At 39.0% G+C, this 138,030-nt stretch overlaps 20 protein-coding genes across 25 annotated transcripts in view; 16 read left to right on the plus strand and 4 right to left on the minus strand.

The window, feature by feature from the left end:
* The window catches only part of LOC149737272 (S phase cyclin A-associated protein in the endoplasmic reticulum-like), a 20,663-nt gene extending 6,105 nt beyond the window's left edge, over positions 1-14,558 (plus strand). For all 3 annotated transcript variants that reach the window (XM_089877541.1, XM_089877542.1, XM_089877543.1), the window contains exons 14-32: positions 1-75; positions 316-458; positions 569-650; positions 1,174-1,289; positions 1,699-1,752; positions 1,812-1,875; positions 2,125-2,213; positions 2,374-2,433; positions 2,661-2,793; positions 4,400-4,530; positions 4,881-5,004; positions 5,147-5,379; positions 5,669-5,815; positions 5,925-6,075; positions 6,385-6,552; positions 7,139-7,288; positions 10,999-11,190; positions 13,578-13,629; positions 14,215-14,558. The exon at positions 1-75 is cut by the window's left edge and continues 48 nt beyond it. In XM_089877541.1, coding sequence (XP_089733667.1) covers positions 1-75; positions 316-458; positions 569-650; positions 1,174-1,289; positions 1,699-1,752; positions 1,812-1,875; positions 2,125-2,213; positions 2,374-2,433; positions 2,661-2,793; positions 4,400-4,530; positions 4,881-5,004; positions 5,147-5,379; positions 5,669-5,815; positions 5,925-6,075; positions 6,385-6,552; positions 7,139-7,288; positions 10,999-11,190; positions 13,578-13,629; positions 14,215-14,363 — 2,313 coding nt within the window. In that variant the 3' untranslated portion in view covers positions 14,364-14,558. The remainder of the gene's footprint in view (positions 76-315; positions 459-568; positions 651-1,173; positions 1,290-1,698; positions 1,753-1,811; positions 1,876-2,124; positions 2,214-2,373; positions 2,434-2,660; positions 2,794-4,399; positions 4,531-4,880; positions 5,005-5,146; positions 5,380-5,668; positions 5,816-5,924; positions 6,076-6,384; positions 6,553-7,138; positions 7,289-10,998; positions 11,191-13,577; positions 13,630-14,214) is intronic.
* A 5,217-nt stretch (positions 14,559-19,775) lies between these two features.
* LOC149737273 (insulin gene enhancer protein ISL-1-like) lies at positions 19,776-30,730 on the minus strand. The gene is made up of 6 exons (XM_089877646.1): positions 30,280-30,730; positions 26,167-26,356; positions 23,743-23,951; positions 22,183-22,562; positions 21,168-21,353; positions 19,776-20,361 (listed from the first exon to the last, which is right to left on the minus strand). Exons 1-6 carry the CDS (start codon positions 30,374-30,376, stop codon positions 20,215-20,217), a joined length of 1,209 nt encoding a protein of 402 aa, XP_089733772.1. The 5' UTR covers positions 30,377-30,730; the 3' UTR covers positions 19,776-20,214.
* An 8,124-nt stretch (positions 30,731-38,854) lies between these two features.
* Positions 38,855-44,743, plus strand: LOC149737274 (uncharacterized). Its single transcript, XM_089876060.1, has 11 exons — positions 38,855-39,631; positions 39,723-39,862; positions 40,099-40,237; positions 40,566-40,629; positions 41,119-41,169; positions 42,198-42,261; positions 42,521-42,575; positions 42,654-42,727; positions 42,992-43,063; positions 43,381-43,468; positions 43,566-44,743. Exons 1-11 carry the CDS (start codon positions 39,469-39,471, stop codon positions 44,513-44,515), a joined length of 1,860 nt encoding a protein of 619 aa, XP_089732186.1. The 5' UTR covers positions 38,855-39,468; the 3' UTR covers positions 44,516-44,743.
* A 1,626-nt stretch (positions 44,744-46,369) lies between these two features.
* Positions 46,370-59,134, plus strand: LOC149737275 (uncharacterized). The gene is made up of 13 exons (XM_089876053.1): positions 46,370-46,529; positions 46,905-47,084; positions 50,645-50,796; positions 51,267-51,427; positions 54,552-54,666; positions 55,080-55,154; positions 55,817-56,001; positions 56,151-56,317; positions 56,652-56,750; positions 56,962-57,069; positions 57,291-57,457; positions 57,719-57,832; positions 58,070-59,134. The coding sequence occupies exons 1-13, from the start codon at positions 46,458-46,460 to the stop codon at positions 58,911-58,913; spliced, it is 2,439 nt and encodes an 812-aa protein (XP_089732179.1). The 5' UTR covers positions 46,370-46,457; the 3' UTR covers positions 58,914-59,134.
* A 213-nt stretch (positions 59,135-59,347) lies between these two features.
* On the plus strand, positions 59,348-61,108 carry LOC149737276 (adenylosuccinate lyase-like). Its single transcript, XM_089876071.1, has one exon. It carries the CDS (start codon positions 59,363-59,365, stop codon positions 60,857-60,859), a length of 1,497 nt encoding a protein of 498 aa, XP_089732197.1. The 5' UTR covers positions 59,348-59,362; the 3' UTR covers positions 60,860-61,108.
* LOC149737277 (U2 small nuclear ribonucleoprotein A'-like) lies at positions 61,062-65,248 on the plus strand. The gene is made up of 7 exons (XM_089876087.1): positions 61,062-61,211; positions 62,854-63,001; positions 63,253-63,481; positions 63,805-63,884; positions 64,162-64,240; positions 64,669-64,765; positions 65,000-65,248. The coding sequence occupies exons 1-7, from the start codon at positions 61,130-61,132 to the stop codon at positions 65,041-65,043; spliced, it is 759 nt and encodes a 252-aa protein (XP_089732213.1). The 5' UTR covers positions 61,062-61,129; the 3' UTR covers positions 65,044-65,248.
* Positions 65,249-68,215: 2,967 nt separating this feature from the next.
* On the plus strand, positions 68,216-72,861 carry LOC149737278 (uncharacterized). The gene is made up of 9 exons (XM_089876059.1): positions 68,216-68,879; positions 69,307-69,406; positions 69,749-69,857; positions 70,101-70,181; positions 70,400-70,594; positions 70,806-71,402; positions 71,595-71,697; positions 72,019-72,138; positions 72,406-72,861. The coding sequence occupies exons 1-9, from the start codon at positions 68,488-68,490 to the stop codon at positions 72,590-72,592; spliced, it is 1,884 nt and encodes a 627-aa protein (XP_089732185.1). The 5' UTR covers positions 68,216-68,487; the 3' UTR covers positions 72,593-72,861.
* Positions 72,862-73,241: 380 nt separating this feature from the next.
* LOC149737279 (uncharacterized) lies at positions 73,242-75,057 on the plus strand. The gene is made up of 3 exons (XM_089876092.1): positions 73,242-73,537; positions 74,240-74,373; positions 74,755-75,057. The coding sequence occupies exons 1-3, from the start codon at positions 73,307-73,309 to the stop codon at positions 74,972-74,974; spliced, it is 585 nt and encodes a 194-aa protein (XP_089732218.1). The 5' UTR covers positions 73,242-73,306; the 3' UTR covers positions 74,975-75,057.
* Positions 75,058-75,277: 220 nt separating this feature from the next.
* LOC149737280 (uncharacterized) lies at positions 75,278-80,515 on the minus strand. Its single transcript, XM_089876066.1, has 10 exons — positions 80,246-80,515; positions 79,793-79,995; positions 78,459-78,586; positions 78,114-78,205; positions 77,897-77,969; positions 77,567-77,724; positions 77,198-77,308; positions 76,280-76,958; positions 75,743-75,860; positions 75,278-75,483 (listed from the first exon to the last, which is right to left on the minus strand). Exons 1-10 carry the CDS (start codon positions 80,349-80,351, stop codon positions 75,316-75,318), a joined length of 1,836 nt encoding a protein of 611 aa, XP_089732192.1. The 5' UTR covers positions 80,352-80,515; the 3' UTR covers positions 75,278-75,315.
* LOC149737281 (ELKS/Rab6-interacting/CAST family member 1-like) lies at positions 79,750-88,584 on the plus strand. Of its 3 annotated transcripts, none has more exons than XM_089876051.1 (21): positions 79,750-79,886; positions 81,486-81,539; positions 81,848-81,939; positions 82,238-82,381; positions 82,750-82,871; positions 83,057-83,211; positions 83,476-83,612; positions 83,911-83,970; positions 84,262-84,417; positions 84,602-84,769; positions 84,951-85,256; positions 85,564-85,704; positions 85,935-86,075; positions 86,269-86,361; positions 86,437-86,537; positions 86,592-86,697; positions 86,969-87,100; positions 87,343-87,503; positions 87,683-87,830; positions 88,050-88,142; positions 88,381-88,584. In XM_089876051.1, exons 2-21 carry the CDS (start codon positions 81,494-81,496, stop codon positions 88,399-88,401), a joined length of 2,523 nt encoding a protein of 840 aa, XP_089732177.1. In that variant the 5' UTR covers positions 79,750-79,886; positions 81,486-81,493; the 3' UTR covers positions 88,402-88,584. The 3 variants fall into 3 exon arrangements, with proteins under 3 accessions (XP_089732177.1, XP_089732175.1, XP_089732176.1); XM_089876049.1 differs by having other exon boundaries at positions 79,867-80,001; XM_089876050.1 differs by having other exon boundaries at positions 79,867-80,001; positions 83,057-83,205.
* Positions 88,585-95,573: 6,989 nt separating this feature from the next.
* LOC149737282 (protein Wnt-5-like) lies at positions 95,574-101,518 on the plus strand. Its single transcript, XM_089876081.1, has 5 exons — positions 95,574-95,783; positions 97,361-97,602; positions 99,360-99,499; positions 99,754-99,906; positions 100,585-101,518. Exons 1-5 carry the CDS (start codon positions 95,692-95,694, stop codon positions 101,038-101,040), a joined length of 1,083 nt encoding a protein of 360 aa, XP_089732207.1. The 5' UTR covers positions 95,574-95,691; the 3' UTR covers positions 101,041-101,518.
* An 898-nt stretch (positions 101,519-102,416) lies between these two features.
* On the plus strand, positions 102,417-110,210 carry LOC149737283 (2-hydroxyacyl-CoA lyase 2-like). The gene is made up of 16 exons (XM_089876058.1): positions 102,417-102,558; positions 102,623-102,769; positions 103,144-103,345; positions 103,930-104,058; positions 104,521-104,658; positions 105,172-105,255; positions 105,714-105,844; positions 106,114-106,249; positions 107,310-107,383; positions 107,439-107,543; positions 107,741-107,879; positions 108,202-108,275; positions 108,562-108,671; positions 109,076-109,232; positions 109,519-109,624; positions 109,906-110,210. Exons 2-16 carry the CDS (start codon positions 102,635-102,637, stop codon positions 110,079-110,081), a joined length of 1,896 nt encoding a protein of 631 aa, XP_089732184.1. The 5' UTR covers positions 102,417-102,558; positions 102,623-102,634; the 3' UTR covers positions 110,082-110,210.
* Positions 110,211-110,718: 508 nt separating this feature from the next.
* Positions 110,719-118,783, plus strand: LOC149737284 (uncharacterized). Its single transcript, XM_089876055.1, has 18 exons — positions 110,719-110,914; positions 111,232-111,397; positions 111,774-111,903; positions 112,189-112,357; positions 112,472-112,577; positions 112,667-112,870; positions 113,072-113,200; positions 113,432-113,553; positions 113,734-113,822; positions 114,061-114,253; positions 114,491-114,608; positions 114,676-114,739; positions 114,790-114,840; positions 114,933-114,991; positions 115,285-115,518; positions 117,960-118,003; positions 118,127-118,251; positions 118,489-118,783. Exons 1-18 carry the CDS (start codon positions 110,804-110,806, stop codon positions 118,562-118,564), a joined length of 2,190 nt encoding a protein of 729 aa, XP_089732181.1. The 5' UTR covers positions 110,719-110,803; the 3' UTR covers positions 118,565-118,783.
* A 337-nt stretch (positions 118,784-119,120) lies between these two features.
* Positions 119,121-122,313, plus strand: LOC149737285 (UDP-xylose and UDP-N-acetylglucosamine transporter-like). 2 transcript variants are annotated; one of them, XM_089876083.1, is made up of 7 exons: positions 119,121-119,275; positions 119,343-119,455; positions 119,744-119,857; positions 119,987-120,089; positions 120,441-120,560; positions 120,895-121,062; positions 121,324-122,313. In XM_089876083.1, the coding sequence occupies exons 2-7, from the start codon at positions 119,370-119,372 to the stop codon at positions 121,726-121,728; spliced, it is 996 nt and encodes a 331-aa protein (XP_089732209.1). In that variant the 5' UTR covers positions 119,121-119,275; positions 119,343-119,369; the 3' UTR covers positions 121,729-122,313. The 2 variants fall into 2 exon arrangements, with proteins under 2 accessions (XP_089732209.1, XP_089732208.1); XM_089876082.1 differs by lacking the exon at positions 119,121-119,275 and having other exon boundaries at positions 119,282-119,455.
* On the plus strand, positions 122,294-125,427 carry LOC149737286 (derlin-2-like). The gene is made up of 7 exons (XM_089876084.1): positions 122,294-122,431; positions 122,867-123,006; positions 123,337-123,430; positions 123,766-123,888; positions 124,181-124,253; positions 124,823-124,913; positions 124,995-125,427. The coding sequence occupies exons 1-7, from the start codon at positions 122,339-122,341 to the stop codon at positions 125,224-125,226; spliced, it is 846 nt and encodes a 281-aa protein (XP_089732210.1). The 5' UTR covers positions 122,294-122,338; the 3' UTR covers positions 125,227-125,427.
* LOC149737287 (uncharacterized) lies at positions 124,980-128,102 on the minus strand. The gene is made up of 6 exons (XM_089876073.1): positions 127,402-128,102; positions 127,008-127,152; positions 126,768-126,831; positions 126,575-126,712; positions 126,033-126,236; positions 124,980-125,780 (listed from the first exon to the last, which is right to left on the minus strand). Exons 1-6 carry the CDS (start codon positions 128,074-128,076, stop codon positions 125,582-125,584), a joined length of 1,425 nt encoding a protein of 474 aa, XP_089732199.1. The 5' UTR covers positions 128,077-128,102; the 3' UTR covers positions 124,980-125,581.
* A 138-nt stretch (positions 128,103-128,240) lies between these two features.
* Positions 128,241-133,075, minus strand: LOC149737288 (uncharacterized). The gene is made up of 17 exons (XM_089876052.1): positions 132,849-133,075; positions 132,494-132,688; positions 132,273-132,420; positions 131,727-132,155; positions 131,417-131,537; positions 131,025-131,188; positions 130,856-130,931; positions 130,537-130,786; positions 130,291-130,478; positions 130,116-130,237; positions 129,690-129,855; positions 129,440-129,534; positions 129,261-129,385; positions 128,996-129,133; positions 128,677-128,815; positions 128,542-128,598; positions 128,241-128,487 (listed from the first exon to the last, which is right to left on the minus strand). Exons 2-17 carry the CDS (start codon positions 132,653-132,655, stop codon positions 128,420-128,422), a joined length of 2,448 nt encoding a protein of 815 aa, XP_089732178.1. The 5' UTR covers positions 132,656-132,688; positions 132,849-133,075; the 3' UTR covers positions 128,241-128,419.
* Positions 133,076-133,639: 564 nt separating this feature from the next.
* On the plus strand, positions 133,640-136,164 carry LOC149737289 (chloride channel CLIC-like protein 1). Its single transcript, XM_089876067.1, has one exon. It carries the CDS (start codon positions 134,266-134,268, stop codon positions 136,069-136,071), a length of 1,806 nt encoding a protein of 601 aa, XP_089732193.1. The 5' UTR covers positions 133,640-134,265; the 3' UTR covers positions 136,072-136,164.
* Positions 136,063-137,175, plus strand: LOC149737290 (uncharacterized). Its single transcript, XM_089876095.1, has 4 exons — positions 136,063-136,227; positions 136,414-136,501; positions 136,696-136,778; positions 136,944-137,175. The coding sequence occupies exons 1-4, from the start codon at positions 136,183-136,185 to the stop codon at positions 137,076-137,078; spliced, it is 351 nt and encodes a 116-aa protein (XP_089732221.1). The 5' UTR covers positions 136,063-136,182; the 3' UTR covers positions 137,079-137,175.
* A 222-nt stretch (positions 137,176-137,397) lies between these two features.
* LOC149737291 (large ribosomal subunit protein uL23-like) overlaps positions 137,398-138,030 on the plus strand; it is a 3,061-nt gene continuing 2,428 nt past the window's right edge. The window contains exons 1-2 of the mRNA XM_089876093.1: positions 137,398-137,547; positions 137,816-137,975. Coding sequence (XP_089732219.1) covers positions 137,532-137,547; positions 137,816-137,975 — 176 coding nt within the window. The 5' untranslated portion in view covers positions 137,398-137,531. The remainder of the gene's footprint in view (positions 137,548-137,815; positions 137,976-138,030) is intronic.

The raw sequence follows: 138,030 nt of genomic DNA on the forward strand, positions 1-138,030 counted from the left end.
GAGAGGTTGCAGGAGTTAGAAGACGAGCGGAACAAGATGAACCAAGTTAAGTCGGCTAAAGAGGAAAACGTTAAGGTGAGGGAGAGGGGGATAATATTGGGTGTAAAATTTTTAAAAAGTATGGGAACTCCAGGTTTATATGTTATACTTGGTAGCAATAACATTATATTTAATACATGTTGTTGTTTCATGAAATGATTTATCATTAAGTATGTTTAAATTATTTACCTTGATAAAGTATGAAACACTGGTGGTACAAAACCATATATTGCCTCACACCTGGAGCAATATAATGTAAGACGTTGTTTCCTCCAGGAGCGTCGACGTGCGTTGGAGAAAGTTCGTCAGGATCGAATGGAAGAATTAAAAGTTCGGAGGAAAGAACAGGACGCGAGGATTGAACAACAAAGAATCGATAAAGAGAAAGAAAGGGAGAAGATGGCTAAGGAAAAAGCTAGGTGGGGGGGGGTTATAAAATTGTTTTTTATTTCAAAATTTTTATTTTTTTAAAGAAAGTTTGCATTACCGGACTTAATTTTTTCTCTAAATATATTTGTTAATATTCCAGGGAACGACAACAACGATTGTCGGCGTTGAACGCAGCTCAACAAGAAGCTGTGAGTGAATTACAAAAGAAAATTCAACTCAAGGTATTTAAGCTTGTTATTTCAATGCTGTTATAAACCCAGGTATAAACCCACCCATATGGAACACCCCTACCTTAATACAACCCCACCCACCATTTATTATACCTGGGGATGCACATTACAGAATTTCAAATCCTTTTCTATTCGAATCTAATAATTTTGAAATGTTTTTTGTGTTTGTGGGACTTTCGAAAGTAAACGTTTCGTAACGTCTTTTCATAGCCTGCTATAAGTTTCATGACGTAAAAACTACCCAATAGTACAATTTTTGATCATTTTACAGCTTATGATCCAACAAGGCTGCTATGAAAGAGTCAATAAACTGACTTATGTGTGTAAAATTATTTTTTCCTATAAATATAAAAAGATTCGGATTTCTAGATTCGGATTTCTAGATTCGAAATAAAGTATTCTAGGATATCCTAGAATACCCAGTTATTGTGTAATGTGCATCCCTAGATTTATGTCTATATTGCTCCTTCATATAAATTAACCCCGCACACCAACATAAACCCCCCCCCCTTAGCACGACGAGAGCGAGCGTCGCCACCAGGAACAACTCGAACAACGCAAAGGAAAAGCCCAAGAATTAAGTCTCGGAAAGTTTTCGTCCGTTGTCGCTACATCACCCCATGTGACCAGGTTCGTGGGTGAATGGTTTGGTTTTTTAATTCTTTTTTTTTGTTTAATTTATGTTTTTTTTTAATTACATTTTTTGTTTTTAAATTCAATTTTTTTAAATTTTGTTTTGTTGTTTAATTTCAATTTCCTGGTCAGTTTTAACACAATTATAACAGCCTTTATATTTATAACCAAATCATTTTTAAACGTTTTTCAGCCTGTTTATGACTTTAAAATCAAAACCATCTTCCCAGAACCATTAGGTGTCTTGAACTGATGTCGCCCAATCTTACATTCCAATTTCACTAAAGATGGTTTTAAATTTAATTCTTTTTATTAATTTTGTTAATTTTTAATTCATTTTGTTTTTGGTATTTGCAATTATTTCATCCATTAATTAATTAATTAATTAACCCCCTAATTACCACAGCTGTGATAAAGTTGATCAATCGATTGAAACAACGAATGAAACGACACTCGATCTGTAAGAATATACTATTTCTATGTATCTGTTTATATATTTCATAAGATTTCTATTTTTAGAGAAAACCTCGTCGAGGAACCAACGATGACATCACCACGGCAACAGCAGGATGAACAATTAAACGTAATTATAACAATCCCGATTGGAAAGAATGCATAAAATTTGGGGTTGCCCTAAAAGTCCCTGCACATACTCAACCTTAATAACTAATTTAAAGCAAAATCTGCCCCTATGTGCGGAAAAATTATTTAAAAAAATAATTTTAGAGAAAAATCTGGACAAAAAAACAATCCTTCCCCAAAAATACAATCTTTCCAATCTGACTTAAACCCCACCCACCAGGGTAGCAACCACATTAACACACCCCCTCAGGTTTCAAAAGAAGAATTGCTGAAGATTGAAGAAAGAAGAAAAACAATGAAAAAAAGATCAAAGAAAATTCGGACAAGAATGGCCACTAGGTGGGAGTGTTGTTGTCACGTTGTATTTTCAAAGAGATTAGAAAATAAATTATTATTGTAACCGGAAGATGAATATTAAGCAGCTAATGTTTGTTCTTATTTGATGCGTTAAACTCGGGTACAATGTTAGGTTTAAGTTTTATAAATTCTTTTATTCCAGAGCGAAGGAATATTTAAAACGAATTGAAAACAAGAAAGAAGAAACGAACAACAAAAGCAGGTTTGGGTTAAACATCGAATATTGCTGTGTTGAAAATAAGTTTTCTTGTAGAAAAAAGTTAATTTTAATGTGAAAAAATATATTACATCATTTAGTTAAAATGCTTTGAGCTTTCGTACGTTGAGATTTAATCAAGTTTTGCATTTTTTTTTGTATTATATCCATTTAACTTAAAATATGACAAAAATATTTTGCAATCAAATTTAATTAATGGAATACTGCCACAGGATTGGTCGATTGCTAAAAGAAGTGAATCGACTATTAACCAATCAGCAAGCTAGTAGTGGTCCGTGGCCGACCAATAAGATCGCTGCGTTTGATCGAGCCATCGGAGATATAAATAGAACGCTGGAAAAACAGGTTTGGGTGGAACTTATTTATCCGGGGTAATTTAAGAGGTTGTTATAATTTTGTGGTTGATTTTTTTTTGTATGGCTGACAATTTGGACAACCCATTAGTGACCACTGGGTTGCAGCAATTGCCGTTAAGTGTCTTGCCCAAGGACACATACGCCCACAATGGTAGCAGCGATGAGCCTTGAACCCGTAACCTCTAAGTTAAAAGCAGGCAATCCAAATATTTCTGAATTATTTTACCCCCAACCCCCCATTATCCACGCAACCCCACACTGCTAATCCCCTGTCACCCCCAGTAACCCCCATATAATACCCCCATGTTTACCCACCAGTCTAGCCACCCCCACCCACATTCTTATTAAATTGAATAATCCCCCTCATATTTACGACCAAAACATTATTTTATTCATTTTTTATCAAAATGTTCAACTAATGAAACTGATTGCTCAATTACTTTACACTGGGAGCTATTATTCGCTCAACAGAGGTGTCTGTGACGTCATAATAGCTCATCTATGATTTAATAATAGCGTCTTCTGCTCGGCGAATCGGAAAAAATTGGAGAAAATCCAAAATAAATTGACGTCTCAAACAAATTCGAATATTACAAAATGATTAGTTAGATTTAGATTTATCTAACAGTGAATGGAATTAGCAGCAAAACTACAGTCGTTAAAACACGCTACGGTTAAAAACTACTTGAGGAAAAGTTTCCACACAAAAATCATGGCTGGTAAACCGATGAGTAATCAAGGTAATTAAAATAAATCAAGATCCATAGAAAGAAAAATCGTAAAAAAAGTTAAATTATGTTTTAAATATAAACCACATAAACATCATATATCACTGCCAGTCACGTGACCGGAAACACCTTTGATCTCGAATCCCGTGAGACATCGCCTTTATGACGTAACAGTATCTATCTTCAAAGTTCTCTAACAGCGTCCATCGCGAAAATTTATTTCGTGTTCTGTCAAAACTTTTTGGTTGACCCCCCACCCAGAAAATGACCCCATCTAAAAATGTTTCGTTTTATGTCAAAAAGTAAATTTCGCTTTTTTTAGAAAACTTTTTGTTGACCAAAATTTTGTCGGCACAGCTGGCGACCACGTGACCACCGTGTGAAAATCCCTTCCGCAAACATGACGTCACTTCCGCAAATATTTGGCTACGTCACGGTTCACTGGTTAAACTTGCAGCAGGAGTATGGGCCATTTTGTTTTGGACAAAAGAAAACAAAGACAATAAAAAAAGAAGAAAATTAAATTAAAAGACCTCAAATACCGAAACACAAACTTTTCACACATGTTTTGCTGTTCATGGCCGGTCATGTCTTTTTTATTTAAAAATTCTGCAGAATATAACCCACGTGATCATACCAACCAATAAACGCCAACCAACCAAAATATAAACGAATGGTTTACGGAATAAAAGTCGTCACGCTTTTTTACTCAAGTAGTTTTTACCTGTAGCATGTTTTAACGACTGTTGTTTTGCTGCTAATTACTTTCTCTTCGTTGTTTTAATTAATTTGATCTTCGCTATCGTATTCAATGAGATAAATAATGGTGTGCTATTACCCAATCAAAACACTTTAAATATCTTCCAGAATCCTCTCGACCAATCAGCGTTCAGAACGAACCGCGGTTTCGAAACAATTAACGAAATCTTCGACAATCTTCTCAAACAACAATCGACTACTTCCGGTGGCTGTGACGTCACAACCATCCTACCAGACAAGTGAGTTTGTGACGTCATAATTGAAAATCGCGATCGCTGTTATTATGGAGGTTAATTATGACGTATGGATGACAAACAAACACAATCCATCATGTGTGATGTCACAATTATCTCGTTATGACGCAACAACGCTGATGCATCAGACTCGGGGGTTTCCCTCCATATGTTGACGTCATCGTTATTATGACGTAATAATTATTGAATACGTAGCGACCACATGTAAATAAGTTTATTCCGTTATCGGTTATAGCTTGTTTCAACGACCGTCGTTTTGTCGGTGTTTCTGCCTTTTTTATTCTTTCATATATTAACACGTCATTTTGATTATGACGTAATGCTTACGTCATCAGGTCTACAAGCGCTGCAGCTCTCTGCTTCCACCATGCGTGCCACGGTTGTCATGACAACGCCATCCACGTGCTTTATTCCAACAAGATGACGTCATTGGTGGATCTTCTACTCGTACATCTCACGGTAAGTGACGTCATACCTTCCTACGTCACTAGTTCGTGACGTCATAATACATACTTCATTTTTTACTCATGATGTCATACACTACGTCATCATGATGTCATAATACTCACGTCATCATATTTAACCCCATGACGTCACACAGAGATGCGACCCTGGTGTTCCACGAACAAACATCGAGTCAATATTCGGGTGTGTGCCTCCCTCGTTGTTGCGTGGGTTATCTACAGTGGTTGGTGGGTTGGCTGGTGATGGGGGGTTGAGGGGGTTGGGGGGGAAAGATAGATCGTTCGTTCAATCGATACTGATGACGTCATCAAACGATGACGTAAGAAAGGCAGAGGAAAGTTACTTGAACCGTGGTTTGGACGTTGTAAGGTGAGTGGGGACTTATGTTTGGATCTTAAACTTTTCATTTCACGAGTGGAATTTTTTGTCATCACATAACACGTGTATGAAGGTATGGTGAATATTAATGGAAGTTGTCTTTGAATATGAAACAAATATATTGAGTGAAAGTGCGAAGTAAAACCGTGTCTGACAAACCTGATGCAAAGTTGAACCTAAGGATCAATTGCTTTGACATAAAAACAATTTTTGACATAAATTTTGTCCTTGATTTTTAACCTGCCATCTTACCCCAACCTAACCAGCCATCTTACCCCAGTTACATCGTGTCCATCGGCTTACTCGACACTTTAAGCAAATATCTCAGTGTTATTCGTCACGAGGTGGCGCCAGCGTCCAACATGGCCGCCTTTATAGAGAACTCGTTGGCTTTTCTAGAATCTGTTACTTCGTTCGTCACAATGCGGTAAGTTACGTCATGATAAACCATTATTATTTAAGTGACGTGTTACATTTTAATATGACGTCAAAATTACCTCATGCAAGTGACGTCACAATTCAAATTTTTATTCCAGAAACAGGTTTTCTCCTGATACGCAACTTCCGGTCGCGAAATCGCGTAAAAAGAAATCGAGCGACCGCGATTCATCTACGTCACAATGGGACAATGATCCGACACAATTGTTACCAACACTGGAACATACGGAGTTAATGGGAATTATATCGGTACAAGTGAAACAAATGTTGTGTCGTCTACTACAGTGGTTCATAAACATTTTTACTGTTGTTGTAAAAGTTAATAGTTATGGCTCTTCAAAATGCAAAACAAACGCTTGAAATGGTTCGCGTCGTTGCAGAACGTCACCAATATTGAATGCAACCTTTTTGTAAAATCATTTTATTGCATGTTTACAAAAGTTGATCAAAATTGGGTCACCAAAGTTTTGCTATTAATTTATGTTTAATATTTGAGTTGCTGTAAAAGAGCTGAAGTAGTGTTCAGTATCGAGGTTAACTTTAAATGATATTTTTCAGGTTTTATACGGTTTATTATTACACGGAGCCCCAGAACGGCCCACAGTGTTAAGATCCACCAAGGATTCCAACGAATCTCACAGAATTGCTCCTCGCGCTCTCATTGTTGCATCAGCTGTTATTAAAGTTTTGAACGCTGTTGCTTTGATGGATCTTCCATTGTTGCAGGTATGTGACGTCATAGTGAATGCAATTATCGTCGTTATGGCGCCATTTTTGCTTTTTTCTATGTTTTTTAAAAAATATTTGTGTGTTTAAAAAATTGAAAACTGTAAAAATATATTTTTATGTTTTACAAAAATATATGTGACGTCAAAAATAGTGGCGACGCGTCGATTCGTGAACAACAATGGTTAAACAATGGGGTCGTTCTACGACTCATTGTTGACGTTTCCTTGAACTTTGTAATGCTAATAATGTCGCTTGTGACGTAATAATCACTTACATCAAGTAACAAACGACCCCGCCTGTGACGTCACAAAGCAACAAATTCTATAAATATCTCAATCGTGAAACCGTGTCCCGAACTTTTAGGTTCGCGCAAATTATTTTTAGCTTTTTTACCGAACTTTTGTAGTTCTATTTTTATCTGAACGGATTTAAAATCGGAAAGTAATGAATTAAATGTAAAATATTTTTATTTTTAAAGATTTTTTTGTTTGTTTTTAAACGATGATAGATGAAATAGTTCGGTTTAAAAAAGATGAATTATATTTCAGAAAAAAAATGCAAATTTTTTATTATTTTTTTTCAGTCAAGTCTTGGGGCCGACGGTGTGTCATTGGAGTATCGTCACATATGCACTTACTTGTTGTGGTATTGTGAGGAATATAAACACACGCAGTTACTTCATGATACGATTGTATGTGTTGGGTTCTTCACTATATTGAACACCAGGAACCAGGTAATAATACATAAACTACATAAACATTATATATTTTGATACAACATTTTTAATCGTAACTTAAATATATTTTATTTACATTTTTAAAAACTATGCTGGGGGTATTTGAGGAGATTTAGAAATTATGGCTTTTAATTTTTTTAGGTATTCATTTTTGTTTCTCTCTTCGAATATGCAGGGTAGCGAAGATTAAATTAAAAACAACCAACATAAACAACTAAACGACAGTCGTTGAAACACGTTATGAGTGAAAATTACTTTAAAAACGGGATCAGTTAAAAACTGTGGTTGCAAAACCCACTACTCTCATTACGCTAAAAAGCTTTATTAATCGCAAAACACGGAACAAATCTGAAAACTTTTTATTGCATTTTAATTGGACAACGTCTAGCAAATAGAAAATGCCATTTTTTAATGCAATTTTAAAAAAACAAAACAAAAAAACACAAACTACGAAATAAAATTCAAAAAAATTTGTCTCTTTTACTTTTAAAACCAGCGATACAAAAACGAACCTTTTCCCCTGAATGCGACTTTAAACATAATTACCCCCAGCCACGTGTTGTGCACTCACACCTGCTAATCACCCACCGGAAGCCCCTCCCCCCCAATGAAATTGAACCCCCACTTAACGCCGCTTTAACGCGCGAACGACGTTCCATTTTTAGATTTTCTTGGCCCTGGTTTTGGGCGCCAAGTTTCGCTGGGTTTTTTTACAAATTTTAAATGTTATTATTTTTACTCTTCTTTTTACTTTCTTGCTTTGCAATTCAAACTTATATATATATGGTTGTTTGAGGGTTAGGTGTTTTACTAAATTTTGTAACCGTATGCTCACGAAGAACCTTGTTAATTGTAAAAAACCTTAAGGAAATCTGGGGTTATTGTATCAACGATATCCATCTTACCCCACCGTACCATCTTACCCCACCCACTATAGCAGGTGGACGGTAGGTTGAGTTTACGCTGCAAGAACAACGTTTATGTTTCACCGGGTCCACTGTGTCATTCAATACCCGTGAGTTGGCCTCCTTGTGCGCCCCGTGCACCTGGTGCCACCCGGGGGGTCCAATGTTGCAACATACGACACCAAATTACCCATAATTTCAAAAAAAATCACCGAAAAAATTTAAAAATCGTCCAATTACGCGCGGACGCGATTCACGCTTCGACGATTGTTATCAACTGTGACGTCATAATCGCTACGACGCGTCGTTAGTTCTCGATTTTGAAAGTCGCATTGTTACGAAAATTGGCGTGACAATGCTCGCTGTGACATCACGCAATCACACACATTGTGACGTCACACATGCTTATCGTCACCGCATCTTTAACAGCGTTGACAGATCGTCACGCTCCAACGCACACCGCCACGCTCTACCGCCCCCGGTGGATACAGCTGCAGATGTGCCGACTTCCCCTCGCGTGTCTGGGGTAAGATGGCTCACCGGTATCTTGTCCCATTTTTAAGGAGGGGAATTTGTCCTTAATTACCCCGGCCGTTTGCGTCGCGTTTTTTGAATATTTAGCAAAATCTTACATTGTTAAAACGCAGTTACACTCGTAGTTGTCAAACATAGGGAACCTCATTGATTAATGTGGTGAATGCAATATACTTTGGCTCTGCTTGTTTGTATAGACACCTAACAGCAGGGTAAAAGTTTTAAACTAAAACTTGAGTTCTAAAACATATGATGTCACCCCTGTTTTAACACTTGTGAAAATATCACCCATGCACCACCAACGTCACAAACATAATGTTTTGTGTTATTGGGATTATTGGCAAACGTGTTTTATTGCGTTGATCACCCCAACGTTACCCCAACACCCCGCCATGATTAACTCATCTAGGAAGCGTCACCCTCACCCCCTAAGCCCGATGGTGCGTTAGTTACATTTCATGGTGTCTGGGGTTTAGGGGTCATATTACCCCACAATCACCCCTACGTATCAAGTTACCCCCCAACGATGGACACGGGGTAAATCACCTGATGGAATAACTACGTCAATCATCGACGCAAACTTGACCACAATCAATCAAACCTCCGTACTTAACCCCTAACCCCAACGCCCTTTCAATCTTCTTCACCCCTAACCTGACCTATAACGACCCTTTTTTTACCCATAAAACTGTTTGCATTACAGTTTTACTTTTTTACCGAAACACCCCTAATCATTACACTAACCTTTCTTTTACCCCCCAATTCCACCCATTTTTACCCCTAAATCTTCCCCAATACACTAACCCCTTGCACAACTCCTAAAACTATCACCCCAACACCCCTTTTTTTACACCCCACCTTAACCTTCAAACCCATATTACATCAAACAGTTCTAAACCCTTAACCCCAACTCCAAATACCAACCCCCAACTTTTCCCCGTGACCCCTCACTCCCACTTGACCCTTAACCCCTAAGGTCACCCCTAATCGTCCACCTTCACCCCAATGTCCACCCGTCACGCATGAACGCCCTCGGGTTAAATCATCCGCGGAAACTAATTATCATCGTATTGTTTCGTCATAGGCGTTTAAACTATGAACAAATAGAGGGAATTATATGCTAACCATTTTACCCCACCGTACCATCTTACCCCACAGTACCGCGTTCCAAAAAACCGTGGCGCGATTGTTATATTTGTTACGTAATAAACACGACAAAGGAAGCGAGAACTTTCTACTGTGACGTCACAAACCATTACGTGAATTCCGCGATCGCGACGTCAATCAAACGACAACAATGATCCATTGATACGTCACAAGGGAGCCTTGTTGGAAATCGTGGATTCTGGAATGCGATGTCGAGTTCCAACCGGAACCCCAACCCCTAGCATTCCTTTCTTTAAACCACATTACCCCGCATAGTCGCCGTCCCGTCTCGCCCCACTGGATTTCAAACCGACTACGTCATCACCCATGTTCACACCACGTGACCCTTGATTTGACCTCGTGACCTTAACTTAACAATGACTCGTTGTGACGTAACAATTAGAACTTGACTTTTCGCTGCAAACCGCTTTTTCTGCTGAAAAACAGTTTTTTCTCTTATACGATAGCGGGGGTCATATTAATTAAAACAACGAAAAAAAGGGAATTAGCAGCAAAAACGACAAGTTGCAACATAGTTATATAAATCAACAATAGCACAATATTAACAATACCACAGATCACAAATATTTTATAGAAAAAAACAACTAAAACTTATCCTTCAAACCAAACCCCCACAAGTTTGTCGCCAAACAACAATCATAACGCCGCGGTTTTCGCGCCAACTCGTGTGTGACGTCATAATTCGGGTTAATTTACCGCGACGTACCGCCACCAAGTTATGACAACATATATGTAGCAGCCATGTATTGTTTGTTCAACACACTGGTGATTATCACCATATATGGGCATTTGGAGGTTCAACTTTGACCCCACTTTCGACATTACGTCACTTTTGGAATGCCATAGAAACAATATATAACATTATATTATTACGTTATTTATAAATTGTTCGTTGGAAAAGAAGGCATCATGATATGACGTCACAAAGAATTTATAAAATTTGAAAAATTCTAGCGAACAATTTATAAATAACGTAAAAAATATAATATTACAAAATTTTATTATCAATATTTACACTAACATTGTTACCGTAATATGCGTGACGTCAAATACCGATGACGTCACACCATGATGACGTCACCTAACCCCTCCACCCCACAGGGCATCGTAGACACAGGAGCCCAACCCACCATCCTCCAGCAGCTGTGCTTGCTACCGTTCAACTACTTCAGCAACAAGTCATTGATGAACATATTGTTCCCAACCCTTATATCGTGTTGTCATCATAATGAGGGAAACTTCAATACCTTGGAGAAGGAAGCGAGCGGCTCGCTCTTGGCCGGGTATATAGAGGTGATGACGTAGTATGTGTGACGTAGTAATATGTGACGTAGGTTGGGGTAAGATGGTTCATGCATTTATTTTCCTTTTTTTTCTATTTAAACAAATAATATAAAGTAACAAGCCAACTTATTTCTATAAAACACCGGTGACCACAAACCTCATGCTCCCAATATTGTATGTCAAGTTTAATGTTATCCTCGCACCAGTGAAAACACCACATATAACCCAACCATACACATGTTCCCCGGATGCCACCCAACACCCCATGTATGTTATACATCACCACACACCTATATACACGAATGCTCATATACCCCACTACACATGTTAACTTCTCCCAACCCCCAAATACCACAGGGTGTCAGGGTCAAACCCCACCCATGGTGGTCCTTTTATGGGTCACCCCCTTATCCCCCCTTTACCCCCTAACCCACTTGCAACGTTAAAATAACTTTCTTTAACACGCACCCCAAACTTCCACACCCCCAACCCACCCCCAACAAATATGCTCCCTTGGAAACCGGCCCCAATTATAACCCTCTAACCCCGCCCATTATTTGTAAACAATTCCCATTTTCCCATGACAATGCCTCGTAATCGTCTCTGTGACGTCGTAAGCATTCGTCCGTGACGTCATAATTGTTTTGACAAAAAATTCCAAACAACGAAAACACGCCGCCAAGCGAAAATATTCTGGTAATTGGTAAAAATAAGTTCCCTGTTTACCCCTACAAATATTCAACTACAAATATGCAACCTTTCAATTGTTACCTTAACCTGTTAAACACACGACACGGCTAGAATATGACACATTTTTCAAAAAAAAATGGATTTCAACGTTGGGAAAAAAATATTTGTTTTTTTTCATTTATTTTTTTTCTTATATAATTTCCGAAACACCCCCCAACACATACCCCCCCCCCCCTCCTATCCACACACGGGGCCGCTACAGCCACGGAAACGCACACAACCCCCGGGTTAAAGGTCAAGTACAACTTTCCTTGTGGCGTCATGTTACAAGCCACGCGTGCAGGGGTTGTCACTCTAGCTGTCACCTGTCACCTTGCCATTGCCACCATAAACCAACAACTCCCAACCTATTTTAGCTTTGATGAAATATAGAAAATATTTCGTGGGGTAAGATGGTACATGTATGTATAGCATCCCGGGGTCGTGGGGTAAGATGGTACAGTAAGCTCCTAAATCCCATATTTTCTCATCATGTTTCCAAATATTAACAACAGCGCTCCTTATAAAATGGAGAATAAAACATGAACCATCTTACCCCACCCTTTCATAACAACTATTCACCCCAAAGATAAGTTGTAATTTTAACTTTTCGACCGCTTATCGAATCTATTATTACGTCATTAAAGATTTGATCCCATTATGACATCACTATCAAACTTTAAAGGTCACGGGGTCATACCCATTGTGACACAAGCCACGTCATAATCGACCTCTGTTAAAACGTCATAATGTAGACTTATGGATTATCGCGTCTTCGAATATCGCGTCGTGGATTCGCTTATCGCTATGTGACGTCACATACAGGAATATATTCCGTTTATGACGTGATAATAAAACATTCGAGATTTTCAGTAAATCCAAATCAACAAAGGATATTATTATCTGTATATGACGTCACAAACGCTATATATATTTAACAATGGGTGGTCTCGATGTTCTAGAATCGTGTTTTGTTAAAAATAGAATTCTAGAATCCAAATAATCCCTTCTCTTGTTACGTATCCATTCCCATTGTTACGTCACAATCTTCCATTGAAACGTCATAACCGGAAATCGGTAAAACGCGGTTTATGACGTCAGAATCAAATTTCAACCAAAACCGCGTCGCTCATGTTACGTCATTACTACACACTGTGATGTCATAATAGATAACAAAGAGATTGTATTATCACGTCATAATTAAACCGATGTCGCGGTTTCTTGGACGTTTTTAGACTCCATCTGTGACGTAACAATGCCCATTACGCTGTACTTCATTTGAATATTAAGTATTCTCGAATATCGTGGTGTATGACGTCATAATACAATATCCCGCCCAGACTTGGCTACCTAGCAACGTAAATCCCATAATTCCTTGCGATTTCCACCGGTAAGTTACGTCACAATCGATTGATTCGAGAACACATGACGTCATCGATACCCGCAGCGATATTCGCGCTTTTATTTCTTGGGGTAAGATGGTTCATCTAACCTTTATAGTAATGAGCCAACCAGGTATTCATCTTACCCCACAGTACCATCTTACCCCACCCTACTATATACGTAACTGTAATGAACTACGTCATAATGTTTTGGTCGCAAAAAAAACAGAGTTTTCGTGTGACGTCACATACCCACGATTCTAAACCTTTGTTTTAAAATTCCAGAATTTTCTTGAAGAAAAAAATTCAACGGAAGATTCATCGAAGCGGAACGAAGGTATCACGTGGTTATGACAATTACTCTTGTCCGTCATTGTTACGTTTCACGCCGGAAACAAATAACGCGATTATTTTCCATTGTTCGATAACCATCGTTGTTTTGACTCGAGGCGAAATCGAGAAAATTTAAAATATTTGTCGCCTAATCCTCTGCGGGAAGTGGGGGCTTCAATCCCCGCCAAACGATCAAATCGGCCCCGATGTTGATTTAGCCTTTGATCTGAACTCGTTTATTTTGTAAGACATAAATATTTATTTCGTAAATATTACCTGCGCCCCCTAAAGACCTAACTTGTTCTTTGAATAACTATTTATATATACTAGGTTGAAATGAAGTAGTTCATATTTTCACCATATTTTGTCGTCCTATTTAGTAAACAAATACATTTTACAGAAATATAAAACCGTATTCTCACGACTCCGCTGTTGATTGTAAAAAACACGGTTACAAAATATAAGTTATTATGTGCTAACGGTGTCCCATCTTACCCCAACCTACTATATATATGAAATCTTACATACCAACCATATATTAAGCAAACTAACCCCCCCAAAAAACTAACCCCCCCCCCCCCCTACGCAGAAAACTCCAATCCGATATTTTTGTCTCCTCTCTTCAACCTACAATTTCTACAAACATCGAAATCCTATTTCGCTCGTGACGTCACCGAGGATAATGACGTCACCGAGAATAATGATGTCATCATGGACAATGATGTCACCATGACCTGAGCTAAGTCGAGGATTGCGTCACAACTACGTCATCACTGTTGTTTTGGTTTTTGCGCACGACACTTTTTCTGTTCCTTGCAGTTATATATTATTTTTATGTTATTTATTTATTTATTGTTTCTATGGCTTGGTGGTAGTCTCGTGTTGGGGAAACTCCCCGTATTAGTTGAATACACGCTTGTTTGGAAAATCAAAGTTAAATAAGTTATCCCGTGTTCGCGTAAAAGCAGAATCAAGTTTTGTGACGTCATAATGTGTATCACGTCACAATAGCGTCTGTGTCGAAACGACAATCGCGATTAAGATTTTCGGGTTTGATGTTCTGCATCTAATGTTGGGTTTATTATTGCGAAGTTGCCTGCGGAGTAACACCTATTTATAGTGAGAGAAAATAGTTCGCATATTCATACACAGGGTTAAAGTTTTTTTCAGAATCCGTTGAGAGAGTTTTGAGATATTTTTATTTCAAATTTAATTTTCGATTTTTGAATAAGTAAGATTGTGACGTAACTAACTATTGTTTAAGTTTGAATAATATTTCGTTGAAAGTTGGAATCGATGAGAAGCCAATATATCGATTATTTGCTTGGAAACTAAGCATTGCTGGGTTTGTAGCGGTGACTTCGACGAATTTGCGACGTTGCGATGGTATTTTTGTAAACATTCTATGTTCACTACCGGGACGCTAATAGAAAATGAACCATCTTACCCCAAACTGCTAGATTTTCCTAAATTGTTCTGCTGGGTACGATAGCGAAGATCAAATTATTCAAACAAGAAGAAGAAGGAATTAGCAGGAAAACGACAGTCGTTAAAACACACTACGGGTAAAAATTACTTGAAGTTTCAAATAAAACGTGGCTGCCAAACCCAACATACAAAAAACTTACAGTGAGTTGATTAAAACAAAATATGAAGGAATTTAAAGAATAAAATAATGTTTAAGAAAAAATTGCAACATATCTTATGAAAATACTCGAATATGTTAAGCTACGTCACAATCGCTACACATGAGTCACAAACAAGCCAGGAGAAAATGTTTTTTCGATAAAAATCTCCGCGATTCGTGTCTGGGTCTTATCCTGCCACTAACGGCGCCCTTTGAAAGGCTTATCTCCGGTCACGTGATTTAAAATACATTCGCCAAATTCTTTATCGATTTTTGCTCAAAATGAGAAATTTAAAATATGACGCACGCAGCGTGTGACGTCATAGTTACTCATTCAAGATTCGCGTCCACGCTCTGCGGGTATTATGACGTAACAGTTGTACCACCGATTCGTCATTATATGTGACGTCATAAAGAAATAGCGGCACGGTAACAATGACACCGCGACACGCAGCGGGAGATCGGGCTTTGATCGAATATTCGGCCGCCAACTGAGCCCCGAACTCCCGCGTAGATTCCACGACCGCCCCGACACCTGGTGCAAATATAAAAAGACCACCCAAAGAAAATATTTTACTGCTGTTGCCAGCACGCATAACCAATATTGGAAATTGCTCTTCTCGTAAAAAAAGTTATTTTTTTGCAACAATTTATATTCTTTTAATTCCACAATATATTTATTTAAACAAAAAAGTTCCTTCAAAAATCTTTAAACACTTTGCTGCAAAAAATAATTTTTCTGCACCAACGTTTCGTCTACAATGCGACGAGTCAATATCAGGGTTCGCAGAAACATCGTTACAATAACGGCAACACTTTACCAGAAAAGTAATTTCTAATATTCAAAATACTTCGAACCACGATCGATTTTTTACGATTTCTATGTTTTATGAAATGTCCTGGGAAAATTTCGAAGCGAACACGACGTTTATGACATCACAAGTCAATTTGTCACGTTTCGTCCCGCTTGACTGAGTTTCAAAAAAGTCTAAAAAAACAAAAAGTTTGTTATTTTTAGAAGAAATTCGTTTGTAGGTAAGTTGTAATTGTTCGCGGCATATACAAACATAATTAATATTTTATTTACAGCTCAAGAACAAATAAATATCAATCTATTTTTCCTCGCATGGCGGGGCACGACAGTCGTTATAACAAGGGTGTTCTGTTTCATACACCTCGTTCCCGCTTACAAGTTACCATGTATGTAACTTTATAGGAGAATGTTATTTTAGCTTTACTACGACGTAATTAATAAAAACATTGGAGTTTATAATTCTGTAGTCATATTAAATAATCTCAAAAAATTACAAATTTTGCTTCTATTTGGCACCGGTTTTATAAATTCTTGTGTAATTCTAAATTTAACGCGAAAATATGAAAGTTGTTACTAGCAGCCTCGTGTGTTGTGGGATCGTTATGGGTCGATGGGATAAGCAGGCTAACTTATCGCTTTGGTTGCTTTCAATAACCTCGTACTTGTGGGCCCTTCCCCCCAACCCCACACGCCCATCACGGGGTTCGGGGTGATTGTTATACAAACAATTGAAAAACAACTTCGATTGTTCTTCGCGATTTCACGCGACACGACGCGAATTTTTACTTTTTCCAAAAACTGCATACCTTTTTTTATTTCTCGATTTTTTCAAAATGTTCTTCCACGCTTCGACGGAAACGTCAATAAACGAACCCCGCCTTTGTTTCGTCACAATGGCAACTATGTCGTGGGGAATTCCCTTGTTACGTCATCAAATGTTCGACCGGCCAAGAGGCGCCTCTCCACAAACACCTCGGTGAGGCAACAATGGCTTCTGTGACGTCACAATACCCGGTTTATCAAACGATGTCATGTGTTTTTGTAAGAATCGTAAAAAATCTTGCGTTCGATATTCTATTGTGACGTCACAGTGCGACTATTTACACTTTGTCTATCTTCACTTGTCGATTGTGTCGTAACAATTGTTTATTCGGGATTTGTCTTCGGATCAAAATGGTAGATTCGGAAATTCGAAATCGTTTTGTTACTTTGTTCTACAATTTCTTTATTACGTCACAGTTGAATTGACATATTAAAAAAAAAGTGTTTGTCTACGTCATAGAGCACACATTGTGATCAAAGCAACCACGTGGTCGGAAAGAAGTTGTAAAATTCTACAATTTAATATTTGGCGCCATTTTCGCGTCTTTGATCTCGAATGTTCAATTGTTATATTTCCCAGTTTGATTGTTACGTCAGTCCTTTTTGTTTCTCGATTGTTTAATTTGTTTTCTCGAATTTTTAGATTTTGTGATAAAAATAAAATTTTATTTAGTCGTATTAACAGTTTGTGCTAAAAATAACAACTGCTGTCGCGAATTAGATCTTTTTAATTGTGACGTCACACGGTTTCCGAAACGACACGAGTTGCGAAACTTTAGGGGGATTTGGGGGTTCGGGGGGTTTGGGGGGGAGGGTCATATTTCAACTCATTCAGCAGTTAAGTGACTCCATTGAAAACTTCAAGTATTTTTACCACAAACTTTTACTAGAACAAAGTTTTTCTAAAGATTTTGTCACTTGGTTGTATGCTCTCGTCACCCGGGGGTTTAATTCTTCTATTGTTGCTTAGAAACAACAATCAAATCGCGTTTTGTCGCAAAAAATAAAAGAAGGATCCATGCTGGAACCCGAGATCTTTCTTTTATGCATTGCCGCTGTTTATCTTGGTCGCTTTGTGAGCTCGCTTGTTTGTATAAACGTCATGCATTGAAAAGTCACAGTTGCCATTGTTACGTAACAAAGCGAGAACAAGTGGTTTCTCATTTCTCTTGTTGTCGATTCGATGATTTTATTCGAAAACAATCGCTATTGTGAGTTTAGATAGTTAGATCAAAAAGTGGAGTTCTAACATTTTACACCGAGTGACAAGTGTCAAGTGTCAACTTACTAATGACGTGTCAGTGATTGGTTGCCTGTCACTTCGTCTGTTACGTCATAAACACCTCACGCGATGTAACAAACGAAACGCGATTTTTTGATTTTCGAAACCGAAAATTTTCTTTGTCGCCATTTTTGCGATGAATAATGGGTATTGTGACGTAACAGCTTGGCGCGCGACATATTTTGGTTCCAAAATGGCTGTGACGTATTTGGCGAATTAATATTTTATGAATCAAAACTTGGCCCATTCATAAAAACTTTGGCGATCAGCAGCAAAAAAACGGAGATGAATTTTATTTAATATTTGTCAAAAATTATTTTCCTCAATTTTTTGGGGCATTTTTCGTTTCCACAAATTTCTGGATATTTTTCGTTAAAATGGCCACTCACCCCACACACAGAACGTTTTGAGGAAAATAATTTTCGTAACTCGATAAGCGGAAAAAATTCTCGTAAACTTCATGTTAAGGTTGTACCTCGTAAATGTGACGTCACGCTTCAGTGACGTCAGTAGCTCGTAACAAACGAATATTTTACGTCACAGTATATTACGTTTTTTTATTGTTGTTTTTGTTTGTGACGTAACATGTTGTATGTACATAATTGGATAAATAATTGTATCTATTGCAAACAAAATATTGTGACTTTGCTTTTAAAATCTCGGTTGTATAAAGAATATTAATTTGTGATCTGCATTCTTCTTTTGTAACGCCCCCCCCCACACCCTCTATTCTGGCACCCCCCCCAATAAATGGCGCCCCCCCCATAAATAGCGGTCCCAACCCCGCATGTCCCACATAATGTCGCCAAACACACCCAGTGTTAGAACTTCCATGTTAACAACATCCAAACCAAACTAACACGACGTCCAACCGACATAAGATATCAACCATTGATAAGAATCTTGTAAAATACATTATTTAATGACACGAGTTTTATTTATCTCTTTGAATATACGACAGCGAGTCAACAAAACAACTTTTTTCATTTTTTTGTCTGTGCCCAAAAAACGACAGTCGTTAAAACACGCTAAAGTAAAAACTACTTGAGTAAAAGTTCCAAGTGAAAGCGTGGCAGCTAAACCTACAATACAATAAACTCACAGTGAGTTGTAGTTGATTAAAAACAAATCAAGCAGTAATTACAAAAAAAGTATGGTGTTTTGACTTTTACTATTTTTATGTTTTGATAAAAATAATGTTGGTCACACTCCAGTAGTTTTAAACTTTGAACAGTGGGTGTCTGTGACGTAACATATCTCTGTTTGTTCATAAAGAACACGAGTCTTTAGTTTTGTAAAATTGGGATAATTGACGCAATTTTCACAAATTTTGTAGCCGCTGTGTTTTTAGTTTTGCGGTGCATCGAAATAGTTTGTGCGATTAAGCGAAAATTAACCCCCGGCCTCAACGTACCCTGTTTGTGTGGGGCGAATGTGTTGGGGGGCCCGCCACCCATGCGTGAAACTTGGGGTCAAAATTCACCCGGGACCCCACATGATGCACGCCACGCGCTCGAACCTACTCTAAACGAATTCCGAAAATTTTTTTAAAAAATGGTTTATCTAAACCTCAAATTTTGACTTTGTAAATTAAGTGAATGAAAGTTTTTCTTTATTTTTGATTTTATTTTGTAAATTGCGACCACAATGAGACAAAATATAAGACGACATGCATACTACGCACCGTATCTAAAAATAACGAGATTTGTCTTTTGTTGATTGTGTTTGTTGGTTTGATTGTGACGTGGAACTACGTCATTTTTGTGAAGTCATAATGACGTGGTTTATATTACTTGGGAACACAAAAATTGGAACAATCGGCAACACTGCGTTAAATACTCGGCAACACTGCCTATGGCTTGTGTGTAAGATCCGGGAAGGAAACAATTTGCCGCTTAAGTTTTAAGCAGCTTATATAAGTTAGTAGCCAGAAGAACATTTTCTTCTTTGGTTGCATTTTGCAGTAATGGGACAATATTGCGGGTCTAACAAAAACTACGAATCTACACAAACGTATGATAAATGTTTGTAATTGTTTGTCGTGTTAGCTACACGCCGGTACAGTTGACTCCACTGTGTGCGGGGTGGAACATGTGGTCGAATCCATGCTGGCTGAGGAAACTGAAGGAATGCTACTGATTTCGGACGAATCGGATATCGAGCCTTGACCTTGATCGGAAAAGTTGTTCATCTGGAATGAAAGGAATCGGTTACTTGGTTACAAATAATGAGTTGATGCAATTTGTTGTTGTGAACAATTTGTGGTCGAAGTTTGTCGTAATATTGAACAAGTCAGAAAATTATATCAGTTTTAAGATTTGAATTATTTGGTTGCAATACTGGAAGGTAGCTAATATAGGAGTTCTTATATAAACATGTATACCGAGTTTACTATATTTGTTGTTGTAATGGTCGGGCCAGTATAACTGCATCGTGATATAATATGCTGATAATATGGACTTTTTGGTGTTTAATAATTGGGTTGTTTGCATTGTTTCAGTTGTTACAATTAGCTGTTGTGGACAATTTGTGGCGAAAATTGTTTTGATTGAAAGTTGGAGATTTTTATCATTTATCAGGAATTTAAAACTGAATAGTTTAGCTGCAAACTTTTGCGAAGTTAAGTTATTTGTTGCAACAAACTGTCACGTGAAAGGACAAGAACATTGGAATTTAGGAATTGAGTTATATTTTTGCAATGTTAAGGGTCGTGCTGTTGTGGTCAAGGAAGATATCTTGTGTTTTAAAAGTTTTGCTAATTTGGAAAATATTATCACAAGTCTAATTAATTAAGCCTTGCGAATGGCGGACGAAACTTTGAAGTGAAATTACTGTTTTTTTTACACTGGAAAAGCCGAGAAAATCTGCCTTACATTCAGTTATGCCTTGTAGCAGAAGTAACATGTTGTTTGAAATGCAATATTCAAGTTGTCTTATATATTCTGGGTGCGTAAGAATAATGGAATCTTGTGTTTTATATTTGTGAATGTAACTCACCAGTTGTTGGAAGGCCGGTTGTTCTATTTCGCTTTGAAGAGCAAAGTCGCTGAGTGCTTTCCAAGCTGGTTGCTGGTAGTTCCTCACTTCAACAGGAGCTACACTAACTGAGTTGTCGTTTCTTACAGGTTCTGATGCAACCATGGGGACTCCGTTCATCCCTGATAAACCCTGGACGTTATTACCCTGAAATTCAAGAAAATTTAGGGTAAAATTAACGTTTTATGGAGCTTAGGATGAAATTAAAAAACTTTTAAGTTGTTTATTTTTAAAATATCTGGATTGTTTTGTAAGAATGACGGAAACAAAGTTGATTCTAACGTTTGGAATGAACAATTGTGATTAAGAATTGGTATTATGATGTTTTAAAACATGTCAATAGTTTGAATTTCAACTCAAGAATTCTGGATTTTTTTATTATTTCAAAACTTTCAGTCAGATTGGAATTCCAGGCCAAGTCAAGACACGAAATTTTCACCAAACGTTTTGTTTGATCTGTCCTCGCGTACAAGCAAGCTTATCTAACCGTGTTTGCTTACCCAGCCAACATACGGCTGAGGATAAACTTTGTACCGCAGGTAAACACTACACACAGTAAGTATGAGGACCAAGTCGGAGGTTTCGAATTAAATCTAAAGTGTTTAAAACTTTGTGGCGACCAATACTCAATGTTGAAGTTATTTTTGTGCTGTAACCATAGCAACGGTTTTCTGGGGAGGGGTGGCCCGCTATGACGTATCACCCCTTTGGTTGGAATCATCGGTTTCTTAAAGTTAATGTTTAATCGTCGTCGTCGCTACAGTAGCTCACACGTAACAAAGGGTGATTAACGCGTCATCAATGACTACGCGAACATGGATTCGAAATTAATCGCGGGGTTTGAATGTTGGGTGTTTGTTCACCTGAATATAGCAGCGAGGTTCGACACCGCTGTGGCCGCTTTATTTGTTTGTTCCGTTATAAATGTAATCATAAATCACCCCGGGGTTCGAACCCTGTACCGTTAGTATCCCACCTGTTCGTTATTATGCTGTTGCTTCGCTTGCTGCTCCTGGATTTGTTTCAAAGCTATGGAACGTTTCTTGTCTTTGCATCTTTTGTTTTGGAACCAAACCCTTATTACACGCGAAGATAGTCCAGTCATTTCTGTGAGTTGTTCTTTCATTAGAGCGTCAGGTCGACAGTTGGCCGCGTAACAAGTTCTAAGCGTGTGGAGTTGTTTCTCGTTGAGCACTGTCCTAACTCGTGTCGTCTTCGCATCTTTGCTTCGCCTTTGCCCCCCACTGTGCCCACCCGACCGATGGCTGATCACCCTCTCGCCCCCCATTTGAGGGCTGATGACCCCTTGAGGGTTCGGGGTTTGGGGAATTCCCGGAATCATGTGGCCGTCGTGAACTGGAAGAAAAAAAAATCATCAAATTTGGAAAAAGATAAAATATCGGAACTTTTTAAAGAATGAAAATTTGAATATTTTTGAGAGAAGAAAAAATGTTTCGACGTTATTTAGTTAATTATCATTGGAGCGGAACAAATTTAACGGAATTTTAAAATTTTGGTCAAATATTTTAGGCAGGAAACGGCAACCACGGGGACGGATTTAAAGGAGGGAATATTTTATAAAGTTTTTACTGAATACTGGTCGAAGATTTTCTCATTAAATATTTAAATTTTGGAGTTTTTGTTGAAAAGGTCGTGCGAGCTTTATTCCGTTGAAAATATTAAAATCGGATTTGGTTAAAATTGGCGGAAAGGTGGTTTAAAAATGGCGACAACCATTGAGGGTCGGTTTTGCGAAAGGACGGTTTGTGAGCAAGCGAAGCTTATCTGGATGCGAACAAATAAACACAACGTCTCAAGGTGACATGCGAACTTCAAAGCCGACTCAACGTTGGATCGTTATCACAATAATTAGACGGTTGCTCATATTCATACAGCATAAGCGAAGATATTTTCTACATTGGATATTCAGTGTCACAAACCGGGGCCATGAACTTTAGTCTTGACTTTCTTACATTCCGCCCAAGTTAAAAGATCAAAGACATTATCCTCGCATCTGTAATATTCTCACTCGTACCGGTGCTCGGGGCGTGCATTATAAACTATGCGAGGTATGAACCGTTGTGTATATAGCGAGCCATTGCGACTGTTAACCTGATTGCAATCTTAGCCAACCCCGCGATAGACTCAGGAGAAACTACCAAGTAAACTCTGTTTTGCGTAAACAGTCGTCCATTCTTCCCAAACTACCTTAATAACTCCCCAATTACATTCAACTCAACCATTCATTGCAACGACTTAAATATTTTCGCGACAATTTGCGCCGCGCGTTTTTGCTGGCTTGAAATAACATTATGACGTAACAAGCGCAGCTGACAAAGATTTAGAATTTCTTTCATAAGATTTTAATAATTAGAATCACAGTAAATGTCGTCACAACCACATTTGTTACGATCGCTGACGTAATAAACAACTAATGACATCATTACAACGTCATTAAACAAAATCCACAAAAAAACGTATTTTTGAAGCCTAATGACGTCATCAACTCATGACGTCATGTACACGTCATTCTCACCCATCATGTCCCCGGATGTTGCAACTTCATGGTCAGCTTTGCAGAACAAACCGTCGTCTCTTAGAGCGAATTCGTCCCCTGGTATTAACTGCCTGCTACAAGCCACACACTTGAAACATTGTATGTGATATATCTTGTCTCTGGCTCGCATTACAAAGTCGTTCTTGCTGAAGCAGAGACCACACTTGTTGCATTTTGTTCCGAATAACCTGGGTGAAAATATCAGTGTTAAAAACGCGAGGACAAACTAGTTACATTTATTTTTACAGTAACTTGGTCCGTCGTCGGCGTAAAAGAGGTTACTATCCACCAAGTTACTGCCCGAAACATCTGCTGATCATGAGTTTAGTATCCAGACACTAACTTGGTCCATCATCAGTGTAAAAAAGGTTACTATCCACCAAGTTACTGTCCGAAACATCTGCTGATCATGAGTTTAGTATCCAGACAGTAACTTGGTATATCATCAGTGTAAAAGAGGTTACTATCCACCAAGTTACTGCCCGAAACATCCGCTGATCATGAGTTTAGTATCCAGACAGTAACTTGGTCCATCATCAGTGTAAAAGAGGTTACTATCCACCAAGTTACTGTCCGAAACACCCGCTGATCATGAGTTTAGTATCCAGACAGTAACTTGGTCCATCATCAGTGTAAAAGAGGTTACTATCCACCAAGTTACTGTCCGAAACATCTGCTGATCATGAGTTTAGTATCCAGACAGTAACTTGGTACATCATTAGTGTAAAAGAGGTTACTATCCACCAAGTTACTGTCCGAAACATCTGCTGATCATGAGTTTAGTATCCAGACAGTAACTTGGTCCATCATCAGTGTAAAATATTTGCAAAACACATAATTGAAAAACGCGGGAAATTTTGAATTCATTTCAACCAATCCCAGCATATGTTACAATGGTCGATAGTGACGACATACACGTCCAATTATGCAGCAACATTTGAATTCTTGTTTTGCATCGCGCCTATCGCTGTTCCATTATCGATGGTATGCGCCCCCCTGGGAATTCCCCCTCTTGGGAATACCCGACAATCGGGAAGTCATTCATTACGTCACAATGATGAAAATTCGAAAAGTTTTATAACTTCCGGTGTTATCATATATATATGATGTCTATGATATGGGAGTGCAATTTATTAGTGCGTTAGATTAATTGAATGCAACTTGTTTATCCTCATGAACATTAATGTTGTATATGATGTGATGATGAGTGAAGCAATGAAACTTGTTCTGTCGTTATCTATATTGATGCGCATTGAAAGAGTATTTATCCTCACATGGCGGGGCAACAACAATCGTTATACCACGGGTGTTCTGTTTCATACACCTCGTATCCGCTTACGAGTTACCACGTATGTAACTTTGGGTGATTGTTTTTCTGTATGGTTGATAATTTAGACAGCCCACAAGTGACCACTCGGTTGGAGGAATTATCATGAAGTGTTTTGCCCAATAATTTAACATTTACGTTGAATTAATACGATATCTATGTGAGTTCAAATATATTATTTCCATTCCACCTTGGCACGGATTCGAACACGTGGTCTATGACGAAACAATTGAAATAATTCCCAATTTCTTTGTGTTAAACCCGCCACGTCACAATTAGGCTTTCTCATCTTTATAGTTGTTCCCCTGACACCGTTGTATGACGTCATGGACTATATTTGGCGCCACCAGGCGACGGTTCGGAAAGTGGGTCAAAGTTCATGTAATTATGGATAAACACAAGGGATTGTGACGTTGGGTGGCCGCGATTGTGATATCCAAGATTTATTCTCGTATTTGTTCGACTATTATTCAGTTTACTGTCCAATAATGGGGGTTTATTACGTAACAGTATCCTCCTGTATTCTCACAATCGCCCCCAATGGACGATTGTTTGTTTTGAATGATAATTGTGACGTAATAATGTTAACTTATGTTCAAATAATGCGATTATGACGTAATATTTGCAAAATAGTTTAGATTTGTAGAACATGTAACCTCTCGAACCGCACTATTTATGACGTCACAATAGAACAGCGGTGTGCGCCATGGCCGCCTTATGTTACTAACACATTGCAAATAATAAATAATTGATGTTGCAACAAACGGTGGAAATACGACGCGCAATTAGAACACAGGCGATACAATATTAATAAACTTGACAACAAGAGAGCTATGCCCATGTTTCGCTAACTTTCATATGTCGATGTTTTCGAGAACGTCATTTATTTAGCACTCTGTGACGTCACAACACTATACAATTATAACGTCACAAAAATGTAACATCACAAAATTATAATATTAAAATATTTTTACGTCAAATATACATATCGTCACATAATCATGGCGTCATAATTTCATGACGTCACAACCTCGTGACGTCAGAACCTCATGACACCACACCATATAAGGACCCACCTTGTGTAATCCCGTTTACAATACGTTTTCCCATCCCTTACAAAACACGTGCACGTCTCGTCCAAGTATTGACCACAATCAGCGCATTTTAAACAACCAGCATGCCACTCAAGGTTGGGGGCGACACGTAGTATGTATTGGTCGTGTATAGGGGAGCCACATCCTACGCATAGAGGGATGCGGCAGGGGTCTGTAAGGAAAACTTGGTTAAATTTGTTTGTAAATCGTTTATATAGTAAGCTGGGGTAAGATGGGACATTTTTATTCATTTTGTCGTCCCATTTGGTAGTCAACAAAGAATATTCACAGAATTAAAAATTGTATCCTCACGACTTTAAAACACGGTTGTTATAATTGCTGAAAACACGAGCGAGTAATATGGGATATCATGTGCGAACCCATCTTACACCAAGTTAGTACAATGTATATTGTAATTGGATGCTTTGGTATAACTTTTGTTTACTACGTCATGAATAATGACGTCATCATAAACATGACGTAACAACCCCAGTCATCGTTTAGTAATAATTCTCATTGTCCGCTCATAATCACATCTGTTATCCTTGTTCACAATCTGTTTGGGATCATTGTTAAGTCACAGCAGGTATTATGACGTATTCACGCACTCTGTTACGTCACAAAGAAAAATGGCGCTGACAAAGAGTCAAAAATCGAGAATTGTCGCGACGATCGCGTTATGGCGGCTTTGCGCGTTGTAGCGTGGAAGAACAACCGGTAATATGACGTAATAAACGGATTTCCTGATTATCCGGAAACAAACAATAAGTCACGCATGAGCGCGCACACGTGATTGCGGTAACGATAATGGTTTGTGACGTCATAAGGGGAAATATGAATTTAATAATAAACTATTGTTTGAGCTTGATTTTGTTTTGCAACATATTCATAAGCATTATAGATTAGAACCAGATTCATGCAATTCAAAACAGTTAACGTTATATTACTGTGGGGTAAGATGGATACCGTTAGCACCCAAAACCCTGATCGTGTCTTTAATGATTTTTTGTTTACTACCAAATGGGACGATACAACAGAATGAAAACTTGTCCCATCTTTCCCCACAGTTCCATATTATGTAAATGTTTCGCGAAAAGTTTTTCTTCAAATATGGGGTGGCGGTCCGGGGGGGAGATAAATATCTAGATGAACTTTTCACCCCAAGTTAAAATTTTATGAGCGAGGGTGTGACAGTGGAAACATTCGAGTTTGACGTGGAGTGATTTTAACTCTTCGAGGAGTAACTTTAAAATTTTCATAAAATATTGAAATTTCACCGAAAATGCAATTTTGCAAAAAAATGTTAAAATTCGCAAAATGTTAGGATTTGGCGGAAAATATTAAAACTGTTCCAATTTTGCAACAAAAATTAAAAAAATATAAAAACTGTGAAACTGGCAAAGGGCTAGGAATTGTAAAAAAACTAATTTCTTTAAAAAGTGTCAGCGAACCCCGTTTAGGCGCGAACGAGTTACACGCGTCTCTTACAACTGCCTTCATTCATTAAACATAAAGACTTCGACGTCGACGCGATAATACGCGGCGTCCGCGATTTTTAATCCGACAGGAAAATAATCAAGAAATTCCAAAAATGTATTGCGGATTCCATTGTTAGGAACAAACGGCGCGATATTTTGTTTATTACGTCACAAAGGTATATAAGAATTAACTGTTACGTCATACCAATACACGCATTTATATTGTTACGTTATAAATATAAAAATTCTAGAAATATCGAAGAATCAGCGATTTTTTTATTGTGACGTAATAATACGGATAGTTAGCAACAATCGATGCATCGGGCGACAAACCGCTTCAAACAATGGAACATCGCGACGCCTCATCTCGTTTATGTTTAGCCTACAACCGCGTCTGTGACAAAACAAACGAGACGAAAACTCGATCAGAGCTTTCGGATAAAATGAAGCGAAGAAAAATATTTTATTCCCACCAACCCCCAACCCCTGCAAACCCCACAACCCTGAGAACTTTCTAAAAAGTCGTCGCTAACCCCCAACCCACCACAAACTCGAGGCCAAACAAAACTTTATTTTATTTCTGTGTTTAAGAAAGTTCATTCTAAAATTAAATTTATTTTTTATTTAAATTTATTCATTTCTTTATTTATTTAACGCTTAACAAAGCTCTTAAAAACCTGACCCTCCCAACAATTAACAAAATAATCCCCAACAAAAGTTACAAGCCATGAAGACCCAAACATATTTCAACTTTTTTATCTCAAGTCCTAAAATCCAAATATAGACGATTGTTTATTCAATGTGACGTCACAGTTATAATGCATGTTACGTCATAATGCAGCAACTATTACACCGCGACCCACTTTGTCGATCAATTAACAAACACTTTGTTAATGACTAAAGTCTCACGGGTGAGGGGGATTGGCGGCTTTATACTTAATGACCCCCCTTAATTAATCCATATACACGTGCGTATACATGTGACCACTTTAGATAATTTACAATAAGTTGGTTCTAAACTACATTACCTCAAATTAATCTCCACAAACCACTTTGCTAGCGAACAATTAAAACCACTTAATCGCGATCGCATAGAAATCATATATTTTAGCGATATCGAAGTTTGCCTGTGTCTTAGTATTGTTACGTCACAGGTGCGGATACTTAGCGACGCGATTCGCGTGTTGATTATGGATTATGACGTAGCTTTGTTAACAATCGTCTTGTTCTACTTTCGCGGTTTCGTCTTTTCTAGAATCACATAAAAGTTATATATTATGATGTCATAATGCATCATTCAACTTTGGCAATCTCGTTTAATTTCATGTTTATTACGTCACAATTAAAAACGAACACGCGTCCTAATTAACCAATCGCCTGACAATAGGGGTATTATGACGTCACAATCGCAAAAACTTTCAATTATTTCGTCATAAGCATTACCATAACGTGACCGGGGTTCTAGATTTTCAATTCAAGTCTGTGTTTCGTCATAATAGTCGTGTGTTGCGTGTTATATACGTCACAATCAACCAGGTCACCGGCGGCCATTTTGTTTCCGGTTAAATAAACAAATAAAGAATTAATGAAAAAAATCCACTATTTTTGCTCTTGGCTAATTTTGATCGAGTGACGTCATGATATCACTGGTGATGTCATAAATTAATGACGTCACTGCGAAAATATTATTAAAATAAAAAAAGATTTTCGAAAAAAAGATAAAATACTTGAGGTCTTTAAGGAAAATATAAAAGTCTGATATTTTATCGAATGCGGGTCGATATGTTGTTGCATTATTCATTCGATGCAACCGCGGTGTGCGCTGTAAGATGACGCGAGCATTCTACAATGTATTAGAATACACTGCATTGTTCTTTATTGTTTTAATTGTTGCGTCACACACGGGAAATTGTTAACTAACATTGTCTATTGTGGGGAAAGAATAGCGATTGTGACGTAGCAGCTTGAATGGGACATTGAGTGCGATTTACGCGGCTGCATCGACGCGGTTATGACGACATAAGCGATGTATATTATCTCGTATTTGTGATTCACAATGCTTTAACACAACTTCATTGTTATGTTTTGTGATGTCACAAATACCTTTTGCAGCTTCAGATTAAGCCGTTGTGACGTAAATAAATAATAAATGCCGATTGTGACGTGACAATGGCTTGAGATATTCGCCGCGCGGTTTAAAGATGGCGATCTACGCGAACGGTAATTTTGTTGCCAAAAGATAAAAATCCAATTTCATCGCGAACATCGCGCCCCAACCCCCCGGCCCAGTCCAATGTTAGGCGCTTACAAAGGTCGCCCCCCCATTAATAATGTATCCGTCTTCGCACTATATACTGAATCCTAAGGTTAATTGTTGCCTTTCCTGCTTAAGCACTTACCCGCAATTTTGTTCAAGACACTTACGCGTACAATGCTAGTTCTTGGCCTGAATTCGAACCCAGGATCCCTGGTTCTCCAACCCTGGCCTGAATTCGAACCCAGGATCCCTGGTTCTCCAACCCTGACCTGGATTAGAACCCGGGATCCCTTGATTTTCAACCCTGGCCTGATTTCGAACCCAAACCCCCCTACTTTATTAAACAACCCACAAACTTACCGCAATTAAGCGAGGCCGACACGCAGCCTCCATGAGGGTCCGCCATCTTTGCTCCCAGTTTCTCGTCCTGACCGAAAATGGCGAATGATTCGTTCATAAAACTTGTGAACGACCCCGACCTTGAGTCGTCCGCCAACGGCGGCGAGTATCCGGGATCCAGGTTTGAAATTTCGAAATTCTCCGCTTGTAGAGCGGGGTATTCACCTTCCACCCCTATATTGCTGGCTATTATGACGTCACAGTAAATTGTCCTCACTCGCTCACGTCACAGACACAAGTTGTAATACTCGAATGCGACAGAATCAATTTATCTAAAGCTTCTCTCGAAACTTTTTCTCCGATTCTCTCTAACAGCAACAACGGGTCCTATACAACAAAGTTAATATTACTTCGGGAAACTTTCAAACCTCCCCCCAACTACAAGGCCCTCAATCCCCGCAGCGCGACCAAATATTCCTCGATGTGGTGAACCTCCTAGTTCAATGCCTACAGTGCAAATGAATGCTTTCCGATCCAGATACGACTAACTACATTAACTAATTACATTTCACACGCCCATGTTAATTAACCTCCCCACACGCGTATAACATTACCAATATTTACCAAATCCAAACAGACAATTATCTTCCTTTACTTTTGCTACCAGGCATAATGTTAATTCATTCTTCAGCGGCTCATCTGGTATGAAAACGTTCTTTTCCAACTTTTTTTTATCTCTGATCAAGTTTTGCCGAATTTCAGGCAAAAAATCGAAAATATAAAACGTCTTTAAACTATATGAGTCGTTAAATACCAACTTTAACAAATATATTTCACCAAACCCAACGCGCGCATCGCCCTACACCTTCCTATGTTTACGTTCGGCTGCAAACGAGTTGCGCCGAAGCATTCGCCCCATGAAACATTTATCGTCCCCACCGCGTGCAAGACGACTTCATTATGACGTAACAGAAGGCGACAATTGCCAGAACGACGTTGTAACAATCGCATTGTTACATAATAATGAATTATTACGCTGCTAGAATATTTGCAACGCCATACGCTTGTGACGTCATAATATACAATACGTCATAATACGCGCTTTATAATGTAATAAAATAAGTGACGCGATATCAAAATATGATGTCATGATTTATCAAAATTTGAGTAAAATTAAAAATTCATTCACGTGACAATTGGACATCGCGATTTGTGACAATCGGTTTAATTGTCTTCTATTGTCACTCAACAATGACAGCGACATGTCGCGACATCGGGAACAAACCGCGCCGCCTTCGTCGCTTTCAATCTCGGCGAACAATGTCCAAAGCACCCGATCTTTATGACGTAACAATTAATTATAATATTCAACTTGTTCTGGAATTCAACTTAACAAAACCTTTCTTTATTACGTCATACACACGTCACAAATATAGCGCGCGACACGCTGTACGCGCGACCACCATTTTAGTTTGAGAGTCGACGTCGCGAGCGTAGCTATTTAACGGCAGCAACACGAGATTAACGATTATTATTTCGTTGCGATTTCATTGTTAATAAGATTAGTGAATGTGAATAAACCACTAGCAAGGAAGCTGGGGGTCGTGGGAACTCTGGATGCCGCCGATGCTACGACCGCAACCTATTGTGACGTCACTTAGATGAATCGCGATGTCGAGCCATGGATTCATTACGTCACAATCGGCATTTTTACCCCGAATTTCATGAATGAATTTCCTTCGCTTTCTTGCGGTCACGATTCGACGAAAAGACCAAAATTCTAGAATTTCGCAACAATCCAGCGATTGTGACGTCATTATACAGAGTTAAGAAAAATATGACGTAACAAACAACATCTTCACATACGTGTTACGTCACAATAAAGTTTATTTCAAACAAACAACACAAACAACGTCACAATCCCCATTATTATACAGCGCACGTGGATTCATTGAAGCGAAAACTAACAATGGGCTGACAAAACAATATTATGACGTCACAATGCGAACAGAATAATTCTAGAACGACGCGAGAAATATTCCAAGAATTGAATATTCAAGAACAAATTGTTAAAATTTAAGAATCCGTTCGTTTTTTTTGAACTTTTAAAGTTTAAGTTGTCAAGTCGCTTTGTTGAAAATGGCCGAATTGAAAGTTATGGTCTCCAGTTACCCTGTCGGTAGCTCGCTTTGTAGATATTTTATTTTGCCGACGCCGGCCCTGGAAGACTGCCAGATCTTTAACTAAGGAACCCAACGGACCAACCAGCTAACTAACTCTTGCTTTATTTCTGCAGCGAAATTTTTAAAGCTTTTAAATAATTTCTAAATTTTTGAATCATTTTTTGGTCGATAAGTTTCGTTCAACCATCCATAACTGGAGGTCTTCCAAGTGAAGTTGTTGAAAGCTGACTCCACGCCTTGTTAGCAATAACTCAAGCGAGCTCACTCTGCTACAAATTCCAAAAAACTTGAAACTTTTCGAAAAAAATTGACCCGGCCGAAATTTGATAAAAAAAATTTAAAATTATTTTTGTACTTTTTCACAAACACATTATTTTACGGGGCTTGGACATTGTATGCGATGTTTAAACCTCATGCGATGCTTGACAATCTGTCATTTGTAAATACCCCCTCTCAACGCGCGTTCGCGAAAACGCCATTTTGTTAATTCAAATCTTTTAACAATTATTTCGCACAATCAACAAAATAATCCAACTAACTTTTAAACAACAAAAACAGCAACAATATTAATATTAAATTAAATAAAACCTCAAACCCCATACAACAACCACTAACACGTGTTGTTAATTTTTTAACTTTTGACCTCAACCTTACTATACTGACGTCACTACCTGCATTATTACGTCATACACACTACCCCTCAATAACCCCCCAACCCACCAGCACGTCCAACCACCACAGTCACAGCATGCTGTCCATGCAACCCTGGACAGTTTACTGCCACCAAGATTTTCGCTTTTTTCTTTTTTCTCTCGGCGTCGCTTCAGATCTTTTATTCTCGCGTTCGACAAATCTCGTCGCTTTAACCCTCGCGTAACTTTATTACGTCATAATAATACTATTCTGCGCATTGTAAAATTGATTTAAAAACGCGCGATTTCCGGAACTACTTTATACTTTATGTTATTTTTATGTTCATTGCCCTCCGCTCATCCGTTTTAACAAACACAACTTTAACAACAAAGTCGTTTAACTTTATTGCTAAACATGTAACTTACTGTGGGGTAAGATGGGACACCTTGAGCACATGATATCCAAATATCACGATCGTGTTTTAAACAATTATCAACGGTCTATGGGAGTCGTGAGGATACGGTTTTATAATTCTTTAAATGTTCTTTGTTTGATAAAAACAGAATGGAAAGGGTGTCTCATCTTGCCCCCACTCTACTATATCACCGGATACAAGGCGGGATATTCAACCCGCGGTTCAAACTTCGGGTTATTTATGACGTCAAAAATGTCGATTTTTCCCCCGCATGCCGGCCCTCATGCATAATGGATGACCAAGTGACGTTTGAGTCGCTTTCTCTCATATGAGGAAAAAATCGAAATGCTGGCAAAGTCTTAATAAAAAAAGATTGTTTGTGATTTTGAATATTTAGTGAAATGTGAAAAAGTGACGGTGGTTCTGAAGCATCAACAGGGATAAATACAAGTTCACCACAACCAACACCACACACACACATGTACACCCAACACACAAAACTACTACCCAGCCAACCATACGCCATATATAGTAGGGTGGGGTAAGATGGGACACCTTTTTATTCTATATTCTTCTCCCATTCGGTAGTAAACAAAGAACATTCAAAGAATTATAAAACCGTATTCTCACGACTCCCATAGACCGTTGTTAATTGTTATGTGCTAAAGGTGTCCCATCTTCCCCACCCTACTATATATAAGTATAGTGCCACAACCACACCCAAACGTTAAAAATACACCCAACTATACTACATACATACATACATACACCCATACACCCACAATAGCCATACATTACACACACAACTACCATGGTAGCATACCAACCAACAACAACCGCTGCTTTCCTTCCCAACTTTTGTCCCTCGAGACTCAATTCAACGGTTACAATACACTCTGTTACGTCACAAGGGACAACATTGTTGCGTCATTGTTGCGTCACTTACCCTTATTATCCGCAAAGCTAAAAGTTCGCCCGAGTTCGCCGTTTGTGACGTAACATTCACGTTTGTGACGTCACAAATCCCCCGACCGAGCGGCGTTTCATAATTCCAATTAATTCAACACAATACGGTTTGTGACGACATTCTGACGCCCGATTATGACGCAATATGGCGACGTATGACGTCATAATAAGCGGATTGATGACGTAATTACAGCTAATCGATCAAATTCAAAAATTTTCGATTTTTTTTTTAATTTTTAAATAAAATCTTTTAAAACAAAACTAAAAACTCCCCTAATTTATATTTTTACCAATTTTAATCGAAATTATTTGTCATAATGACGTAATATCCCCCCCCCCAATCACCTTGGGTGCGACAATCAAACCGGCACACAGATTATCCGAGTAAGAAACTAATTTATCACAAGAATTGTGAGGATTATCCGCTATCGGCGCCACTGGTCGATATTTCATTTACAAATTGAATCGCGTCGATCGCGTTTTCGCGGTTTCGACGTATTTCAACAAAATATTAATTTATTTTATTTTTTAATAAAAAAAATCGAAAAAAAATCAAGAAACGTTTAAAAAATTAGCTCTTGCGCGCTACCACGTGTTTGTTAAGTTTGTGTTACGTCACAAAGCGAATTATGGATTGAACAATGGAAATGTAATCAAATCTCGCGCTTTAACTCGATGTCGAATCAATTAAACAATCGAAGTAACGAAATTTGGATCTCGACCCCCAGGGTAACGCAACCTATTTATCTTCGATTCCGCGATTAAAAGAAGTTTAAACTATGACGTCATAGAGGCGCATAATTAGGCCGCTCACCTGAGGTCGCTGTTTAATCAAATTTAAAATAAATATTGATGAGAGCTGACCACGTGGTCAAAGTGACGTAACCGGTCAAGTCGTACCTTGCTTAAATATTCGAAACCACTTCAACCCACAGCTGTGTTATAGAACAACATACGCCATAAAATCTACTATCGCGCGGTTCGTCCTTTCTTGTCGAGGCAAGGACCGCTTTTCGTCTTTCATCGACGTTACATCCCGAATTCGCTCGAACTCTCAGCGGACCAACGTCGTAGATCTGCTGGGATTTCGTTCGCTTGTCACATGCGATGCTCTGGTTAACGCTGCCCACGCGATTTTCGCGACTTAAACATTCTGTTTTTTGTTTTTATTCAAAATCACTTTAACTGTCAGAACTATTATTACGTCACACCTCACCCTGTGAAACATCAATAATTCTATTATTACATCATAATCCCTTGTTTGCCTCATACAAGTTGTTATGATGTCACTTACACACATAACCTTCAACTAAATGCACATATTTTGAATACGATAGCGAAGTTTACCTAAAACAACGAAGAGAACTAGCAGCAAAACAACAGTCGTTAAAACACGCTACGAGCGAAAATACTGGAATAAAAGGCTTAAAAAAAGCGTGGCCGCTAAACTTAATTTAACAACAGAATGTAACAACTGTTGTTCAACATATTCCAGCAAATTAAGTTTTACGGCAATCCTGGGACCTGTGTGCTGTACAGCCATAATTAGTTGCAACAAAACCATAAATCAGGGACTTGTTTCGATCCGCGGTTGCCTGCTGCCTATTCTGGTGCGGAAATTTGTAAATACAACTTGGTTGGAATTTACTTTTAGACTTATTTAAAAAAATTATATTTAATTACAATAACAAAAGTCATATTAACTAACATGGCGAAGAAATTGGAATTAACAGAAAAATAACAGTCGTTATAACACGCTAAGGTTAAAATAAATAAAATTTAGTTAAAACCGTGGCTGTTAAACCTAATAAGAAGCAACTCACAGTGGGCTGCAAATATGAATACGGTTAGCACAAAATATCCCATATTTCCTGATCGTGTTTTTAACAAATAACAATATTTTTCTCTTCGTGAAGATATTTCAATTTATAATTCTGTAAATATTCTTTGTTGACTACCAAATGGGACGAGATGAGAATAAAAACATGTCCCATCTTACCCCAACTTACTATATTTTAAATTAACTGGAAATTTTTGTCGGTTTAATGAAATATTCGCTGATTGTTCGCGGTGAGTTGTCGGTTGGTTTAAACTAGTGAAGGTGTTCGGTTAAAATCACAAATCTACTAACTATAACAGACGGTATAGATCATAGATCTCATGGCCTGTAGTGTTGTGATAACAGAACCTACCAAACCACCTGGAGCTTCTGCTGTGTTGATTTGGTGGCGTGGCTCCATCTTATGGGGTGGGGTCGTGTGTTTTGACTGCCAACCATAGTTGTTGTGTCAATCTAGTCACGTCATGTTGTAGTTATAACTCTTGTTAATACAACAAACACGATAAACAACATGGTTTGGTGTTTTATGATGTTTCTATTGGAATCCCTGTTTTATGACGATGCTGCGGAAAAATGTTTGAAATGGAAAAAGTTATAATGGAATTTAAGATGACCCATTTTGACCATTAAATAAAAGTTGGTTTATATTTTAGGCAAGAATGTAAATATATATTTTATACGCTTTCCCGTAAAAGGGAAACATGGCGCATGAACACACCTGTCATAACGTCTGCGTCGTTAGATTCATTTATTCGTTCCAGACGGCAGTTGCTACTCGGTATTTTTAAACTCTGCAAAAAATGAGTTTAGCTTAGAGGTGACAAGAGTTACCGTTTGTTCACAAACCATTGACGGCTTACATTTTGATTTGGATGTAACAGCCACGCTTTTCCCCAAGTAATTTTTACCCGTAGTGTGTTTTAACGACTGTCGTTTTGCTTCGAATCCTTCTCTTCGTTGTTTTAATTAATTTGATCTTCGCTCTCGTATTCGAAGCTATAAAGCATTATGCAGGTTATGTGTATGACGCTACAGGTACTTCCCCTAACCAGATTCCGTTAAGTGTCCTGGTATGTCAGCAATCTCGTCACGTGACGTGTCACAGATATTCGTCGCTTGATTTACGATCTCCATGTCAAACCACTGATAACCGAGGTCGCATCTGTTTTAACCGTGGGAAGGCAGATAACCAGGTGCTACAAATGTGACGTATTTTATATGACGTCATAATAACTTGATAATAAACAGCGCGCTTCCTGGCCGAACTAACTCGCGTGGTATACTTGAGCCAGCAGCGAGCAGCACCGCCATAGGTAAACCATCGACATCATTTTTTACGAGTCCTTCAATTGTAACCCCCTCTCAATAAAATATTTTTTAAGCGAACCGCGCCAGAAATATTACCGGCCCCCCAAATATAGCGGCCCTCCCCCCCACAAACAGCGGTCCCCCCACGCCACCATATGTCACCGAAGCGGCACAACGCGACAGAATAATCGATTTCTCGCTCCAACGATCGATCCTTCGATGTCTTAATTCGAAACCGAGTGAAACGTCACAATAGCGACGTGCAGCCTTTATTACGTCACAGTTACAGCAGTCCCGCTTGATTCTCGAACATTTGAAATAATTATTAAAATTTTTTTTAAATAAATATTCTGGAATTTTTGTCTGTTAAGTGACGTCACAATACTGCTTGTGACGTAATTTAAAATTCAATTGTTTTGTATCTTCGTTACGTCATAATCACCCAAACCGCAAAACTAACGTCTTAGCTCTCTGTCGACTTCTGACGGATTGATTACATACCGGCAGAGGTCAGCAGAGAGGCGCAAACATAACAATAATTCTCTAACCAAATAAAAAAATGTATTTGTCGGATGGGGCACCGTTAGTACATAATATATCATGTTTCGAATCGATTTTTTGACACTAAACTACTCAAAAGTAGGTACTATTATATATTTATGTAAAATAATTTTGTTTACTATCAAATGGGACGAGGAATGGGAATGAAAACATGGACCATCTTACCCCGCCTTGCTACAATTATGTTAACAATAGAGAAGAACAAATCAAATAAAACAATTAAACGAAGAGAATTAGCAGCAAAACGACAGTCGTTAAAACACACTATGGGTAAAAAAGTGTAAAATAAAAGCGTGGCTGCTAAATTCGAAAGGTATAAATAATATTCTTGAATTTGTAAATTGGTTTGTTGATGCATTCGTGTCTTTTGTTGATTCGAATTGTAATTATGACGTTATAAACATTAATTTGAAACCTGCGCGATTGTAGCTTTTTTACAATTCTCGAATCCCATGTTATTCTCACGTCTAAGTATCAATTGTTATTAATTATGACGTCACAGGCGGTTCGTGATCTGAATAATCGAGAATTGGAACTGGTCATTTGTTACGTCATAGATGACACGCCTTTGAGTTCTAATTTCGGTGTTGGTGCGGTAGAGAATGGGGTTTATGACGTCAGAGGTGGTTATGGTTGAGTGATCATGCAAAGGAGATCCGATGGCCGGGGCGACGTGGGTTGTACAAGGTAAGTTATGCGGGGTCGAGGTAGATTCTACATGGGCTGTGTACATGTTGTGTGTATGTTATTGGACGACGGGTTAAGGTGGTTGGTTATGTTATAATATGGGTTGTTGTAAACAGGGGTAGTGTAGCTTTATGAGGAGATATAGGTTTCATGCTGTATTTGTAGGAACGGTTGTTCAGGGTTGGTACCAGGGTTGTAATGGTTGGGCTGTGTAGGGTGATCTTATGTATATAGTTGTGTTGCATGGTGTATGTCGTGTATGTTATATATGGCAGGTTTTGTCGTCCATGCATTGTGTGTTGTTGTTGTTGTTGTTGGACATAGGTTTAAGATTCGCGCTGCAGATTTACTAGATAGTTGTTACGTCACAATCGCTAAACAATAGCCATCGTGACGTGTAAGTTAGAATCGACTGTTGAGATAAATCTTTTTTTGTTTATTTTACTGCGAGAAGTTTCGCTGTATCGCGATAATAAAGATAATATAAATATGAAAAAAGTGGAAATTGTGACGTCATTAATAAGTTATTGTGACGTAGAGTTGAAGTGATTGTTTCATTTAAACTTTCCATTGTTGGTCACAATACCCATTATGACGTATGCATTACACAGGTTGTCATGGAGACCGTGGGAAATAATATGGCTACCGTGGGAAATGATAGTATAAACCCGGAAGCTAACTCTTTGGCTGAGGATCAGGTCGCTTACATCACTAAGTTACGTCATGATGACGTAGAACGTATGCGGACTGAGGTTGGGGGGTGGATATCTGAAGTTTTGGGTAAGATGACGTCACTACCTATGACATTATAATTGTTTTATATCATGACGTAAAATAGAAGACTATGACGTCATAAACGCTTTGTCTTCAGGAAAGGAAGTGACGTCACAAAACATATTATCGGAGCTTCGAAGCGGAGTGACGTTGCTATATGTAGCGCGATCACTAGAATTGCTACGTCATCAAGAAGACAATTGTTACGACAAAGATATCGAAGCCGAGTTACGTCACGTGAGTACATACGTAATTACACAATTTTTGCGTTCCGAATCGATAAAGAATTCGAATTCCATTCATTGTTACGTTTAAGTGGTTCATTATGACGTCATAGTCTATTTTTTTTTGTCATGCGTAACAAACCAAGTTCACCAAATAGTTCTCTATAAGAAATGTAGATTATATATATTGGTATAAAAGTCTGCATTGCCGTTTAAGCGAAATTAAATAATTGCATTATGACGTCACAGTTGACACCTGATGACGTATTATTCGGTCATAACCCGGCACAAATGGTTGCCAGGCAACGAACCAACATATCAAAGTTTCTTGAATGGTGTCGCGACATCGGTGTGAGGAAGATCACATTGTTTGAATCCGAGGATCTCGGTGAGTTGGCCATTGTTGTGTTTTGTTACGTCATATTCATATTTCATTTTTAGAATATTTTAACAATTAACAATCCTCATTTAGAGTTGTGAGAATACGGTTTTATAATTCTGTAAACATTCTTTGTTTATAACAAATTTAACGAGATGTTCTAACAGTATATCCGTCTTACCCCGCAGTAAACCATCTTACCCCACCATACTATATTATGTATAAAGTAGGAAATACATTAAGTTTTATACCTGATTTGCCGTTGAAAGATTAATTAATGTATAAAGTCCACACGGAAACACAACAACTGCACAATAACCACCTATAACCCCTTCAGCTTCTGAGAAGAACGAACGTCAAGTCCTCACTTGTATTTTAAATATCGCCAAGATAGCTGCGAGGTATTGTGATGTAACTATGACGTAATAATGACGTATTTCGTAAATGTCACTTTATATGACGTCATCATTGTAATATGACTTTTAGATTTCCGACGCTAAAGGTCGTTTAAAGGTCACTGTCAATTAGGAACAAACTTGTTCATGACGTCATATCCGTTTTATTTGTTGTTTGAATTCTAAATGGAATTGTTTGGTTGAGAGGAAACAATCAGTTTGCTACGTCATATAGTAGTAGTATTATATATAAGGTGGTCATGGGTTCAAGGCTTGATGTTGCCACCATTGTGGGTATATGTGTCTTTGGACACGAGGTGTATGAAACAGAAAACCCGTGTTATAATGACTGTTATTGCCCCGCCATGCGAGGATAAACAAATTATTTCTTATAACTTGTACACGGTTGCCCCACTCCCCTACAAAGTAACATACGAAATATAACATTTCTATATTTTATGACGTCAGATCACTTACATTATTTCCATATTTCAGGTTTGGGGTCACGCCACCAGAGAGCGTAAGAGAGGAAATTAAGCAAGAGGAGTAAGTCATAGAAATAATATATAGAATGGTAATCGTGTAAAACGGTTGTGACGTGATAAGGCGTGGATATTGTGACGTAACAATATACTTTGTACGAATCATTGATACACAATAGAACACTTTCATCGTGACGATCGTCGTTCAAATAATGTTTTGGTAATTATCCGCGCGTGTGAATATGTAAGGTAATTCCTCGGTAAATTTAGTGAATCGTTGTTTGGGGAGGAATCGACGCATACGTAACGGAACAACCCTGGCTTACAATTTTCATTCCCCGACAATAAAGGACTTCACCTATGTAATAGGGTGGGGTAAGATGGTTCATGTTTTCATCCCATTTTATCGTCATTTCGTTGTAAACAAATAATGTTCATAGATTTATATATCCGTATCCCAACAACTCAACATTAAGTTACAACATGGAAATCTTATTCAAGTTTAAATTTTCACCAGAACCAAATGTTCTCGGTTTCGAAGCGAACTGGTGTATTCTGAAAGATTTTAGACTTCACAACGAAACAATAATATAAAGTTGCTTCGTATAAAAGGCAAAATAATTATAGCATTTGATTCAAAAAGTTACTAAACAATTCGAAATTCGTGACGTCATAATAAGTTACGAAAGAATCCAAAATCCCGAGTTGTTTGCGGCGAAAGTTGTTTACCATCATTGTCCCAAGGAACCCCTGGCGCGCGAATTCGCGTAAGCATCGATACAGCGAACACGATAAGGTGACCCCCCCATGTTTGCATTATCTGCATCCATTGTTAAGATAAACAACCAGCACGCGACCGCGCATTCAACGTCACAATCGTCTATTATTACGTCACAATCGAACAAACACACCAGCCCACCGCAGTGCGACTTATCTGCCTGTGACGTCATAATGATAGAAACAGATAGATCGCGTTTTTACTTTTTCTCACAATCCCCATATATACGTCACAAACGTCATTGTGGATCATTATTGTTTCAACAATCGCATCGAGATGTATAACTCTATTAACTCCATTGTTTCAACTGTGAGGTCACGAAGGATGCGGAAACGGGATGGCGGTCTCCTCCCCAAAAGTGGCGGTCTCCTCCCCAAGGTGAGATACCACGTGGTTATGACGTCAGCTATGCGGGATATCACTGGTTTATAAATGTTGAAACTTTGTAAATTGTTTTATACTTTCACTGCTCGTGACGTAGTTACCTCTGACGTAGTAGCTAATTGTGACGTAGTTACCTCTGGCGTAGTAGCTAATTGTGACGTAGTTACCTCTGACGTAGTAGCTAATTGTGACGTAGTTATTTCTGACGTATATTATTGTGACGTATAATTAATCATTTTTTTTTAATTTCCAGAAACCCACTATCGCCACCACACGGACGATGGGAACTTCATTTACAAAAGTTTTCGGTAAGTCACGTGATATCCCATTATGACGTCATTGACAATATTGTTAAACGATAATTAATAATTTTGTTTTCTTTACAGCGAAAATTAAGGGCGATCGTCACGAAGCTACGATTGACGTCACAAACTACGATTCAACGCAACTTCATGAAGAGGTATTATTACGTCACTATTATTTAATATAACGTATAATTAGATTTTAATTTTATTATGACGTCACCTATGTTCACATGACGTCACCAGTTAACTTTCTAACCAGGTTGTATGACGTCACGAACGCAATTGTTATTCTCATTGTTTAAAATTTTTAAACAATGGAACCTGGTTCTAGAATTCGATCCAAACCCGCGAGACACCGCCACAATAACAACCGGTGGTTGTGACGTCATAGTGGTTGTTTATTTACATTGTTATCGCAGGTTGTCGTCATCGAATCGATTCCAGAAGCCACAGAAGTTTTTGAAACCAGAAGTGAGATCATTACCCACGAGGTTGGTGACGTGGTGTGACGTAATAGTTGGTTGTGTGACGTATTAGTTAGTATTGTGACGTAATGATACGTATGCATCGATTGTTGAAGGGTTATGCTCAGTTTGAGGTATGAACAATATATTACTGTGGGGTAAGATGGATAAAATAGCGGCTGTTAAACTTTGTAAGGAGAAACTCGCAGTCGGTTGCAAATAATTAGCAAGTTAAGTTTGGGATTTAAACAACACGTAGGGTTCTAATACTGGTTACCGTTGGCCCCCAAATCCTACAGCACCGATATAATATTTATATATTTTAAATAATATTTTTACACCAGGTTGGAGACATGGTCATTATCGATACGCTTGAGTTAACACAGAACGACAACGTCATAGAACATGACGTCATCAACCCTGACAAAGAAGGTGCGTCATTTATATTTTTAATCTTTGCTGATTTATAAAATTTTAAAAATAAAAATTAAACTGAAAACAAAATTAAACAAAAAAACAATATTTTCAGACTCTACCACCAAATCTTCCACCGGCACGAGCAACAGTAACACAACCAGCGAGAACGAATATTTCACTACCTATGACGTCAATCATGACGTCACACAGCACTCTGATGACGTAGGATCGCTGTTGTACCACACCGCTTATATGGATGACGTACATGATGACGTAAATGATGATGACGTAACCCCAGGAAGTAAGAGCGCCCCCGTGTGGAGCGGATACATGGATGACGTCACTGAAGAGCAACGGGAATCCCCAGATATGAAACCGAACGTTTTCCACGAAACACCGATCAAGACGACCAACCAAACATTTGACGAAGATGAAATTATGATAAACTATCCTCCTCTTAGATCGCTCCTCTCATCCACTCCTTCCTCCTCCTCCTCTCACTCCTCCAACCTCTCCCACTCCAGCCCCGCCCCCACCACGCCCCCCATTCCGCCCCGAATCTTTATAACCCCGCTAGCATCCAGAAGATCCTCGTCATCCAGGAGCAGAAAATCATCATTATCAGGAGCCAGGAAGCTTTCCAATACGTCATCAATCCATGACGTCACAACCACGACGTCACTCGGGCTAGTACAAGTTGTCGACGAAAAGAAAATCTTTACTGGGGAGAAAGCCCGCCATTTTGGGGAGGAGCCCGCTGTTTTAGAAGTCCGCAGCGAGAACGTTCAAGTCAGGAGATCCAGCATTGAATCCATCGACTCCAGGGCAACGCCTAACGGATCCTCACCGATCATTCTCGACCCGAAACTCCTTCGCGAGAGGTCGCCCGACACCGATATCGAGATAGGGGTTTTTACCGAACCCGTGAAACGTCAGAGTTCGTTCAAACAAATTGTGGCGGCGGCGGATGAATATATGATGCCGATATTGGTTACCTCCGCGCTCATCTTGATCGGTATCGGTGGTGTCGTTGCCATGGCACTGGTGTTCCCACTCACGTAATTCACAACCGCTAGACGGCGTAGATGAGCTCCGATCCAAGAGGAAGTGGCGTGCACCAAGATGAGGATGAGAAGATGACATCAGAGAGGATGACGTCGGAAATAATGACGTCAGATATATTGACGTCATAACTGCCCAATACCATTAATCTTTTGTTCCCTAACAATCACCCGTTGGTTAATCGCTTTGTTCATTGTTTTCGCACTAATAAATATTATGACGTAACAACAGTTATGTTATATGAAATACCGAACCTATGTTTAATGTATCCCATAATATTTGTTCCGGGGGTTATGGCATGCGAGATAATGTTGTATTACAAATATCCGGATGATACTGTGTAGCACATTGGGTAGGGAGCTTGCTTTTTGTTAGAAAGTAACGGGTTCGAGACTCGGTGCTGCTACAATTGCATGGCTGGAAAAAAATGGTTTCAACTTCCAACCACGCACAAAATATTCACCCCACAGTTGCATACCTGGTAACTCAAAGCTGGTGTATACTACACAAATATTATAAATTTTGAATTTACCCCGATGTATATGCTAGGATAAATAAGTTACATTCGTATTCACACGACTCGCCCTCTCGACGGTATGGTGACAGTGGTTAACGCGATTGCCTGTTATCATAGGATACCAGGTTCAAGTCTCGATGCTGCTACCATGTTTTTTTTTACCTTTGACTCAATTAACATCCTCTCGTGTGAAACAGTGGTTGGAGCGCTGGTGTGGACATCAGATAATCCCGGGTTCGAAGCCCGGTGGTGCCACCACTGTGAGGCTTTTACAAACCGGTTGCTTCAACCCAGTGCTTACTTTGTCAGCCATACAAAAAACAATCCCCACAAAGTTACAAACGTGGTAACTTGTAAGCGACAAGACCGCGGGTTCGAAGCTCAACGCTGCTACTATAAGTGTACATGTACATTGGACACTTGCCAGAAGCTGTGGTCGCGAATGGTTTGTCCAGATTAACGTACAGTATTATCATATACGCTCAAATAAATCAAACCAAACAATAAAAAAGTTTGTCCGGCGCCGTGGCACAGTGGTTAGCGCGCCTGTCTGTAACCCAGAGGTAGTGGGTTCAAGGCTCGACGGAAATATGTATTGTGGACTCGTAACTTACAAATAGTAAGAAATTTATTTATTTACATCGTCCAAAATTGTATATAATAATAAGAATAAATAATTTGTGATATTATTTAATTATAAGAAATAAAGTTTTTATAAATCTTTAACATCCCACAAATAGAAGATCTAAAGTTTCCAGATTTTATATGCAACCCTAAATTTGTTGTTTGTAAAAAATATTAAAATTGCGCATGCGCATTGTTACTTAAATTGCGTTATTTCCAAAACATTACAGCTGTAGTAATATTCAAGGCTCCCCTATTGCATGATATTTGTAATATATCTATGTATTTTATGAATGGATTTTCCGCGAAGTTTTCACTTGAAAGTTGTTGTTGTGGGCGAAGGTTGTGGCCCCGTGTTGTCGCTGTTACCGCCGCATTTCGTATAAATCTGGAAATAAATCATGGAGTTGTTTAATTAAGGTTGTTGATAGTTTGCTAATGGTATAAAGTCGACTATTAATTTGCGTATTCGCATATATTTAAAGCCCACAGTCGAGTTGCTGAAGATATTGTAGTAAAGCCACTATATAATGTTACTACGTAGATAAGCAGACATAAATTTTAGTTGCTTGAATGTTTATTAATTTAAACTTTTAAAGCTAGTAAAGAATACACCAGATACATTCTATTTAACCCCAACCCCCATATTTTTAAACATATTTTCATTTGAGTTCTTGTTTCCTAATTTGATTATAACTTAACCTTATAACTGAACAAGATTTTTCGCTCTAATTTTGTTTTAGTTTCAGCATAATTATAGTTTCATCCTAATGCTTCACTTAACCCGCCCACGTGTTTATAATGAAACAACCAACAACCTCAGCAAATTTATCCAAACAAGCTTTTAATAATCCACCACAAGAGGCACCAGATGTGAGTTCAAGTTGTTCAACTTTTTTGAAAAGTTAAACAACATATATTTGTACGATTGCAAGGTTGGAAAAAATGCCCAAAATTTGATTATTTTTTTCAAAGATGAAAATCGTTCATTTTAATTAATTTAAAAAAAAGTAGGGGTTTAATTGTTATAAGATTAAGTGTATAATATGCCAGTTGAATGAAATACACGTTGTATTCTGTTACTTCTACCATACGTAAGAGTAAAATAATCTTTTAGCAGCTCATCTGGTATAAAAAGACGCAGATGTTTCTTTAAAAATTCCAGATGTTTTTTCAGACCAGATGTGCTACCGAAAGATTATCGTAAACAACAATATAAATTTAAATTTAATATTTACCCTTTTTCAGAATGGAGGTGGTGTCAGGACATTCATGTTGATCCCCCAGTTAAGAGACACTGGTCCCAAGTTCGCCCCCAACCCAAACGTCCCCGATAGTTTTAACGACTCAGTTAATAATGTGAGCTCTCCAACACCCCTAGTGGCCATTATTGCCCCGATTGCGTGCATCGTCGTTCTACTGCTACTGGTAAGTTGTGGTTGCTGTGTTCGTAAACAAGCAGGGTAAAAGTTTGAGTAAATTTGAGGCGACTTTTTTAAATACACTCACTCTCATAAGTCCCAGGTTGTGCTTCAGTGAAGACCTCACCCTTATAGAATAAATGTTAAAATTAGCCTAGCAGTACATTTGATCATTAGTGGGAAATACCCCATTTCGAGAATATCATCCGTTTGTTACTTGAAAAATAAAACTTCAAGAAATTCTTGAGAAATATAACTTTTTGTCACCTACCTCCCCGAAAAGAGCCTCACCCTGCCACCGATATAAAATGGAATTAAAAGTTGGAACACTGGTGTGCATGGAGGGGTTGGCTTGGTTTAGTTTGGAGGGTTTACCATGCATGGTATTATGGGTTTGTGGGAAAGTTACTCCAGGTTGCGCAACACTATGTTCCATATAAGGTGTTCAGTGTTGGGGTTACTATAGGTCAGTTAAAAGGTCACTCTGGGTTATTTGTCATGTGACTCATCTTGGGCAAAGATTGTGTAATTAAAATTTGACCAAATGTATGCAGGATTAGGTAGTTACACGGGAATAAATGTATGTAACTTATTTATCCTTGCATGGGGAACAACGACAGTCGTTATAACACGGGTGTTCTGTTTCATACACCTCGTGCCCGCTTACAAGTTACCACGTATGTAATTTTGTAGGCGATTGTTATTAATAATTACACCCAAACAACAAAACAAATTCTCCATTATTTAAAATTTGCGAAATTTGTTCAAAATTATTGGTTGTTTTTGGTTGAGTGTGGAGCGCCTGGGTGAACGACAGGAAATTGTTCAATTAATTCATTTCTCCCGTCATTGTTTTGTAACAATGGTGACATAATAGAATTTATTACAAAACAAACGCGTGGGTGGCTAGGTGTTTGTTTAATATAAAAATAATATATATTTATACTTGGGTTGGTTATAATATTTCTATGTTCACAAACTTTTAACGAATGTCTATTGTTTGCGTATTATGATGTCATAGATAGTTGATTATCTCATTGTTAAATATGACGAAACAATTGTTGCTGTGATGTCATAAGCAAACTTTCATATTTGCTGATTGTTGTAAAATAAACAAATCGCGTCGTACTATTCTGACGTCATTCGATTATTCGTAACTTTTTATTGTTTGCGTCATAATGCAAATATTAGCAGAACACTAAATCCATTGTGACAGAATAATGGAAGTTACATTGTGTGACGTAACAATACGAAATGTATGTTACGTCATAATACATCCTGAAATCGTGTTCGCTAAACGAGGATGCGCGACAGACAATTAACAATCGGTTTTAACCCGTTTCGTCATAATTAATATTTCAAAAAAGTCTCGCGAAAAGTCACGTGGTCAAAATAACTTCCTTATGTGACGTCACAATGTTAAATATTACCTTGAATGTAAACATCGCGGTTTCGCTTCTATGATTCGAATCTGTATTCACAAATATTAAGATTATTACGTCATAAACAACTTCCTTGTTTGGGCGCGACTTCTTCACGAACTTATGACGTCATAATGATTATTATTCGCATAATGATCGTTTGTCTGGCGATAATTGGGACTAATATGACGTAATAAATGTCGCGATTTTGATGAAATATTCGCGATCGTTAGGTGGCGCTAGAGAAGCGTTGTAATTTGACGCTTGTGACGTAACAATAACTACAACGTGTATTGTTGTTTCTATTGTTTTATAACAATGGATGTTTACTCGTCACAATTGAAATTTCAATAGTAACGTAACAATCAACATATTGTGACGTAATTACGAATTTGCTGACGTCGTATTGCTACGTCATCATATAAACCTTTTACGTAATCAAATTATGACGTAATCTCTCACACGTCACCCACCCACCACCCCCATCTAGTGGTTGATATTCTCCTAACCCAAAATTTATCGATTTCGAACAAAATCTCGCGTTTCGCATCGATCCGCTGTGACGTCACAAAACGGTTTGTTCCACGATTGTTACAAAACAATAATCGAAATATTTTGTTTTCTCCACATTCGAGTTTCGACTATGTTTAAGTATGACGTCATATAGCGATTGCGCGATCGTATTGTTATTACACAATTCGCATTGTGACGTCATAGTAGCTATTGAGCGTTAAATTGAACAATCGTTTGTTCATAAAGAGCATTGTGGTTTCGCAACAATGTTTCGAGTTATTAAAATACGAGAGCAGTTGGGCAGGTGTAGTGTTATGACGTGTGTGCCGGGTAAATAAGTTGAAATCGAATCCAACCAATAGTTGACTGCATAGATATATAGTCACATCATCATTCCATTAATCAAATTAATTTTCGTGAATATAAAGCCCTGGCTTATAAAGTTGGACGATTCTCGTAACGAAATAATTGTCAGGATGAAGCGCTACGAAATATCTAACAAACAAAAACCGAGTCCAACGAATAGTTTCATATAAGAAATATTTTGCGCGTAAATTGTCACCATCGGTATCTTATTCAATAACACCAGATGTGCAATAAAGTGCCGTGTGACGTAACAAGGTGTAGTGTGACGTAACAGAAGGTTTCATCGAGAAAGTGAACGGGGATTGTGACGTCATAATCGTGTTTGTTTTATCTTTGAAAAACATTTGTGACGTTTTAATGGTCGATTGTTTTTCATTGTTTCCCGGATGACGTAATAATAGAGATAAACAATCGAAGTTCCCGCCAAAATATGACGTCACATCCCGCGTTTGAATCTTTGTCTCCATAGCAACGAAAGATTTCCTCTGTGGGCGTGAAAGGCGCTTGTTACGTAAACAATCGCTAATTGTTGTCACGTGGTCTTATCTCCTTTTTTCCCACGTGACCGGAAACGCGATTAACGCGATTGTTATCACCGCGTCCTTATATCCGCGGTCGAGCTGCAAGCGCGTCATTTATATGCAAGTCGCGAGTGTGGGGGGGATATTTTACCAAGTTTCGGTTCCTATTGTTATAATAAAAGTATAATGACGTCATTATTACGTAAGAATATGTGCATTGTTTGTACGAAGTTAGACGCGAGACGTTGTTGTTAGTTGCAGCAAATATGGTAGGGAGGAATGGTGTTATGAATATTTTATGTTTCAAATAAAAGTTGAGGAAATAGTTGTTGGGAAGCTTAGGTTGTTGATGTTGTATGCGAGGTATAGAAGTGGTGGGAGTTGTTACGTATGATATAAATTATGAACCATAGGTTAGGGGTTCAAGGCTTGATGTTGCTACCATTGTAGAAGTAGGACCCTTGGACAATTAACCCGAACCCTCTTGATGTCTCGCTGTTCGGCAGACAAACCTTCTTTAGATTATTATTTAAAAATTGCCCCAAGATCTCTTTCATATTTACACAAGATGGATAATTTTGTTGTTAATTTCCTTCTATTTTTTTAATAATACAATTTTGGGTTCTGTGTTTAAACAGAAAAGTAAACAATTATATTTGTGCTAAAGTGCAATATATGTCTAACGTTCAAACTATTTTTCATACTTGTATATTATTTCTATGTTTAACTTTAAAATTATTTTCCAGACGTTCTCGGCGCGTAAAGTTTGGGTTAAATATAAACTAAGTGAAAGGAGAAACACGACGAGTAATTTTGATTTGGGTGGAAATTATGAGGAAACGATCGGTTTGAATTCGGCGAACTTGGATATGCAGATCGTACAAGAAACCAACACTAGGTGGGGTGGTGTGTTATGATGTAATAGTTGACGTTTTACGTACCATTGTTAGCGTAGAAGTTGTGCGGATTGTTAAATAGTTTTTGTTAAAATTTTTAATAATGTTTTGAAAATATTTTGGTAATTAGTGATTTTAACAAAATGAATCGTTGTGGACCAGTGTATATTTCCAATTAGTGATATTGGTAAAATTTTGCTTATTGATTTTGTTACAAGTTTGTGTTAATTATTGATGTTGGCCAGACTTATGTAAATTGGTGGTAGTTAGAACCTGGTTGGTATTTATAAAATAACTATGTGTTTTAACAACTGTTGTTTTGCTGCTAATTTCCTTCTTTTCGTTGTTTTAATTATTTGATCTTAGCTATTGTATTCAAAGAGATAAATTAATATTAATTTATAATTAATATCACAATAATGTTAAGATTACTTTACAATCATAATATATTTAAACCACAATCGTATTCCAGTTCCAAAGACACCGACACCATGAAGGTTGCCCAACATTCCCTCGAACATCAATCCCTCGACGAAGATCGACCGAGCTCGCTCAAGTTCCTCGCTGCATCCGTGGCGTTTCAAAATAGCACGGTGCCTGCTTGCACAAGGCTGCCATATACGCCGGATCCAGGTATGTGACGCTTGTGTCACGTGTGTAGGGATGCACATTACAGAATAATTAGGTATTCTAGGATATCCTAGAATACTTTATTTCGAATCTAGAATTCCGAATCTAGAATTTCGAATCTTTTTACATTTATAGAAAAAAATATTTTTACCCACATAAGTCAGTTTATTGACTCTTTCATAATAGCCTTGTTTGATAATCAGCTGTAAAATGATCAAAAATTGTACTATTGGGTAGTTTTTGCCCCATGAAACGTATAGCAGGCTATGAAAAGACGTTGCAAAACGTTTACTCTCGAAAGTCCCACAAACACAAAAATATTTTTTTTTCAAAAATATTAAGGTATAAGAATTGTTAATATAGTGTATGAGAAGATGCGAGATGACGTCATTAAACAGAATACCGAATCCCGTAATTAGATTCGAATACAAAAGGATTCGAATCTATAAGATTCGAAATTCTGTAATGTGCATCCCTACACGTGTGCCCATATATTCTATATTGGTGAGGTTGGAATGCAGGATAACTTGTCCTTATTTTATAACTTCGATATAACACAATATCATATTTAAAAATCTTTGTAAAACACAGGGGAGGCAGGGATAGTTAGACAAACAATCCTGTGAAACAAATCTAACTTATTGGTTGTAATGTTTACTGATTAATGCAGTGCAGAAAATTCCAGGGTTTGCCTGCCCACCCAGCCACCCCACGTTTGGTGCCTATGTATTAATTTATGAAATCACTTTGAGAAAATCACCTTTTGTTATTATTACCATGCGTGTAGGAGAAAGTTCCGTTATATATTTGCAACATAGATATCATATTAATGTTTCCAGTTGATTGGTCAACCGCAACTAGTCATGTGACCATACTTCCTTCTTAACCTTAATACCCATTGTTGGTCTATTGTGATGTCACAATGGGATTAATGGAGAGTGGTTGTGACCTCACAGGGGGAATTGTTACTCAAATTAAATAAAATTACAGTAAAAATATTATAGATAAAAAAATGTAAAAATGTTGTTTCTATTATATTATATAAAAAGAATGAAAAATAAATTTAATAAAAATGTTATTATAACAAAAATGTTTCTTGAAACAATGAAACAATAATTTAGCTTCAATGCAGTGTTGGATAATTGTAAATGTGAGAATGTTATTTAATAGTAAATATATATCTCGAACTATTTGTAATTTATGAATGAATAATGTTGATTGTGAATGTTTATGACATCATAATGCAATGATATAATATTTATGAATAGCGAGTGATTATTGATTCATAGAAATAATATAAATGTAAATAATCGTGTGATTTAAACCAGCGTAGAATAATTATTACATCTTCGTAGTAACATAGATATCATGAAATGTTGCAATTTTTATGCTTTTTAAACTTTTTATCGTTTGTTCAAAAGTTTTAATATTTTGGCTCCTTTGAGTCATGATGACATCACTTCCTGTTAGCGCGTCGAGCGTTTACGTCTTTTCTAAAGTAACTATGACATCACAGATGGCAGGAACCAGTTCATTGTATTGAATGAAACGGCTGTGTGATGTCATAGAGCGTAGTGTCGGTATATTTCATAGTAATTGTTTGACGTTAAATATAAATTCCTGAAACGTTGTGTTTATATTAATGTTGCGATCGTCTTTATAAAAGAACTGTTGCATTGCTGGCATGAGGTTCAGAAAGTTGGCAGATTTTTAGGTTTATTGTAAAGTATTCTGTATGGTTGATATTATATTATTGAATTGCTAGTTTAGCAGATGTTTCGGGCAGTAACTTGGTGGATAGTAACCTCTTTTACACTGATGATGGACCAAGTTACTGTCTGGATACTAAACTCATGATCAGCAGATGTTTCGGACAGTAACTTGGTGGATAGTAACCTCTTTTACACTGATGATGGACCAAGTTACTGTCTGGATACTAAACTCATGATCAGCAGATGTTTCGGACAGTAACTTGGTGGATAGTAACCTCTTTTACACTGATGATGGACCAAGTTACTGTCTGGATACTCAACTCATGATCAGCAGATGTTTCGGGCAGTAACTTGGTGGATAGTAACCTCTTTTACACTGATGATGGACCAAGTTACTGTCTGGATACTCAACTCATGATCAGCAGATGTTTCGGACAGTAACTTGGTGGATAGTAACCTCTTCTACACTGATGATGAACCAAGTTACTGTCTGGATACTAAACTAATGATCAGCAGATGTTTCGGGCAGTAACTTGGTGGATAGTAACCTCTTTTACACTGATGATGGACCAAGTTACTGTCCGGATACTCAACTCATGATCAGCAGATGTTTCGGACAGTAACTTGGTGGATAGTAACCTCTTTTACACTGATGATGAACCAAGTTACTGTCTGGATACTAAACTAATGATCAGCAGATGTTTCGGACAGTAACTTGGTGGATAGTAACCTCTTTTACACTGATGATGGACCAAGTTACTGTCTGGATACTAAACTCATGATCAGCACATGTTTCGGACGGTAACTTGGTGGATAGTAACCTCTTTTACACTGATGATGAACCAAGTTACTGTCCGGATACTCAACTCATGATCAGCAGATGTTTCGGACAGTAACTTGGTGGATAGTAACCTCTTTTACACTGATGATGAACCAAGTTACTGTCTGGATACTAAACTAATGATCAGCAGATGTTTCGGGCAGTAACTTGGTGGATAGTAACCTCTTTTACACTGATGATGGACCAAGTTACTGTCCGGATACTCAACTCATGATCAGCAGATGTTTCGGACAGTAACTTGGTGGATAGTAACCTCTTTTACACTGATGATGAACCAAGTTACTGTCTGGATACTAAACTAATGATCAGCAGATGTTTCGGACAGTAACTTGGTGGATAGTAACCTCTTTTACACTGATGATGGACCAAGTTACTGTCTGGATATTAAACTCATGATCAGCAGATGTTTCGGACAGTAACTTGGTGGATAGTAACCTCTTTTACACTGATGATGGACCAAATTACTGTCTGGATACTAAACTCATGATCAGCAGATGTTTCGGGCAGTAACTTGGTGGATAGTAACCTCTTTTACACTGATGCGTTTTAACCAAAATTTATTTTGTTTTTCCAGATTATATTTTAAACGAGGAGGAAGATAGTTGTGATGTCATAAAAGAATCCAAGGACAACGTGGCGCCTTTAGTTAAACAACGAACAAGGATGAAACCTCGCGGGTTGCTTGAAAGGTGGGGCTTCATAAAGTTTGGGTGTTGTTTAATATCAAACAATGAATAGGAGAAATAAGATTGTTCATTTTTTAGCTTTTCGGGTAAAATATGAGAATTTTTTGGTTATGATGTCAACTGAGTGTCAATGCATTCGAATATTTCGTACACCTCGTGTCCGCTTATAAAAGTTTTATAATAATACCCTAATGATGTTATAGTAGACAACATGTTGTTTCCATAAAAATACGCTTCCACTAAAAAAGTTGTTTTCTGATATTCCATTATTATGAAGCAACAGAAGCAAAATATATTTAAATATTTTCTATCGGGGTCGAATTAAAGTCAGAGCTTCTACCATAAGAGCTGTTACTGCATATGCTTGGTAACAACAGAATAAATATTTTATTAAATATATAACCGGAACCTTTCAGACGAGGATCAAATGTAGCTCTCACCATCTCACTGCGAAGCGGGGAAAAACAAAATCCAGTCGCGGCTAAATCTCCGTAAGTTTGAATATTGTTTATTATATCTATTATATTATTTACATCATAAGCCTTTGCGTATTGTATAGAAGGTTGGGGTAAGATGGAACATGCTTTTGTTCTCTTTTATCGTCCCATTTGGTAGTAAACAAGGAGTGTTTATGGAATGTACAACCGTATTCTCACAACTCCAAAATAGCGTGTTTAAAATACCATCAGGAAATATGGGATTTAAGTGTTAACAGCATCCCATCTTACCCCACATCCCATCTTACCCCACAGTACTTAACCTGTATTTATCAATGATGTTACAATATTTTATTTATAAAACAAACATTATACATCTACGTAGGTTATTAATACATTGTTAGTCATAATGTCCATTATTTGATTCATACCACATACAACTACTATTGTGATGTCATAATGTTTCATTCATGACTTAACTTACTTCCTCATAATGGGCATTGTTGGATAAACAATTTGTTACTGTAGGAAGGAGGAAAAACATTTCAAGTATTGAATGTAATAATTATAACTATTGTTGTCTTTGTAACCATTCCATGCCTATTGCTATAAAAGACGCATATAATCGAATGTATAAAAAAACAAAAATAACTTGCATGCCTAAAATGTCTAGTTATTATGAAATAGCCCAACAAATACTAACCCCCCCGTCACAGGAAACCCCTGACCTACCTACGACAAGCTTCATGCGAACTCACCCCTGCCGCTCTTCACACCAAGTCATGTGACACGCTGCAGTTACAACAGGAGTTCTGGGAAATCCCCATGAACCACCCGTCCGAGAAAAACTTCAACGTGGCGGGGCACGGGACTAAGAACCGATACCGCAGTATTTTGCCAAGTGAGTTGTGTTCGTAGAGTGAATGTATGTAACTTGTTTATCTTTGAGTGCGGGTGATGAAAGAAGTTATAACACGAGTGTTCTGTTTCATACACCTTGTGCCCGCTTACAAGTTACCACGTATGTAACTTTGTGATTGTTTTTCACAGACGAACACAGTCGCGTAAAACTCCCGGTTGTGAACGACAACGATCCGTTATCATCGTATATCAACGCGAACTATATACGCAAGTTTGATGATGTCATCACTGATGATGTCACTACCGATGACATCACACCCGTCACCCGTAGCAACGCGGCTTACATCGCGACACAGGTAAGCACCAATTATTGTAAAATAATCAATTAATCCCGGGAGTAATTTGATTAAAAACATCACTTACGACAAATTTAATTTGTCCACAAATGTCTTTCATCCTTCCTTCAAAACCAATAGGGGAATTTTCAAAATAAGTAAGTACCAGCTTTCTTTTATTAACAAAACATGTGGCATTGCATCATGTATGCGTTTCAAATCATTGTTGGAACTTTGGTTGCTTGAAATATTTATTTGTGGAAACTTTTTAAAACATTTGCACCAACATGGGTAGGAACCTGTTATAGTTATGGTTATTGTACCTCGTTCACCAAATTATCACCTTCATCATTAGGGGCCGATGGGAAACACGTTGGACGACTTCTGGCGCATGGCGTGGCACGAAGCCGCGGCAAGTGTTGTCATGATCACAAAACTAAAGGAACGGAAAGAGGTACAACCCCTGTTATTAACCCATAAACTTATTAATTATGTATTTATTATTTTTTAATTAAATCTGGGGGTCATTGTTAACATGCAATTATACTTCTAGATGTCAAACACGAAGTCACCCCTGTTTAAAAATATTTGGCCTATTTTGCTCCGCCATGTTTGTACCTCTGTTCCAACAATCCCCCGATAATAACCCCCCCCCCCCTCCACAGAAATGCAGCCAATATCTCCCCATGGCAGTTGGTGAAAGTTCAACATATGATGACATCACAATCACTGTTGAATCGATACAACCATTCGAACATTTTACCGTCAGAAAGGTAGTTATGATGTCATAACCATATCAGTATGAACAGTTATTGGAAATTTTATTTCTGGTGAAAATTTCCCTTTTATTAAAATAACATTTTTTATGATGTATGACCACATTGAAGATGGAACCGTAGCGTGGAAAACTTACATTTTTACCAGAAGATCAATTTACTTATCTATGACCTTATGCCTGGTATCAACAACATCATAAACCTCTATTTAACCCCAGCTGACCCTCACCCACGTTAATGGAGAGAGACGCGAGTTGAACCATTATTGGTACACATCATGGATGGATCACGAAACACCCGAGAAAACACGGGGTTTGTTGGAACTCGTACAAGAAGTAACAGGGTGGGATCGGACGCAACATGGTCCCATTATAGTTCACTGCAGGTGTGGGGTTTGTGGGATTTGGGGTACCGAGTTAGAACACGGGTGTTTTGTGCTTGCTTGCAAGTTACCACTATGTAATTTTATGGGTGATTGTTTTATGTTTAACTGGCAACTTGGACAACCCATTAGTGACTACTGGCATCTAACCCAATTACAGCTGCGCTTTCATCTGTTTTAAAAACTGTTGTTTTGATACCAATTCCTTTGTTTTTGATGATTTAAGTTTTTCGCGATCATAAATAACCCTCTACTCCCCTCTAGTGCCGGCATCGGACGAACAGGATGTTACATCGCGGTCACCACTGGGTGTCAGCAGTTGCTACAATTCGGGAAAGTTGACGTTTTGAAAATCGTGTCGAGAATGAGGCTTGATAGGTGGGCGTTCGTATGATGTAACTAATCTTGTACAACTTGTATATATGGTCCCTCCATAACCTCAGGAACCTGTGTCCCATAAAACCTGGTCCATTTATTGAGTGCATGTTTGTTAACTATGTCTGATGTGTCACCTATTATTGCTGATGGTATTTACGCCTGGCACAGGTTTAAAGAAACCCCAGTACGTGTAATCTTACCCCTAATAACCCCATCTAACCCCCTTTACCCCCACAGAGGCGGTATGATACAAACATGGGAACAATACCAGTTCGTCCACCAAGCATTGGGTCGTTACGCGAGGATACTTGCTGGTGAAAATGTGACAACCCCTTCCACCAGTAGTTCTATACGAAGCCCCCCTGAACCCCTAACTAAGGGTGATGTACAGGGAACCTCGAAGCCCCCGGCCACCCCATGTACCCCTATAGGGGAAGTACCAGGCACACCTAAAAGGCCCCAAACCCCGAAGCACCGCCGATCTTTCTCAGCGACAAATCTCCCGGCGTCGAAAGAAATCAAAATCTCGGACCCCTTACCACTGGAGGCACCAAAGGTGTCCTCGCCAAGATTGAAAGTTCGGAAATCGAAACCAAAACTCCATATTTCAACCACCCCACCACCCACCTGTGACATCACAAAGCCATCTGCCTCCCCAACAATAAGATCTCCGTTCGGACGACTTTGTTTACAGAACAAGGAACCCTCCCCGTCCCCCCTCGCCAACTTTAAGTTTGATTGGCCAGAAACATCGGGACGTAGAGCGCCACCTGGCGGGAAGTTAAAGTTGAAACAAACAGACGAGAACGACATAAAACTTGGAGGGAGATTCCCTCAAGTGAAAACGGAGGTCGCTCGATCCCCATTGGCTGATCGACATAATGGGATTATGACATCACAGAGACGACATTTTGCGTTTGATCTCCCGCCCCTCCAAATGGCCAACGGGGTCAAAGTGGAGGGTGCGCCATCAAGTGACGATAAAACACCCACTAGTGGCGCTAGCGGGAAAAGTGTAAAAAGTGGGGGTTCCAACGAAGCAAGCGACCGATTCGTGTTTCCTGCCCCCGATAAAAGATGACCCCTAATAACCCCACCAACCCCTCACTGTGCCCCAAGGTTAAAGATGTAACCCCCTGTTAGCAACCAAACTTTTCGTGCCATATTTTTTACCACTAGATAGCACTGCAATAGTTTCTTCACTCCCCGTCCTATCTTCACACTGGTTGACTGTGTTTTCACACCCATTCATGTTTTTATCAACGTTCCCTTCAAATGATGAAATAAATTTTAATCATTTTTCGTGCGTCTTTATTTTGTGCAGAAAATGAATTTAAACCTTATTTTGAATAAAAACAGCAGACAATTTTGATAAGATATTGAAAACTAAATGTATTTTTAACAAATACTTGCTTAAAATACATTTAATAATAATTTTGTAAACCCGAAAAAAAAAATTTGCTAGTTTTTAGGCACCGAACAGCTCTCTTGTTAATTTAACATATCTATGTCTATGTTTATATTGTTTCTATGTGTGGCGCAAACACTTTCGGTTTTCTAAATTTTGTTTGTTTCGTCACAATGGAGGACGCTGTAGATAAATATCGATCGCCGCTTGTTTCGAGATATGCATCCGCAGAAATGTCGTTTAATTTCAGCGACAAAAAGAAATTTTCAACTTGGCGAAAACTTTGGTTCATTTTGGCGAAAGCGGAAATGGAGTTGGGGTTGGGGGTTACGGAAGAACAAGTCGCTGAAATGGCTGGGTGTTTGGAGCTCAATGAAGAGGATTTCAAAGTAGCAGAAGCTGAGGAAAAGATACGTCGGCATGATGTTATGTCGCATGTCCATGCGTTTGGTGTTCGTTGCCCGAAAGCTGCGGCTATCATTCATCTCGGTGCTACGTCATGTTACGTGGGGGATAACGCTGATCTGATCGTTATAAGGGACGGTTTGTGTATGTTGGTGAACAAGTTGGCGAAGTGCTGCCATCGGTTGAAAGATTTTGTGCTGAAATATTCAGACTTGCCTACAATGGGTTTCACGCATTTACAGCCGGCACAGTTAACAACTGTGGGCAAACGTGGCTGTTTATGGTTGCAAGATTTATTAAGTGATTTAAAAAGTTTGGAAAGATTAAAATTAGAGCTTCGTTTCCGTGGGATTAAAGGAGCGACCGGTACGCAAGCAAGTTTCCTCGCGTTGTTCGATGGCGATCATGGTAAAGTAGAAAAGTTGGATCGGTTGGTGACGAAGATGGCTGGGTTTGATCGCTCGTATATTATAACTGGACAGACATACCCTCGCAAAGTTGACAACGAGATTTTATCGTCACTTGCAAGTTTGGGGGCATCGATTCATAAAATCTGCACCGATATTCGGTTGTTAGCGCATATGAAGGAAATTGAGGAACCTTTCGAGAAAAGTCAGATCGGCTCAAGCGCGATGGCTTACAAACGTAACCCAATGCGCAGCGAACGATGTTGCTCGCTGGCTCGACACTTGGTGACACTCTCGCTCAACCCTCTACAAACCACGTCAACCCAATGGTTCGAACGAACGCTCGATGACAGCGCAAACCGAAGAATTTCGATTCCTGAGGCTTTTTTAACAGCTGATGTGATTTTAAATACTTTCCAAAACATAACTGAGGGAATCGTGGTTTACCCCCAAGTTATAAAGCGACATATTCACCAAGAATTGCCGTTCATGGCAACAGAGAACATAATGATGGAGATGGTGAAGTTGGGCGGGGACCGACAGGAAGTCCACGAGAAAATCCGAGTTTTATCTCAACAAGCGTCGTATGTGGTGAAACATGAGGGGAAAGATAACGATCTTATGAAGAGAATAAAAGAGGAATCCTACTTTGCCCCCATCCATGAGAGGTTGGATGCGATGGTTGATCCAAGGTTGTTCATCGGGAGATCATCGGAGCAAGTGGTCGAGTTCGTGAGGGAAGAAGTAGAACCAAATTTACTCGCTTATAAAGATCATATTAATGGAAGCGCTGATTTAAATGTTTAGCAGGGAGTGAAGTGCATTGCTTGGAACAGCCTTAGGCACCAAACCTGGGGTGGCAGGGTGGGCAGGCCAACCCTGGAATTTTCTGCACTACTTTAATCAGTAAACATTACAACCAATAAGTTAGATTTGTTTCACAGGATTGTGCGTCTAAGTATCTCTGCCTCCCGTGTGTTGTAACAGCTACCATGGTTTTGTCATCAATCAATCAAATATTTCACTTGTGACATCATAACGTATTGTTTTTCCAGATAATTAGTCGTAAACAACAACATGGTTAAGTTAACGCAAGAGTTGATTGAACAAGCGATTCAATACACCAACCCTGTGCGACAACGAGAACTCATTCTTAGAGGTTGATTGTTATTTACTTTGTTATTCTTTATTGTTTTCTAAGTTTAAGGAACATAAACTTGAAGATTGTTCTTCTGGTAAAAAATCCGCCCAACATTTTGTCTGCCATTTGGTTGGCATGATTTTTAAAGTTTAAATATTAGGGATGTGCTGAAGTTGAAAAAGCTCGGGTTCGCCGAGCGCCGAGCTTCAACCAAAAGCTCGGCACGAGCCCGAGCCCGAGCACCTATGACGTCATCAAGGAGAAAGGCGTACGAGAATGCGTTCCTATTCAGCCGAAAAGCGCCGCTAATCAAAATAATACAGAACACGTGGTTTGCGGTTAAAGACGCGTCTCGCTTTTCATAATTCCTACTGTTGCAAAATGTAAAATTCATACAAAAAATATTTAATTAAAAAAATATTTATAACTGTTACAGCCAGTGGCGCAACTGGCAAGTTTCTACGCATGTTCATCTTGGATAATGTAAAGATTATTTACGTCAGAATAAACCTTTACGATCGTTACATCACAAACGAGATTGTTGGAAAACAATCGTGTTTTATTCGCTTCCATACGATTCCATACGACAATGTGAGTTTTAATTGGTGGAAATATAAGAGCGAGGAGCGACGCTATCAGTAAATTGGAACCAACATAAATTGTAATATGATATTACAAAGTATCGTCCCGGTCGAGCTTGGACAGAAGCCAAAAAACATCGTTTGATGGCACCGCACGAGAACCAGAGTTTCATTACGTCATTTTTCACGAGAATAAATTCACAACGATTGCTTCGTTTGTTACGTGTGGAATGTATGCTACCGCATGCGTCTTCCTTTATTTCATACGCCGGCGCAGAGTGTAAAAATGTGACGCTGATACACGATGTTTTGATCTCGTGGTTGGTTGGGCTGCCAACTTGGGCAGTGGGCACATTCCTCCCGATTGTTATATTATAAAACGTCATAATTAATAGTTACGTTGCGATAGGACACGTGAAGTAACAATTGAATGAAAAATTGTTCCAATTCCAAGCGAAGGAATGTTATATTGAATGCAACGCGTGTGTGTGTGCGTCTTAGCACTTTCTGGCTGCGTGCGTGTCTGCGGTAAAGGTGGCTTAGGGGTTGCAAAACCCTGTGGTTGCAAAACCGTGGTTGCAGCAATTTATATTATTTCATTATAAAAAAGTTTAAGAGTTTTTGGCTTTTTATTTAAAATGTGATACGAAAACATTGGGCGCTCGTGTAATTCGACACCTGCTGTAATTCGATACGGGCAAATTCGCTGACGTTGCGATTCGTTACTTGCGAGAGAGCAAATTCACAACGAACGAAAAATAATTAAAGAGAAAGCTACGCTGACTAGTCTCGTTATCTCTTAGTAGCTTCACTTTTTTCATTTTTAATATTTTTTGCTCTCGCGTGCAACATTATAGCATAAGGCTCGGCGCTCGGCCCAGTTTTCAGCCGAGCGCCGAGCGTCAAAAAAGGAGACGCTCGGGCACGAGCTTTTGAGTTCGGGCTCGGCTCGGCACATCCCTATTAAATATTACATCTATCTAAAATATTTACACCTCGTTAGATGAAAAGTATTATCGAACATGAAAATGTTGATTGTATTATGACATCATCATATTTCATTATGACATCACACACAGGGTTCAAGATACCGGTAATCGAGAACTTGGGAACGACGTTGGATCAGTTTGACACAATTGACTTCTCGGACAACGATGTTAAGAAACTTGACGGGTTTCCTTTGTTATTAAGGATACGAACCTTGCATTTCAATAATAACCGAATATGGTGGGTGGGTGTTTATTGGATTTCTATTGAGTATATGCGGGCGTGTAGTTTGGTTCTGGTCGGCTTTACCATGTAACCTGCTTTGGGTATTGATGTTATTAAAACGGAAATCATAGGGAAAACTTTAATCTTTTTGAAGGGTGTTTTTTTTGGAAAGTCTGGGTTAAAAGTTAAATCATACTAATTAATTCTAAATTTGTTAATACCAATCTTCTTAGTATTTTAAATTAACAACAGTTATAATATTTTAGTCGTATAAGCGAAGACATCCACACGTCGCTTCCCAACCTCGAGGAATTATATTTGACCAATTGCGAGTTGCGTGAACTCAGCGAGATTGATTGTTTGGCTGGCTGTAAAAAACTTGAATATTTAAGTTTGTTACGAAACCCGTTGGTTCATCGTCAGCATTATCGATTGTACGTTATATACAAGTTGCCCACGCTGAGGGTTCTCGATTTCCAAAGGATTAAGTTGAAGGTAAACTATGGGGGGGGGTAAAGGTATGGGGGGGGGGGTGACTAAATGTCAAAATAATTGTTCCAAACTTCAGGATTTAAATGTTTTTTTTAATATTTACCAGGTTTGGTTGGATCAGAGTCGTGTCAAAAAAAGTTGAATAAATAATATTTTAACATCAGGGGTTTTGGTCATATTGGTTTATTATAATTTGTAAATGTGACAATGAATGTTTTGTGAAATTTTTTTTAGTGTGAGTGTTTATTGTTGAAATAATTGTTTGAAATATCCCGATCATTCATGTTTGTTTGTTTATTATATTTTTCATAACAATGTGAACGCAGGAGCGACAGGAATCCAAGAAATTATTTTCATCCTCAACAGGAAAACAAGTTCTTACAGAATTGAACAAAAAAAAGAAAACGTAAGAAATTATTTTCCGCTGAAAACAACAGATACTACGCTTGGTCGCATTTTTTGTGACAAAACCGCAATGCATTGTGGTTATTTTTATAAGTTAACCCCCAATTTTTTTGAGGGGTTAATAGAATTTTATAAATTAACCATACGCAAAACATTTTTTTGGTTAACTATTTTTGTATAAATTAAACCCCGTTATTTTTGGGGGTTGTTTAATTTTTATAAACTAACCCCAAAGTAGGGAACCCCCAGAACAAGATAACCCCGGTTTTGCACCCCAGGTTTACCCCAGGAGCCCCGATACCAACAAACGGGGTCGTGACCTCCGATACTTCGAAAGCCGACCGTGAAGCAATCAAGGTTAATGTTGTTTCTATATTGTTTATGTTGTTTCTATATTGTTAATGTTGTTTCTATATTGTTAATGTTGTTTCTATATTGTTAATGTTGTTTCTATATTGTTAATGTTGTTTCTATATTGTTAATGTTGTTTCTATATTGTTTATGTTAAGTTTCGTTAAATCTTTGAATTTTTTTTCTTGATTCTTTAAATTGGTCTTTATCCAAGTTCATGGGAACAATAATCAGAGCTTTTTTTAGACCAGTGGTTACGGGTTCAAGGCTCGTCGTTGCTACCATTGTGGACGTATGTGTCCTTGGGAAAGACACTTAACGGCAATTGCTCCAACCTAGTGGTCACTAATGGGTTGTCGAAATTATCAGCCATACAAAAATCGGATGTGGATAAATAAGTTAGATGTTTTACAATATTTCTATGTTTTGTGTAGGAAGCGATATTGAAAGCTACGTCACTAGAGGAGGTAGAGAAACTTAAGTTGATGTTGCAAGCCGGACAAATACCAAACAAACCTTCGGATGCTAAGAGTAAGTTGGGTGGGGGTAAGTTGGGTGGGGGTAAGTTGGGTGGGGGCAAGTTGGGTGGGGGTAAGTTGGGTGGGGGGGAACTACTCCCCTAATTGTAAAAGTTGTGGCTTTACGCAACTTTTGTTTCTATTAGAAATTTAACTTGGAGATAAACATAAATAGTTTGTCATTTTTCTTAAACTGTAAGCGTGTTTTAAATGTTCAATATAAAATAAATTTGTTCGTTTCCCACAGAATCCTCCACGAACGGGGACCAGGTGGTTGAGATGGATGAATGAACGGAACTCCCCAATTAACTGTCAATCATTGCTGATATATTATTTCCATGTTGGCTCCAATCGATGTGAATATTTTATTATGACGTCAGACAAGCCACAATGACATCACAATGTCATGATTATGTTGTAACACTTGCTGAATTATTTGTCAAATATTTCATTTTTTTTACATTCTGTTTGGACGCCAATAAACTTTCAAACATAAGTTTGTGGCTCGACAGCGAGCATGAGGTCATATATGGACGTTTTGTAATTCCAGAGGTTGCTATGCCCACCACGCCACCCCAGGTTTGGCGCCTACGATTTCACTTAGTACGAGAATTCCCCTAACTAGACAAAATTCAATAAAACATATTTTATAAGATGTTTGTGCTCAATTAAAGCTGAAAAGTTATGACCTTTCGTAACCCCTATGACGTAACCAGCTAGCATTCAATCTTTAACCCTGATTGGTCAGATTGCTCACGTGATCGACGCCTCGCACCAGCTGATAACGCCTTGATTGCTCCGCGCATAAAACGCCTCTTCTACAAAGTTACCACGTTTCAGTTTAGATGAAGTTGGTTCCACACCAGGTTACAAGTTTGAAGGTTTCAACAAGTTTTCTTGCAAGACTTGAGTTAGGTATTATTGTATTTAACTTAAATTAACAATACATAGGTATACTTTATAACTAATCAATTATTACAGTATACTAACGTATGTAACTAACTACATTTTGTTGCAGTGTTGGTAAAACTACCTCACTATAGTAAAGTATTGTGTCTTGCGTTAAATGTTATTATAATTTAATTTTTAAACTTATTTCGTTTCAGTGTTCGCGTCGTTTTATGACGTCACAAATGTTATTCAAACACAATCGCTCGTTCGTTACGTCATAATAATAATAATAAATGACATCGCGTCATATTTGCTCGCGATTATTACGTCACAGTAAGGTCATCGCTTGACCACTCGCTCTTATGACGTCACAATGCGGTTTGTTCTACGCGTGCGTTTCTCGTTTTTTTCATGGGGCCCCATGCGCGTTTTGCGTCGACGCAAGGCACATTACTTGTATATTCTAATTATATTTGCGCTATGAGCGCGAAGCAAGAAGATCAAAGAATTGGTAAAGTATAAATCACAATTGGCATTATTACGTACATAAGTTTTTTTCTAGAAACATCGATGGTGTGACGTCACCGAGTGGTGATGACGCAACAGAAGAACCCACTTCGTAAGTTCATTGTTTCGTCATAAACTTTTGTATTAAAATGGCAGGTTTTGACTTTATTTTATTCTAGAACACGGTATGTGACGTCACAGAGGATCAAGCGGACCATGAGGCAAAAATGGAATGAAGGTAATTATGACGTAATAATATACACAGACACTAACGATTCTGTTGTTGCAGAAAAGTCAGCGAATAAAGTTGTAGAAGAAGAACGCAAGGTATTGTATATTGTCATTGTGTATTCGATTATTATGATATTTATTTGCAAGTAAAATAAAACTACATAACTTTTAGTTGGTATTGTTTCTAATTCTCCTTTATCCCCAATTTGGTGGAAACGACGAATAAATTTAAATATACAATCGTATCCTCACCGCCGTACAGATTGTTGTTTAACGCGATCAGGCAATTCGGTATTTATGTGCTAACTGTATCCCATCTTGCCCCACAGTAATATACATTATTCAAGTGGTAAGCCTGTGACGTAACTATTACGTTTGTTTTGTAGACGAAGAACAAAGAGGAAGACGCCGATAAAGGATACACGGTTTGAGGTTTGAGTATTATAAGTATGAGTTGTGTGTTGTATGTGTGTCTTGTCTGCGCTGCTGTATTCTTATTCTGCTGGACCTAATGTTGCCAGCTATTTTTAGTCAGTCACTACTTTAGTGCATTTTGCATGTCTATGAAATATATGCATTGAAACTATGGCGATTATCTTGCTGGATCAGATTTTGTTGTTGTACACTCTATTGGGTACTTCGTCTACAAATATCGAATCCTTCAGCGATTCAGTATTGTCCTGATCGCTTGGTGAGAACGCTATGTTGGTACACAAATACTCGAGTAATATTAACACGCAGTATAATATGCGCATAAATAAAGTCCATAATCTTCTATTTAATTCTTTAAAATATAATCTCCACCCCGTTAAACTAATTATAACTACACAAACGTCATGTAGCGTGATTGGGACGATGGCCACGTCACAATTACGCTACGACGTCGATACGGTGGGTCAGAGCATTGTCATGACCCTGCGTTCGGTGCGGTTACGTCAGTTTTGATTGAGTTGCTTAACGGTTAGGTTGTTGCGTGGGCGTCGCCGCCAGTGATGCTACGCTCGGTTATTTAGGTCACTGTCATTGCGGTTCGTAACAACCTGAAACAGTTTCGTAACGATCGATGCGGTTCGTAACATCCGGACGTTATTATGTTGTGTGAAGATACGACGAGAGTATCGCGGTACCAACATGGCGACTCACCTTTCGATTGGGACATGCGGAGCTGTTGTTGGCTTCGACTCCTTGCGGTCGGACATTCAATATGGTGTACACTGCAGATGATTATCCTTCAGGATTTGAACCATATTTTATTTGTAGATGTTTCACTGATTATGTCCGCGTTAATTACTTTTTGACCGCGTCCCCTTTTTGATATATTTGAGCTGTTGTGTTTGTTGCATGTTTGGCACATGTATGTCGCTACACTCGTTGTACTATTTCTGTCTTTTTGTTTTTGTGTTTCTTACTATTTTTGTCTGACGGTTAGTTTAACCTTGCTTGGGTAAGGTCTATCCAGCAAAGGGTTTCTCACCAGAGTAGAAACCCACTACCATTGGCTGGGGGCTTGTCGTGCCGTAGTGGCTTTCCACCAACGCCAGCCACATAAACTATGAAGGTATTTTAATCTTGTTTCTATTTTCAGAAGGATATTTAACAGTGAACCAGAGATTTTAAGATTAACGTTTTACTTGTGTTGTTTTTTTGCTGAATAAAATATTATGAAAAATATGAATCGGTTTTATTATTATTGCACTTATATAAAGCCAGCCAAGTTGAATAATAACTTGCAAAATAATTCCTTTCTCGTCGTTTGATCTTAGCGATCGTATTCAAGTTTTTAAATTACTCCCCGAATTAATTAGTCCTTGCTTCGGGTATTCCCCATATTATTGCCCAATCTATTCTGTTGTGGTTTTAGTTGCGCAACGTTAAGTTACGCTGGGTTGGGTTGGGTTGGTTGTACCGTAGGTGTTTTAATGTGGTAGTTAGTATTCCATAGTTTACTTGCTGGTAGTAATATAGTTAGTTGCGTGTTTTGGTATTCAGTTACATTCGTTTATGTTGTTGTTTTTATTAAACTTTGTTTTTGGCGGTTAACAGCTTTTTAACTGAAGTCCTTTCTCACTGCTTTACCTGTAGCGTGTTTTAAAGAATGTTGTTTTGATGCTAATTATTTTCTCTTCGTTGTTAACTGATTTGATCTTAGCTGTCGTATTTGAAGAAATAAATAAAACTTCTGTTTTAGATATTTCCGTAAGGTTTGAATATTTCGCTGATAAAATGAACCGAAAATGGAATTTATTTAAAAAGAATAAAATAAATAAAACAGACAGCCACGGTACGACTCTCGTTGATGAAGAAATTCAATTCCAACCGACCACGGACAATAACTCGCAATGGAAAGGAAATAGTTTGAAACCGAGCACCACTAAGCCCACTAGGGGGCACCAGAGTGGGGAGGAAGGTCATGTGACCAAGGAGAACGAGTACGAGAACTCTGAGGTCGCTCGAGGGGTCGTAAGGTCACGAGGTGAACTAATGCCTGTAGATACAAGGTGATTGATGAATAACTTTATAATATTTTTTTAAATAAATTATAAACATGGTTGAATCTTAATGTACAGGCGGAAGCGTTTCAACCTTTTAATGGCTGTTGTTTTGTTGTTGAAACTGAAGGCCTATACACATGACCTGGTGTGCTGTGTCTTGAAAATATCCAAACAACACAACTAATATCTTTTATGGTGTCATATTTTACACCATGGTGCCAAGTGAGGATGGTACATTAACATTTGTCAATATTAAATAAACATTTTATGTAAACCAACGCTAATATTTTTCCACCAACAAACAGTCCCGAAACTTTACCCCATGTAGCGAAAAAACGACTGTTTTAACTTAAGCCTATTTATTTGTTCTTTCTATATCTTTATATAAAAATGTAGCCTACTCATATTTCAACATAACCCCCCCCCCCCACAGATCCGTTGTACCCCGCACCTCACCCACGATTACAAAGAAATTGATCAAACCTGGAAATAAAAACGCGACCATGTTGATCCCGTCAAGTGACCCTTCGTCTGTGAGTTGTTATTTCTTTGTCAGCACACATACAGCTATACATATAGCGATACTTAACTTTGTGGGTGATGGTGTTTTATATATAGCTGACAATTTGAACAACCTTAGTGGCCTCTGGGTTGGAGCAATTGCCGTTAAGTGTCTTGCCCAAGAACACATTCGCCCACAATGGTGACATCATACCCGCTCTAACATTAATATGTTTTCTGATCACAAGAATAAATATTCAATCGCAAACATGTTTTAAAATAATAATCAGGTTGTTCAGGTGATACATACATATGACGTATATACCCGCCCATTGAGATATATACCAAGATATAACATAAAGGTAATTGTACAGAGCATTTCCATCAGCGACGAGTACGTTGAACCGTTTGATTCGGTGAAGCGTGACAACAAAGCCATGGAGGGATACATTGAACCTTACGAAGCACAACAGATGTATCAAGGTGGGGGGGTTTAAGTTAAATGTCCGATGGTCAAAACTGTTGCTTTTAAAATTTATTTATAAATTTAAATATTTGTCATTTTTTATAAATGTACCTCATAGTTTACTAGAAATATCTTGACCAAGCTGTGTTGAACAGTTAGAATTAAATAATTTAAAAAGTTTTTTTAGTAAAAATGTTATTTTTTAATATCTTTTACTTTTATTGAATCTGATTACCATGTTTATAATATTTCTATTCTAGAATTAACGCAAAACAGTGACGCAGCAAAATCTTCGAAATCAAAGATTTATGACGAGCCGTGGGATAAATCGAAACAAAAAGGTGATTTTTGTGGTTGTGATGTCATAATATGTTGTAGTTGTGATGTCATAATATATTGTGATGATAATAAAAGTTATGTAATCTATAATAATAATGCTTACATTTATTTTTAATTTCTCATGAATGAAATTCTTCAGTGTAACATTCTTAATTAACCGAAACACTTTTTACAAATATTCACAATATTTCATTTATATTACCAACGTTAACCCCATCAGACAAAGATTACGAGGAGCCCTGGGACAAAACCAACACCCTTCCATACAAGGACAACAATAACATAAACCACGGGTCCAGTGATTCGTTATCTGCGTTGAGGGGGAAACAGAAGATGGTGTTTGTCCCGAGCCAGCAGAGGTCGCCATCGTCGTCACCCATGTTGGATCGTAGGTTAATACGACCTCCCGATACCAGTAAGTATATGGATAATGTATTTACTAAGTGAGGGTCTATGCAAGGAGTTTGTGGTTCCCTGGTTTATACAGCTCTTCCGATATCAGTAACTTGTGCTACACATGTAGTTACGAATAAAATTCGCCCAGAATAATCCAGTATAGTTTAAAATACATAATTGAAACAAAGGGTTTGGATTAAAAATAATTATCCCGTTATGTTTGTCCCAAGACACACGGAGGCAGGAGAGAGTAGTAGACCACCGTTTGATCAAAGTTGAGCCGTCGTTCGACGAGATTCGACGCAGCAACTCCCGTAACACCGGCAGCAGTGGAACAAACTCTCCAACAAGCAAACATAACTCACCCAACCATTCGCCCGTCAACACATTGATCGTCACTAACGAGGTTGTGGATTTACGACGAGCCTCGTCACCGCTGGTGCAGCCAATGAATATATCGTTGTACCGACTTAGTAAAGCTAAAAGTCGCTCGCTCGATATTCGCAGCAAACAAGGGTTGTCGGCGTTGCGAGGGGATGGAGGGATTCCTAAAAGCTCGTCCGATGATCATTTGGTGCAATCCGCCCAAGTGACGGTCCCGACAAACAAGTCACTCGATGGGGTAAGTGAGTACGAGGAGCCATGGGACACAGAAACAACATTAACGCACGGGAATCCCCATATTTCGCACTCGAGGTCACGATCTTATGAAATAAGTTCGGTGCCCCAGCTTAACAGACACAGCAAGTCCCATTCGTTTGACAACCAGGATCCTGGCGATGATTACGAACACCCGTGGGATAAACCAAGCATACCTAAAGTTCATCGTAAGTTTTTGTTTGATTTATTTAAAAAAAAGTTTATTCTGCTTTTTTTAGAATGAATATATGTTTTTAACTTGTTTAAATTCTTGCATGGAGGGGCATCGATAGTCATTATAACACAGGTGTTCTGTTTCATTCACCTCGTATGCGAGTTATTTTACACAAAATCCTTACTAACTCTCCCTCCCCACCTAGTGGAGTCGATGCAACGATTCCAACATCGACAGTTGGAGCTTCATCCCTCGGAAGCGATCGCCGATAAAGATTTCGATCCGTTGCTACCACTGACCAAGCAAGGGCGAGTTTGGGGATTTATCTTTAAAATTACATAATATTTGATAAAACATCCCACTAGTTATCACTGGGTTGAAGTAATGCAATATTTGTATTTCTAAATCTACATTTAACCCAATGAACAAGATGGTTAAGAACTCAACAATGGTAGCTGTGACAAGCCTTGAACCCGTAACCTCTGGGTATTTTACAAACATTCCAACTTCTATGCCAAAGCGAAGATATCATTGGGAATTGTGAAGTTTTTTGTTTTGATTGGTAGTTACTTGATAATTGTCTAATTTATTGTTGAACACTAAATAACATGAATTGTTTTCACGAATAGTTGGTATCATGGAGCGATCACGCGAGATGAAGCGAACATGAGGTTATCACGTGAAGTTCCCGGGAGTTACCTCGTGAGGAACAGCGAAAGTACCGCAAACAATTACAGTTTATCACTAAGGTGGGTGGGGGGGTATTCTATGTGGGTGAGGACGAGGGGTTAATGCCAGAGTTGACCCATCGCTTCAAAAACATTGCAATGATTAGCTCTGTCTTTAATAGTGTTAATTATTCTCCTATTGATCTGGTAGAAAGGCCATTACAAATTGCTGCGTGCCTTGCAGTAACTGCTTATATATTAGATGTTGTGAGGTTTGGAAGTAAAAATGAATTTTCTTTCAAAAACACCAATCGTGCTCAGTGATGCTTTACCCATTCATCTCCCCAGAACGCGTAGCACAACTATACACATGGTCATATCATCCACACGCGATGGCTTTTGGATTCTCGGTGAATTCAGCGCTCCGTTCCACAGCGTGCCCGAGATGATAGCTTTCTATTCAACCCATCGTCTCAAAATCAACGACACGCAGAATATTTCACTTAAATATCCCATCACCGAAGATTACCTTTGAATTATTTTCTATTTTCATTTAAATTAAATTATTATATTTTAGCTGTTTATTTTGCCCTGAAAGTGATTTCGCATTTTTAATTTTTATGCAGAATTTTTACCACGTAATAACTGCAGTAGTAACTAGGAGATTCGGCCGAACATTTTGGTCGCGACATATTTTATATTTTCATTTCTATCAACAATGAACATTGGTGATGTCATAATGTAATTGTGATGTGTATAAACCATATTGTTGTTTCAAACCAATATAACAATAGACACAATGGATATGTTCTAGTATTATGTGAATTATTCACAGTGGTTAGCGCGCTCACCTCTAGACAAAAGGTTCAAGGCCCAACGCTGCTACCGTCGTTGGCGTATGTATCCTTGTGCAAGACATTTAACGACAATTGCTTCAACCCAGTGGTCACTAATGGGTTGTCCAAATTATCAGCCGTACAGAAAACACCATCACCCACAAAGTTACTTATATGGTAAACTCGTAAGTGGGCACAAGTTGGCCACGTTTATCAAGTACATGCTGAATAGGATTTTTCAAGTTTGGCGCTGAATAATATTGTGGGAGTAATTTTATGACAACCTGTTGCTTTTTACTCCCCACTAAAACAAAATATATATTCAACCGCCATCTACCGGTTAACCTTCCAGACACCGAATGTAAAATATTTTTATTTTCATCAAACAATTTTTTGAAGAGTTTTCGTTGAAAATGTTGTCGGTTGTGAGGTGTTTGGGAAATCGTAGCCTCGCAAATGCAGCTGGCAGCATTTGTCGTAGCGTGGTAATCCCAAATAAAGTTGTATTTGGAAAACATTTTATTTCCGTTGCTTTAACAAGACGAAACATTTCACAAAACTCGAAATTATTGAAAGAATCGACGGTTGTTCCCGCGAAAACCGAATATGAGATCGAATGCGAAAGATTTTTTGACAAAGAAAAGGTCGGTTTAATTTTTTTGTGAATTTATTATTTGTTTAAGCGTAAATATATTGGTTTAACACCCACACATTTAAACCAATGCTTTTTTATTTATTTTATTGTGTTCGACTGTCGTTTCGCTGTAAATTCCGATCTCTTTGTAATGTTAATTAATTTGATCCTTGTTATTTTAATCGAAGGAGTAAATATTCATTTATTTTAATAAAAGTCCGCAAATAACCAAGTAACAAGTTTTATTTGCAAACTTTTGTAACAAAATAGCCCAGTCTGCAGAGTATGGCAGTTCCTGACGAGATCTCGCGCATGCAAGACGGTTGTTTTTCGCGTGCGTGCGTGCTATCTCTAAAAATCTGCGTGCAAACCACGTACATTTTCAAGCCACGTTAGAAAATCTTACTTAATTTAATACGTATTTTTTTCTTTGTTTAATTAATTGGTGTGCGTGGGACAAATTGTGGCGTGCATCACCAAAAGTCTGTAAAAAAATTGGCCGTGCACTTGTCATACTCTGCAGACTGGAAAATAGCAAAGTTTTAAAACATGTTCAGTTATTCCTTTAGGATATGTTTCACCGCTTTACAAATACTTTAATAGTCTTTCGAAGTTGTAAAAAGTGGATATATGAACTAATGTTATAACCTCAAATACTAAACTTGATTCAACAGACGTTGTGTTATGAAGTTAAACTTAAATTACTCACCAGCCGGAGACTTTCCTTGGTTTTGATCGTTTTGATCCGTTATATGACAAAGTAATCGCGCACGTGATCATGTTCTTTGGCTTCTCGGTTTTTCTTGTGTTTATACCGGCCATGATGATATATGGACCTGACTATAGGTGGGTGGGTTGTTAAGTCCGTTACTTTATGTGAGGGTTGTGTACGATTTAGTGTCGGGTGAAGGGTTAGGTTTCATTATATGACGCAGCGGGTGAATGCTCCATCAGCCATGAACATCCAATTCCTTCTCATTTATCATGACAACATGAGTTTATGAAACCTTAACTTTATATTTGAATCCAATTTAAAATACCAATAATTTATAACATGGCCCTAATCCCTATATATATATATATTGACTCTCATCCGACCACTCCACTTAAATCTCCTTTTTACTTCGACCATGACCGAATGGTCCACTTTTTCACTGATTAGCTGATTGAATAAGAGAACTGACATTTTTTCTCATTGTTTCCATTTTATGTCTTTCACCCCACCAGGTCGCGCATGATTGAATGGCGAGAATACGAGGCGATTACTTTGCTCGAGGAGCGTCAAGCGAATGGTCAACCTCCAATCGACCCTGATTTTGTCCCCAAAGATTTAATTGGGACCATGGTTCCAGAGGAAGGTGATTGGGAGCAACAATGGCTGCGAGCCCAACCAGCCGTCACTACCGATCATCGGTTGGAATATTACGTACAAGCCCCAACGTGGTGAAGTTGTTGTTTTGTTACCAAAATAACTTTCAATTTTCGAACAGTTCAAATAGAAATCTTATAATAAACGCGTGTCTTTATAAAGTGCCATAAACATATGTGTTTCCCCAGATGCAAGAATCAGTGAGGTTTTTGAGTTTTGTGCAAAATCTGGCTCTGCTTGTACGTATAGACATCTAACCGCAGGGTAAAACCGGTTTCAACTTAAAATTTGGGATGCGAAACACAAAATACCACCCGTGTTTTAAAAGTTGGTGTTGCGTATCAACACCCTAATATTACTCCTATAATCCATGACACAGGGTATTCGAAATATGTTTTATTAAATAATGAACAAAATATTTATTTCTTTATGAACTTTTCCTTAGTCAGCCTCATGATCTTTATATATTCCTTCCTATATTGTGAGTTAAGGTAGCCGTATATGAATGGGTTGACGACGGCATGCAGCCACGCTATGTAGCCCACCACCATGATTGCACTTGGTGGGGGGGTCACATTGAACAACACCTGTGATGTAATAATGGGGTTTATGACAAAAGTGGAAATATGCAGCATCATGTATATACGAGTCATGTTCTTTAAGTTTTAGCAAAATCTTGGGTGACATTGATAAAATACAGTTACACTCATAATAGTCAAACATGGGAACATAACAATGTCACATTGTCATGTTCTGGTGACATGGAACCCCAGACACCAATAATACATCTACTTTACCCTACAACCCCATACCAAACCCCCCTAACATTACCCCTATAACACCCACCGTTACAAGATACAACACGGATGTTGGTAGAATACACACGGCAAACGCGATGCAGATTGTTAAGCTACTGTAGACAAGTTGTCGTTCACGAGCGTGTCGCTTCTTCATTAATTTCTCCCTGGTGAGGTTTGGGTTGTATTAAGGTGGGTGGGTGTAAGTTGTTTATATTAGTGAAGGAGGAATAAAAGAAGTTATAACATGGGTGTTCTGTTTCTTACACCTCGTGCCCGCTTACAAATTACCGCAAATGTAACTTATTTATCCTCGTATGTTGGGGCAACGACAGTCACTATAACACAGGTGTTCTGTTTCATACACCTCGTGCCCGCTTACGAGTTACCACAATGTAACTTTGTGTGCGATTGTTTTTCTGTATGGTTGATAATTTGGACGACCCATTAGTGACCACTGAATTGGACCAATTAACGTTGTGTCTTGCCCAATGACATATACGCCCACAATGTTGGCATCAAACATTAACCTGTACCTGGTCTAGAAGCAAATACTCCAACCACCAAAACAATGATCGCAACTTACCTTCTCCTAGCTCGCTTGTCAGCTTTCAACTTTTTCGCTCGTTTATCCTGAATTTTCCTCGCTATGGTTCCCGACCTTGTCCTGTGGTGTCCGTCGTCCACGTCGCTGTTGCTACGGATACTCCAGTTGCTCCAACCCTTTTGTTTTATCCGGACCGACCACGATGACTTGGTGCGTAGGGCGGGTTCCTCGATAGTTGGTGTGCGTGGGTTGTACGCTGACTTGGTGCGCGACATGGTTGTATCACTTAAGGATAAATCAGTGTCTTGATATTTCGACACTTGTAAATATTGCCCACTCGGTTCTTCTGACTTATCCTCACAACTATGGGAGTTAAACTGAGGTAAAGTCGGGACGCTAAGTGATTTCTTCCTCCTCAGGGCTCGTATTGTTCCGCTGTTCTTCCTCAAATTGACCGGAGGTTTCAATTCATCCTCAGCCTCACTGAGATCATCCCCCGTGCTCCCGCATCCAGTGTTGCTCCCCATGTTGCTCCCACCATCCGGGAGTTCAATCTCCGGAGGATTAAACTTTGGATCAATCTTCTGACTATTGCGCAATAATATCGCCCAGATGCTGTTTCGTTTCTTAGGTCGTTTGACCACCGTCGCCTCCTGTGATTGGTCGGTTCCGGTTGAGTTAACGCGGTGATCGCTCTCCGAATGAAAACTTGTTTCAACTGGAAAGAAATTGAGCAGTTCAATATTGTGGATGGGGTAATGGGGCAAGTTATAATAAACACCAAGGGATAGTTGACGCACAATCTTTTGAAACAAATCTAACCCAATGTTTAACAATTAATGCAGAAAATTATTGTTTAAGCGTGCCAACTATGGCCTGCTTCCCAGTTTCTTTCTTATAGAATAGAAAACTGTTATGACATCACAAATATGACATCATTGATGACATCACACTCACCATGCACGGGTTTGAACTTGAACCCCTCTATAAGACTTGAAGGTCGAAGTTCGTTATCGGTGTCATCGCTAGTGTTGCCGGATGGGTTTGGTTGGTTGCTGGAAACACTGCCTGGGATAATGGGACATGAATGTTAGTTTACAATACGACACCATGTGTCCGAATCATCGTGACATTATGTCAGACATTCTAATGAAGGGTTTCGTCAAATATTTTATTAATGAGTTTATCATATGTAGTTTTAGAAGCCAAGGTATTACTTACTTAAACAACAGTCGTTAAAATATCCTACAGTAAAAACTACTGGAGAAAAGGTTTCTTAAAATGCGTTAAAAATATAAAATTTATTTGAGTCAATTTGTTACTAACCCAATGGTTTCTTCACCACTCGACTGACACTCGTTGATTTATGAAGTTTCATCTTGGATTGAATCCTTCGTACTTTCCTCAGTATCGATGTGTAAAGTGCAATCAATATCACGAGGGGAACAGCTTGAAAGATTATGTTCAATACCAGGTTGTACCATCTGTGTGTGGGGATTGTTGGGTATTAGGAAAAGATAAATAAATGTAACTTGTTTATCCATGATGTTAAAGTATTTAGATTATAACACGGGTGTTTTGTCCCATACACTTCATGCCCGCTTACAAGTAACCATGTATGTAACTTTGTGATAGTTCCGATACAACCCAACCTACTTAATTGCTGGCACGATTCCTTCCGAACCAATGGAGCATCTTAATGTATTCGACCTCCATTCAACTCCACCTCCTGTGGAATATAGTGGATGTTATTTGAATATGTCTATAGTATTCCATTTTATTTATCTCGAATACGAAAGCGAGAACCACAATATTTAAAACAACAAAGAGAAGGAAATTGACAACAAAACCATGTTGTAATATAATTCCTCACCAATAACAATGGGTAGATACAGCAAGGGTGCGGTCAACCATATCGTCAAGATGCAAATCCTTAATCGGCGACCCGTGAAGAGCTTCTGATACCTGATGATGTCATAATAGTGATGATATCATAATGGTGATGATGTCATAATAGTGTATTATGTCAAAATGGAATAAGATTAGAAACTATGAAATATGTGTGGTACGTTCCATGATCCAGTTTTCATATTAAAGCAAACAAAGGGCAACTAATAGAATATGAAAGAGATATATTGTGGCAATAACTGGCATCATCAGTTCCTTATTTAAATATAAGAAGTCACGTTATCTATGATTTAATATTGTATGTAATTACCGTTTTGGTTTCACGATTCCCACATATCTATTAACAGCGATTGCCACCAGATTGTGAAGGGATGATGCAAGCGATACATAGTAGAGATAGCCCACAAGTGAACATGCAGCGTGAGAGTATACGGGGTGCTGGGGGTAAAGTTTGGGGTGAAAATTATTTATTGAAAGTTTAACTTTTAAGGTTCATATATTGTGTACGAGAGGTTATAACACAATGTATCAAAGAAAAAGAATATATTGCATTTTATGTTAAAAATAATTATAATAATGTTTTAAACCCAACTATTCTATGTAGATGAGGTGATACAACAAGGCGGGGTGTGGACCAGATCTTACATACGTTATAAAAAGCGTTTATGTAAAAGTTATTATGTTTCAAAAAATACCTTGATTTTTTTTTACATTTATCGAACTTTAGGAACAATGTAAAATAAATTCGTGTATAACATTTGCGTGGTAATCAATGATTTGGCAAAACAATAACATACAGTTTTATTTTAACGCATGTGAACATATATTGTGTGTTTGGCGGGAATCGAACTCCGTGTGTTTTGGTTTGTATATGACGTCATGATATGACCTTTCACGGTAAATATTTGTCAAGTCATGCTGATATTTAAAGTTGAAATAAACGCGATATTTAATTTAATTAGTTTAATCATAGGTACTATGGTTTAATTATTTGAATAAATTATTTAATTTTGCATTAGATTTAAATAGAAATATTGTAATTTGATGAGCATATTCATAGAAATCGTAGGTTGGGGTCAAAGTTGATTGGGGAGCGAAGTAAACATTGAAATATCGGGTTCGAATTTAGCAGGTGTGTTTGTGATGGCGGATTGTGAGAAAGTATTAAATTACGTGGTTTCTTTTACGTTATGTTATTTATTATGCAATGCGTTGCACCGTTGGGGGCATATTTTTGGTTTTGGGTTAGCTGGGAAGATTGTATTAGTTATGGGCGCTAGTAAAGAATCCTCCGTTACGTTATGATTAGGCAATGCATTACACCGTTGGTATAGCTGGGTTTGGTGGTTAAGGATAAGTTTTTGTCGAAGAATTCTTTACCAGCAACCAAGTAGAGATGATTGAGATTAAATAAAAATCGCGTCTGCAAGTTTGCTGATAACGTATTCACACCAAACACTACAATGGCTTTAGCAGCTCTACTGGGGATAAGCCAATGCTATTCTGTATGAGTAAGGTTCTTGTCAAGATACCTCGGTTTTAGACCAGATTTTCCCAATTTTTCCAACATGCATACTGTATCCATACATATTAAAATCCACTCTAACAAAATTCTTTCCTCCCCAGTTTTTAATTTAATCTTACCCCTGTAATGTAACCTGGTATTGTGAGAGGAATCACCAGGATTGAGAACACCAGCTCCACTAAACATAGATTAGCGATCAATACGTTGAATGAGGTTTGGAGGTTTCTGTTTCTTGCGTATGCTGCCACTGTTAACCCATTGCCCGCTGCTCCGAGAACGATCACTAAGAACCCAACCAGGATTCCTATGTGTCTCCATGGACCTGGGGGTAGGGGGTTTAATATGTGGGGGGTAAAAAGGGTCTTTGGACAAGTCACTTAACGGCATTTGCTCCAACCCAGTGGTCACTAATGGGTTGTCTAAATTATCAGCCATATAGAAAAAAAAATCCCCCACAAAGTTACATCTGCGGTTACTTGTAAACCTACATTTTGCTAAACAGTATATAAACAATTAGTAAAAAACAACACATAAATGGAAATTGAATAATTTGCAACAAATAGAATTCTCACCAATTTGTATAAGTAGTTCATTTGTTTGTGACATCATAAACGAGCCATTGTCTTGATTACTGTTGTCATAAATCCTCGGATTTGAAAAGTTTTCTTCAATTGACATTTTATGGCTTAATAATACATGATTGTTGTTTAATCAATGAGGTTTCCTATGTTTGACAACTATAAGTATAACATCATATTAGCCATGTCACTGCAGGAGTAAACATCTAAAGACTTGTGCGCATGCAGGCAACACCTCATGCCTTAAACATCATTATTTATTCTAACTCTGCAAGTTATAACTTTTTGAATATTACGTTCATATGACATTATAACTTTCACACGACACAAACACATAATATTGCAGGTGAAGACGGCCATCCAACATGTCATAATTCACTACCTTTACCTCCAACACCACGTATGATATCCTTAATCAACAATGCAATTCATAGATTTTTGTAATAACATTAACTTTCACACAACACAACGCTCTGCACTACATTAGGTCTTAACGCGGAAATAGTCATTATGACATCATCACAACAGTTACTTCCTGTTCAACTGTCGCAATCCTGTTTATATTGTTTCTATGTTTGTGTGACTCAATGCATTAGACTGTGATGTCATAATACCTTCGCTTACATCACACACGGCTGTTGTGATGTTTAATTGTTGTGGTTTTAAAATGTTTGTTTTAATTCAAAACATTTATAATGCGATTAATTAATAAAATAATAATTGCATTTTAATTTATATTTTGTAAAACTTTTTTAATACATTTGTATTGATAACACCTTGTAAAGTTGCTGCAACCAATTCAAGGTTGTTGTTTTGTTGACACTTTGTAAAACTAGCCGTCAAAAATCTAATTAAATATTTATTAAAATCTTAATTGAATTTAATTTATTATATTTGGAGACCTATCAACCTATATTTATTGTGTTAAACAAAAATACTCAAATATTACTTAGTGCTGTAGTTTACAATATAGGATTACCAACGTCTCGAAGTTATTTCATATAAATAATGGATTTTGTATGTCTTGTAAAAGTAGTGCAACCAATTCAAGGTTATTGTTTTGTTGTCGCCTGAAAATATTCTGTTTGTTTTTATTAATTTATAATTTAGCTGAAACATAAATTAGGTTTATTTGTTATCAACCTAATTTGCATATCTTGCCTCGAGCGTCATAGCAACCACTGTGATGTCATAATGGAGAAATGTGGTTAAAATAAAACAATTGTTAATACAGGGGTGATTATGATGTCATCAAGTGACGGAAACAAACTCCAAGTTAACGGGGAAGGTGGGTCGCTTGGTTTGTGTTAACAAGTTTATCCTTTGTCTGTTTGTTTATGTTGACATGATAAGTGGTTAGCACACTCACCTCCAAACCAGATAGTACAGGTTTAAGGCTCATCGCTGCTACCATTGTGGCATTTGTTGGCAAGATACCTCACAATTGCTCCAACTCAGTGTTTACTAATGGGATATTTTACTAAATTAAGTGGTAACTCGTAAGCACGAGGTGTATGAAACAGAACACGCATGTTATAACGACTGTTGATTCCACAGTAATTATGTCATGTTCAAAACACCTATATACCTTTATAGATGATCGTGGCAGCTTACGTAGCAGCGGGGGCGACTTCATCCTACAACTACAACAAGATCTTGAATCATTAAGACGGGAGATTGATATCAAGGTTAGTACTTGGTTGTGATGAAGTGGGGGGGTGTATAGACCGCCTGTGCCTAACTTGAGCCTATGTGCGAATTTTATCTCTTTTGTTTAGCGGAAAGTTTGGATAAAACAAGCAAGCTTCTATATGATTGCTGGGTATGGTATTCTCTCTAGCGCCTTCCCATGGTTTTCCTTGGGTTAGTGTAATGGGTATAAGTGGGGGCTCCAAAACTGGGGTAGCCGGACAGATTTTGGCACTGAATGTCACCCATGGTACTTCCCCGGTAATGATAATGTTAATTAATTCCTCCCCACCACAGGAGAGCAAACTCCAATCCAACATGAACAGCATCAAAACATTCTGGAGTCCAGAGTTGAAGAAGGAGAGAGCTCTGAGAAAAGAAGAAAGAAATCAGATTGTTACTTTAAAGGAACAACTTAAAGTTACACAAGAAGAGAATCAGGTGTTTTATATTATTGGCGATGCTTTGCCCCATGTTTTCCACCTTGAGTCTTTGTTTGCAATATATTGGCATATTTCTGTATAGCCTATCACGTACTCTCCAAATGGGGTGGTTTGTTGTTCATTATTGGAGATGTAGTCATTGTTGTGCATTTCCTGCTTCGGAAATGTCTGGGTTTTTGTTTCATAAGAAACGCGCTCTTTTTCTCTGTGTGAGTGAAGTGTTGGATGGAAGGGAGTTTGCCCTGAATAACTTACATTAACTTGAGTATGGTGTAATACAGCTCTATCATGAGTTGTACATTTCCCCATATTATAAAATATAGTAGCACTGTATAATAGTAACCCGTATACATAAACCCCCCCCAGCACCTCCATTTAACCACCCAAGCGTTACAAGACGAACTACGTGCACAACGCGACCTCAACCAACTTCTCCACGAGGATTTCGTGACCTCGCCGTCAGATGGGGGCGATAAGGAGTCTACAAGGTGAGGGGGGTCGGGGTTCAAGGCTCGACGCTGCTACCATTGTAGGTGTACGTGTTCTTGGGCAAGACATTAACAGCAATTACTCCAACCCAATGATCACTATTGGGTTGTCTAAATTGTCGGCCATGTAAAAAAAAATTCACCCACAAAGTTACATTGGCCCATGAACAATTGTATTGTTGTAGAATAATGCAAGACAATTATGACCGATTATTACGCGAGAACGAGTTGTTACAATCCACGATGGAGGAACTGGAGTCGAGGATTGAAGCGCAACGACAAACATTGGGGACGAGGGATGAATCGGTTCGCAAGTTGTTGGAGATGTTGCAGTGTAAGGGTGGGTGGGGTTTTGTGGAGGTAGGGGGGTTATTGGGGGTTGGGGGTAATTGGGAGGTAGGGTTTTCATTGTTATCAATATGAAGGGCGATGCAATAGGTCTAGTATTGTAACTAATAGTAACATGAAATACAACACATGATGAAAATGTTCATAAAATGTAGTTTACTGCGTGTGTTTGTAACTTTATTTGTAATCACCCCATGTTTCGTGATCTAAGTACCAACACTTCATAAATATATTAACACTGATATATTATATCCAGGTTTACCGAAATCTGATGACGAAGGGTTAAACGTGGAGGTGGATTCAATGAAGGCTCAGATCATCGGGTACCAAAGTAGACTCGGTCACATGGAAAACTTACTGCATGATAAGAATATAGAAGTACAGCAGTACAAGGTGTGTGGTGTCTAATGCCCATGAAGTTGGACGCTTCCCGTACAAATAACATTCCTGTATTTCATATCATTTTATTCTATATCTGGTCTTGTTAACATTGGTGCCAAACTTACATAAACACAGGGGAGGCAGGGATAGTCAGACACACATACCTGTAAAACAAATCTAACTTATTGGTTGTAATGTTTACTGATTAATGCAGTGTAGAAATTCAGGGTTGGCCTGCCCACCTTGCCACCCCAGGTTTGGTCCCTATGTCTATTATTATGATGTCATATTAACGATTGTGATGTCACAGAACCGTTGTTTGGATGGCAACGAGGAAACTTCGACGATTCACAAAGTTATCGACGCGAAGGTTCATTAATTATTTAACTATTGTTCCAACAATCGTTTATTTGTGATGTCACAACCATGCCTTGTGATGTCACAGACATTTTGTCTGCGTTACTAACTTACCATTTACAAAAATTAAATTTACAAAAACCACCCCTCCCCCCACCAATTTACCTCTCGTACAACAAACCCCCCCACATTTCATACCGACCACCTTAGATTCCCCGATGCATTCATCTGTATTCGCCTACACCCATATATTTACCCGTATCCCAGGCCCCTCATTCATCCCCTAACCCCCCCTGACCCCCAGGAAGCAAAGATATCGTCCTTAGAACGAATGAACCGTGAAGTGGAGCTCGAACTTGAATCGACGAAACACGAAGCCGACATCATCATGACTCAGCACAGGGAAGATGTGAAGCAACTGGAAGCGGTGAAGAGTCATTCGGACTTCATGAAGAATAAGGTGGTGGATTCCCTCTGTAAACATAACAACCATTGTCTTCATATCTAATGTTTAAGTTTAAAGCTTCCAATTGTAAAAACAATTTATTCTTATGTTTTAAAATACAAATGTATTACAATTATCCCACAGTTGCTGTAAACATCTATATACACAATACAACATAACACCCTTGATTTCCCCCCAGGTTGACCAATTAAAATCTGATGTCCAGAAGAAAGAGACGGAGATAGTTACGTTACAAACGAGGTTGGATACGTTGAACAACCAACAATCAGATAACCGTCAACACATTGACGTGCTGAAAGAATCGTTGAACGCTAAGGATCAACGAGCGTCTGTGTTGCAATCGGAGGTTTGTTGTGTTGGGGGTTGTAACTTGAGATAATAATTATCCCCGAAGATTAAACTTGGTATGCTGAAACTTTTGAAACTTTATTTCTGTTAAATGTTTAATCTATTTTCGAACAAAGCCCTTATCCCCACATTCCTAATAAATCATAAATATCCAGCTCAAAACACAACTGTTTTCCAAGGTTGACTCATTGCGCAATCGCCTGGATGAAAAACAACGAATCCTGGACGAAAAACAAGATTATCTCTTGCGCCTCCAAGAGGATAAAAGTTGCGACGCGTCGGAGTTGTCACATTTACGCGACACCCTGGACGTTAAGGATCGTAAAATCTTGGTCCTCCATAAAAAGATCGAGAGTTTATCGGAAGTTGTTCGAGAGCGCGACAGAATGTTGGAGGAGAAGAAGCGAGCGTTGGTTGCATTGGAGGAAGACTCTTGTACGAGCGATTCAGCGTTGACGACGATGGAAGAAGCACTCGCTGATAAGGTGGGGGGGACAAGACGCTCTTTAAGACCATATTATTTTATTCCCTGCTTAATTGATGTAATATTGACAATTTACTTATCATTCTGTGGATCCAGACAATTCAAATACGGTTTCATTATTCCAGGGCGAATAGGAGGGTTCACCAATATAGTAACAAACTTATTTGTATAAAATAATGCAATAAAATGGACATACAATTAAAGATGGTCCACAATGCAACATTAATGTGTATATCATAGGTATATGTGTACATGCCAAATCTCATCCACACAACAAAGTCATTTTATGACATCACTATAACCCTCAGGACAAAATCGTTGAAGCGTTACAACACGAACTATCGTTGCTACGACAACAGTTACGAGATGAATCAGCAGATTTGAATCAACAATTGAAAAACGCTGAGCAACAATTGGATTGTTTGCGTCGTGATGTCACAGAGAGAGAGGTGATGTAATAAATATTAATTAAAACTGATGAATATGGTTGAATTGGTTTTAATTATTGACACTTTTACACATTATTCTTGTATCGTATTTTATAAAAACTTTTACTAAAAATTTTTCTTTAGAACTTTTTTTCTAATTCTATCTTTGTACTTTTACTCAAGTAGTTTTTTATGACATTATTAATATATTGATGACATCATCAATTGATGACATCATCATTACACCCCAGACCTCGATAAGCGAACTACAAGAACAAGCGACCTCCCTCGCTTCCTCGATCGTGAAGAAAGATTCGTTTATCAAACAACTCGAGATCAACATCCAGAAACACACGGAGGATTTCAACAGACTGCAGAATCAACATAAGAAGGTGGGGGGTGGGGTTATGGGGGGTGGGGGTTATAGGGGGTTGGGGTTATAGGGGGTTGGGGTCGAATTATTGGTGGAATAGAATTAAGTTTAAAATCATGGGGTGTAAAACTAATCTGAATCACGTTTCTTTATAAATGGATTTTTGCGAGGCCTGCCCCTTACCACATCAATTATATATAAGATATCTATAGGCCCAACAACAAGCGATGACGGAAACCACGAAGGAAGAATTTAATTCAAAGATTCGTAATTTGGAGATTGAGGTTCAGTCGAAAGTGGACGAGGTTGGTTAAGTTGGGATGATTGTGGCAACGACGAGTTGTTGTAATTCATCATTGATGACATCACAATGTTTACAGGCATCACGTTGCCAAGGAGATCTCGACAGGCTGTTGGGAATCCTCAAAGAAACCGAAAACGAAAAACACTCAAAAGATGAAAAAATATCGGCCATGGAAAAGTAAGCCATCAGTTGTTTAACACCGCGGTGGCATAACCTCCAACTTACCACCAGGAAACATAAGGAACAAACCATGAAGATCAAATCTTTACAAACAGAGATGATTGAAGAAGCACGAAGGAAAGGAGCCGCACAAGATCGGGATGTCGCAAAGTATTTGGTGCGTTGGGTGGGGTGTTGTATGGGGGTGATGGGGGTGATGGGGTTAAGGTATAACACGGGTGTTACGTATGTAACTCTGTGGGGGATTATTTTTTATGGCTGATAATTTGGACAACTCATTAGTAACCACTGGGTTGGAACAATTGCCGTTAAGTGCCTTGCCCAAGGACACATACGCCCACAATGGTAGAAACGACAAGCCTTGAACCCATAACCCCCTGGGTTAGAATCAACCACCATACCAACATAACAATGTATTTCCACCACAGAGCGAAATAAAAACGAAAGACGAGCGAGTAGAGGAGTTGGAAGAAGCTTTGCGTGAGAGCGTTAGTATCACTGCTGAGAGGGAGGTCGTGTTGGCGGGGGTGGAGGAGGGGCGGAGGGTGGCCGAGAACCAGGTGGGTGGGGGGTGTATAAAGGGGGGTTGGGAACCTTAGGGGTTGCATCTAGACAGCCTGTATCGGACATTAAAACGTCACTGCTTGTCATAATTTGCCGGCAGACCTTTGGGAAATGTAACCCTTGAGTTTTATTTCTTAATCCAGGCAACCAAACCTTTATATTAGCATAAGGTTTTGAAGCCACCGTTTGTATATTAGGTGTTTTCTGATGATTAAATAATTTCACCGAATGTTTGTAGCTTGCTGAGCTGGTTGCTGAGTTTACGAAGACGAAACAAGTCCTCGAGGAAACGGGGATGAGAGTCGCGAGTATGGAAGTCATGGTGGAAAGTAAAGATCGGATGTTGGAGAAGTTGAGAGGGGAGAGGAGGAAGCAGATGGAGGAGGCTCTCGAGATGAAGTGATTATATTAGGGGGTGGTTTGGGGGGTGTAAACCAAAAGCCGTCATTTTCTTTCCAAATTAACATCGGCAATGGGGAAAAGCACACAAAGTCGGTAGTTTAAATACTCGGCGTTTCTCTGCCCTACTGTATCTCACACCCAGAACTTCATGTTGATGATATTAATATTGTTTGTAGACAGGAAGCGTTGTTAGCAGCGATCAGCGAGAAGGATTCGAACATAGCGTTGTTGGAGTTATCGCAACCACGTAAGAAATCGAACGCGGATGAAGTTTGTTTGTTAAGGAGGGAGAAGGATGCATTGGTACAACAACTTAAACAACAGGTGGGATGTCATGGGTGATGATGTCATGGATAATGATGTCATAGTGTTATAATCCAGATTGGAAAATTTGCTTTTAATGCACAAGATATTTTTTTGCAAATGTTTTTTTTTCTTTTTTTTTAAATCGTTGTCAGTTTAGCAATGCCATAATATAATATATTATGAATCCCAACCTCAACAATTATTAACACTTACCCCCCCCCCCCCCTTTACAATCAGACGCAGAACCGGTTAAAGTTGATGCAGGAAGATTCCGATATTGCCAGTGATGCCAAACGCAGTGATGCCAAACGTAAAACAAGGAATAAGGAGGTAAGTACGATGTGTTATGTTATATACCATGAATATTATTTCCAAATATAGGGTTTGTATGGTGAGACCTGGCAACCTTTAAATCACAGGTGACGTCATATTTGGTTTAGCGAACCCAGTTTTAAGATTAACACAGCTTTTTGTAACTGCATGATAGGAAAGCCACCCTCTTGTTTTACGAAATATTCAAAACCTGTGACGACTATGTTTTAATATAATATATTATTTCCATTTACAGGAGGATGGGATTTGGGCGTGAAGGAGATATCATATTAGGGAAACCCCCCACTTCCATATACTGCAGTGTTTATAGAAATAACATTAAGTGTTATTATCGCTTGGTGCTCTCTGTTTCCCTCGTGTGGTGGCTCTGTTGCTCACCTAGTGGCCACAAATCTGCACTCTTTTTATTTTTAACATTGCTTTAATAATAACATTTACACATGATAACTGTTTTAACCATTCGGTGGTAGGGATCCTGGGTTCGAATCCAGGTCAGGGTGGAAGAACTAGGGATCCTGGGTTCGAATCCAGGCCAGGGTTGAAGAACTAGGGATCCTGGGTTCGAATCCAGGCCAGAGTTGGAGAACCAGGGGTCCTGGATTCGAATTCAGGCCAGGGTTGGAGAACCAGGGATCCTGGGTTCGAATCGAGGCCAGGGTTGGAGAAAGAGGGATCCTGGGTTCGAATCAAGGCCAGGGTTGGAGAACCAGGGATCCTGGGTTCGAATCCAGGTCAGGGTTGGAGAACCAGGGATCCTGGGTTCGAATCGAGGCCAGGGTTAGAGAACCAGGGATCCTGCGTTCAAATCCAGGCCAGGGTTGGAGAACCAGGGATCCTGGGTTCGAATCCAGGCCAGGGTTAGAAAACCAGGGATCCTGGGTTCGAATCCAGGTCAGGGTTGGAGAACCAGGGATCCTGCGTTCGAATCCAGGCCAGGGTTGGAGAACCAGGGATCCTGGGTTCGAATCCAGGCCAGGGTTGAAGAACTAGGGATCCTGGGTTCGAATCCAGGCCAGGGTTAGAGAACCAGGGATCCTGCGTTCAAATCCAGGCCAGGGTTGGAGAACCAGGGATCCTGCGTTCGAATCCAGGCCAGGGTTGGAGAACCAGGGATCCTGGGTTCGAATCCAGGCCAGGGTTGGAGAACCAGGGATCCTGGGTTCGAATCCAGGCCAGGGTTGAAGAACCAGGGATCCTGGGTTTGAATCCAGGTTAGGGTTGGAGAACCAGGGATCCTGGGTTCGAATCCAGGCCAGGGTTAGAAAACCAGGGATCCTGGGTTCGAATCCAGGTCAGGGTTGGAGAACCAGGGATCCTGCGTTCGAATCCAGGCCAGGGTTGGAGAACCAGGGATCCTGGGTTCGAATCCAGGCCAGGGTTGAAGAACTAGGGATCCTGGGTTCGAATCCAGGCCAGGGTTAGAGAACCAGGGATCCTGCGTTCAAATCCAGGCCAGGGTTGGAGAACCAGGGATCCTGCGTTCGAATCCAGGCCAGGGTTGGAGAACCAGGGATCCTGGGTTCGAATCCAGGCCAGGGTTGGAGAACCAGGGATCCTGGGTTCGAATCCAGGCCAGGGTTGAAGAACTAGGGATCCTGGGTTCGAATCCAGGTCAGGGTTGGAGAACCAGGGATCCTGGGTTCGAATCCAGGTCAGGGTGGAAGAACCAGGGATCCTGGGTTCGAATCCAGGCCAGGGATGGGGAACCAGGGATCCTGGGTTCGAATCTAGGCCAGGGTTGGAGAACCAGGGATCCTGGGTTTAAATCCAGGTTAGGGTTGGAGAACCAGGGATCCTGGGTTCGAATCTAGGTCAGGGTTGGAGAACCAGGGATCCTGGGTTTGAATCCAGGTTAGGGTTGGAGAACCAGGGATCCTGGGTTCGAATCTAGGTCAGGGTGGAAGAACCAGGGATCCTGGGTTCTAATCCAGGCCAGGGTTGGAGAACCAGGGATCCTGGGTTCGAATCCAGGTTAGGGTTGGAGAACCAGGGATCCTGGGTTCGAATCCAGGCCAGGGTTGGAGAACCAGGGATCCTGGGTTCGAATCCAGGCCAGGGTTGGAGAACCAGGGATCCTGGGTTCGAATCCAGGCCAGGGTTGGAGAACTAGGGATCCTGGGTTCGAATCCAGGTCAGGGTTGGAGAACCAGGGGTCCTGGGTTCGAATCCAGGCCAGGGTTGGAGAACCAGGGATCCTGGATTCGAATTCAGGCCAGGGTTGGAGAACCAGGGATCCTGGGTTTGAATCCAGGCCAGGGTTGGAGAACTAGGGATCCTGGGTTCGAATCCAGGCCAGGGTTGGTAAACCAGGGATCCTGGGTTCGAATCCAGGCCAGGGTTGAAGAACCAGGGATCCTGCGTTCAAATCCAGGCCAGGGATGGAGAACCAGGGATCCTGGGTTCGAATCCAGGCCAGGGTTGGAGAACTAGGGATCCTGGGTTCGAATCCAGGGTTGAAGAATCTGGAATGTTATTTATGAACAAGCCATTATTATTATGAGTCAGTTATAGGATTACCACAGCGGGGGGACTTTGTTCGTGAGTTCCGTCGTAAATGAAGGATTTAATCCACGCTGGTGGTCTTCGTGGGATCGCTTGAACAAACAAGTCGTCATTTTCCAACCGCTAGATGTCGCTGTATACCCGCTTAGTTGCTTGTTTGAAATCGATATTAAATTTCGGATTAAAATTTAAAGTTTTCGGTTTAGTTTTAGAATTAGACTGAATACTGACGTCACAATCGTATATTGTTTCGTCACAGAAGTTAAGCGGTAGTGTCGATTTCCAAACCAAGTCGTCTGCACGGTATTGTGACGTCATAACACAGGTGGTTCGCGGTCTCAACTTTTTAAGAATGCGACGCGATGTCGCGATTTTTGAAGCATGGGTGTAGCGCCTCGTGTGGTGGCTTCTCAGACGCTGTTTGGTTTATTTTTATTGTGACGTCACAATGTTTCAGCTAGCGAAGGTGTTCTCTATTGTGACGTCACAAACTTTTATATTTATTCTTTGGATTAAGCGCGACTTCGACTTTTTATCGAAATTTGTTGATCCGGGGTCAAACAGAGGTTACTGGACGCCATATTGTTTGCTATTGTGACGTAACTGACGTGTGTCTGTATAAACTCGTCGCGTCCATTGTTTCAAGTAGTTTGTGTTCCGGTCGCGCGTCTTCCTTTGTTACGTCAAAGGATTCCGCGACACCGGTTCCTTTCAATTATGACGTCACAAACGTCTAGTTCGAATAATATTCGAGAACAAGAAGGCGATGGCAAAGTTCAAATTATTTAAAGAGAATTAGCAGCAAAACAACAGTCGTTAAAACTACGAGCGAAAATACTGGAATATAAGTTTGGCTGCAAAACCTAAAATCCAACTCTCAACAAATGTTTATCTTATAAAAGTAGAAGGAACGGAGAAACAGTGCAAGTAAGCTTGGCTTGGCGAAGCGAAGTGATGGGGAGTGATGGGGAGTGAAGGGGAGTAGGAGCAAAAATAATAGTTGTTATAAGACGCCAAGAATAAAATAAATAAATAATTTGGGTTAAAAGGAATAAATATTCGAATAAAGAAGTTTAAGATGTAAGAACACCCGTGTTATAACGACTATCATTGGCGCGCGATGATAAATAAGTTACAGTTAGTTTGCAAGAATGTTAATTGTTGTAAATTCTCGAATACGACAATTACTTCCGTCGGAAAGTGATCACGTGGTCCATTGTTTGTTATTGTGATGAACAATAGCCATTGTTCGCGGATTGTTCAAATTTAATTTCGATAATATACGATCGCGTTGCTTACTTTGTTAACAATCAATATTAGAATGTTCAATTGTTAAGATTCCCGAACTTGATTGTTTAACAGCGGCCTCCCCTTTGTTCGTTTCCTCGTTTATTATTTGTTGAATATTTCAAACTAATAATTTTAATTATTTCGTCATAATATAAGTAATGTGACCTCACAATGACAGTCGAATATTCGAATAATTACGATTGTTTCATTGATCTCGTAGCTTGTGACGTCACAATCGCTCTTAACGGATAATTCCAACACGATGAAACCGATTCTGACGTCACAATCGAAAAACAAATTTATTTGTTCGATTGCAATCGATGTCGCTATGTAGTGTTGCCAGTCAATTATGTCCAGTGTTTCCAGTCAATAATCCTCAGTGTTTCCAGTCAATAATCTTTCCATTCAAAAACTCACCCTTATGACGTCACAACGCCCCCAAACATTCCTCCATTGATGACGTAACAAACACAGCTATTGTTACGTCGGCGTTCGTGCGATGGTAGCGACGGAAATACGTCACAATCATTGTCATAATGGCGTCTTCCAATGTCGCGAAAACGCGAAAATAGCGGAAGCTTCGAAGTCGAAGTCTTAGAATTCGAATTGTAACAATGTATGTTTATATACGTCACAATAGCGTGGGAAACCCCCTGACCCATGACCTTCGTGGGCGTGTAGTTATATTATTTCTATCCGACATAGAAACATGATATTATTGATGATAGCGGTTTCTATAATCGCGGTTCGTAACAATGGAATCGAACATTGATTGTGGCGTATTCGATTGTTCACTTGTGACGTCATAATGAAAGTTGTATTTAATTTGTCGAACAATCGAAAGAACAAACAGATAATTATGACGTTGGCGAATGTTTTGCAGCGCGATCCAGCAGCGTTGAATTATGACGTCACAATGCAGTGCTACCATTCATCATGTGTCTGTTCATTATCAACGTAACAATGGGTGGAACATTGTGTTTTATCTTTATTTTATGACGTATTACAATCCATCAATGACGACATAATGGGGGTTGTTGCATCACGGCAACACTTCCGGTCTATAATCGGCCTCTGTGACGTCACAAGTTCATCGCGAAGAGCAACCATTGTAATCCATTGTTCGACATCGATGCAACGCGTAATTAACGCGATGTCAGGTTATATTTATAATAAGGAGACATCGCGATTCAACCGCGATTATTTGTGGCTGATTTTTAATGGAATGTCGCCGTGAAAGTAATAGTTACGTCACAATAACCACATGAAAGAGACAATCGGGTGCACGAAGTCGCGCGTGACCCCATTGTGACATCATACACCATTGTGACATCATACACCCCACTCTTATTAAACACTGAACCATCTTGTTGACCCAACTTGCCCCAGCTGCGCGAACTCGCCAAAACCGATGTGAAAATCTTCTTCTGTGACGTCACAATACAATTGCGGTCGGTTTCGCTGCAGCGATTAAAGAGCCACTTGCAAATTCGGTTCTAGAATTGCAAATATGACGTGACAATGCTAATTATCCCGCGACGTCACGCGACGGGCACCTGGGAGCCCTTTGATATCTGTTTATGACGTAACAATCAACTAACAATGCCACTCCACTACGTAACAATCAGTAAATAAAAACTTCTTGAATTCGAGACAAACATTTGAACCATTGTTGTCCATTGTTACGCGTCAATTAACACACGATGCGTCGTAAATATGTCACGAGGAACATCTAAATATTTTACGATCCCCCCACCCCATAAATTATGACGTCACATCCTCTACTGCAACTCATTTGTTCGAATATCGCGTCAATCGCGATATTCCATTGAAATCGTAAAATCCGCATCGTCTGTTTCGTCACAATAACAGCCCACGTGATCCAACCGACCAATCAAATCGTTAAATTTAATTTCAACGAAAACAGGAAGTGTCAGGTTCCAGAATTTTTATTATTCGTGAATAATATTCGTCTGTTACGTCATACAGTGTTGCCGGATAAGATATTTTCCAGTGTTCCCGGATTATTTTCTCGCTTAAGAAGATTCTGGTAGAAAATCAGCTTAATTCGAATGTTTACGCAACGCAACGCTACGCTAGTAATCCACGCTTTGAACTTGGGATTATAACTTAACTGTGAGCGAAGATTAATTTGAATCTTCGAAATTTTGGGCGAGAATTATTTTCGTGTTAAAAGCGTGTTTGAACTTATTTGGTTATGCGGGTGTTTGGGAACTAACCTCGGTGTAAAAAGAACAAACAAAGAAATATTTACACCCAGCGTGGTTCTGTGTAGATATTTCTTTGTTTGTTCTTTTAATCTGCGTTTACACTACAGCGTAGCTCGGTTTGTGTGCAAATAGAAGAAACAACGAAATACCTACACCCAGCGTTGTTCAGCGCAGGTCAGCGTCGATATTTCTTTATTTGTTTTTTAATCACAACTTTCGAATCAACTTTCAAACCAAACAAATCATTTCAAGCTGTTGTTTGTTTTCGAAAGTGCCGTGACGTCACGCTTGTTACGTCATAGGCATGTTAGAATTTTGTCATAATGGTGCTAATGTGGGGACCATTATACCACGTGGTACAACCTCGCAACAAAATCGAGCAAAGAATTTTCAATGTTAGATTTATTCTGCCGGCGGCAACCGACGATAAATAAACACGAGTTTTGCGTTAAAAGCGCAACCAGGTCGCATATAATAACACCCTGCACCGGAACGTTCATGTTAATATTAAGAACAAAATAACACGAGTCAGTTATATTACTTTAAGCATAGACTTTGGTTTATTATTATTAAACTCAACCGGAAGATTCAAATAATTCAATGTTTCCCGATTTCCTATTTATATTTATTTCCAGATTTCCTTGAATTGTTTTCAAATAAATAGGGATTGTGACGTCACAACCGGATGATTATGAATCGATAATGGTGATTGTTGGTGTGATTGTTCCCATCGTATCGCGACGGAAGTGACGATTTTAACACGTGATCCCCTGTGGAGTTACAAGGTGACGTAATTCTAGCCTACGTCATCAGTCGTTACGTCACAGTCTCTATTATCTCAGACTTTTGATCCATGTGTTGTAACTATGGTCTATGTGACGTCACATATACGTCATTAATCAAGGCATAATGGGCATTGTGAGATCAAAGGGTTGATTGTGACGATGAACAGGCCGCGTCTGGTGGAGGGGATGTAACATTTGTTTCGTATTGTGACGTAACAATACATAACGGAAACTCAACATTCTAGAAACATTTGTCGCGAAAATCGCGCAAATCGCGCCCGAAGCGAAACTTTGATCGAAACAATTTCGATTGTTATCAAATAATTGATGTCAATGTGACGTAGGTATACGTAACAAAGGTGGTTATGCATCACGTGATTCTAGTATTTAACAACAATGTAAGTGTGAAACATAATGGGCATTGTGGGGGGGAGGGTCAGCGGGCGTCGGCGTAACTCGCGCCAGGATCGAAGGAAAAAAGCAAAGTTGGCGCGAATAAAACAAAAGCGTCGCGTTCTGCCAGACAGAAGTGTTTGTGACGCGATAAGGTGTTGTTGAGTCGATTGTTGCAGAATAATCGGGCTTAAGTTTAGCTTGTGATGTCATAAGATCAGTTTGTCACGTCATAGTGATGTTTATTTATTGCAGATTTAAGATTTTGTTTCGATTTGTAAGTTCTGTATAACTTTGTGTTGCTTTGGAATACTTCGAGTCAAAGTTTGAATCGTTGCCGGAAATATGGAATCGAATTCCCGCAGAACGCAGTCAAATTCCTCGATGTTGGTTTTACTAATTGCTGTCCTTATATCTCCAGCTTGTTCAATTTGGTGGTAAGTGTGTTGTTGGTTAGAAATCTTAATTATTATAATTATGAAGCTATTTAAAACGGTTATTATACGGCGAGTCAAAATTTCGGTCTCTATTATTGGCCTTAGTCATTCAAAACACAGCAACACGACATAGACATCTTATAATACAGCCGGCGGTATCGTTTGATGTGAAGATATATTGTGACGTAATAATATATGGTTCTCGTAATGAATGGTCAATAAATCTGTACGTTGAAGCCTAATTAATATTTTGGCTTGTGCTCATGATCAGCAGATGTTTCGGACAGTAACTTGGTGGATAGTAACTTCTTTTACACTGATGATGGACCAAGTTACTGTCTGGATACTAAACTCATGATCAGCAGATGTTTCGGGCAGTAACTTGGTGGATAGTAACCTCTTTTACACTGATGATGGACCAAGTTACTGTCTAGATACTAAACTCATGATCAGCAGATGTTTCGGACAGTAACTTGGTGGATAGTAACCTCTTTTACACTGATGATGGACCAAGTTACTGTCTGGATACTAAACTCATGATCAGCAGATGTTTCGGGCAGTAACTTGGTGGATAGCAACCTCTTTTTAGCTTTAACAACGCATCACTTATTTCTGTGAAGGATTATTTCTGAGCGAAACTTTTAAAATATTTTAATCTCAAGTAAAGTAAGCGATCAAAAGCGGGGATTATAAACGTCTCGATTCAAATTCAATAAACTCGAAAAAGAAGTTCTGTTTGTCAGCCGAAACGCGAAGCTTAAACTGTCAAAGTTTGAATGGAATTGAAATTCTTCGTTTGATCGCGAATGGCTTCGGTAAATATTTCGAACATCGCGATTTCGGCGCCGCGCAAAGTGTTCTGCAATGTTACGCTTCATTCGTTCGTAACTGAGCTATTTGTGACGTAGACAGAGACACTCCCGCGACAAGGGGACAACCCACTCCTAACCCCTCAACCCCCCTAACCCCCCAACCCCTTAACCCCCAACCTCCAAGTTTGCGTTCCGCACCACGTGACCTGAACCGGATTATTTGATTGGTCGTTTCCTTTTCGCGACGGATCGCGATAATTCGCGTCCTACAGTGACGTCATAATATGGAAATAACATCTTACCGGAGCATAAAATCCAGGGGGGGGGTTAATTTCAAATTTTATTTCTCGCAATTTAATACCGGAGGTGACGCGACATTCGGGTTTGTGACGTCACAGTTGCTTATTATTGTGACGTGAGCGCAGCTGACTCTGCCCCAGATTAAGTGTTAAGTTTGCCACTGTGATTAAACAATGGAAGTGTTACGTCACACAAGATCGTGGGAACAAATCGTGTGCATTCAACCGTGAAAGTGTCAATGATGACGTAACATACGCGATCGAGCGTGTAATCGCTGTTATAGAATTTGTCACATTATGACATCATAATCCGTAAACTGTTTTGTTTTATCTTATCTACTGTGGGCGTGTGTGTGTGGAACAGAACACCCGTGTTGTAACTTCTCTCATTATTCATGCGAGGATAGATTCATTATGACATCATACATTTTATCATGACATCACTAAATTCATTGTGACGTCACAGGTCGATCGCCACCCGCCCGATGATGGACGCGATGGTTCTTGGCACGCAACCAATATGTGGTCAGTTGGAGGGATTGTCCAGGAACCAGCGAGCTTTGTGCCAAAGATACGCGAACCACATGGCACACGTTAGTGAAGGCGCTGGGATTGGGATTAATGAATGTAAATGGCAATTCAGGGGGCAAAGATGGAATTGCTCAACAGTGGATGACAGTAGTGTGTTCGGGAAAGTTCTTAAAATAGGTGGGTGGTTTGGTGGGGGTGTATATGAGTAAAACGTGGGTCTGTGGTCAGTTTCAATACAAACATGACAATTTATTTGAATGAAGAATCCTATCTCATACATGGGTTGTCAAGTTTACATTGAAACTGGCCAACCAATAGATTCGTTAGGTTAGTTACAATGGAATTGCTATTCTGATAAAAACGTTTAACTAAATAGACCATCCAAACAAGAAAGCAACTCAAATTGAAAATATATTGTTGTTGCTAAGCGTAAAGTCAATGTTAGGAATACACCTTCTGGTAGTTTATAAATACCAGAAGATGTATTTATCAAACACAACATTAGACATGGTAGCAACAACAGCAAAATAATAGTAATTTAGTATTGGTACAATATGCAGTCTTATATATAGGATTATAGTTATGTTATAATAATGTAATAAAGTGATCCCAAGCTTACATAGTTAAATATAAATAACTAACTTAAACATGTGAGCTCCTAATGTTACAATATACCAGTTGTAACAACAACAGTCAAAATAATAATTAATATTTCTCCATTATAAACCAACCAACCTCCTCGGTGGGCCGTAATTGGCAATTAATGTCGGGGTTTGGGGACGAATAAACCACGTTTAATGACGTAGCTTACCCATTTACGCTTGGCTGATTATTTGATTGAGAGCTCCATGTTTATCAGCGGTTGGTCTACACCTGCGAAGCTTCGATTCAAAACTTTAAATATTTCAATTATTTATTGTTGAATTGATATCCCGGGGTCACGGGGTCATGTTCACGCCTCAGTGAGCGCTAACCCACCCTATTATGACGCAACAATCCGTGCAAGAGGTTGTATTTCTTACGTGGAGACTAAACATCGCAATAAAAACACGACGACTCCATCACCATAAAGCGACGAGTGACGTAACAATTAAACATCGGAAGTTTCTAAACTTGACGTCATAGCTCTCGATCAAGTCGCGATGTCAAAAAATAATTAAAAAATCTCTTTTATGACGTCACAGTTTACATTCTTGTAAACAAAGGGGGGCTCCAATGCACATATGACGTCACAGTCGCTATATTTTAAAACCGGGATCGCGGTTTAAGTTTAAACGATTTATTTTGTTACGCTCCAGTGACGTAATAATGCAAACACGCGCGGTGTGTTCTAAATATTTTTCGACGCGGAATCCGCGATTTTAGGATCCGTGTGTTACGTCATAAACGACCCGTGTCATGGGAACAAAGCAGAGGAAAAGATTATTTGAAAACAGATATTGTTATTACATAACAATGCTTATGCATTGTGTTAAACCACGTGGTCTATATGCGGGCTGTAATTGGTTGGTGGGTGAGGGGGTTCAAAGGTCACGGGGTCATTGGGGTTGTTTGCTTTCGATTAATTCCAGCGGTTTTCTCGGAATTTCATTAAAACTTGGAAAAGTTTGAAATAAATTAAAGTTGATCTTCGGTCGGGAAGTCGCAGCTGTCGCGTGAGAAGACGCGGTAATTGTTACGTCACTTTACAGCTTGAAATAAACAGATCGTCGATTTCCTTTGTTACGTTTCCTTCACTCTATGACGTATGGTGTTGTCACAATGCGACACTAAATCTCCATTGTTACGCAACAAGGGATATCAAGTTTCAACAATTGTGATAGTTAGAAACCGCGAGAACGCGATTTTTAAATAAACTTTAAATTTTTACCATAGTAACAATGACGTCACAAATATATTGATGACATCACTAATATATTAATATTCACCCGCAGGGAGTAAAGAGACCGCTTTCACTTACGCAATATCCGCTGCTGGGGTTGTTGTTGCTGTGGCAAGAGCTTGTAAGAACGAACAACTTGAGAATTGTGGATGTGGCAACAAGGCAAGACCTGAGGGCCTGGATGCAAGCTGGGTAAGTACTTATATGGGTGTGGGGTTAGTTATGGGGCTTACCCTGGTATTTAGGGGGCTTAGGGGTAAGTTGGGGCTTAAGGGGGTTTTGGGTGATTTGATCTAATGGATTATGATGTAAACAATCGATGGTGTAAACATGTGTTGGAGTGTTTATGTTATGGGTGTGACGTAGCAAAGTACGTGAGGTTTGAGTGAAATTATAAATATTGTAACTTATAAAACTTAAATATAACCAGTTTAAATGCATTACAGCGTTGGGGTGGATGTGGAGACAACACAGAATACGCTTATGGGTTCGCCAGAGAATTTATCGACGCTCGAGAAAGAGATAATATTTCCCCTAAACGTCGTAAGGATCGGGAACGTAAAGTAATGAACATGCACAACAACGAAGCTGGCCGAATGGTGAGTACGAGTTCGAACCCCACCGAGGGTAAACCAGAGTCGAAATATTTCAATTATAGTTACGTCATAAACGTTTATCGTGCGCCGCGAGGTTCAGCTCCCCGGGTTGTTGTTGTAAGATAGATAACGACTCCCCTACATCGCGAATCGAGCTTTAGCGACGATCGCGTACAAACGCGATTTCTCTGTTTATTATTCTAGACCAAAATATCAAAGTAGATTTGACAATCGTTGTTGTGTTACGTCACTTAGACAATTGTTCCATTGTGTTTGATTCCCGAAACATCGATTAATCATCAAGATCTAGAACTTAGTGCATTATGACGTCACATTAAACTCATAATTGCAGTGTATGTGACGTCACATTAGCTTGTGTTTAATAAAGCCTCTTATTACGTCACAATCGATTTTTGATTCATCAAACTAAAGTGACGTCACACACCTGCAATTCCCACCACGTGACCATATAGCCGTGGCGTCGAATTTAACGATCGCTATTTTTATGAAAAATATCCTGAAATTGTGATTGGTCAATTTCAACCACGTGTCAGGTTACCAATTGGCCAATTATGGCGCCGGAATTCGTCCCGACCAATCACCGAACGGGATCTAATTTTGAAATTTAAGAACATTATGACTTAAACAAGATCGTTTGTGACATCATTGGAATATTTGCAGGTCGTTGTGAGATCGGCTCGTCCAACTTGTAAGTGCCATGGGGTGTCAGGGTCGTGCAGTTTGAAGACGTGCTGGATGCAGGTTCCTGGGTTCCGTGAAATCGGCGACGAATTAATGAGAAAATATATCGGGGGGGTCGAGGTTCGAGTCACAAACCGGGGACAACTCCGCCCTCGAAGGTCGAATGACGAAGTGGGGAGCACCAGCCTCGTATACCTGGATTCGTCGCCCGATTATTGTGACAAGAATCGACGCACCGGTGTCGCTGGGACGAAGGGGAGGGAGTGTAAGAAGGATTCCTCTGGACCTGAGGGGTGTGGGTTATTGTGCTGCGGGAGAGGGTTTCGCACATACCGTGTGAGAGTGGTTGAGAAATGCGAATGCAAGTTTCAGTGGTGTTGCTCTGTGAAGTGCAACCTGTGCCAGCGCACCGTCAAGCGACATATCTGCAGGTGATGAGCCATTCGCGCGATGGGGCTAATGAGCAAGATAAATGATCGCGACGTTGGTCGCCATGGTAACGACGGCGCTGGGCGCTGTGTGCAACTACCTCCATTGTAAAGAACTATGACGTAACAATCTTGTTTGTGATCACAAACACTTTATTTATTTTTTTCACGATTTCTTTTTCACAAAATTCCACATTTTGTTTGGTGTTTATATTGTTTCCATGACTGCTGTTAAACCACATGACACCTGGGACACTGCCGACCCCGAAACATAGATATCATACAATATATATGAATTCTATAGCCGTATGTTGCACAAAATGCACTGAACGCACAAAATGCACATTCAAGCACGTTTCATTTTCACATGTTTTGAAAAACCAACGACGTTTTTCTACAAAATGTTAGTTTTGTGACAATTTTGGTTGTTTTGTTTATAATCGATGTTTTATTTCGAAATAAGAGCTATTATGACGCCAAAGGTATCATTGTGATGTCATGACCTCTATGATAGTTTAGTAATAACTAGATTTGTTCAAAAATTCTTTCGAGTTCGCGAAATTGATTGTTAATCTGGAATTAGAACAAGAATGTTCGCATTGTGACGTCACTATGTAATTATACCTTATGTAAATGCCAGTTAGAATCAGAATTCGCGTCGTTAGCGATTTGTGTCTCACACAAAATTTGAGTCGTTTTTATTAAATGAGTCAAAATTGTGGCCCACTTAACTTTGTCTAGTCGTTCGCTTCTCACGGAAGAAAACCGATTTATTTAAACCCCATGTTAGGTGCAGGTGGTTGGTTTGCGTGCTGGATTGTTTTGTAGCCATTACGGGTCATTTACTTCTGTTATGTCTACAGCATTAGCCCGCAGTAGCACCCAATGTTCAAGGCAGGCAACTTTAAGAATCCCAAGAACGCGAAAAACCCTTTGTTTCAAATCAACCTTGATTTTGAAAGTTTTGCAAAAAAATATCTTTGCCAAGAATTTGAAATCTGTTGCTCTCTGTCACCGTCTAGCGGTCACGAAAAGTTGGGATATATCAAGCAATATATTAATATTTGATATTAAAAATACCCAACATAAATTATTTTTAACTCCTGGCATACGATAGCGAAAATAAAATTAATTAAAACAACGAAGAGAAGAGAATTAGCAGCAAAACGACAGTCGTTAAAACACGCTACGGGTAAAAACTAATCTTAGTAAAATTAGCAAACAAAGTGTGACGGCTAAACCCCCAATACAATTAATTTAGTAAAGTTATTGAAAATAAAGCACGAAAACATCTTGTGACGTCATGAATATGTGAGGTTGGGTACTTTCCCTTTCTTGGGATTGAAATAAATATAGAAATCAAATAAAATTCGTGATTGTTGTTTTGTTGCGGACTTTGCACCTCAGGGAAATTGGATACCGGGTATTTGAGATGGCTTACCATAAATCATTATTGAGATGTTCGAATATGATAGCGAAGATTAAACTAATTATAACAACGAAGAAAAGGAATTAGCAGCAAAACGTCAGTGGTTAAAACACTTCACAAGTATTCTTTTAATTCGTAAATTTCAATGTTTTTACTTCAGAGTTAGTTTAACATGGGCGATATAATGGACAACGTCATAATGGAACTTCTTTATCAGAATGTTCTCGTATTCATTATCGGTGGTTTGTTGTTCGGCGCGAGTCTGTTCGTGCAAAAGTTTGGACTCATTTACCAATTCTTGCATAAGGTATAACGGTAGCTGTGTTTGTTGTTAAGAATCCCATATAGTCCTAATAAAGAATCCATGGGTATAGTTTGGGTTCAGTGTTCTTTTCTAAACCTTTCATGGACTTCTGATGCTGCCACAAAAGTGCTAACCACTAAACCACTAACCCTAACGAGGCTAAGTGTTGCCTTTTTTACTCTTGCTGTGATGTCACAAGGGTATTGTGGTCCTTGCCTTTTCGATTTCTCGCTTTCCGCTGGGAATTAATTTCCATAATCCTAGTGAACTTCACATCCTGGACCTACCTAAGTACTTTATTCTAAACACCGCATAAAAAACTTGTTATTTTAATTTTGTATCTAAGCCAACTACTACTGGTTCTTATTGTCATCCAGGTTGACAAAGACTCCCAACAACACGGAGGTGAAATTGTCGCTGAAACGTTGAAAGCTCACGGAGTTGAATTTATCTTCACGTTGATTGGCGGGCATATATCGCCCATACTGGTTGCATCGGAGAAACTTGGGATCCGCGTCGTTGATACGAGGCATGAAGTGACCGCCGTGTTCGCTGCTGATGCAGTGGCAAGGCTGAGTGGTGGGTGGTGGGTGGTGTGGTTTATAATGTATGTGTTGCTAGGGGTGGTCATTGGGTACAGGTGTGGTATCTTGGGGTGTTATGTAATGGTGCCTGGAAACCTTGCCGGCACATGTCTCATCATATTAGAGTCCACCCCATAACCAGTGTCGTCAACTTTTAAAACAGGGGTGACATCATATGGTTTATCCCCCTCAGTTTTAAACTTTCGCAAGAGTGATGTCATAATGTGTTTCAATGTCATTGAATATTAAGATTAGAATGGTCATTGAGGGAGGGAGGGTTGAGGCTTATGATGTAGGTGTTTGACTTAATGACAAACCCTGATAATGTCTTGTTGTTCGGCAGATGTTAAATTCAATTTAAATTAAAATAGAAATTTGCATATTCTGCAAAATGTAGAGAAACGTATTGCCCAATACCACCATGGCAGTGATGGCTTCAAGGTTTAACTTGATGCTTATCTTATTAATATTAATGATATATTTGTTAAAACATCCGAGCATTGACCCTGGGGTGGCTTCATATAAACAAACATGATGTCACCCCTGTTTCCAAGGTAACGTTGCACCTATACATCGTAGGTAAAATAGGGGTGGCAGCCGTCACAGCAGGACCCGGGATAACGAACACGATAACCGCCGTGAAGAACGCACAGATGGCTGAGTCACCACTTCTGCTTATGGGGGGTGCGGCCGCTTCTATATTAAAAGGTGGGGGGGGGGGGTTTAAAGTCTCACAGGTCGTCTTCATATTACATTAAATAACACCAAAGATATTTTTCAACAATAACTATTTTTTATTTGTTATTCAGATTAATAACACTTGTATTAAATTGAGGGAACAGATGTTTTAGTATTAGTTATAATTTTAATTGTGAAATTGTATTGAATTATAATTACAATATGTCCGGCAACAGTTGACATATTGAATTCATAAATTATTGTACAATAATAACATCCTAATTAAAATCACACAAAAATGAATTCAAGTAATTTTACTAATTTACATAAACTATACATCATAATTACAATCTTGTTACATGCTTATTTACAGTAATATACACAGAAACAGGTGAAACATTAAATAATCTTTATATATATTTTAATTACAGTAATAATATAACAGTATAACTGCAACAGTTTATAATTAAATATCTAAACACCAAACCACAGGTCGCGGTGCTTTACAAGACATCGATCAAATGGTGTTACTCAAACCGCTTTGTAAATACACGGCAACCATTAAAAGGATCCGAGATATTATTCCAACGTTACAACAAGCTATATCACAAGCTCAATCAGGAACTCCAGGTTATTATGTGTCTTATTATAATAATAATACTTTTTATTAGCTATAACGATTCATTGCTTTGAACTAGTTTAAGTTGTTTTATAATATTTTATATTTAAACCTGTTCCCCCATCTAACCACACGTGCACATTATATTTCATCCGAGGATATTTTATTACATTTTAACTTCTCTCATCACTGGATATGGTTTTAGTTTAAACCGAACCCTCCTAAAAAAAGACATTTCCACCGTGTTTGTACCATATATAGACATGGGTTGTTATGTTCGTATCGAATAACCATGTTGTGTGCTTATATTTTTTTTATGACTTTATAATATTTATTTTATGTATTAAGATTCACTGGATTTATTATAATCCAGGTTGGCTTATAAAATAATAAATTATTCATCAAAACTTTTTTATTTACCTCATTTAACTTTTATAATAACATTATCACGACTTACGTTAAACCAGCCTAACACCGGGTTTATTAATAATTAAGCTTTGATTAATTAAATATTAACGACGCAGGTCCGGTGTTCGTTGAGTTTCCCATAGACACATTATATCCGTATCATCTCGTGCAGAAGGAAATAATGTCGTCGTCCGGGAAAGGTAACAATAGAAATAATATTAATACCATAAACATAGTATTATTAACATAAAAATAAAATATATTATATCATGTACTTGGTCAAACAAAAAGCTTTTTTTCATAATACAAGATTATGACATCACACATACACGATTATGACATCACATATGTAGATTATTGATTTACAAACACTTATGTGAAATGAATTGTTGGATCATATTCATGGTGATGATGGCTTGACACCGCTACCATTGTGGGCGTATGTGTCATTGTGCAAGACGCTTAACGACAATTGCTTCAACCCAGTGGTCACTAATGGGTTGTCTAAATTATCAGCCACATATAAAGAAAATAAAAACAAACAAAAAAACAATTACCCACAAAGTTACATACATGGTAACTTGTAATCACGAGGTGTATGAAACAGAACACTTGTGTTATACACCACCCCACCCACACTAACCCCTTATCATTCCAGCTCGTAACTTGAAGCAACGGATCGTCAACTGGTACATGGGGAACTACCTTTGTAATTTGTTCGCCGGTGCGTTTGAGGCACGCGAGATGACGCCACTCAAAGTTAATGTACCACGCGCTACAAAAGAACAGGTGGGTAGTTTTTGTGTGGTGGGTAACGACGGGACCTGGGGTTTGATCAAGAGTTGGCTCATTACCCAACACCCACGGTGCTACAACCCATTAGTGACCACTGGGTTGGAGCAATTACCGCTAAGTGTTTTGCCCAATGACACAGGGTAGGATCAAGGCTTGAACTCGTATTCTCTGGGTTTGAAACTTACCCTGTAACCGCTGAGGCATAACACCATGAGAATATTATCAACAACATTCATTATAAAGACAACAATGTTACACCACAGATCCAGAGTTGCGTGGAGTTGGTCACTCGTGCGAAACGCCCCGTGTTCGTGCTCGGCAGCCAAGTGATGCTGCCTCCGGTGGTGGCCGATAAACTACGAGGCTCGCTTGAAAAACTTGGAATCCCCTGTTTTCTGGGTGGGTGAGGGTTATGTGGGGGGGGGTTATGTGGGGGGTGGGGGTTATGTGGGGGGTGGGGTTATGTGGGGGGGTTATGTGGGGGCGGGGGTTATATGGGGGGCGGGGGTTATGTGGGGGGCGGGGTTATATGGGGGGTGGGGGTTATGTTAGGGGCGGGGGTTATGTGGAAGATGGGGGTTATGTGGGGGGGGGGTTATGTGTGGGGTGGGGGTTATGTGGGGGGCGGGGGTTATGTTAGGGGTGGGGGTTATGTTAGGGGTGGGGGTTATGTTAGGGGCGGGGGTTATGTTAGGGGTGGGGGTTATGTGGGGGGCGGGAGTTATGTTAGGGGTGGGAGTTATGTTAGGGGTGGGGGTTATGTGGGGGGCGGGGGTTATGTGGGGGGCGGGGATTATGTGTGGGGTGGGGGTTATGTGGGGGGCGGGGGTTATGTGTGGGGTGGGGGTTATGTGGGGGGTGGGGGTTATGTTAGGGGTGGGGGTTATGTTAGGGGTTATGTGGGGGGCGGGGGTTATGTTAGGGGCGGGGGTTATGTGGGGGGCGGGGATTATGTGTGGGGTGGGGGTTATGTGGGGGGCGGGGGTTATGTTAGGGGTGGGGGTTATGTTAGGGGTGGGGGTTATATTAGGGGTGGGGTTATGTGGGGGGCGGGGGGTTATGTGGGGGCGGGGGTTATGTTAGGGGAGGGGGTTATGTGGAGGGTGGGGTTATGTGGGGGGTCGGGGTTATGTGGGGGGCGGTGGTTATGTGGGGGTGGGGGTTATGTGGGGGGTCGGGGGTTATGTGTGGGGTGGGGGTTATGTGGGGGGTGGGGGTTATGTTAGGGGTGGGGGTTATGTTAGGGGCGGGGTTATGTGGGGGCGGGAGTTATGTGGGGGCGGGGGTTATGTGGGGGGCGGGGGTTATGTGGGGGGCGGGGTTATATGGGGGGTGGGGGTTATGTGGGGGGCGGGGTTATATGGGGGGGTTATGTGGGGGGTGGGGGTTATATATGGGGGGGTTTACAGTTCCAGCATTTATACAACACTAACGTAGTTTTAACGTCATCCACTTACAGGAGGTATGTCTCGTGGTCTGCTCGGCAGAAATTCTCCGATTCATATCAGACAAAATCGACGTGCAGCCCTTAAAGTAAGATATCTATGTTTATATATTATGTCTATTGTAACATGTTATTTCTATGTAGGAAGCGGACTTGGTTCTTCTCGCTGGGAACGTTTGCGACTTCCGACTCGGTTACGGTCGATTGCTTCCACGGAAACAAACAATCATCGCTGTTAATCGAAGCAAGGTGATGTCATAATGGGTATTGTGTTGGGTGTAACTTATTTATCCTCCAGGTAACTGCTGATAAGTGTCTTGGCCAAGAACACCATTTATAAACATATGCATACAATGGTAGCAGCATCAAGACTTGAACCTGTTACCTCTGGGTTACAAAACAACCAACCACCACAACTAACCCCCACCCCCCTTTTATTCCAACAGAGCCAACTTTACAAAAACTCGGATATGTTTTGGAAACCCACGGTAGCGATCCAGGCTGATGCTGCGAGCTTATTGGTCGAACTCGCGTCAGACCTTCAATACACACCGCCCTCTGATTGGCTGACGCAACTTAAACAGGGTGACCGATCAAGCGGAACGTTTTGTTAACGACGTTAATATAAGTTATTGTGTCATAATGATGATGATGATGATGTCATAATGATGATGGGAATCAAGTCTTATTTACAAAAATATTTCAGAAAAGAATTAAAATTTATATTTTGTTGAAAACCAACATAGCAGTAACATGCGTTAAGGCATGAATCTAACTGATTGGTTGTAATGTTTACTGATGCAGTGTAGACAATTCTAGGGTTGGCCTGCCCACCCTGCCACCCCAGGTTTGGTGTCTATGATGTCATAACGTTATTTCATGTGAACTAATATCCATTGTTACACAGGTGACATTGATAAAGAGAAGAAGAACGCTGAACTCGCGGAACAACCGACACAAGCCCATCTTAACCCAATCAAGGTAATGTTTGATATCTTGGAATACAAAGGTACCGATGTCAAGTACCACTCGGGGTGGTAACATGTTTATTTCCTGGAATACCATAAAAAAATCAAATAATTAAAACAACAAAGAAAAGGAAATTAGCAGCAAAACAACAGTCGTTATACACGCTATATGTTATGAAACCAAAACACAATGTCCATACAATGTCAAGTTAAACCCCGGCTGTTAAACAACCATAAACATGCTGCATTAACGCATGCACCCATACAATACAATACCAACACCCCACTTCCACAACCAGGTATTAAGTTCTTTGGAATCGATGATGGACGACAACAGCATCATAGTTGCCGATGGCGGGGACTTTGTCGGAACAGCTGCGTACGTCGTGCGTCCTCGTGGTCCGCTAAGGTGGGCGTGTGGTTAACCTTGGCTACTATACAAGCTTTGTTACGCCCACTGTCCACGAACCCCGATGATTTCCTCTCCCACCCTATATATGACTATATGGCCAGAGTTTGTTTAAATAACATATTACTAGGTCACCCAACCCCATTAACCCTGGTCCTTGTATGTATATAAACCATTATTGAAGCGAAGGATCAAATAAAGAATTTCGTTCATGTGTCGTGGCAAAGCGGTTGGTTTCCTTCTTGCCAAAGTGACTGTTAACGATGAGTCCATGACAAGGTTTATTGAATTTATCAGTTATATAATTCATGAACTCTCCTAGACTCCTATACAACTCCTTGCATATTTTGCTTGCATATATTCACATTATAAAGTTAACCCCCTTTCACCCCTCTTACCCCCAGATGGTTGGACCCCGGTGCATTCGGAACTCTTGGTGTGGGTGGGGGGTTCGCACTCGGGGCAAAGTTGGTGTGCCCCGATTCTGACGTTTGGATAATATATGGAGACGGGACGCTCGGGTACAGCGTGGCCGAGTATGATACCTTTCATAGACACCAGGTTTGTGGGGGCTTTATATTATGATGGATATAAATCGGGTTGTGACAGTATAACGTGTGTAGCCTCTTATATTGTAAGGCTCGACGCTGCTACCATTGTGGACGTATGTGTCCTTGGGAAAGACACTTGCCGGCAATTGCTCCAACCTAGTGGCCACTTATGGATTGTCCAGATTATTAGCCATATACAGAAAAACAATCGCCCACAAAGTTACATGCGTGGTAACTCGTAAGCGCGAGGATAAATAATTTACACTTACTCATCCTAAAGTATATTAAATACACAGTTGCCGGTTATATCTGTGGTTGGAAACGACGCTGGTTGGACCCAAATATCTCGCGAACAAGTTCCAATGTTTGGTAGCAATGTTGCTTGTGGGCTGAGGTACACAGGTGAGGTATATTTGGTTTAGGTTCAAATTCCAGCTTTGAGTTCATGCATTACAACTGTAAAGTCATCATATGTTAGTTGGTAATCGCTGCGGTTTCTAAGGATTTTACAATGAAATTAAATATAAGGTTTTTTACAGTTTATGATTAACAGCAGTTTAATACAAATGGTTTAGAAAAAGAAAAGGAAAATGAAAATATATAACCCCAAGAATATCTCATCAGTTTTAAAGTTTGGCTTCAGTTGTTCTTAAAATATTTTTCTGAATAACGAATAAATCCAGATTACCACGTGGTTGCCGACGGTTACGGTGGTAAAGGATTTCTATTGGACAAAGATGACGAAATATTGGAAACTTTGAAGAAAGCTCAAGAAGTTTCGCGCAAGGATAAAGTACCTGCGTTGGTGAATGTGCTTATCGGGAAGACCGCGTTCCGCGATGGTTCTATTTCTGTGTGATGTCATAATCGTGTAATAAATCATTTATTGTTAATATATCAAATTCGCTGCTTTCAAACAATTGAATAATCGTGATTATTGTAACCGTGATTGTGACGTCATAAAGTGAATAAAATGTTTAGATGTCTATGTTGATTGTTATATCCGCGTGGTAGCGCTACATAACCATAGCAACCTTCGCGCGTAAATAGCTTCGCCGAATATTTATGTTAATAATTATTGAATCGATAAATAAATAGTTAATATTGTACCTTGGGTTCGACGCTTTTATTTGGCGTTCACTCAACTAGTTTTTGGCAGCAGTGAAGAATCTTCCGGTACATTGTAGAATAGGCTGGTGGAAAGTGTTAGTGGTTGATGGTTAGCAAATAAGGTGGGGGGAAGAGTTCTGAAGAGTCTTCCCCCCCCCCATCTTATCTGCTAACCACTAACTACTAACCATCAACAACTAACCCCCTAACCTAGGGGTTGATGGTTAGCAGATAAAGGGGGAGGGGAGGATTCTTTACTAGCATCCAAATTTTCTCTAAAAAATTGGTTTTAATTGTAATCAATATATTAGACCTTAAAAATAAAGTTAAATAAAAAATATCTGTAAAACCACCCTCAAAGTTGTTCGCGAAACATCTTTCTAATCGGGAACCAACTTCCCTGCAGGTTGCCATATATTTGATGTCTTTGTATTTTAATGAATAATTAACTAATATTGGGCGAACCACACGATGTCAGCAGAGGTTGACGCAGGTTCAAAAGTTAAGTTTCATACCGAACGAGGGAATTCATATTTGGAGGAAGCGAAGCGTGACGCAAGTTACCATGGACGTGCTGTGCAGGTAACAACCACTAGGTGGTGCTGTAGATGTCACTTGTTTAAGGCTGTTGTGAAATCAATGTAGTTTTCCTTTAAATATAACAAGTTTGATGGCTGTTTTAGATATTTGGCCCAAATCCTACAACCTTTAATAAAGACCTCGCTGACGTACAACCCATTTGTGCAAAAGTTTTTAATTCCCAAAATACCTCGCCCATACAATATGACCCTTTAACAATCTGTAACAACAGCGAGATTTATTTTTTGTAATTCTTGATTAATTTAGATCAACAAACATGTATGTATGACATCACAACTAACACTTATGACATCACACAGGAGTTTGTCCTCGCTTACAAACACGTATTATTACTCAACAACCGAAGTGGGTTGGAGACATCGTGCGTGTTCAACCTTGGGGCCGCGTATATCGCTGCCGGGTACTTTGAGCGTGGGGTGGAGGTGTTGGGGTCAATACTCAACAATGTTGACCCCGCCCCTGTGGGTAAGTTGGGTGTGTATCAGTATTTATGTATACGAGGGGGTGACTGTAACTTATTGAACCCAGGGAGGCAGGGATAGTTAGACACAATCCTGTGAAATAAATCTAACTTATTGGTTGTAATGTTTACTGATTAATGCAGTGCAGAAAATTCCAGGGTTGGCTTGCCCACCCTGCCACCCCAGGTTTGGTGCCTATGTTGGTTATTACATATAACAGTCTTATCGGGGAACTGCATTTGATGTATGTTGATTATTCTGTCCAGTATCGTTCTGTGGGAAATCTTGCTTATAGAAACATTTGGCACAATAGTCAGGTCGTTTGTATCCAGGTCGGAATAAGTTTCATTCACTAACTTTGATTATTATTATTCTCACAGAAAACGTTGGTGATAACTACCCGTCAATCACCCGCGGTGACGTTTTGTATAATATCGGTTACGGTTACGAGAAAATGAACAACTATGACATCACAATACGTTATTATGAAAGTGCAATCAGCGATTTTAAGTGAGTCATTGTTTTAATTATGATGTCACAAATATTAGTGACATCATAATATATTGTTCTGTTATTTGTTTGTTCGAATACGATATTGAAGATCAAATTAATTAAAACAACGAAGAGAAGGAAATTAGCTGCGAAACAACAGTCGTTAAAATACGCTATTGGTAAAAATACTCGAGTAAAAGTGTGGAACAAATGTGTGGCTGCTAAATCTACAATACAGTATTAAGTATCATTGTAATGACAGTTGTTTAAAAACAAAATTGTATTAACGTAATTATCAACCAGGTTAAGCCCCCAGCGGAGGGCGATGTTGTGCTCGACGATGGACAAAGTGGCCGCGATGCACCTCAAGCACGGGGACCATATTAGGGCACGAGGGGTGTATTATGATGTCATAAACATATATATGGATGAACAATTATACGAAGAGGCGTGTTCTTCTATGTTACGACATGTGTGTATATTATTTCTATGTTACGACAGGTCTATATATTATTTCTATGTTACGACATGTGTATATATTATTTCTATGTTACGACAAGTGTGTATATTATTTCTATGTTTTCAGGTTGAGGCAGTTCTTGGAGATTCCCCTGTTTTGGATAATTCTTGTTTTTCAATTCTGGACGAATGTTTGGATAATTGCGATAAAATAAAGAACAACGTTGCAAAATGTAAGTTGGGTGGTTGGGGTTCGCATATGGAGACCACCATTGTGGGCGTACAACACTCATGTTTAACGAGGATGTTCATTCCTCCGCAGGTAAAGTGTTGACGGAACTTGGGTTGAAATATTCGTTGCTTGGAAGATTTGCGGTCGCGGTTGATTGCTTCGATGACGTGTTACGGTTGAGTGAGGATAAACAGTTGGTTGCCGTGGCGATGCAGAATATGGGGGCCGTTAAGAATCGACTTGGGGAGTTTACCGCGGGAATCCCCTGGCATGAGAAAGCGATCAAACTACATGGTAAGTCGAGTGGCGACAGGTACAATATAAGTATTTTATCTCTTTAAACACGATAGCGAAGATCAAGTTATTACAAATAGTAAAGAGAAGGGAAGTAGCAAGAAGGCGACAGTTGATAAAATAGCATTGAAAGAGCATCGGTAAAAAATTGTGGCCGTCAAACCCAACATACAATAAACTCACGTTGATTCTTGCATGTAGGTAACCTTGGCAACAGGAACGCACAAGGACAATGTTTTTGCAACCTTGCAAACGCGCTGACTCATGCTCAACGAATCGATGATGCAGCAGAAGCATTTATTCATGCGTTACAAGCTTTTAAAGATTCAGGTATAGGATGTCATAATGTAATACTATGATGTCATAATCATACACGTCACTTTTTTGAGTATTGCACAAATTCAGGGTGACATTGTTAAAACTATTTTAGGTTTAAAACCGGATATGATGTTGCCCCGGTTTCAATAGTTGGGGCAACTTGCCACCCTTGTTACCCCTGGTGTTACGCCTATGCTGTTATTATAATAATCCCATTATAATCCCAACCTCAATAACTTTCAGACGACAAACTTGGTCAATGGCAAGTCCACGATGGGTTGGGGAGGGTTTACGTTTATTATGGGAAATACAACAAGGCTGTGAAACAATATAAACAAGCCATTATATTACAAGCCCAGAGCAAGGTAGGTGGAGTCGTGTGTGGCAGATGACAGTTGTTTTATATATGGCTGATAACAACTCATTAGTGACCACTGAGTTTGGGCAATTGCCGTTAAGTGTCTTGCTCAAGGACACATACGCCCTCAATGGTAGCAGCTTATTGTTCATAACAGCATTAATATTGTGAATACACTGACCCTCAGGACACCACGAAAGCCACTCAGGACAAATTGGTTGAAAACTTAAGTCGTGCCTTGATGTTACAACACGTTCCTCCAACACCGAGACACAGGTAGCACCGATATCCATAATGATGGAATAAATATCGTTTAAATAAACTTTGTAAACTCACGGATCTTACAAATACTTGGTTTCAATCAACACAACAGACAAACAGCGACAAAATCTTCCCAACATTTCTGACTTTGTAACCGAGTAATCGTCAACAGATTGTTCGTTTCGTAGCAGCCATGCCCTAACCCTTAACCCCCTAACCCCCCTTACCCCACTTATCTAATTACCCCACCCAGGGAAATAGAAGCCCCGCCCCCGGTTGAGGAACCGCCCATCCAGGTCGACGCCCCCAATACTCAGCCAATCAAAATTTCCCATAATTACGCACGGGGTCGTCGAGAGTTCGGTCGTGACGGTCGCCCACTACGCTTCGTTAATCGGGGGTTGTCATCCTTCACCGCACACGATGTCGTAACAATGGATGGACTGGTACGTAACAATAGATATTGTTAATGTTAGTAAGATGGGGTAAGATGGGATACCGTTATCTCATAACAACACATACAACTAACTATGTTTCAAAAATTAGCAACCCTGTTTTAGAGTCCTTGGGATAGAGTTATATAATTCTGTGAATAATATTCGTTTACTATGTAAATAAAAAGGAGTAAAACCTTCACCCAGCCTACTATACATGTCCCATCTTACCCCACACCACCCCCACAGGACTCTTACCCTTCAAGTTCGGACGATTCCGACCCGGATATTAAGCGTACCATCTTACCCCGCCACTCAAGTTTACAAGGAAGTCGTAGAAAGTCGGGAAAATTAAACTCCAGTCAAGGTTTGTTCATATTTTTCAGTAATTTTTTTATATAAATGGTGTTTTTTTATAAAATTTTTTATGTTAGGTTTACTTGATCTCGATTCCCCGAGTAATCGACCAATCACGACAGAGGAAAAAGAATACGATAAGTAATTATGACATCATTGTTACATCATCATAATGACATCATTATTACCAGGTTACTAAGAGACAACAGAGGCAGCAACATAAATTATAACCAAGCTGTTCGGTAGGTTTGAATATTTGGACAATTAATATTTATTTTGGTTTAATGTCACCACGTGCCCATTTATCCTCAACTTAAGTGCCCATTTATACCAGGGATCAGCTTCAATCGATCTCCGAAAGTTTGACGGATGTTTCGTCGGCAACGGATGAAGGTGACGGTGTTTGTATCGTATTGAATGCTTGTTTATCGTCGCGTAACTAATGTTTGAATGAATGTAACTTGATGTCATTTCCCGCCAATTCTCATATTTCCATGTCTATCTCTTCGAATACGATAGCGAAGATCAAATTAATTAAAACAACAAAGAGAAGGAATCAGAGGCAAAATGACAGTCGTTATCAACACGCTACGGGCAAAAAGTGTAGAAAAAAGCGTCCGAAGAAAAGCAATAAATTTATATTATGTTTTTATTCAACTTTACAAACCACCCCTCTTACCCCCCAGACCCACCAATCCCGAAACCGAACCCTCTTCCAAGAAAACTAAAACATGGGGAATCCCCTGGGGATGGGAAAACCCCCGATAAACATGAGGAAACCCCCCTGAAGGTGGAACACCTGGTGGGACTTCCCCAGCGCTCTAAAACCCCCCCTATTAAACCAGCGCGCAAGATATTATCCGATTCAAGTTATTCAACAATCAACAAAACTACAAGGTTTTCCCCAAAAAATCCACCAGGTGATACTTAGGATTATAATGTTGAATATTATGTTGATTATAACGTTGATTATAATGTTGATTATAACGTTGATTATAATGTTGATTATCATGTTGATTATAATGTTGATTATAATGTTGATTATAATGTTGATTATAATGTTGATTATAACGTTGATTATTATGTTGATTATAATGTTGATTATAATGTTGATTATAACGTTGATTATAACGTTGATTATAACGTTGATTATAATGTTGATTATAATGTTGATTATAATGTTGATTATAATGTTGATTATAATGTTGATTATAATGTTGATTATAACGTTGATTATTATGTTGATTATAATATTGATTATAATGTTGATTATAATGTTGATTATAATGTTGATTATCATGTTGATTATAATGTTGATTATAATGTTGATTATAATGTTGATTATAATGTTGATTATAATGTTGATTATAATGTTGATTATAACGTTGATTATTATGTTGATTATAATGTTGATTATAATGTTGATTATAATGTTGATTATAACGTTGATTATAATGTTGATTATAATGTTGATTATCATGTTGATTATCATGTTGATTATAATGTTGATTATAATGTTGATTATAATGTTGATTATAATGTTGATTATAATGTTGATTATAATGTTGATTATAATGTTGATTATCATGTTGATTATAATGTTGATTATAATGTTGATTATAATGTTGATTATCATGTTGATTATAATGTTGATTATAATGTTGATTATAATGTTGATTATCATGTTGATTATCATGTTGATTATAATGTTGATTATAATGTTGATTATAATGTTGATTATCATGTTGATTATAATGTTGATTATAATGTTGATTATAATGTTGATTATCATGTTGATTATCATGTTGATTATAATGTTGATTATAATGTTGATTATAATGTTGATTATCATGTTGATTATCATGTTGATTATAATGTTGATTATAATGTTGATTATCATGTTGATTATCATGTTGATTATCATGTTGATTATAATGTTGATTATAATGTTGATTATAATGTTGATTATCATGTTGATTATAATGTTGATTATAATGTTGATTATAATGTTGATTATCATGTTGATTATCATGTTGATTATAATGTTGATTATAATGTTGATTATCATGTTGATTATCATGTTGATTATAATGTTGATTATAATGTTGATTATAATGTTGATTATAATGTTGATTATAATGTTGATTATTGATTATAATGTTGATTCAATGTTGATTATCATGTTGATTATAACGTTGATTATAATGTTGATTATAATGTTGATTATAATGTTGATTATCATGTTGATTATAACGTTGATTATAACGTTGATTATAATGTTGATTATAATGTTGATTATAACGTTGATTATAACGTTGATTATAATGTTGATTATAATGTTGATTATAACGTTGATTATAACGTTGATTATAATGTTGATTATAATGTTGATTATAATGTTGATTATAATGTTGATTATAATGTTGATTATAACGTTGATTATAATGTTGATTATCATGTTGATTATAATGTTGATTATAATGTTGATTATCATGTTGATTATAATGTTGATTATAATGTTGATTATAATGTTGATTATAATGTTGATTATAATGTTGATTATTATGTTGATTATAATGTTGATTATAATGTTGATTATAATGTTGATTATAATGTCGATTATAATGTTGATTATAACGTTGATTATAATGTTGATTATCATGTTGATTATAATGTTGATTATAATGTTGATTATAACGTTGATTATAATGTTGATTATCATGTTGATTATAACGTTGATTATAATGTTGATTATAATGTTGATTATTATGTTGATTATAATGTTGATTATAATGTTGATTATAATGTTGATTATAATGTTGATTATAATGTTGATTATTATGTTCATTATAATGTTGATTATCATGTTGATTATAATGTTGATTATAATGTTGATTATAATGTTGATTATAATGTTGATTATAATGTTGATTATAATGTTGATTATAATGTTGATTATAATGTTGATTATAATGTTGATTATAATGTTGATTATAATGTTGATTATAATGTTGATTATAATGTTGATTATAATGTTGATTATAATGTTGATTATAATGTTGATTATAATGTTGATTATAATGTTGATTATAATGTTGATTATAATGTTGATTATAACGTTGATTATAACGTTGATTATAATGTTGAATATTATGGTTGAAATAGATTGTTGTGCGACTGTGAGCATGGGGGCGGCAACTATAAATGGTAATTCTTTATACAAACGCTTCTTTTAATTAGAAGTTTAACTTTAAATAATAATAATGTTGAAACATTGTTGCGTTATAATAAAGTCTTGATAAAAAGGCGGTAATTGTTTGTTTGCCTATGATGTCATACTAAGTTATTGTTATATTAACAGAACATACTTACGAATCCATCCGAAGAGATCCCGACGAGACCCAGGTTTGAGCGCAATATATACTTTTTTTATGTTTGAAAGTAATATATATAACTATCTAACAAAATATTGGGTAACATTGTTCAATTACCCCAGCCCCCATATTAGCCGTCACCCATGTTTCACAGGTGGGAAACCCCCAAGTTACCCCGAATGATGACACTTTACATGGGGATTCCCCCGATGCTCCCCCATTATCATCCATCTATGGCACGGTTCCGACGAACAATGGGGAGGAGTTTGAAACAAAGAGGTTTGTGATGTCATCAATTAATAATAATTACTTTATTTGTGGCTTCGATTACGGTAGCGAAGATTTAGAAATATTTTAAACGAAAAGACACAATATATCAACAAAACCACAGTCATTAAAACATGCTTGCGGATAAAATATATTTATATTGAATTAAAAAAGCGGGGTCGTTACACCTAGCAGTCAAACAACGAGCCTTTATGTTTAATTGTTAATTAACAATCCCTTTGTTTGCAGTAATGATGTCATAAAAGAACTGAAGCCGCCGCAACCTGATGATAAAAAGAAATCAAGAATGTGTATTGTTATGTGATTGAACGACACCGACAATTTGTACAACCCATTAATGACCACTGGGTTGGAGCAATTGTTGTTAAGTGTCCAAGAACATTTATGTATTGTGATGTAATAATCTTTGTATCCATCGTGTGGTATATATTTCTTAGTTTTATTTTAACAAATATTAAATCCTGTTTTGTAAACAATTAGCTTTATTCGCTCCCCTAAAAAAATAAACCGTGTGTTTTTTGCGCCACCAACTGCTGTAAATATTTAGGAAGAAATTCCGCTAGGTCGCGCTAAAGATTTATTGTTTAATATGGTTGTTTGTATCGTATTTATGCGCATTAGTTTAATTGAAACTTATTTAACTTAAATACTTTTGTTTTAATTAATGTTTTTATAAAAATTATGTTATGCCTAACTCCCCAAACAAAGTTTGTTATTATGCTCAACAGCGCCAACTGCTGGTCGGACTATTTAAATTAAACAAACCGCTAGAATCGCTAGAGATTTTTAAACAAAAAAAAACAAAGAGATTGACCATTGGTTTTAATCTCTTTGAAAAAACCAACCAAAATGTTTTAACACGTATCTTTTATACAAATATGGTAAATAATAAGATATATTATTTATAGGTGCTTCAATAAATTAAATTATAGTTTACATTGGTCAACACTGCGGTAAATACATTTGGCAACACTGTAATAAACGCTGAGTCAGCTTTTACTACGAAGCAAATTAGGTAAGTTGTTTTTACCGCAGTATATTTTAATTAAGTTTAACTTAATAATAATTTTTATGTTAATCAGTTGACCTTTCACTGACGCCCAGGAACAATGGCCGAACTATGGACAATGGTTGCCATGGTGCTCGTCATGGTGGGTTGTTGCTCCAATGTTATTTTCCTCGAACATTTAATTCGGTGAGTTCATTATGAGTCTATGACATCATTAACGTTTATGTATTATGACACCCGCTACAACCCTTTGACCCCAACCAACCAAGAACTAACGTATTCCATTTTACGTCTCTGGTTTCCCACCTGCCTGAGTATTAACGTTAGTAGAATTATTCGCTGGTGGCTTGGCCATGATACTTTTGTTTAACCATAAAACTAAAAACTTGGTTTAATATTCGCACCGTCGCATGTAACGTTGTTTTATTCCAAACTTATAAATAGTTGAATTAAACATCACATTGTTTTTCCCAGCGCTTCATCCAACAGCGGCAATATGATCGTTTTCTTTCAATTTCTTTTCATATTCTTGGAAGGACTGGTGTTTCATAACAAGTTTGGAAAAACTAAACGAATTATTCCGATGAAGTAAGTGTGGGAATAATTACGATCTAATGGTAGTGGGGAATGTTAGGAGTTTGTTTTTTAACCTCTTTTTTGATGTTGTTAACCCTTCGTTACCAAACAAACAAAAACAAGCTGATTGAATATCCACAGGAATTACCTCATGATGGTGGCAATGCATTTCACTGTCAACATCACAAATATTATGGCCCTCGATTGCGACATACCGATGCCTCTACATATGATATTTAAATCTGTGAGTACATTGTTATTACACTGTTTATGTTTCAAAACATATTATTTTTATTTATTTGTCATTTATATAACAGCATAATTTTGTGTCTTGCTGTTTATAATTAAAATCAAGGTTGTCAAACTTGCCCACCCTGCCACCCCAGATGTGGTGCCTATGCAATTTAAACACCCAACATCACCCCATATTTTCGTTGCATATATTTCATAAACATGCAAAATGCAACAAAGTAGTGAATGACAAAAGGCTTGCCATATTAGGTCCAGCAAAAATGAGACTAACACAGGTCCGGCAACACTGTAACAAACATAAATCCGGCAACACTGTAACCCCACAACCTCCATTTCCTTCCAGGGTTCATTGGTTGCCAACTTATTATTAGGCTGTATTGTGATGAAACAAAGATATCCACCGTCAAAGTTCGTGTCCGTTCTCTTCGTTTCTGTCGGGATATTTATCTGCACGCTCGCCACGGTGAGTTGTTGTCCATTTTATTTAGGACCAAAATAAAGTGAAGAGATAACAACCAATCTTCAATATTTAGAAATTGTGAAACTAGACAATCAACTTTATTGACCAAAGCACTGGGATGCTACATAGTAATTTTTAACTTTTACACGTTGAATTAAAATTAACTATTTAATTCAACGTGTTGCCATACCCGGTATTTCCGCAGGTTTAAAAATATTAGAATATACAAACAACAGTCAAGCACTGTTAATCTGTGGTAATGTTTAAGTTATATTATGATGATCTAAAGTAAGTCAGATAAGTTTCGTAACAAATATTTCGAACATTCTCCACACAGGGGATGCACCAAGCACAAACAAGCAGCATGGGTACTTCCCCTTTTACGATAATCCTCGGTGTTACGTTACTAACGTACGCACTGCTGATGTCAGCACGACTCGGCATATACCAAGAGAGGTTGTTCCGACAATACGGGAAGCAATCTCGTGAAGCGATGTTTTATAATGTAAGTTGTTTTATAACGTAAGTTGTTTTATAACGTAAGTTGTTTTATAACGTAAGTTGTTTTATAACGTAAGTTGTTTTATAACGTAAGTTGTTTTATAACGTAAGTTGTTTTATTGTATATGAGTGAGGTCCTTGACTACCAGTGTTTAAGACAGAGTTGGCTCGATGTCTACCAGGTGTAACGACCGCGCTTCTTCCTTCCATCAAATCTCAATATTTTTTTATTTTAATTTTTAATGACCCCACGTTACCCCCCCAGCACCTGATACCCCTTCCGCTGTTCATCTTCGTTGCCCCGACAATCGTAACCAACATAGAAATCCTCAACGCCTCCCCCCCATCACCCACCACTCACCTACCCATATTATGGCAGCACATGGTTATGAACATCGTCACGCAATATATTTGTATCCGATGCATCTTCTATCTCACAACAGTCACAACATCACTGACGGTAACACTCCTCATAACTTTGCGGAAGTTCGTTTCCATCTTTATCTCCGTCGTTTACTTCGGAAACCACTTCACATCCTCGCACATCATCGGTGCGATCTTTGTCTTCGTTGGAACAATTCTTTACTCAGACATTTCGAGCTGGAAACGAACCGGGAAATCCCCAAACCCGGTATCGACCAACGGCGTACACAAACTGAAATCAAATTAATTTTAATGATTGAAATCGCTGTAAATGTTAATTTTGTTTTTTCAAGAATGTTTCGCTTATAGAACACTTTCAAAAATATCATCCTTTGTTGCTACCAGAAGTAATGTAAAAATACTTCTGGTGAAACATTATTTTTATTTCACCGAAGTTTTATTCGCCGTTTCATAAGGTTTATAATCGTCATAAAAGTAACTTATTTACCAGAAGAACTGTTTTAAACAACTTTATTCCTGGTAGCAACATCCGGAGACAATTATTTTTCTATTTGGCCGATTCACCACCGCTGCTATTCGTCTTCAACTTTTGTGCAATTTTTGTTTTTATAGAAATTTTGCAGTAGACAATTTATTCCACAAGTATATTATGACATCATAATGTTTTATTGTTAGATAACAATGGATGTTTAACGTCACAATGTGTGGTGCATTGTTACTTTAAGCGCATATGATTATTACGTCATAAAGATCTGTTTGTAACAATTTGTAGTGGCGATGACGTTGCAATGACGTAATAATTCGCTCTTTAACCGAAACAACTTACGTGCCCGTTTTCTTTTGCGCCAAAATATAGAACATAGAAACAATATATTATATTGTACGTGTCGTTGAGGATGGCGCATGTTCCGTTCCAACAAGAATATTTGCAAATACCAACGATAACAAGAGCTTATACAACAGCATGCGTATTGACTACAATTGCAGTCGTAAGTTTAGTTATTTAACATCGTGGTAAAAGTGAAGAATCCCCATGTATGGTGTTAACAACCAACTAATCGCATAATCTGTTTTCGAACGGAGGATTCTTCACAGGGACTAAAAACGTAGTTAACATTCTGCAGGCTTTAGTTCGTTTATTATAAATCTAATAACTTTACTGTCAAAGCCAAAAGCTTAATTTTAAAATAACATTTTTTGAATTCTAGTTTAAAATCTTCAATTTTAAACTTTCTATTATAGCGTCGCACACATGCGTTTGTTTGAGGTTTTAAAATTGTAACGAGTCAGCCTTCACCCCAGAGGTTATGGGTTCAAGGCCCGATGCTGCTACCATTGTTTTAATGACTGTCATTGCCCCGTCCAGTTGTGCTTTTATTAAGTTATATAATTATAAGTAACATAGAAACCTTATATATTCACAGCAACTTGAAGTGATATCTCCGTTTCAAATTTATTTTAACCCGGACTTGATATTCAAACATTACCAAATATGGAGACTTGTTACCAACTTTCTCTTCTTTGGAACTTTCGGATTCAATTTCCTTTTTAACATGATATTTCTGTATCCTCGTATATTAAACATTATGGTTTTAATTAAGTCTTATTATTAATAAATCAAAAAGGTTTGGAATTTAATGTTTGCTTTTTCTGGCCATAACTTTAACTTTTGTTTCCATAGTAAAAACATTTAGCGACTCAACAGTAGTCGACTTATTTTATTAATTATATAATTTGCACCAAACATGTAGGATAAATTGGTATATCAAAATATATTTGTATATTATGTAGACCCAACCGTCTGTATGATATCATAGTTTGTTTAATATTTATAATAACATTACAAGCTTATAATATTTAACTCCCCGTTTACTTTCCTGACCATAGACATCAGATACCGATATTGTCGGATGTTGGAGGAAGGTTCGTTTCGAGGAAGAACGGCAGATTTTGTTTTTATGTTCATTCTCGGGGGAATTATCATGAGCGTATCTTTTGTTGACATTAAACTAGAAATCATGTTTAAATAGAATATTAAACATGTTCGTATATAATATATATGTAGGTATAATATATATATAGGTATAATATATATATAGGTATAATACAGCATATAAAGCTAATTTATTTATATGCTGTTGCAGTATTGCTTCCAAATTAAGTGGAAACGATGTTTGTTTCGTGATAAAGATACAACATTAACATTTCATAGAAATAGTATTAAACAATACTAAACATTAACTTCATGGAAATAACATAACTATACACAAACCCAACCATCTGTATATGATATCTATGTACCTTAACCCCCCACCCCCCGCAGATATTTGGTTTATTCGTAAACTTAGTTTTTCTCGGCCAAGCTTTCACTATATTACTTGTATACGTGTGGAGTCGAAGGAATCCTTATGTGAGGATGAGTTTCTTCGGGATTATAACTTTCCAGGTGGGTATGAACTGATTAAAGATAAAAAACTTAATGCTGTGTTTTATGGAACAGAAAGTTCTGTTAAGCTGATTGCAAGTAGGTAATATTACGTGTGTTTTTAATTTTAAATTTTATTCTGTTAGCGCATAATGTGTTGAATTTTGTTATTTCTGGTAAAATCCTGAATCAGTTTTAGTTTAAAACTGCAGCGCTAAACCAAAATGTCACCGCTGTTTCAAATATTGGGGTAACATGTCACCCCCATGTTTATTAAACAATGGTTATTATATTAACCATTATGACATCACAGGCACCGTACTTACCGTGGGTTCTTATCGGGTTTTCTCTGATGTTGAATAATCCGATCATCGTTGACGGGCTCGGTGGGTAAATATGATGTTCGTGTGATATATATGATGCTTGTGTGATATATATGATGTTTGTGTGATATATATGATGTTTGTGTGATATATATGATGTTTGTGTGATATATATGATGTTTGTGTGATATATATGATGTTTGTGTGATATATATGATGCCTGTGTGATATATATGATGTTTGTGTGATATATATGATGTTTGTGTGATATATATGATGTTTGTGTGGTGACATGTATAAATATGCGTATCAGTTCATGGAATGTTTACGTATTACACGATGTCCGTCACATTGTTAAGTTTCTAGGTTAGAGGTTACGATCAAGGCTTGTCGCTGCTGCCATTGTGGGCGTATGTGTCATTGAGCAAGACACTTAACGACAATTGCTCCAACCCAGTGGTCACTAATGGGTTGTCCAAATTATCAGCCGTACATAAAAAAAATCACCCACAAAGTTACATACGTGGTAACTCATAAGCAGGCACGAGTTGTATGAAACAGAACACCCGTGTTAACGACTTTCGTTGTAAATCACATTTAACATTCATTCTAAACATGTATTTATATTTCAGGAATCGCGTGCGGACATATTTATTATTTCCTTGAAGATGTTTTCCCGAAACAGCGGGGGGGGTTCAGGTTGTTGCACACACCTCGTGTATTGTAAGTGTGTCCTTATATGGTATTATCGACGTTAATGTTGTGTCTATGGTAGTATCAACGTTAATGTTGTGTCTATGGCAGAAAATATTTATTCGATGCTCCGACCAACGTCGACGATTACGCACCACTACCGGAAGCAGAGAGGCCTGGAGGGTTCGCGTGGGGTCAAGGGGGCGTGGCCGGGGGTCAAGAGGGCGTGGCCGGGGGTCAAGAGGGCGTGGCCGGGGGTCAAGAGGGCGTGGCTGGGGTCCAAGAGGGTGTGGCTGGGGGTCAAGAGGGTGTGGCACATGGGGACATCCAGGAAGAAGATTAGTCAAATTTTTATTGTTACAAAAACTCATAGATGCAAAATATATATAAACACAGGGGAGGCAGGGATAGTTAGACACATAATAATGTTTACTGATTAATGCAGTGACCACCCTGCCACCCCAGGTTTGGCGTCTATTTATCACAATTGCCTTTAAGAACGCGTTATATTTCGTTGTGCAATGAATACAAGGTCAAGATATTACACTGGTTGTTGCATCACAATTAAACAGCGACAAACAAACTTAATTTATTGCGGGGGATAAAAACGAAAGATGTAGAAATGACATACACATGCCAATAAATAATAGAAAATGAGTTTTTTTATTGGTGGGCTTTCAACTCTTGTGACATCACAATTAAACCCTTGTGACATCATGGACCTCTGGCGTTCCCGACCGTGACATCACAATCATCTCTGTGTGCGTCGACAATCCACTTCGGATCGAAACATTATCGAGGTTTCTACCATGGGGGTCATGGTTGGGTAGGTGGGTGTTGGTGGTGTTTCCCCCTGAGCTGGGTGGGTCATGGGGTTGGGGGGTCGGTGGGGTGAATCTGTTGGTGAGTGAATATGTTAGTGGTAGATCATGCAATAGGAAGGTCTACATGGGTGAGGTTCTACAGCGTGTCATGGAGGATGGGGTTTATGTTGGCCCGAGTTGGCTTCAACTCAAGGTGCTATAACCCATTAGTGGCTGCTGGGTTGGAGCAACTGCTGTTAAGTATCTTGCCCAAAAACAAACCGACATCACAGCCACCATTGATGACATCGCAGATCACACCCACCATTGATGACATCACAATTACCTTGGAAAGAATATTTTTCTCCATTGTTTGAATGACAACAACACACAAACGGTGTTGATCAACAAATTGACGTCAAATATAAAGAAATAAACCAACTCTGGTAGAGATATCATGGTCTGAAGTATGGTTGCTGTGACATCGGACACAACACATATCGATGCCAGGATTGAAACTTTCTTGATCAGAATCGTCAACTTTTGTTCCCTGGATGAAATGGATTGTTTATTCATGGATTTTGTGCCCAATCTAACATCCTATCCACATTTCTACCATTATATAATATTGACACCTCAATATATTGATTTCAACTTTATCTTCCAGCACGCACACAACGGTGTCTCCACCCCCTACTTCCTTTTAGTTAGCAGATGGCCCACAACCTCCCAACCAGACACAACCACTACGGACACCCAACACCCCGCCAAAAATGGTAGCTTGGAGTCCCATATTGCCCCTACCTTCCCATATTGCCCCTACCTCCCCTTAGAAAGGATATTCTATAGACCCCCAACTCCCATAAGCTAATAGCCCCCCTCCCCCACCTCTTCCTCATGGAAGACTTCCGTGGTGTTCTCCTCAACTTCCGGACTTTGATCCTCATAGGTGATCCTAGTGACGCTACTCTTCTCGGGGCAGGGGATCCCCCGTCCCTCCTTGTAAACCGATGACCTCTCGTTGACCTGCGCATCACAATCATTACTATTGTTGTGGTTAACTATCATTAGGACGTCATACCCATGCATTGTGATGTCACCAGCTTGACTTTCACAGTCGGTACTTTCCCCCTCGCTCCAACAAACTAAACACAAAGGTACCGAGGTTAAGTTCTACTCTGGGTGGTTGTGTACTCATGTTCGAATACGATGGCGAAGATCAAATTAATTAAAACAACAAAGGGGATTATCAGCAAAACGACAGTCGTTAAAACACAGGAGTAAAAGTTTCATTAACAGTTAAATCACCATGACAACTCACGTTCGCTATGCGAGATGTCGTCGTCACTGCTACCCACGTCATCGATGACGTCACTTGACTTCCGGGCGGCATCCATACCAACGGAGCCCCTTTCACGCATACGGCCTACGATGGCTTGTTGCAACAACGGGCGGGATCGGTCAACCTGTGGTTGGGGTGGGGGGGGGGAATACTTCACTTTGTGGGTCAGCGATTTATAAACAATCACCCTCAACGTTACGTCGTATTTATTACTATTTTAAACATTTAAATAAATGACGTAGTTTCTTCAGTAACGGAGAAATATACATCGTCATAAAGATAACGGTAAAGCGACAGTCGTTATAACACGCTAGTGGATAGAAATACTAAACTTATTTAGTGCATTTGCATCAAAGATTTGAGTTTGACTAACCTTAGGTGACGTCACACTCCTCGATGACGTCATTTGCTGCTGGTTCTTCTTTGTAACAAGTATTGGATAGACAAGCAACCCCAGCAGAGCCACTTGCCCAACGATAGTTATCACGACAAGGATAGTTGGGAGGGCTTCAATATCCGCGATGTCGGCCACGTCAATACAACCGCTGGGTGTCGCCTTGAAGTCCCATCCTGTAACCTCTGGAATTTGGAACAACACCGTCACCGCGAACCCCGCGATGAACAATAGAAGGATTGTGACGCGGCTGAACCGAATCAAATGTTTGTTGGCGAGGTGTTTCAATATTGGGTTGGAGTAAAACTCGTTTTGTCGAAACCACAGGAAGACATAGATAGAATAAATACTTGGGGCATACAAAGCAGTGCTGACGTTGACCGTCCGTACACATGTTGTGTTGTTCCTCCATCCAACAAAAGCTACCGTATGATCCGACACCATACGCGCCAACGCGAAGCAAGAACTAAAAACACAAATCCGCAGTAACTTTTGTTCTGTTGTCACTTTTTTCTTGTCTTTCCCCAAACTTGCCAAATAAAGCGCGCAACCCAGCAGCAAATAGACGAAACTTAATGTACAAACCCAGATCCCGACTTCTGATACTAACCAATATGGTTTGGAATACGGAGGTTCTAACACAGTGTTATTCATTGTTAATCTTTTTCTAAAATGATTGTTTCAAACAATTGTTGCAATTCTAGAACGCCTCTGTCGCGTGGGCCACTGTGACGTCACAGCACACGATTCCACGCGCGGTGTCGACACTTCCGGTAAACAAGATTTCCAGAATAGGTGGATTATGACGTCATAACCACCTATTGTTTTGTACAATACCTGGTTTATTACACGACAATGGTTTAATTATGACGCAAGAAAGTGGGCGGTAATTATATTATGACGTCATCAGTGACGTCACCGTACTGCATTCGATTCGGCTGTGATGACGTAGGCAGAAGATATAATCTCTATTATGACGTCACATATACTGCATTATCTACTTGGAGGGTATGGCGCCCTCCAGCGGTTTTGTCGGAACACCTGTCGCCGTCTTCGGTCGCGCACCTGCATTATTACGTCATCAGTATATTAATAATGATTATGACGTCATAAACAAACCTCTTCCGAGCTTGGGACTCGATTTGGATTTCTTTTGTTTTGGCGGTGGCGGCGGTTCTGTAGAGATTGAATGTAAAACACACGTTAGCAACCACTGGGTTGAAGGTGCGGAATAATATCCACCACATGACTTACCGATCTCGGGTACTTCCCCTTCCCTGAGAGGACGCTTCTTCGTTGAATCTTGACCCGAACTTTCAACTTTGACCTTTGACGTCAGCACCGCCATGCATTTCGGCCAAACCTTTATTTTGTTGTCAGTCAAATTCAACTCCTGTTTATAAGATGAGGATAACATTGGGTTGTTTATCCCGTCGATAGTGAAGATCAAATTAATTAAAACAACGAAGGAAAAGGAATTAGCAGATCTATACTTGAGGAAAAATGCAAAATAAAAGCGTGGCTGGTTAACCCAACATACGGTATTATGAACCACCATTATGACGTCACAAACCTTCAACGCCGGCAGCTTCGCGATGGATTCAGGGATCGACTCGATCAGGTTGTCGGTGAGGTCGAGAGAGGTCAAAGACTTCATCCGCCAGATGTCGGTAGGGAGCAACTTCAGATCATTACGCGATAGGTTGATAATCTGGAGGTTTAAGATTTGTCGGTAATTCTGTATGGCTGATAATTTGGACAACCCATTAGTGACCACTGGGTTGTGTTTTACTCAAGTACACAACGGTGGCATCGACGAGCTTCGAACCCAGTCTCACCTGCATACGATAGAGATAGGGCAGGTCCGTTGGGATATTTTTCACTCTGTTGTATGAAATGTTGAGCGTCATCAACGAAGCTAAGACGTCGATTCGATCATTTGGTAACTCCAACAATTGGTTGTCTGTGATGTAACAATGACGTCATTATTGAAGCTTATTACGTCATAATAGGTTACCCGAAAGATCCATGGAAGTTAGTTTGTTCAACTCTCCAAAGTTCTCCGGAAGTTGCGTCAATTGGTTTCCGGCAAAGTTGAGGATTTGAAGCGATCTGCAGTGATGACGTATGTGATGACGTAATATAAAGTTAATTTATCTCTTCGAATATGATAGCGAAGATTAATGAAAACAATGAAGAGAAAAGAAGTAGCAGCAAAACAACAGTCGTTAAAACACAAAACAATTGGAATGACGTCATCTACCCACCTTAACTTTGTGAGATTTTGGGCGAAGTTTTCGAGACAATTGTTTGAAACATGTAGTTCTTGGAGGTGGGTGAGGATTCCTATTTGTTCGGGAATCCTAGCAACTTGATTGTTTGAAACATCCAATATTTCGAGCAACCTCAATCTACCAATGTTTCCCGGGATCGCTGTGGGGGGGTGTGTTATTGTGGTGTGGTTGTTCCACATGGATGGGACCAGCATGCAACGAGGAGACCGAATTACCCAGGGTGCTACAACTCATTAGTGACCACTGCGCAAATATCGTTAAGTGTCTCGCCCAAGGACACACAATGGTTCCAGGGTCGACCAGACATAACATACTTTTAATGCTTCAGCCAAACCATTACCCAGATTAGCAGATCAACAACACCCATCAATACTCCCCATTATTAAACAACATCCTCACATTTAATGGAGTTCCCAGCAAGCTTCAATTCACGGAGGTTTCGACAATTACAAATCGAAAGCGGAAATTCTTCCAACTCGACGCGCGATAGGTCCAATGACGTCACAATACCATTGAGCTCCCTGTGACGAAACAATGGTTAGATGAATACATACATTATGACGTCACAACCAACTTGTATATCCGCGTTATTAAGCTCCGGTTATCATCGCCACCTAACGGAGGAAGACGCCATGGGTTTCCGGCCAACCTCAGTTCCCGGAGTACTTTAGAAGCCGCGTCCGGTAGCGGTGACGTCACGAAGTTGTTGTCGCTGACGTCAAACTTATCCAACATACCAAGATACTTGATCGACTTCGGGATCTGTGATGGAATAATCACCAATAATGTTCCATAGGTGTCACGCCATGCGAGGATTCACCTGCGAGAGTTGGTTCCTAGCTAGTATGAGTTGTTCCAAGGTCCGCCACTTCCTCAGATCATCAGGGAGGTTGGTGAGTTCGTTATCCGACGCGTCCACCACTTGGAGGAGCTGTTGCTCACCAAGGGTGCTCGGGAGCGACTCCAAGCGGTTGTTTCGGAGGTAAAGCTGTTTTAACGCTTTTATGTGGCCGATAGATGGTGGTAGAGAGGTGAGTTGGTTGTTTGCGAGATTTAGAATGAACAACCATCTGTAATAATGGGGTATGTGACGTCATAGTGTAGGGGTATGTGACGTCATATTTTAGATTGTTACCAACCTTAAGGTATGCATCTCGGTGGGCAGGGATGTTATCTTGTTGTTGGAGGCGTCGAGTGTTTCAAGGTGGAGGAGACCTGAGGGGGGGTGTATTAGTTTGTGGTGTGTAATGGTGGTATGTGTTTTGCAAACTCCGTGTTAACTCCATTCAGATGTTGTACCAAACTTACCAATCAACGGCGACAAGTTAGTGAGGTTGTTGTTAGACACATGTAGTTGTTGAAGGGATACAAGTCCATTCATATCGTTGGGTAATGTTTGTAACTTGTTGAACGACAACATGAAGACGCGAAGTCGTTTCAAAGATCCAATACCATCGGGTATTGACTCCAAACTATGATAACATTTACTTGTTTGCTTCGAATACGATAGCGAAGTTTAATTAAAACAACAAAGAGAACTAGCAGCAAAACTACAGTCGTTAAAACACGCTACGAGCGAAAATACTTGAGGAAAATTGTTCCGTATTTGACATGCAGATTAAGGAATATTTTGCGTGGCTGCTAAACGCACGATACAAGTATGACGTCATGATATGGTTTGTGACGTATGTATGGCGTACCTGTTGTTCGTCAAGTTCAATGACGTCAGCGAGAATCCGAGCGAATAAACCGATTGTGGGAAAACCTTAATGTTGTTTGATGACGCATCGAGGTGGTGAAGGTACTTGAGCGATCCAATGGCTGAAGGTAGGAGGGTTATGCATATGGGGTGGTGATATCAAATCCAACCCAGTGGTCGCTAATGGGTTGTCCAAATTATCAGACATACAGAAAACACCATCACCCACAAACAGAACACCCGTGTCATAACTGTCGTTGCTCTTAACCTCCTATAAATAAGTTACATTCATTTAATAACATATAACATACCTGTTGGTAAAGATTGGAGATGATTCCCCGAAACATTGATATGCGTAAGCCGTTGTAGTTTATCAATATCTTCGGGGAGTTTCGATAGTTTGTTGTCGGATAAATTTATTTGAGAAATATTCCCCTTGCTTTTCTTCGTGATGACGATTGGGGGAAGCACCTCGATCTGATTACCAGAGACATCTAGCGACCGTGGTAATCTGTAAATCGACTTGGGCAAAATCTTGATCGAGTTTTGCGAAACATCCAATGACGTCATGTTTGACTGTCCGATATTTTTTGGCAGCTTTTTAATCTTGTTGTTTGATACGTCACAAGTCTCCAACCCGGACGCTTTATGAATTGTTTTGGGAAGTGCTTTCAACCGGTTGTCGGAAACGTTCAGTGAAGATAATTTCTTAAGTTTCGCAACAGAAGCTGGGAGCGCCCCTGTTAAAAGGTATTGTTAAAAATAGAATGAAAGAATTTAACTTGTTCATGGGCGGCAACGACAGCCGCTTCCACGAGTTACCACGTATATATAACTGAGTGAATGGTTAAACTCACCGATAACATTATTCCTCATATCAACTTCGTACAAACTTTGCAACGCTGAAATACTTCGAGGGATTTTCTTGATTTTGTTGTTTTGGGCGTGCAACACTGACGTCATCATGGCGACTTCTTCATTCGCGTAAATCTCTTCAGGAAGCACCTGTGACGTCATAGTTAATACCGCGTCATCGCGACGTCATATTGATACTACGTCATCGTGACGTCATACGTACCTTTATGTTAACAGTGTCCAGTTCCACGGTCAGTTTATTAGAATGACGTTTCATATGACGTAATACATTCTTGGGAAGTGCAGCGTATGTACTTCCAGGTCCAACTCTGGGGGGTGGGCCCTCTTTCTTCCCACGACCACGTGAGCTGGCGGCACGTGACATACCACCCGACGGGCAAGGGGTAGATTTCGACCTCTGGAATAATCATTGTTAAAACTTTTCATTATAAATAAACACAACGAACCCTTAACATAATTTCTGATTCTAAACCTCAAAATATATCTCTTGTTTATTTACAACGTTTAATTGTTAATTAATAATGACTATTGTTACGTTTAATTAGTTTAAACGGTACCTGCCGGAATGACAAATCTGTTGCTGGTTCTGAAAGTAAAGAATCGTTTGTGACGAAGAATCGAAGGTAGAACCTCCCGCGAATCGACGTCACAATACTCCTTTGTGTTATAGCTTGTAAGGTTGCTTAGAGACAGCGCTCGCATCGCGCTTGTGTTTGTTTAGTCGATTGTGAACAAACAACACGAAGGTCACGTTAGGTCAAATCCGATCATTTATATTTCCCGTAAAAAGAATAAATAAAATAATTTAATTGCTTATTTTCGTTGTTCATTCACTTTAATTAATTTGTTTAAATTTGAACCTGAAATGTTGGGAACCGTGTTGCCTTCTATTATGACGTCACAATGCTTTCTATGAATATCAATCATGGGGAACTAAAGTATTGTGACGTCATTGAACTACCTGTTCGTATCAATTACTTCGCGCGGTCGGTGTATTTAGTGTAAGATTGTGGTAAATGAAAAAAACGCTAAAAATGATATTAATTAAAGTTGGTTAACAGCAGGGCACTGGTGAAGAATTCTCCGGTACAGAGCAGATAGGCTGGTGTGCTAGGGGGGAAAACTATACATGGAGCTATACAGAGAAGACGGAAAAATTTTTCCGCTAGGAGGCGATGACAAATTCGTTTCTCTATTTTATGGGAAGCAGTTAGTTTCACGGTTTATAAACATAAGATATAAACCCCTAACCCCTAACCCCTAACCCCTAACCCCTAACCCCTAACCCCTAACCCCTAACCCCTAACCCTTAACCCCTAACACTAACCCCTAACCCCTAACCCCTAACCCCTAACCCCCAACTCCTAACCCCAAACTCGTCAAACAAAAAAAACTTGAAAAAATAAAAATAAAAAAAGTATTCCACTGTGCGGGACTCGAACCCGGTAAAAATGAAACAAAGAGAGTTCACGACCGCACGCAAACCGCTACAGCACAGACTCGACGACAGCAAAGATAACGAAAGAGCGTATATAACCGACCTAATGTGGGAAATATGTTCTTACTAGTGTTTTATGTATTTAGAAAGGTATTTTTATTATTTAATTAATTTGTTTTACACTTATTAACACTTTGTAGTGCTGTTTTGTTCGTTTTTCCGTATTTTTTAATTTAAATAATTACCGCCTCTAGCGGAAAATATTTTCTTCTTTGTATAGTCCCATGTAAAACTATAAATACCACAATACAGCATGTACACGCGAACATCATGTTATATAGAGCACATACACAGATGTTCGCGTCTATGTGCTGTATTGTGGTATTTAGAGTTGTCCGTGTGTTAGGGGTTAGCAAATAAAGTGGGGGGGGAGGATTCTTCATTAGCACCTTAAGCTATGAAATATAACTGGCGACATCAATATATCGCAATCGTTGTTTTGATAGGATTATAGTGGTAATATATAATATTAAGGTATGAAATATATTATACACATCATACTTGTTGCGTCCATGGTTGTGGCGGCGACAGATGACGATTGGCACACGTCACACGACAATTGGCGCGACCCCCATGATATGTTCGGGGAACAAACGGTCGCGAAACAAATCCCCAAATCCGAGGTGGTTTGCGAGAAGTGTTTGGATGAGAATGAAATATTAAAGAAATGTAACTGCAGTGATCGTACCACGACCGTGAATGAAGATGGTGATATGAAAACTTATAATCATATTTTCATGGGACGCATCATGAGATTTTATCGATCACAACTAAGTAACGTCGGGATACCACCTGCACAAACACATTATAAAATATTGGTTGAATTAAACGAAAACGATTGGGAAGTTTTGTCGAATTATGTTGAAGATAAAAACGACATTCCAATTCCACATGTAATGAAAGTATTTGAGAACTCGTTCAAAACTATTTCCACTGGACACGCTGACGATCAAAGTTGGGAATTGAAGTTTGAGGAATATTTTCATCTTTCAATTGACGACGCGATAAAGTGTTGCGTTTTGTTGTTGTTGATTGTTGCAACTTTAACACTCCAGTTTGTGAGCCTGATATCGTGGGCAACTCAGTTTAAACGACTGCTGGTTCTTTTATTAATCCAAAGTTTCATAATGACGTACATACATGAGTACCAGGTAACGTTAGCCGAACACAAAAGTGAATCTTCCAAGATCCCCGAAAGTTGCCAACAATCCATGCGCAAACTTACAACTGTAGAAGCTTTCACGCAAACATTTCGTGACATGTTCAGCACAGCGAAAGACCCATGCACTCAATACCATGAAAACTTTATAATCTCCCCCTTTGTCAAAGTTCCCCCCACAAAAATCATCGCTGTAACAATGACCCGGTTTCTACTCGAGCCTCTAACCCACATCGGAACAAGTTTCAGTCTAACTTTCAAAAACATGTTTTCCCAACTTCCCCTTCAACTTTGGATCCCTGCGTTCGTCTTCATCATCATCTGCATGCTCACCGTGCTCATGTTCTTCACCGTCTGCTTCGGGTATTCATGGACGTTGAACCTTCCGTTCTGGTCGGGATTCCAGATCGCCCCACAACAACAACAACAACAACAACACATGCAACAAATGCTTGATAACTACAACAGACATCAACTGCATGCGATTCAGGAGTTATTGAATGAAAGACGACCAACCAATAATAACGAACCAGGGATGTTACGGAGCATAATGTCTTCGATTGGACTCCGATCAAATCGTGATGCCCCCCCTAACCCCCAGACCCCTCAAGAACCCGTACCTGCTGCTACTCAACCCACCCCGCCACCTGGGGTAAGACGACGCACCCCTCGAACACCGTTAAACGACCTCCCTGATGATACTGACCACCCCACACCCAACCAACCCCCATTTGCACACAACCCCCCACCTTACCCTGCTGAACTCACCAACTTACCTTACCCAAGTGAACCCACCCAACCCCCGCCAAGCCCCCAACCCCCGACACACCCCCTCCCACGTTCCAACTCCCAGGCCCCTGAACACGACCTCCACGCCACCGGCGACTTCTCCGATATTTTCCCGACAAATTCCAACCGCCCGTGTCAAGTTGAGGAAATCCCCCAAACCGATACAAGTCATGTTTGTAATGATGATGTCATAATGGATAACAATCATATTGTTCGTGACATTGGGTTCGTTTGTGATGCAACAATCGTGCCACGCCCTGTAAGTTCCGACGATACTCATCCGAAACGACACGGACAACAAGCTGCCGCGTCATCACAAAACAACAAGGACTAAGCAATATTTTGACGCTTTTTTATTTAATATTTTGCTTTGAAATTTTTAAGTTAAATTTCTGTGAATATCATAATGTTTGTATTTTACTTGTAGTTGGTTGGTTAGGTAAACATGAGGTTGATGCCAAGATTGCAACAGTTGGTCAACGCAGCCAAGGTGGGTGGTATTGTGGGTTAACACAGGGGAGGCAGGGATACTTGGACACACAATCCTGTGAAACAAACCTAACTTATTGGTTGTAATGTTTACTGATTAATGCAGTGTTGAAAATTCCAGGGTTGGCCTGCCCACCCTGCCACCCCAGGTTTGGTGCCTATGATTAAATTCAACTTTCTTATACAGAACACGAAGCCGGTGAAAGAAAGCACGATATTTCACGCCAACGCGAACACACAATCCGCTAAAGTTGGCGGTGCTCAAAGCTCCGGGGGTATGTGTCATTGTTGTTTCTAAATATTTCTGTCGTCAAATTATTAATATTTTTTTATCTGCTGAATTAATGAGACTTGATTTTCATTGCAACTGCCCACAATAAGGGGCAGCAATGAGCCTTAAACCTGGCACCCCCTCGGAGCCATGGTACTTAGCAACATGAAGTAATAATGATATAATATTTCTATTTAGATTATGCCGGAGTTGCCATTTCTTCGAGGGAAGAATTAAAAGTTCATTTCCCGCGACTTCATGAACTGCAAGAGTTTCATTTGGTTTGTATAATTGTTGCTTTTATTTTGCTAAAGTAGTTTTAATCATGTTGTGTTTAGCAACTGTCATTTTGCCACTAATTTCCTTCTCTTCATTGTTTTAATTATATTAATCTTTGCAACCTTATTTAAAGCGATAAAACTTACAATCTTCTACCATTGTTACAGAAACAATTGATCGAACACAAACTACCAGTCCATATGTCGGGGAAATACGACAACATTTTGATACCGATGGTTACGGTCGTTACTTTGTTGTGTTTCTTGTATAACGTGAAGTGGTTCCTTGAGTTCAAGAAGTAATTTAGGAACAATTTATTAAAACAAATGAATATTTATAAGTTATGTTTGGGCCAATTCATATTTATTGCGAAATAAATTTTTTTGAATATATTTCAAATATTGTGTTTCTTTTTCATTAGTTAGGATGTTCATGCTATACTGCAGTGACCAGGATATTTTGAATGTTTTAACTGATGGAACAAGGAAATTTGATGTTTATCAAATCCAATGTTATATTTAGTTAGGATACAACTACCGTCGTTCCTACTAAAGTGACATTATACAAAGTATAAGAGTAAAAATATGTGCAGGGTAGGGGGTTATATTTTGTAAGGTATTTTTACCTGGGGTCTCACATAGATAGCGCAGTAAAGGTTTATACGATGTCTGTATTAGATGCGGGTACCATAAATACGCACCACCAGAGGCAGGTGTGAGCAATCCACGCTGACGAAATCTTTTCATGAAAACAAGATGGCGGTTGGTGGAGGTAAGATGGATTTCAGGGGAATATGGGGCGATTTATGGGGTATTGGAGGGGTTTAGGAGGGTTATATTGTAGTTGGTAAGTATGTTATCGTGTTAGCGGCCCTGAATCGGTAATATATCGATTTCAAAGTTGCTCTTGTTACATCCAACGCCGTTAAGGACTCGCCTATAGAGCAGAAATTACAAATTTACACACATGGTAACTCGGAATTTTCACGATAATAAAAGTAACATTTGTTCTCCACAATAACGTTGCTATCACCCCGCAGCCAAAGAGAAAGCGTTACGCGCGAAGAAAGCCGTGTTAAAGGGCCTTCATTCCCATCGTAAAAAGAAATTCCGCAAGAGCGTTCACTTCCGGCTCCCAAAGACGCTCAAACTCCCACGAGCTCCAAAATACCCGAGGAAAAGTGTCGCCAAACGCAACAAGTAAGCTTGTTTGTTTTTTTTCAACTCCGGTACCTATTATTTTGTTTCAACTTGT

This window comes from Ciona robusta, chromosome 4 (assembly GCF_009617815.1).
Source record: "Ciona robusta chromosome 4, ASM961781v2".
Classification (NCBI taxonomy): Eukaryota; Metazoa; Chordata; class Ascidiacea; order Phlebobranchia; family Cionidae; genus Ciona; species Ciona robusta.

Bases quoted from the DNA above. Each gene is read 5' to 3' on its own strand.
- LOC149737274 (XM_089876060.1), top strand. From the start codon at position 39,469: ATGGAGACCGTGGGAAATAATATGGCTACCGTGGGAAATGATAGTATA. The intron at 39,863-40,098 runs GTGAGTACATAC...ATGACGTCACAG, and splicing joins TCGAAGCCGAGTTACGTCAC to TTGACACCTGATGACGTATT. The intron at 43,064-43,380 runs GTTGGTGACGTG...TTTTTACACCAG, and splicing joins GTGAGATCATTACCCACGAG to GTTGGAGACATGGTCATTAT.
- LOC149737286 (XM_089876084.1), top strand. From the start codon at position 122,339: ATGGCGCATGTTCCGTTCCAACAAGAATATTTGCAAATACCAACGATA. The intron at 123,431-123,765 runs GTATCTTTTGTT...CACCCCCCGCAG, and splicing joins TCGGGGGAATTATCATGAGC to ATATTTGGTTTATTCGTAAA. The intron at 124,914-124,994 runs GTAAGTGTGTCC...TGTCTATGGCAG, and splicing joins TTGCACACACCTCGTGTATT to AAAATATTTATTCGATGCTC.
- LOC149737277 (XM_089876087.1), top strand. From the start codon at position 61,130: ATGGTTAAGTTAACGCAAGAGTTGATTGAACAAGCGATTCAATACACC. The intron at 61,212-62,853 runs GTTGATTGTTAT...CATCACACACAG, and splicing joins ACGAGAACTCATTCTTAGAG to GGTTCAAGATACCGGTAATC. The intron at 63,885-64,161 runs GTAAGAAATTAT...TTTGCACCCCAG, and splicing joins TTGAACAAAAAAAAGAAAAC to GTTTACCCCAGGAGCCCCGA.
- LOC149737284 (XM_089876055.1), top strand. From the start codon at position 110,804: ATGTCAGCAGAGGTTGACGCAGGTTCAAAAGTTAAGTTTCATACCGAA. The intron at 112,358-112,471 runs GTGTGTATATTA...CTATGTTTTCAG, and splicing joins GTTCTTCTATGTTACGACAT to GTTGAGGCAGTTCTTGGAGA. The intron at 114,254-114,490 runs GTACGTAACAAT...CCACCCCCACAG, and splicing joins TCGTAACAATGGATGGACTG to GACTCTTACCCTTCAAGTTC.
- LOC149737283 (XM_089876058.1), top strand. From the start codon at position 102,635: ATGGGCGATATAATGGACAACGTCATAATGGAACTTCTTTATCAGAAT. The intron at 107,880-108,201 runs GTGACCGATCAA...ATTGTTACACAG, and splicing joins GCTGACGCAACTTAAACAGG to GTGACATTGATAAAGAGAAG. The intron at 109,625-109,905 runs GTGAGGTATATT...GAATAAATCCAG, and splicing joins TTGTGGGCTGAGGTACACAG to ATTACCACGTGGTTGCCGAC.
- LOC149737289 (XM_089876067.1), top strand. From the start codon at position 134,266: ATGAAATATATTATACACATCATACTTGTTGCGTCCATGGTTGTGGCG.
- LOC149737276 (XM_089876071.1), top strand. From the start codon at position 59,363: ATGTGTGGCGCAAACACTTTCGGTTTTCTAAATTTTGTTTGTTTCGTC.
- LOC149737288 (XM_089876052.1), bottom strand. From the start codon at position 132,655: ATGTCACGTGCCGCCAGCTCACGTGGTCGTGGGAAGAAAGAGGGCCCA. The intron at 130,238-130,290 runs GTTGGTTGTGAC...GTTTCGTCACAG, and splicing joins TTAATAACGCGGATATACAA to GGAGCTCAATGGTATTGTGA. The intron at 129,386-129,439 runs GTAACCTATTAT...GTTACATCACAG, and splicing joins AACTTCCATGGATCTTTCGG to ACAACCAATTGTTGGAGTTA.
- LOC149737287 (XM_089876073.1), bottom strand. From the start codon at position 128,076: ATGAATAACACTGTGTTAGAACCTCCGTATTCCAAACCATATTGGTTA. The intron at 127,153-127,401 runs GTTAGTCAAACT...CCCCAACCACAG, and splicing joins GGAGTGTGACGTCACCTAAG to GTTGACCGATCCCGCCCGTT. The intron at 126,237-126,574 runs GTGGGGGAGGGG...CATTTCATCCAG, and splicing joins AAGTCTTCCATGAGGAAGAG to GGAACAAAAGTTGACGATTC.
- LOC149737279 (XM_089876092.1), top strand. From the start codon at position 73,307: ATGTTGTCGGTTGTGAGGTGTTTGGGAAATCGTAGCCTCGCAAATGCA. The intron at 73,538-74,239 runs GTCGGTTTAATT...ATTACTCACCAG, and splicing joins GATTTTTTGACAAAGAAAAG to CCGGAGACTTTCCTTGGTTT. The intron at 74,374-74,754 runs GTGGGTGGGTTG...TCACCCCACCAG, and splicing joins ATATATGGACCTGACTATAG to GTCGCGCATGATTGAATGGC.
- LOC149737280 (XM_089876066.1), bottom strand. From the start codon at position 80,351: ATGTCAATTGAAGAAAACTTTTCAAATCCGAGGATTTATGACAACAGT. The intron at 77,725-77,896 runs GTAGGTTGGGTT...CCCCACACACAG, and splicing joins GGAATCGTGCCAGCAATTAA to ATGGTACAACCTGGTATTGA. The intron at 75,861-76,279 runs GTAAGTTGCGAT...AAACCTCACCAG, and splicing joins GACAAGCGAGCTAGGAGAAG to GGAGAAATTAATGAAGAAGC.
- LOC149737290 (XM_089876095.1), top strand. From the start codon at position 136,183: ATGAGGTTGATGCCAAGATTGCAACAGTTGGTCAACGCAGCCAAG. The intron at 136,228-136,413 runs GTGGGTGGTATT...TTTCTTATACAG, and splicing joins AGTTGGTCAACGCAGCCAAG to AACACGAAGCCGGTGAAAGA. The intron at 136,502-136,695 runs GTATGTGTCATT...ATTTCTATTTAG, and splicing joins CGGTGCTCAAAGCTCCGGGG to ATTATGCCGGAGTTGCCATT.
- LOC149737273 (XM_089877646.1), bottom strand. From the start codon at position 30,376: ATGAACGAATCATTCGCCATTTTCGGTCAGGACGAGAAACTGGGAGCA. The intron at 21,354-22,182 runs GTGGGATACTAA...CTTGAATTTCAG, and splicing joins AACAGCATAATAACGAACAG to GGTAATAACGTCCAGGGTTT. The intron at 20,362-21,167 runs GTGAGTTACATT...CTTTCATTCCAG, and splicing joins AACCGGCCTTCCAACAACTG to ATGAACAACTTTTCCGATCA.
- LOC149737275 (XM_089876053.1), top strand. From the start codon at position 46,458: ATGAAACAACCAACAACCTCAGCAAATTTATCCAAACAAGCTTTTAAT. The intron at 54,667-55,079 runs GTGGGGCTTCAT...GGAACCTTTCAG, and splicing joins CCTCGCGGGTTGCTTGAAAG to ACGAGGATCAAATGTAGCTC. The intron at 57,458-57,718 runs GTGTGGGGTTTG...ACTCCCCTCTAG, and splicing joins CCCATTATAGTTCACTGCAG to TGCCGGCATCGGACGAACAG.
- LOC149737278 (XM_089876059.1), top strand. From the start codon at position 68,488: ATGCTAATTATTTTCTCTTCGTTGTTAACTGATTTGATCTTAGCTGTC. The intron at 69,407-69,748 runs GTGAGTTGTTAT...GTAATTGTACAG, and splicing joins CGTCAAGTGACCCTTCGTCT to AGCATTTCCATCAGCGACGA. The intron at 69,858-70,100 runs GTGGGGGGGTTT...TTTCTATTCTAG, and splicing joins AGCACAACAGATGTATCAAG to AATTAACGCAAAACAGTGAC.
- LOC149737285 (XM_089876083.1), top strand. From the start codon at position 119,370: ATGGCCGAACTATGGACAATGGTTGCCATGGTGCTCGTCATGGTGGGT. The intron at 119,858-119,986 runs GTAAGTGTGGGA...GAATATCCACAG, and splicing joins AAACGAATTATTCCGATGAA to GAATTACCTCATGATGGTGG. The intron at 121,063-121,323 runs GTAAGTTGTTTT...TTACCCCCCCAG, and splicing joins GTGAAGCGATGTTTTATAAT to CACCTGATACCCCTTCCGCT.
- LOC149737282 (XM_089876081.1), top strand. From the start codon at position 95,692: ATGGAATCGAATTCCCGCAGAACGCAGTCAAATTCCTCGATGTTGGTT. The intron at 97,603-99,359 runs GTGGGTGGTTTG...ATTCACCCGCAG, and splicing joins CGGGAAAGTTCTTAAAATAG to GGAGTAAAGAGACCGCTTTC. The intron at 99,907-100,584 runs GTGAGTACGAGT...GAATATTTGCAG, and splicing joins ACAACGAAGCTGGCCGAATG to GTCGTTGTGAGATCGGCTCG.
- LOC149737281 (XM_089876049.1), top strand. From the start codon at position 79,980: ATGTGTCTCCATGGACCTGGGG. The intron at 81,540-81,847 runs GTGGGTCGCTTG...ATACCTTTATAG, and splicing joins ACTCCAAGTTAACGGGGAAG to ATGATCGTGGCAGCTTACGT. The intron at 86,538-86,591 runs GTAAGCCATCAG...ACTTACCACCAG, and splicing joins AAAATATCGGCCATGGAAAA to GAAACATAAGGAACAAACCA.